The sequence below is a fragment of the Lentinula edodes genome, assembly GCF_021015755.1.
Source record: "Lentinula edodes strain Le(Bin) 0899 ss11 chromosome Unknown C8R40scaffold_15, whole genome shotgun sequence".
In the NCBI taxonomy this organism is placed as follows: domain Eukaryota; kingdom Fungi; phylum Basidiomycota; class Agaricomycetes; order Agaricales; family Omphalotaceae; genus Lentinula; species Lentinula edodes.
In genome coordinates, this window is record NW_025764321.1 from 639,491 (window position 1) to 769,572 (window position 130,082).

General features: G+C 46.8%; 41 protein-coding genes and 1 non-coding gene across 42 annotated transcripts in view; 18 read left to right on the forward strand and 24 right to left on the reverse strand.

Moving 5' to 3' along the window:
• Positions 1 to 2,973: 2,973 nt before the first annotated feature.
• On the reverse strand, positions 2,974 to 7,026 carry C8R40DRAFT_1264914 (uncharacterized protein). Its single transcript, XM_046233900.1, has 4 exons — positions 6,975 to 7,026; positions 6,607 to 6,924; positions 4,765 to 6,540; positions 2,974 to 4,709 (listed from the first exon to the last, which is right to left on the reverse strand). The coding sequence occupies exons 2-4, from the start codon at positions 6,766 to 6,768 to the stop codon at positions 3,294 to 3,296; spliced, it is 3,354 nt and encodes a 1,117-aa protein (XP_046087046.1). The 5' UTR covers positions 6,769 to 6,924; positions 6,975 to 7,026; the 3' UTR covers positions 2,974 to 3,293.
• Positions 7,027 to 7,614: 588 nt separating this feature from the next.
• On the forward strand, positions 7,615 to 8,218 carry C8R40DRAFT_1170083 (uncharacterized protein; the record flags this gene model as incomplete). The annotated part of the gene is made up of 3 exons (XM_046231476.1): positions 7,615 to 7,700; positions 7,775 to 7,878; positions 7,950 to 8,218. 3 exons carry the CDS (start codon positions 7,615 to 7,617, stop codon positions 8,216 to 8,218), a joined length of 459 nt encoding a protein of 152 aa, XP_046087047.1.
• A 682-nt stretch (positions 8,219 to 8,900) lies between these two features.
• On the forward strand, positions 8,901 to 11,111 carry C8R40DRAFT_171339 (uncharacterized protein). Its single transcript, XM_046234240.1, has 2 exons — positions 8,901 to 9,056; positions 9,135 to 11,111. The coding sequence occupies exon 2, from the start codon at positions 9,135 to 9,137 to the stop codon at positions 10,944 to 10,946; it is 1,812 nt and encodes a 603-aa protein (XP_046087048.1). The 5' UTR covers positions 8,901 to 9,056; the 3' UTR covers positions 10,947 to 11,111.
• Positions 11,112 to 11,536: 425 nt separating this feature from the next.
• On the reverse strand, positions 11,537 to 12,800 carry C8R40DRAFT_1102018 (uncharacterized protein). The gene is made up of 7 exons (XM_046227976.1): positions 12,590 to 12,800; positions 12,508 to 12,535; positions 12,395 to 12,445; positions 12,180 to 12,250; positions 11,938 to 12,023; positions 11,651 to 11,888; positions 11,537 to 11,596 (listed from the first exon to the last, which is right to left on the reverse strand). Exons 1-6 carry the CDS (start codon positions 12,680 to 12,682, stop codon positions 11,876 to 11,878), a joined length of 342 nt encoding a protein of 113 aa, XP_046087049.1. The 5' UTR covers positions 12,683 to 12,800; the 3' UTR covers positions 11,537 to 11,596; positions 11,651 to 11,875.
• Positions 12,801 to 13,076: 276 nt separating this feature from the next.
• On the forward strand, positions 13,077 to 13,895 carry C8R40DRAFT_1043765 (uncharacterized protein; the record flags this gene model as incomplete). The annotated part of the gene is made up of 3 exons (XM_046224189.1): positions 13,077 to 13,284; positions 13,342 to 13,563; positions 13,630 to 13,895. 3 exons carry the CDS (start codon positions 13,077 to 13,079, stop codon positions 13,893 to 13,895), a joined length of 696 nt encoding a protein of 231 aa, XP_046087050.1.
• A 1,409-nt stretch (positions 13,896 to 15,304) lies between these two features.
• Positions 15,305 to 16,290, reverse strand: C8R40DRAFT_1043712 (peptidase A4 family-domain-containing protein; the record flags this gene model as incomplete). Its single annotated transcript, XM_046224187.1, has 3 exons — positions 15,305 to 15,697; positions 15,818 to 16,000; positions 16,066 to 16,290. 3 exons carry the CDS (start codon positions 16,288 to 16,290, stop codon positions 15,305 to 15,307), a joined length of 801 nt encoding a protein of 266 aa, XP_046087051.1.
• A 2,323-nt stretch (positions 16,291 to 18,613) lies between these two features.
• On the forward strand, positions 18,614 to 21,814 carry C8R40DRAFT_1043713 (uncharacterized protein; the record flags this gene model as incomplete). The annotated part of the gene is given in 11 exon segments (XM_046224188.1): positions 18,614 to 18,822; positions 18,870 to 18,958; positions 18,974 to 19,269; positions 19,407 to 19,853; positions 19,906 to 20,046; positions 20,104 to 20,493; positions 20,552 to 20,792; positions 20,846 to 20,942; positions 21,002 to 21,152; positions 21,217 to 21,732; positions 21,791 to 21,814. 11 exon segments carry the CDS (start codon positions 18,614 to 18,616, stop codon positions 21,812 to 21,814), a joined length of 2,601 nt encoding a protein of 866 aa, XP_046087052.1.
• A 158-nt stretch (positions 21,815 to 21,972) lies between these two features.
• C8R40DRAFT_171687 (uncharacterized protein) lies at positions 21,973 to 26,515 on the forward strand. The gene is made up of 7 exons (XM_046234241.1): positions 21,973 to 23,056; positions 23,106 to 25,011; positions 25,060 to 25,184; positions 25,235 to 25,814; positions 25,869 to 25,958; positions 26,034 to 26,149; positions 26,199 to 26,515. Exons 1-6 carry the CDS (start codon positions 22,172 to 22,174, stop codon positions 26,075 to 26,077), a joined length of 3,630 nt encoding a protein of 1,209 aa, XP_046087053.1. The 5' UTR covers positions 21,973 to 22,171; the 3' UTR covers positions 26,078 to 26,149; positions 26,199 to 26,515.
• A 494-nt stretch (positions 26,516 to 27,009) lies between these two features.
• C8R40DRAFT_1043982 (translation protein SH3-like domain-containing protein) lies at positions 27,010 to 27,999 on the reverse strand (the record flags this gene model as incomplete). The annotated part of the gene is made up of 5 exons (XM_046224201.1): positions 27,010 to 27,051; positions 27,110 to 27,251; positions 27,306 to 27,728; positions 27,782 to 27,897; positions 27,958 to 27,999. The coding sequence occupies 5 exons, from the start codon at positions 27,997 to 27,999 to the stop codon at positions 27,010 to 27,012; spliced, it is 765 nt and encodes a 254-aa protein (XP_046087054.1).
• Positions 28,000 to 30,679: 2,680 nt separating this feature from the next.
• Positions 30,680 to 34,310, forward strand: C8R40DRAFT_1187495 (uncharacterized protein; the record flags this gene model as incomplete). Its single annotated transcript, XM_046233017.1, has 9 exons — positions 30,680 to 31,363; positions 31,416 to 31,484; positions 31,539 to 31,598; positions 31,656 to 31,966; positions 32,023 to 32,131; positions 32,181 to 33,320; positions 33,399 to 33,590; positions 33,640 to 33,998; positions 34,053 to 34,310. Exons 1-9 carry the CDS (start codon positions 31,060 to 31,062, stop codon positions 34,308 to 34,310), a joined length of 2,802 nt encoding a protein of 933 aa, XP_046087055.1. The 5' UTR covers positions 30,680 to 31,059.
• Positions 34,311 to 37,997: 3,687 nt separating this feature from the next.
• On the forward strand, positions 37,998 to 41,185 carry C8R40DRAFT_1170091 (uncharacterized protein; the record flags this gene model as incomplete). Its single annotated transcript, XM_046231477.1, has 5 exons — positions 37,998 to 38,680; positions 38,737 to 38,793; positions 38,853 to 38,910; positions 38,964 to 39,830; positions 39,902 to 41,185. The coding sequence occupies 5 exons, from the start codon at positions 37,998 to 38,000 to the stop codon at positions 41,183 to 41,185; spliced, it is 2,949 nt and encodes a 982-aa protein (XP_046087056.1).
• A 405-nt stretch (positions 41,186 to 41,590) lies between these two features.
• C8R40DRAFT_1102058 (SH3 domain-containing protein) lies at positions 41,591 to 43,129 on the forward strand. Its single transcript, XM_046227977.1, has 6 exons — positions 41,591 to 41,843; positions 41,911 to 42,109; positions 42,165 to 42,392; positions 42,468 to 42,535; positions 42,606 to 42,703; positions 42,775 to 43,129. Exons 1-5 carry the CDS (start codon positions 41,785 to 41,787, stop codon positions 42,667 to 42,669), a joined length of 618 nt encoding a protein of 205 aa, XP_046087057.1. The 5' UTR covers positions 41,591 to 41,784; the 3' UTR covers positions 42,670 to 42,703; positions 42,775 to 43,129.
• A 343-nt stretch (positions 43,130 to 43,472) lies between these two features.
• On the reverse strand, positions 43,473 to 43,561 carry C8R40DRAFT_t116. Its single transcript has one exon. It is a non-coding gene; the product is annotated as a tRNA-Ser (tRNA).
• On the reverse strand, positions 43,503 to 45,252 carry C8R40DRAFT_1102065 (uncharacterized protein). The gene is made up of 2 exons (XM_046227978.1): positions 44,818 to 45,252; positions 43,503 to 44,766 (listed from the first exon to the last, which is right to left on the reverse strand). The coding sequence occupies exons 1-2, from the start codon at positions 44,960 to 44,962 to the stop codon at positions 43,883 to 43,885; spliced, it is 1,029 nt and encodes a 342-aa protein (XP_046087058.1). The 5' UTR covers positions 44,963 to 45,252; the 3' UTR covers positions 43,503 to 43,882.
• A 252-nt stretch (positions 45,253 to 45,504) lies between these two features.
• Positions 45,505 to 47,737, reverse strand: C8R40DRAFT_1044040 (uncharacterized protein; the record flags this gene model as incomplete). The annotated part of the gene is made up of 10 exons (XM_046224205.1): positions 45,505 to 45,651; positions 45,731 to 46,054; positions 46,104 to 46,162; positions 46,211 to 46,306; positions 46,366 to 46,450; positions 46,502 to 46,558; positions 46,608 to 46,652; positions 46,702 to 46,837; positions 46,894 to 47,255; positions 47,312 to 47,737. The coding sequence occupies 10 exons, from the start codon at positions 47,735 to 47,737 to the stop codon at positions 45,505 to 45,507; spliced, it is 1,737 nt and encodes a 578-aa protein (XP_046087059.1).
• Positions 47,738 to 47,847: 110 nt separating this feature from the next.
• C8R40DRAFT_1170095 (transferase) lies at positions 47,848 to 49,342 on the reverse strand (the record flags this gene model as incomplete). Its single annotated transcript, XM_046231478.1, has 2 exons — positions 47,848 to 48,816; positions 48,869 to 49,342. 2 exons carry the CDS (start codon positions 49,340 to 49,342, stop codon positions 47,848 to 47,850), a joined length of 1,443 nt encoding a protein of 480 aa, XP_046087060.1.
• A 227-nt stretch (positions 49,343 to 49,569) lies between these two features.
• Positions 49,570 to 50,394, reverse strand: C8R40DRAFT_172066 (ribosomal protein S25). Its single transcript, XM_046234242.1, has 3 exons — positions 50,338 to 50,394; positions 49,878 to 50,163; positions 49,570 to 49,823 (listed from the first exon to the last, which is right to left on the reverse strand). Exons 1-3 carry the CDS (start codon positions 50,338 to 50,340, stop codon positions 49,798 to 49,800), a joined length of 315 nt encoding a protein of 104 aa, XP_046087061.1. The 5' UTR covers positions 50,341 to 50,394; the 3' UTR covers positions 49,570 to 49,797.
• A 155-nt stretch (positions 50,395 to 50,549) lies between these two features.
• Positions 50,550 to 52,746, forward strand: C8R40DRAFT_1043653 (endoplasmic reticulum protein; the record flags this gene model as incomplete). The annotated part of the gene is made up of 11 exons (XM_046224183.1): positions 50,550 to 50,751; positions 50,807 to 50,902; positions 50,954 to 51,069; positions 51,119 to 51,242; positions 51,293 to 51,352; positions 51,415 to 51,825; positions 51,872 to 52,003; positions 52,051 to 52,225; positions 52,277 to 52,351; positions 52,405 to 52,522; positions 52,585 to 52,746. The coding sequence occupies 11 exons, from the start codon at positions 50,550 to 50,552 to the stop codon at positions 52,744 to 52,746; spliced, it is 1,671 nt and encodes a 556-aa protein (XP_046087062.1).
• Positions 52,747 to 53,513: 767 nt separating this feature from the next.
• Positions 53,514 to 54,181, reverse strand: C8R40DRAFT_173001 (uncharacterized protein). Its single transcript, XM_046234243.1, has 3 exons — positions 53,846 to 54,181; positions 53,765 to 53,793; positions 53,514 to 53,614 (listed from the first exon to the last, which is right to left on the reverse strand). Exons 1-3 carry the CDS (start codon positions 54,012 to 54,014, stop codon positions 53,561 to 53,563), a joined length of 252 nt encoding a protein of 83 aa, XP_046087063.1. The 5' UTR covers positions 54,015 to 54,181; the 3' UTR covers positions 53,514 to 53,560.
• C8R40DRAFT_1069146 (cyclin-domain-containing protein) lies at positions 54,057 to 55,833 on the forward strand (the record flags this gene model as incomplete). Its single annotated transcript, XM_046226083.1, has 2 exons — positions 54,057 to 54,866; positions 54,925 to 55,833. The coding sequence occupies 2 exons, from the start codon at positions 54,057 to 54,059 to the stop codon at positions 55,831 to 55,833; spliced, it is 1,719 nt and encodes a 572-aa protein (XP_046087064.1).
• Positions 55,834 to 56,360: 527 nt separating this feature from the next.
• Positions 56,361 to 58,660, reverse strand: C8R40DRAFT_1170099 (uncharacterized protein; the record flags this gene model as incomplete). Its single annotated transcript, XM_046231479.1, has 4 exons — positions 56,361 to 56,594; positions 56,648 to 56,923; positions 56,978 to 58,557; positions 58,624 to 58,660. 4 exons carry the CDS (start codon positions 58,658 to 58,660, stop codon positions 56,361 to 56,363), a joined length of 2,127 nt encoding a protein of 708 aa, XP_046087065.1.
• A 26,687-nt stretch (positions 58,661 to 85,347) lies between these two features.
• C8R40DRAFT_1102090 (uncharacterized protein) lies at positions 85,348 to 86,094 on the forward strand. The gene has a single exon (XM_046227979.1). It carries the CDS (start codon positions 85,512 to 85,514, stop codon positions 86,085 to 86,087), a length of 576 nt encoding a protein of 191 aa, XP_046087066.1. The 5' UTR covers positions 85,348 to 85,511; the 3' UTR covers positions 86,088 to 86,094.
• A 374-nt stretch (positions 86,095 to 86,468) lies between these two features.
• Positions 86,469 to 87,361, forward strand: C8R40DRAFT_1102091 (uncharacterized protein). The gene has a single exon (XM_046227980.1). The coding sequence runs from the start codon at positions 86,646 to 86,648 to the stop codon at positions 86,901 to 86,903; it is 258 nt and encodes an 85-aa protein (XP_046087067.1). The 5' UTR covers positions 86,469 to 86,645; the 3' UTR covers positions 86,904 to 87,361.
• Positions 87,362 to 87,555: 194 nt separating this feature from the next.
• Positions 87,556 to 87,886, forward strand: C8R40DRAFT_1102092 (uncharacterized protein; the record flags this gene model as incomplete). The annotated part of the gene is given in 2 exon segments (XM_046227981.1): positions 87,556 to 87,780; positions 87,797 to 87,886. A coding segment is annotated over 1 exon segment (225 nt), but the record flags the coding sequence as incomplete, so codon positions are not given.
• A 9,583-nt stretch (positions 87,887 to 97,469) lies between these two features.
• On the reverse strand, positions 97,470 to 98,970 carry C8R40DRAFT_1102100 (uncharacterized protein). The gene is made up of 5 exons (XM_046227982.1): positions 98,855 to 98,970; positions 98,476 to 98,802; positions 98,288 to 98,407; positions 97,564 to 98,235; positions 97,470 to 97,498 (listed from the first exon to the last, which is right to left on the reverse strand). The coding sequence occupies exons 1-4, from the start codon at positions 98,885 to 98,887 to the stop codon at positions 97,873 to 97,875; spliced, it is 843 nt and encodes a 280-aa protein (XP_046087069.1). The 5' UTR covers positions 98,888 to 98,970; the 3' UTR covers positions 97,470 to 97,498; positions 97,564 to 97,872.
• Positions 98,971 to 99,009: 39 nt separating this feature from the next.
• C8R40DRAFT_1102102 (uncharacterized protein) lies at positions 99,010 to 102,859 on the forward strand. Its single transcript, XM_046227983.1, has 9 exons — positions 99,010 to 99,423; positions 99,495 to 99,723; positions 99,771 to 100,527; positions 100,583 to 100,676; positions 100,928 to 101,005; positions 101,072 to 101,625; positions 101,740 to 101,836; positions 101,908 to 102,592; positions 102,654 to 102,859. The coding sequence occupies exons 1-9, from the start codon at positions 99,252 to 99,254 to the stop codon at positions 102,700 to 102,702; spliced, it is 2,715 nt and encodes a 904-aa protein (XP_046087070.1). The 5' UTR covers positions 99,010 to 99,251; the 3' UTR covers positions 102,703 to 102,859.
• Positions 102,860 to 102,969: 110 nt separating this feature from the next.
• Positions 102,970 to 104,401, reverse strand: C8R40DRAFT_1160495 (putative serine esterase-domain-containing protein; the record flags this gene model as incomplete). Its single annotated transcript, XM_046230022.1, has 2 exons — positions 102,970 to 103,642; positions 103,698 to 104,401. 2 exons carry the CDS (start codon positions 104,399 to 104,401, stop codon positions 102,970 to 102,972), a joined length of 1,377 nt encoding a protein of 458 aa, XP_046087071.1.
• A 1,103-nt stretch (positions 104,402 to 105,504) lies between these two features.
• Positions 105,505 to 109,317, forward strand: C8R40DRAFT_173122 (uncharacterized protein). The gene is made up of 5 exons (XM_046234244.1): positions 105,505 to 105,726; positions 105,782 to 105,811; positions 105,863 to 105,969; positions 106,027 to 106,110; positions 106,168 to 109,317. Exons 1-5 carry the CDS (start codon positions 105,635 to 105,637, stop codon positions 109,008 to 109,010), a joined length of 3,156 nt encoding a protein of 1,051 aa, XP_046087072.1. The 5' UTR covers positions 105,505 to 105,634; the 3' UTR covers positions 109,011 to 109,317.
• A 209-nt stretch (positions 109,318 to 109,526) lies between these two features.
• C8R40DRAFT_1043853 (Alpha/Beta hydrolase protein) lies at positions 109,527 to 110,817 on the reverse strand (the record flags this gene model as incomplete). The annotated part of the gene is made up of 3 exons (XM_046224193.1): positions 109,527 to 110,051; positions 110,115 to 110,402; positions 110,485 to 110,817. 3 exons carry the CDS (start codon positions 110,815 to 110,817, stop codon positions 109,527 to 109,529), a joined length of 1,146 nt encoding a protein of 381 aa, XP_046087073.1.
• A 145-nt stretch (positions 110,818 to 110,962) lies between these two features.
• Positions 110,963 to 111,963, reverse strand: C8R40DRAFT_1102110 (Isochorismatase-like protein). Its single transcript, XM_046227984.1, has 5 exons — positions 111,887 to 111,963; positions 111,768 to 111,832; positions 111,671 to 111,713; positions 111,459 to 111,613; positions 110,963 to 111,401 (listed from the first exon to the last, which is right to left on the reverse strand). The coding sequence occupies exons 1-5, from the start codon at positions 111,933 to 111,935 to the stop codon at positions 111,102 to 111,104; spliced, it is 612 nt and encodes a 203-aa protein (XP_046087074.1). The 5' UTR covers positions 111,936 to 111,963; the 3' UTR covers positions 110,963 to 111,101.
• Positions 111,964 to 111,999: 36 nt separating this feature from the next.
• C8R40DRAFT_1264931 (uncharacterized protein) lies at positions 112,000 to 116,295 on the forward strand (the record flags this gene model as incomplete). The annotated part of the gene is made up of 5 exons (XM_046233901.1): positions 112,000 to 112,251; positions 112,305 to 112,737; positions 112,797 to 115,715; positions 115,754 to 115,802; positions 115,839 to 116,295. The coding sequence occupies exons 1-5, from the start codon at positions 112,204 to 112,206 to the stop codon at positions 116,293 to 116,295; spliced, it is 3,906 nt and encodes a 1,301-aa protein (XP_046087075.1). The 5' UTR covers positions 112,000 to 112,203.
• Positions 116,296 to 116,854: 559 nt separating this feature from the next.
• On the forward strand, positions 116,855 to 119,208 carry C8R40DRAFT_173930 (Mu homology domain-containing protein). Its single transcript, XM_046234246.1, has 9 exons — positions 116,855 to 117,281; positions 117,331 to 117,545; positions 117,600 to 117,712; positions 117,772 to 118,040; positions 118,096 to 118,157; positions 118,209 to 118,281; positions 118,336 to 118,753; positions 118,805 to 118,875; positions 118,931 to 119,208. Exons 1-9 carry the CDS (start codon positions 117,244 to 117,246, stop codon positions 119,100 to 119,102), a joined length of 1,431 nt encoding a protein of 476 aa, XP_046087076.1. The 5' UTR covers positions 116,855 to 117,243; the 3' UTR covers positions 119,103 to 119,208.
• On the reverse strand, positions 118,931 to 120,478 carry C8R40DRAFT_174018 (uncharacterized protein). Its single transcript, XM_046234248.1, has 3 exons — positions 119,761 to 120,478; positions 119,580 to 119,708; positions 118,931 to 119,526 (listed from the first exon to the last, which is right to left on the reverse strand). The coding sequence occupies exons 1-3, from the start codon at positions 120,166 to 120,168 to the stop codon at positions 119,239 to 119,241; spliced, it is 825 nt and encodes a 274-aa protein (XP_046087077.1). The 5' UTR covers positions 120,169 to 120,478; the 3' UTR covers positions 118,931 to 119,238.
• A 582-nt stretch (positions 120,479 to 121,060) lies between these two features.
• C8R40DRAFT_1044123 (uncharacterized protein) lies at positions 121,061 to 121,333 on the reverse strand (the record flags this gene model as incomplete). Its single annotated transcript, XM_046224212.1, has 1 exon — positions 121,061 to 121,333. The coding sequence occupies one exon, from the start codon at positions 121,331 to 121,333 to the stop codon at positions 121,061 to 121,063; it is 273 nt and encodes a 90-aa protein (XP_046087078.1).
• Positions 121,331 to 123,073, reverse strand: C8R40DRAFT_173623 (Aldo/keto reductase). The gene is made up of 5 exons (XM_046234245.1): positions 122,795 to 123,073; positions 122,618 to 122,745; positions 122,450 to 122,561; positions 122,056 to 122,383; positions 121,331 to 122,002 (listed from the first exon to the last, which is right to left on the reverse strand). Exons 1-5 carry the CDS (start codon positions 122,882 to 122,884, stop codon positions 121,464 to 121,466), a joined length of 1,197 nt encoding a protein of 398 aa, XP_046087079.1. The 5' UTR covers positions 122,885 to 123,073; the 3' UTR covers positions 121,331 to 121,463.
• Positions 123,074 to 123,197: 124 nt separating this feature from the next.
• On the reverse strand, positions 123,198 to 123,671 carry C8R40DRAFT_1170120 (uncharacterized protein; the record flags this gene model as incomplete). Its single annotated transcript, XM_046231480.1, has 4 exons — positions 123,198 to 123,219; positions 123,276 to 123,369; positions 123,436 to 123,506; positions 123,562 to 123,671. 4 exons carry the CDS (start codon positions 123,669 to 123,671, stop codon positions 123,198 to 123,200), a joined length of 297 nt encoding a protein of 98 aa, XP_046087080.1.
• Positions 123,672 to 124,113: 442 nt separating this feature from the next.
• C8R40DRAFT_1102146 (uncharacterized protein) lies at positions 124,114 to 124,444 on the reverse strand (the record flags this gene model as incomplete). Its single annotated transcript, XM_046227985.1, has 1 exon — positions 124,114 to 124,444. A coding segment is annotated over exon 1 (178 nt), but the record flags the coding sequence as incomplete, so codon positions are not given.
• C8R40DRAFT_1170121 (uncharacterized protein) lies at positions 124,374 to 124,844 on the reverse strand (the record flags this gene model as incomplete). The annotated part of the gene is made up of 5 exons (XM_046231481.1): positions 124,374 to 124,395; positions 124,450 to 124,540; positions 124,610 to 124,680; positions 124,739 to 124,749; positions 124,800 to 124,844. The coding sequence occupies 5 exons, from the start codon at positions 124,842 to 124,844 to the stop codon at positions 124,374 to 124,376; spliced, it is 240 nt and encodes a 79-aa protein (XP_046087082.1).
• On the forward strand, positions 124,690 to 125,772 carry C8R40DRAFT_174121 (2',3'-cyclic-nucleotide 3'-phosphodiesterase). Its single transcript, XM_046234249.1, has 2 exons — positions 124,690 to 124,760; positions 124,808 to 125,772. The coding sequence occupies exon 2, from the start codon at positions 124,998 to 125,000 to the stop codon at positions 125,604 to 125,606; it is 609 nt and encodes a 202-aa protein (XP_046087083.1). The 5' UTR covers positions 124,690 to 124,760; positions 124,808 to 124,997; the 3' UTR covers positions 125,607 to 125,772.
• A 2-nt stretch (positions 125,773 to 125,774) lies between these two features.
• Positions 125,775 to 126,549, reverse strand: C8R40DRAFT_1044033 (ERG2/sigma1 receptor-like protein; the record flags this gene model as incomplete). Its single annotated transcript, XM_046224204.1, has 3 exons — positions 125,775 to 125,908; positions 125,976 to 126,423; positions 126,475 to 126,549. The coding sequence occupies 3 exons, from the start codon at positions 126,547 to 126,549 to the stop codon at positions 125,775 to 125,777; spliced, it is 657 nt and encodes a 218-aa protein (XP_046087084.1).
• Positions 126,550 to 126,896: 347 nt separating this feature from the next.
• On the reverse strand, positions 126,897 to 128,678 carry C8R40DRAFT_173978 (uncharacterized protein). Its single transcript, XM_046234247.1, has 2 exons — positions 128,286 to 128,678; positions 126,897 to 128,220 (listed from the first exon to the last, which is right to left on the reverse strand). Exons 1-2 carry the CDS (start codon positions 128,516 to 128,518, stop codon positions 127,179 to 127,181), a joined length of 1,275 nt encoding a protein of 424 aa, XP_046087085.1. The 5' UTR covers positions 128,519 to 128,678; the 3' UTR covers positions 126,897 to 127,178.
• Positions 128,679 to 128,839: 161 nt separating this feature from the next.
• Positions 128,840 to 130,082, reverse strand: part of C8R40DRAFT_1170125 (activator of Hsp70 and Hsp90 chaperone) — a gene marked incomplete at both ends in the record, with an annotated part of 2,201 nt that continues 958 nt past the window's right edge. The window contains 5 exons of the mRNA XM_046231482.1: positions 128,840 to 128,989; positions 129,053 to 129,273; positions 129,342 to 129,750; positions 129,809 to 129,882; positions 129,932 to 130,082. The exon at positions 129,932 to 130,082 is cut by the window's right edge and continues 240 nt beyond it. Of these exons, the coding sequence (XP_046087086.1) occupies positions 128,840 to 128,989; positions 129,053 to 129,273; positions 129,342 to 129,750; positions 129,809 to 129,882; positions 129,932 to 130,082 (1,005 nt within the window). The remainder of the gene's footprint in view (positions 128,990 to 129,052; positions 129,274 to 129,341; positions 129,751 to 129,808; positions 129,883 to 129,931) is intronic.

Below are 130,082 nucleotides of genomic sequence, written 5' to 3' on the forward strand. Positions count from 1 at the left end.
TAAATATGTACATAGAGATTTGAATAGTTCCATAATCATATCTAGCAGAATATAAGGCTCATATGCAGCAAATTTTAAAGAATAATCACAACAAAATATTGGTTTGATTATTCAAAATAATTACAAAATAATTGCCATGCATATAACATGAGGTTGTTCAAAATAAGCTCTGCAAGGAAAGTCTTTGTTCAGCATAACCTCGCTGAGACCATCCTCAAATCTGCAAAAGAAAGAATTTCCCCGCAGAGTTTATTTTGAAAAACCTCATGTTATATATAATATGGCAACTTTTCGGCGTGAGCAAATGGGCTCATCCCCGCAGTGATGGCAACTCTCTCCATTGTTCTAGCAATTCTTCTTTAGTAGACCCACGTCTTCGTACTACATTTACTCTTGTTAATTGAGACAAACTCGCTTTGCTTGCATGTACACTTTCTCAACTTCCCCCAGGTGCCATTGGGGAGAGCAACTCTCAGGAGGATACAATCTCGTCTGTTCAAGTTCCTCCATCTTCATGGAAATCAAGAGTCCATTGTTGTCGCTCGTGTACCTCTTCGATTTAAGGATGCCACAAGCGAGGAACATAGCTCTGCGATCTCAAGGATTGAGAGTGAAGTGGTGACAATGAAGTATGTTGATACTCATACCAAAATCCCCGTTCCATTATAGCACTCATGCAGAGGAAGACATGGGTTCACTCTATATACTTATGTCCAAAGTCGATGGTGTCCCATTTAGCTCTGTATGGGATGGGATGGACAACGATAGACGTCTTATAGTCCTCTGGCAGGTTATCGACATTCTGCTTGAGCTATGGTCACATAGATCCGATAAAAAAGAACCCTTATTCGATGGAACTGATGGTAGCTTGTGCATCCATTACAGCTCATTGTTCGTTGACCCTGATGACAGTACAGTGGAACCTGACACCTTATTCTGACTACATCTTACTCTCATGCTGCCGATCTCTGGTTAGCTTACAGCGTATTCAAAAAACCTTGTCAGTAGCGTAAAAAATAAAATAAAATAAAATAAAATCCAAAAGGTACCTGACCTTTAGCCGACCGCTTGGCAAGTGCTGTCCAGTTGTGTGATGTCATTTCAACAACTTCCAACTGGTTAGCAGTGCTTTGTCTGTTGTCTTCAGGACATCTCTGGCTCTCTCTGGGTTGTCTTAGTGCAAGCCTTGGCCATGTGCAACTGGCATCTGACTGCCATTCTCATGTATCCAAGGATATCTAGAGGCAGCCTGCCCCCTCCATATGTTCCACCTTTGTATGATTGCAGATCTCTTGCTTCTGAGGTAGGACTAGTAACAGATGATGATGCCTCTGGAGAGTCTGACCATGCCAGGAGGAGTTCCATTGACATTGTGATCCTTGAGTGGACTTGTTACCTCCACCAGCCTCCAGCCTCCACCACTGGCATGGAAGATCATTGTCAAAAGGCGCAAGTGACAGCACACTCACCAAGTGGTCGGCTAAAACGTCGGGTACCTTTTCGATTTTATTTTATTTTATCTCATTTTTTACGCTACTGACAAGGTTTTTTGAATACGCTGTAAGCTAATGCTCAGCTTGATGACATAGATGAGTTGAATTTTGGCTCTGATATCAAGCCATATACCCACTATCAAGCATAGTACATGCGTTCTCTCATTCCTGCGTTATTTGATCCTTCCACCAATATCCACAGTTTGCCCCTGCCGGAGACTTTCACTTGCAGAACATCATGATTGCTGACGCCAATTCATCTCATTCCCGAATTACATCCGTCATCGACTGAGACTTTCCAGGCCCGGACTTCATATCATCTTCGCGCAATATCCGCTTTTCATTGCACATAGATCACCCTCATTGGGTAGAAGAATAACCTTTACATGAGCGGAATTGTGAGGCCTGGCACAAAAGGCCTGCTCTCGTCCTATCTGGACTGGGCCTAAGCAAACAGGACAGCTGCCTAGGTGGTACAAGGGGAGGTGGGATAAGTGCCGCTACTGGTGTAGGGAGCCTGACCAGTGGTGGTTGCGGAGCTTGGGTGGACCTAGCCAAAGGTCCTGGAGTGGGGGAAGGAGGTGTAGTTGGTGAGGATGGAGGTGGTTGGGGGTGTGGAGCCTCGACGTAGACTGTAAGTCGTAGGAGAGGCTCAGAAAGTATAGAGAGGTGTTCAGAGAGGTGAGACAGAGAAGAGAAACAGAGTTGAGTGAAACAGAGGTGAAGGAAACAGAGTTGAGGGAAACAGATAAAGAGGAAATGTATGACAGGTGAGACGTGTCAGGCCCTGTTAGCAAGTACAAGTAGACTGTACTAACAGGGACCAAGCCAGGTTGGAAGAGTTTCCAGATAAAATTTGACAATAACATGCTGGGGAGCTCCGAGGGGAGTCCCCAGCCTAAATACTATACATGTGACAGCCATGTGGCATATTACATAATGGTAAAAGCGGACAAGGGGAGCTCTGGGTATACAGTGGGGAGATATAGGAAGGTAGTAAGGAGGAATATGATAGGTAAGGAAGCAAAATCAGGCAAGGCATGACATTACCCCCCTCTTTAACACCTGAGCCCTCCAAGGTTCCAGGAGTAATGATGCACAGTTGAGTTCCATGTAACAGATATATACTTGCCCAGCATAGTTGTCAAACAAAATTTGTGACGTTCAGCAAGGGTTGCCAACCGGAGCTATAGTGAGGAGCTCATTGTCAAATGGAAACTTGACTATCAGTAGAGATCCCCACATAGCAGTCGTAGGATGGGTATATACCTGGAGGAGTGCCCAGCATACTTGTTGAACAGAAACTCAACGTTAGCAAGGGTCACCATACCGGAGCTATAGCAGGGAGGTCCTATCAGCAGAAATCCCCACATAGCAGTCATAGGCTTCCTCACGGTCCACATAGAAATAACAGTTACAGAAAACTCCCCCATAATGGTAGAAGGTCCCATAGAAAAGGTTTCAGTGTGAAGGGGACAGTGACAGGAGCAGGGTGGATTTGAGTCCCCTGCCTATTTCCTTTGTTATTGTGACATCATCCACACAAGGCAAAATAATTACTCTTCATGATAAGTACATAGTATGTATGCTCTATGAGTAGTCCGGACTATTGTAACAATTTTTGCTGATGAGGATGTGCTGGTATCGCTCATGATAAGTAATCATTAGTATCGCGTGCGTGTATGTGAACAAGGGCAAGACTGAAAGGAACACGGGAAAAATATAAAGAACCGGATCGTCCACGAGAGATGAAGGAACCAGGAGCAAGAGAGCGTAAAAGGCTCACTTGACTCGACTCACTCACTCAACAACCTTGACTACCGCCGTTCCCCCATTACTCAATGGTCCGTTTGCGACAAAAATCCGCGGAGTCCGTTCGAAAGGCACTACTCTTTCATCATCATCATTATCATTGGCCTCGTCATTTCCCTCGCTTTTACTTCCACCAATCCAAGGCCTCACACCCTCACTCATCGCCATCTTAACAACAGCACCCAAACTGTCCCTTATATCCTCCCCTTCCCAATCAACATCCTGCGCAACGCTCACCCAAGCATACCCGACTTTACCATTGCCGTTCGCACCCTTCTTGACCGGAGATCGGTTCGATCCATCTTTCGTTGTTGTTGCATTGTGCGTGTTCTTCATGGACCTCAACCCCGCTCTAAAATGATCGCTAGCAGTGGGAATTGGACGGCTAGGGGTATCGCCAACAAGAGTGGTAAATTGACCTGTCCCCCCAGGATGAGATTGATTTCCAGGTAAAGGCGAAGCATCGTTATTCTTGTCTTTCTTTTTTCTCCTGCCAAGTAAGCTTGGCTTTATTTCAGATGACGAAGAGATAGAAGGAAAGATTGAATCTGGAGAGGGAGATGGAACACCTGTGTTCCTTAATAATCTTTCCGAGGCTTCCCATATTTCTTTCCCTCCTACGGTATCCAGGACTGCATCGAAGACGTCCCCGTCCTCAACGAGCCGCTCAATAACCCGGACGACAGCTGCAACTCCATCCTCGCATCCTCCTCCTCCTCCTTCAGGGTCAGAACCTCCACCATCATCAAACACCACCTCCTCCGCACCCCATCTCCTCACTCTCCTCTCAACACTCTCCATATACACCCTCTCCTCCCTCGACCCTTCCTCAACCAACTCTGGATCACGTAGAAACGAAGCATGAACACATACTCTCCATCCACGTTTCACTAGCATCTGCACAGCTATCGCACCTACACCATCGTGTCCGCGCAAAACAAGAGCGCGGCGACGACGACTGCCTTCCTCGTGCTCGTTAATACGCCTTGGAGAAGGAGAGAAATTTCCAGGTTCGGCAGAGCTCGGCATCGGTTTACCGAATGCGTAAGCGAGGGTCCGGACAGCTCGATAAGCAAAGATGCCACATAAAGGTAAGAGTGCGTATTCTTCGAGGGTGAGTGGTGGCGGGTCGAGATTTAGATTTGGAGGTCGGCCGGGTCGAGAGAGGGAGGATGCACGGGAGGGTGAAGAGTTTGAACGTGAATGTGAAGATAGATGGGAGGCAGAGGCAGAGGAGGAAGAGGCTTGCCGATGAGAGTGTTTGGCTCCGCGTGTGGGTGGTAGTGGTGTTTCGGAAAATTCTGACACTGAGTCAGCGAGGGGGGACACAAAGGGGATTGTGGGGTGAGGTATCCGATGAACTCGATGGCGATCCGCTACGATGAATTCCTGCAATGCACCACACTGAAGAAGGGCCAACTCAGATACACTAAACTTAAACGTACAAACACACACACACCTTTCTTACATCCAATAGCCCCACAACCCATTCCCCCTTCCGCACAACATCTTCACTAACATCCCATCCACACTCCAACACCCTCCCAACGAAACTGCGGCCTGGTATATACCCAACATCAGGATCTATCGAGTGTACCCCCACGGAACTTTTTCGGCCGAGAGAATTATTATCGCTCTCAGACCGTTTGTGCTTCCTAGCACTCACACTCCGAAATAAGCTTGGTCTAGTACTCGATGACGTGTTCTTTGTACCCTCTTTTTCGCTTGTTCTTTGACTAGGGATGTTAAATCGTGGATTTCTTCCTTCTTCTACTCTGGAATGCACAACACCAGCAAGTTTTGCATCGATCCCATCCACCGCTACAGCCCATACTTGTACCAGCACACCTCCGCCTGGGATATAATCCGGAGGTCGACGATAACTCGTAAAATTCAAAACTGCATCAACGCCGGCTTTCCCTGACCGGAACCTAGAACTAGCAGTAGTCCCAAGTTCATCCAGTGGCGAAACAGTAACACTTCCTTTTGCCGCAGAAACACTCCGGCTACGCGCTCTATTGAGTAAATTCCCAAGTCCAAAAACACCACTCTTCATATTCCCTGCTAGTCCTTTAGTAACCTCGACTGTAGCCATCGTCGTTTGTGCGATCCCACTCCGTGTCAGATCGATTTTGCCATCTGCGCCTCCGACAACGCTAACACGTTTGCTGGGATTGGGAGTAAATGCTGGTTGGGGAGCACGGGGAAGGGTGAGAGAGGTGTATCCGGGTGTACCGGACGATGGAATTGATGGAACATATGATGTACTGGAAGCGAAAGATGATAAAGAGTGAACGGAATCGGGCAAAAGACGCCGCGCGGAAGTGATAGGTGGGAGATGTTCCAATGATCTAGACTTTCTTCGTGACAGCGGCTTCGTGGAAAGATTGTTCTGTCGTCTCAATGAGTTGGATGGTCGTGGACGAGCAGAAGAAGAGGTAGAATGGGTTCTAAGACGTTCTGAGGGTGAAGCAGCAACAGCTGCAGCGGAACGAAGACTGCCTTGACTTGGGTGATGTGCAGATTCTCTGTCCTCGTCTTCTTCTTCAAGCAAAGCAGTCATGCTCGACATTATACTATAGTGCGCAGTGATACCAACAGACTTGGACCTAATCTTTGGTCTTGGACGAGGCCTAGGAAGCGGAGGCTGGGGTACGATTTTCGGAGGTAACTGAGCAATGTAATAACTCGTGGATGCAACGGTGTTGTTATTAGCAGATGGTTTGGACTTTCTCTTGGTTGATAGTTTAGCAGATGGAGGAGCAAGCCATCGTACATCCTTTGCCCAGTCTTCGTCTGTATAAGTCAAAGACGGCTGTTTCGTACGATCTGGATTTGACCGCCTAGCAGATTTCGTGACATAATCAATGTCATGGCCAGTATCTGAGACGTTCGGAGTGGTGATAAAAGTAGAGTCGGATAATGGACTAGAATCTAGAGAGAATATAGAATGGCCGTCAAGAGAATTGGATGAGATAGAGGTCGTTGTTGAGCGGGGAGTAAACGGTGTTCTGGTCGCTATAGCCGAATCATTATCAACATTCGGTGGTAGATCCAACTGGTTGACCAAAGGCGCCATTGGAGAAGTATCTGGTGTATAGAAAATATCTTCTTCAGAGCCTGAATCCTTGTCGTCAAGTTGACCGTCAAGACAAAGTTTGGAATCAATGACGTGCGATTCAACAGATACAATTTCAGCGGTGGTGGACAATCTATTTTTTCTTCCCATCACGGTCTATATGTATGTTTTATCAGGCACTTTTATTTAACATTTCTTGGAAGTAAGAAGAAACAAACTGACTGTGGGTATAGTTTGGTGTTCTGGAAGATCAGACGTCTTCTGGGCTGCTGAGGCCACGCGGAGCATATGGGCTTTGGTAGAATGATAGTCCCTGTCCTGAGGGAAAGTATATGTCTGTGACGGTCTGCCCAGCAGCGTCTGAAGAATAGTTGGCTTGGTCATCGTTGTGAACGACGACGGAAATAACGCCGAAGAAGAACGAAGAAATTTAAGTCTAAGTTTAAAGTTTCCGTCATGGAGCACTTAGCAGTGTGGTGTAAAGTGATCGGCTCCCGCCATCATGATTATGTCAGCACCGTTGGATGTAAGCGCAAATATGTGCGTTTCTCTCTTCCTCTCAAGTTGAACTTACAAGCCTGTTTCCTCAGAACACCGTTACTCTAATCATAAATGCGCGGGTTAAGCATGCCTGTAGAACTGCTCTTCTTCTTCTATTTTTGCTCAACAATATGCTGTGATTCATACTGTACGTCTATGTCAACGGCGAACGCGGAACAACAGAGAACTACGCAAGGAGAAAGTATGTCGCATTGTCATAATTATTGAGCCAACGCAAACATAATATCGACTGACACTGGAGAGTGATATCGATCCCTAACTTCTAGAAAGTACCATGGCAAACAACGAGCTACAACGAGGCGTTCCATCAAAGTACACCTTCCAACGAGAGTCGAGGTTGAACACATCTTAGGCTCGATGATATACTTTTGGTATGGTACGCAAATTACACCTGTACTATCGAAGTCTGTTAAGGTACGGACCGGGCACAAACGAAAATTCAAGGCTAAATGGTTAACGGTCATGGTATGGGCATACGTTGCATTAAGTACACGCTCTCAGTATCTATTCGTTTTTTTTTCGAGGTCAAGAATATGCTATATTCAATCCAAATCATATAAACGATCGAAGGGCAGAGAAGGATTTCTCGTATATAAATCGAAGAAAATTCTTCAAGCTTCCGGGCATTGTGGACAACTTCCTGTAGCCGATATCAATCAAATGACCCATATGGACCGTCAGGCGTCCACATCTCCGATCGTCTCAGTACCCTCCTTCGATGGCCTTTTACCTCCTGTTGATATTATCCCACTTCGGTCAGTCAAATTGCAGGCTCTTATTGTTCCCCAATCAAAATTACCTGTTCTTAAGGAGCTTACCTTTCTCCTAGTGTTCCTTTGTCTCCCTTTTTCCTCTATACCCAGCTCCGAGCTGTGAATTCCCATTCCCAGTATCGCCTGGATGACCACAGAGATGGCCTCAATGATGCTGGCTGTAAGTACCTTAGGCCTGTCATACCAGCATCCTTTATAAGGGCCCAAATTGAAGGACATAAGTATGGCCAGTTCCTCCAGAGTCCGCATTCATCGTATATCGTAAATCCATATCGTCTGGGGAACGAAACAAAGAACTTAAAATAACATACTTTGCTGAGTATGAAGCATTCTTCAATATTCTTCAGGGCCAACCGTGGTCTTCACAGCAGCAGCTTTCCGAAATCCGGTTGGTAGGCTCCGATGGATTCGGGGGGCTCCCTGGTGACTGGCCATTTTTGGCTTGGACATTGGACGTCTGGGCACTGAGCTTGGGCCTCTCTCCTCCTAGCTTGAGATAAGCCTGAGAACGGTAAGGGTCCACTTCCACTAGTAAATCTATCACCGAGTCTCCCGGGTTCTACTCCGGAGCTGTTCTTTTTTACGAATATTTTTATAGGTCCCCAGTAGGTGCTTGTCCGAATCCATACTCGACGCCACCCAAAAAAGAACAGAGACAAAAGGAATCCTCTGTACATGACATCTTCCTAGTACTTAGGGTACGCGATTTCGACGCACTCACTCATGGAGCAGTATCTCAGCCATCGCAATCGCAATCTCATTGTTCTCTAACTGACTCCCAGCTGCTCAGCCCCAGCGCTCGCGTGTTTCCTGATCCCAAGAAGTCTACATAAGTACTTTGACATCGTCCGTGCTTTGGTCCACATGCGAAAACGTCGTCGGGGCAAAAAATTCGATTACCAAATTTGGTCGGATGGTCCAAGTTGCCACCATTGTTCCAATATTTTTCCCATTACTAAATATCACCGCCATCTCATTTGCCATCTCATTGGATCTCATTTCAGCGCTCATTGTAGAAGATCGTAAACTGGATTGTCCCAGAACGAGGAGAGTCGGGATGTGATTATATGGAAAACCGATGTGATAGAAACATTGAACCACTCTTTCTGGCAACGGTAAGCAAGGTGGCCAGCCATTGCTCTTGGACACGAACAAACGAACGAGCCAACTAGTCAGGGTCCCCCGCCTTTGGCCTGTATATAAATCCACAACATTCTAGAGACGGATTTCTACTCTCTTGTCATCTTCACTCTCTAGTTCACACTCTTATCATCTCGTTCGCCAAAAATTCTCTGGTTAACTTTCTGTGGGGTTTTTTCAATAAATTTTTTTACATTGGTATGTCCCATTGCTATTTTTTTCACCATCTTATCAGAGTCCAACCCAAATGTCATTTTCTTTTCTTTCGTTCCCCAGATGTCTTTTCTACAGCCTTATCCTGGCATGGATGACTGTAGTCCAAGCCTTGAGCAATCCGCTTCCTTCTCAACAAATTCGAAAAGCATTACTCACAGGGGGGAGCCCAAATGCGATTCGATCTCATTATTGGAGGCGCCGAGCTGTGAGGGTCTCAAGGAGAACATTCCTAGTAGTACCAACACCGATTCATATCTCTCCGATTGTTCTGGAGAAGTATCAGCTCTGAACAATTTCTTCGACCCTAATAGCCTATTTGGAGGATTTAACACCATGGGCGAGATGGATATCTCACCTCCTCCCATGCCGGATTTCTTGGCAAGTCCGCAGGCTGCATCCAGTACCTCTGCTAGTACCTTCGAAATTGAGCGTGGCGCCTCTCCTTCTACTTCATCTGAATCCCACCATAGCATACCTGACAATTTGTGGGATTCTGCACCAGCTGTAAATGGTGGGAGTGACGTTGAGCTAGCCACATCTCAAGAGGACAACAGCGTCACTTCCAGCGATCATACTCCTTCTACGTCCAACTACCCCGAGCTTTTTGGGGAATATGATTCGTCTCTACCAGCTGTGGACCTTTCACTCCCACGTCCACTTCTACACTCATCCATTACGGCCCACTCTGGATGTGGTTTTGTTCTTGACCCTTTGTTAATCGATCACCACGCTGCTCCCCCAGTCCATTCGGGCGTCCAAGGACCATATCCAGGCCCCGAGTCAAGTCCACACATTGACATTCCCTCTGCCCTCACTTTCGTCAATACCAATGTAGGTGTTAGCCCAGCTTTTGTCGGTTTGGGCGTAAATCAGGCCGGAAACGAATCTCCTACTGGGCAAACTTCCTCCTTTGGAAACGAGAGCTTTTTTGAGAATCCTATAACTCCTTCGAGAGCCCCTGTGGAACGATCTCACTTCGCTCATCAGGAGGTTGCACCTCTGGCGATAAGACACTCTCCCCTAACAGGGGCAACGCCGTTCAATCCCGATGGTACCCAAACAGGCTACACACCCGTTGTGCAATCTACGCATTACCAGTCCATGTCGGGTCCCTGTTTAAATCCAAATGGTCCAGAAATGGGTCTTAGTACTGTCGCTCAGTTGAACCCTCAGCCTCCCCCCGCCTCACATCACCCTTATATATTCGGATTTCCGAAAGCCGAGCCCACACTCAATTACGAGTCGATCTCTCCTCACCCGCACTGGAACCAAATCGCTTTTCAGTTCGGTGTCGCACCTCCACCTCCTGCTACCATCATCCGTTCTCGATCCCGGGAGCTTGTTGTCCAAGCTGGTCTCAAATGGGACCACGACAAAGGTCCTTTGATTCTTCCTGACCTCGGCTACCTTCCTCAGCCAGACATATTTCCCCCGGTGATAAAAACTGTAATGGACACCTACTTCAACCATATCATTAGGCCGCCACCCACTGCCGACCACTATATCCTCTGGTGGAACGCTGTTTGGATTTCAAAACAGTTTGTGCTGAAGGTCCAGCAGCAACAACAAGCCACATCCGTGGGGACAGCCATTTCCTCTGAGCGTCGATCATTTCGCGGGAACCCTCCGTCTGGCACAACTCGTCGTAAAACTCCGACGTCGCAGAATCATCCTGATCCACAATCTACTAGTCCCGTCCATAATTCTTCAATTCAGCTCCCAACGGCTTCGCAGCCGTCTGCTGAAGATCTCGCTAAAATGAAGCCCTTTAGTATCTTCATAACGGAAACTGGCCGGCCAAGGGGACGTGCGGCCACAATCTCGGATGAGCGTTCCAAAAAGTTGAAGAAAGCTCGTCCAGCCCCGTATTAGAGGCTACTATCGTCTGCCTTACAAATTCCGAGTCCGTTGTAATGTTTTCCAAGTTGTTTTGTTTTCTACTACTTATCTGCTCTCGTAATGTCTCTTTGCTTTTTTTTGGGTCTTAATACTCGTGTCCTCTCGCCTCGATCCATGTCTTTTCCTCCTTAGTACGATATCGTCCCCGGACTGTATTCATCTCTGATCAGTAATCGCTGTTCCCTCTGTCTATTTTACTATTTAGTTGTCTCATGCATCTTCATGTTATCTTAGGGTATGTATGTATCTAGCCTTGTAAAAATACTGTACATGTTGTCATCTCCTGGGCCTTGCAATGTAAATTTAATATGTAGATTGCGATGTCTCCCAGTCGTTTCCCGCCAACCAGTTATCAACGGTATGCCCATCATTCCTTACGAGCGCCCGATAATAACTAGGCTCCACTGTCGTGGACCACACCTTGCTTGGTAAATATTGTACATCTAAAACACGGCGCGCACAGGGCACGCCGCGAGTGGGTACAGGGCCTCCATATGTTCTGAATGTCATGTAGATGGAGAATGGGCAAGTTGTTGTGGAAGCTTCAAAACACAACAAGTTCAAAGTGTGCCTGCACATCAAAAATGTTCAATTCCAGGGTAGAATAGACCTTGCAAGCAAGGTAATTGGAATCGGAACAATGACTCAGAGGGTACTCAAAATTACTGGTATGTAGGCGTCCCGGCGAGATCGAACATTCTGAAGGATGGATAGAGTACATTCGGAGTTCAATCGAGACGATACAGGTAACACGATTTAAAATCAAATCCTAAAGGTCTACGTGCGTAGCGAGTGCTATGAGTGTGCTTGCGCACATAAAAGACATTCTAATCGAACACCACAATCTCGGTGCAGGGTTTCTGCCTCAAAACAATTCGGGACAAACAACTTGGGGAACTCGTTCATCGGCCATATCTGTGAGTAAGATCAGGTGAATTGATGGAAGAGAAAATCAAGAACGTACCTTTGTAACTCCCACTCTCTGTTGTCCAAAGGACAGACGTTCCTTGTCTTGAGCCAGCGCGATATGCAGTGAAAGTGGAAGGCATGCTATAGAATAGAAGTTTGTGTTGCATCGTGATCAGTGAGGGAAACCCAAAATCAAGTAGATCCCAGAAGATGGATTCCAGGTATTTCAGAGGAATTACATATCAAAAAAGCAGTCAATGAAACAAGTGAAGAGGGGAATAGATTGGGAGCACGCACATTACAGATACCCCACGCAGCAGTGCACTCCTCGCTTGTAGCGGACACCTGATTCGCTTGGCATTCAATGCCTACGAAATTCGAAAAACATTAAAGGATAGGATATGCGGTATTAACAGCGAAGGGAATCGGAAGTGGAGGATTAAAAGAAGTGCGAAATACGATTAGTGGGCGCATAGCTTTGAGGAGTAACGTGAAGCAGGAAGAGAACATACACAAGTCCATGATATGGTTTCGGCAAATGGCACAGTTTTCTACGACGATATCTAATGAAACGAGGCTGATCAACGGATTATTCTAGTACGTAGAAAAAGTAGGATGGACTTGCCCCAAGCCCACAGCGACACGGCATTCCACTAAGTGTTTGACGGTCAGTCTACACTTCAGAAAAGCGTATAAGCAGGTAATACCTTCTTGACTTCGAAGCGCGCTTTGCCACCATCGACTTTGCCCTCCTTGGGTTCTTTCTTGACTGGAGGATCGACATCCATGGCTTCAGACATTTCTTGATACAATTGGGTATTAGGTGCTTTGATAAACAGTTCTTCAGGATTACTGAAGATCACGATCGTTGATGCTGTGGTGCTCAATGAAGAGGGTAATGGTAAGCACCGCCAAGCTAGTCCTTTTCACGTGATGCTGTATTAGACATTTTTTAAAAGCACCATCTTGAAGATGATATCCCGAAATACCTCATCTCCGCCTCGGACGAGAGAAAGATATACTGGAGAAGCCGATGCACAATCCTCAAAAATATCACAACTGCTACCAGGGACTGACGAAGAATTGAATGCTCATGACGGCGAAGAAGTAGAGGAACACCAGGTGGAGGAAGAGGAGGAGGAGGAAGACGGCGGTGATACCGGCTCTGAGCTGGAAGGTGACCTGAACGGTGGCATGGGTCAAGGCATGGATCCTCAAGGTTTTGCTGGTCCGAAGATTGTCAAGCCTCTAACTACGGAGGCGCTTGCCGCGTATAAAGCAGCACAAGACCGTGCAGGAGTCATTTACATTTCTCGAATACCCCCAGGCATGCGACCATCGAAAGTCAGGCATCTCATGAGCTCACACGGGGAAGTTGGTAGAGTTTACTTGCAGCAAGAAGGTGCGATAAACTGTTTCAAAAAAAGTAGTTCTGATACTTATATCTCTGTGACTGCAGATGCAAAACGAGCGTATCTCAGACGCAAATACACCTCTACCAAGAAACCCCATTTTACGGAAGGCTGGGTAGAATTCATAGACAAAAAGGTCGCGCGGAGTGTAGCAGAGATGCTGAATGCTCAGCCAATCGGTGGTAAAAAAGGAACTCGGTGGAGAGATGATGTCTGGACTATGAAATATCTGCCCAAGTTCAAATGGAGCATGCTCACTGAACAAGTCGGTACGTATCTCAAGATTATTCGTTTGTACGATCCTCGGAAGAATGCCTATGCTTATTCGTCTCTAGCGCACGAGGCCGCAATTCACACAGCTAAATTGCGTGTTGAGCTATCGCAATCGAGGTCCGAACAGCGAGACTATATGCGGAATGTAGAATTAGCTCGGGTGCTCGAGAAACGCTCCCAGCGAAAGAAGGAACAGGGTGAGGAGATGGTACTCAAACCACTATCTCGCACAAACAAGCGATCGTCTGAAGTCGAGGGAGATGTTGCAAGAAAGCGTCATCGAGACAACGAGGATGGATTAGACACAGTTCTTGGTAGCATATTCTGATCGTACACTCTGAATCTAAGTGTTGAACGAATATGGACATAAGGCCAAAGCAGGCGATACGAGTCCGGTCAGGTACACTTCGTAAAAAAGATTTTGTTTCAAGCTCTTACAGGGTTTTGCATAATTCCGTGAAAACAGGGTTTTTTTTTCCTACTTCGGTCCGATTTTTGAATGTTCCGGACCCAACTTTGATGTCGACCCGACGTGGCAACAACGACCACCCGCTCAACATCCCGACACACTGTTATTACATTAGTGCCTCTTAATTGTTAGAAAACTTCAATATATGACAGCAGCCTCTCAATGCTAAGCTTTTTAGTCAATACCTGCTGGATCCTGTTCTTTTTGCAGCTATTCCAGTAAATTTTAGGTGCATGTACATCGTGAGGAGACAGTGTGCAGAGGTATGGCGCTGTTACTGGGCACGACGCCAAGCAGTCAGCTGTCAGGCCGGAGATCTCGGTCGAAGTCGCTTATGGGCGGTCCGGTAAAAAAAAATTTCCCATTTTCACGGAATTATGCAAAGGGCTGTAAAGGCATTTCCGAAGTGATTTTTTGAAGAATTTTCAAACTCCACTGGCATGATAGTACGTATGGCGGATGATTTTATTTAAATCAAGTGGGTTTGAAACCCCCCCGCCCTCAGCTTTCTTAGCCTTTCTATGATATGCTGAGGGTGAGTCCGTTATGTATACATATACTTTTGTCACTTCTAACGTTACTTATTCATTTGTTAGTTAACTTGTTTGATAGGTATACATTATACAACGAGCTTTCTACGATACGCTGAGGTTAACAGGACCCCCCAAAATACCATATGGACCTGGGTACCGATCCGGACAAATTTTCATGCTTTTTGGGCTCTGACCCGGGGCATTTTTTGAGAAATTTCCGGGAAACTTTGATACCATGTATGGACAAAATGTATATATTTTTGATGGTCCTTGATCCCATGTCCGGACATGGGCGCCTCGGGCTGGTGAGCTTATGTTTGTGAAGTGAGGAATCTTATTGACAACTTGAATGATCTCACATTTCTAGTCTGCACAAGGGTTATCCAGCCCTCCGAGTTTCAGAAGAAATTTTTGTAAAAATAATAAATTTTCATACATTTTTCTTGCTCCGGCCCGGCTGGGACCTTGATACCATGTCCGGACAAGCCCCGAATTTTTTTGACATACCTGGGGCAAAATCCGGACAAAATTCGACCATTTGTCCGCACAAATTTAGCCAATTTTCAGAATTGTCGGTACCCAGGTTCATATAGTACTTTGGGGGGTCCTAGGTTAACTCGTTTGATACTAACAAATGCCCAGCGCATTTTCTCGGATTCACGAGTTACCATACTAAACAACATTCTTCATTTGAGAAATTTACATACACATAACAAAAATTTCAAGCCTTTAGGCTTAGGCGTATACAACAGTGACGGTGCTTCCACTTTGGGAAACTGTAGTCAAGACCTTGTTGCTCTGCTCAATCTCGATAAGTGTGGAACCAGCAGGGGTAACTGTGCCAGAACTCGTCGTCGCAGAGGCACCCGTGAATTCAATGGTCCCAAAGTTGGCGAACGGAACCAATGAGCAACTGCTACCTTCACATTCCTCGAAGTCCTCGACGATCCATTCGGCGTTGGTCTCACACAGTTTGGCAGAGGACGAAACAGTCTTGGAGACGGTGGTCCCTTTGGAGTTGTTTTCGATGGTCAAAGTGCCTTCTGAAGTGCTGATGACAGTGGCGGTGACGGTCACAGAGTCACCAGCAGAGAAGGAGATCCCGGAGAAGTCAACGGAGGCCGCAGGCTGTATAAAGTCATTAATTTATTAGAAAGAGCGACGAGAGGGACGTTAGATCTTACGTAGAACTCATACCTAGGAAACAGAAATGATATCAATTTTGGAAGATGGAAAACAAGTCAACACATACCAGCCGTCGTAAGAGACAGAAGATCCGGTAACACAAAAATCGACACCAGTCTGCAAAATAGCAGTGTCACAGGTATCACCGTCGATTCCAACCCAGGCGGTAGCGCATTCCTCGCTACTTCCACCAGTAGACTTGGGGGTCGGGACAGTGAAGGTACCAGTGACGGACTTGTAGGTCGCCTATTCGAACCTCAGAATATTAGCAACCAGGCTTCAGTAAGAATCAAACTGAGGATAATCCTCACAGTGCTAGCCACCAAAACAGCACCTGCCCAGTTAGAGCTGAACTCAACATAGGAGGCATTCGAGACCTCTGAGGTCGGGCTGGTGATGCGGTCCACAGGCTTGCTCTGGCGGGTAGCACCGGAGCGACGAGCTCGGCGAGAGGCCGCGCGTTCCTTGCTGGTAGGAATAGCAAAGGCAGCAGAGGCAAGGAGAGCCTGGACGAGGAAAGCAGTAGTAAACATCATCGTAGCAGCAGAGGACAGAGGATGGCAGGTAGCAGACAGTAGACGAGTGCTAAAAGCAAATGCGCTGAATTTACTAGCTTCGACCCAGCGCTTTTATACCAGACTCCCCAGATTTCGGGGTGTAGCAGGGTTTGGTCTATTGCGGTACTCCATAGCCTTCTCGAGAAGGTTTCCTGGCGACAAAATCATATGCAGAACCCTGCGGGACCGCAACGTGCAACAATTGATAGCTCCTGATTGAAATTTTGAGAAGCACATCGATGAATCCTGAAGAGTGTGAGTACTCCATGCGCTTCGAAGGAGATAAGCCATTGCAGATGAGCTTCAGAAATTTAATCGAGAGGAAGTGTACATATGGTTTATTATTGGCAGCATTCTACGAAGATTTTTGGATCCGGATGACACTCCAACAATTGGTTGAGGTCACTTACCTTTATCATCGTTCGATTGTCAAGCACCGGATACACAGGTTGAGCGACAAAGCGAAGATGGTGACGGATAGATGGAGTCCTCCCTGACCTTGTGCTTGCCTCCTTAACGTCCATGTGTAGTTCGGACGTAGCAGCGATATGAGAAAGTGTATGTACTGCTCGAAGTAATGAAGAAAGCCTCCCGGAATCTCTACCCAACTGATTGTGAGATAGTGTGTTTCAGGCCGCTATTTGGGTCAAGCCGTGACATATTTCATGCTCGGGAGCTCGAAGCGCTGGTCCTATATAGCGTCCTCGACGGCGTATCAGTGCCGAATCGGGAATTTGAGGACCATGCGCGGGGAAAGAAAAAAAGGCATTCTTGCGCTTCCGAGTAGTCCATCACGAATCGAGACCGGAACCTTAGTGTAATTGAGGACAATCGGCCGGAGAAGTTCAATGAGAAATTCCGAAAGCCTGATCAAGACGTGTTTGTGATAGTATCATAAATTAACTCCAGACTTGCCCCTCTGAACATTTGGGAAACAGAAGCGAAGTTCTTCTCGATTGGATCATGTGCTACTCCGAATCAAGAAAATGAGTTTTCAGTATTCTTTTGAAGGAATTCTGATCAATGAAGAATAGACTAAAAGGGTGAACAAAGGCAAAGGCTCAACCTGGGTTCAGCCTCCATAGGTAGAGTTTTGCACGATAAACATGATAAACGAAGCTCAGCATTGAGAGCTTGGAGCGTGCGCTCTATCCATTGTCATCGCTTGTCAATCATGCCATATCTATTGATAAGATAAGATTCGCTCAACCGAGCTCACTGGGGAATGTAGAGAGCACTAACGAGTGCTCTTAACTAGAGGATGAGGTTTTGCCTGGGGCGCAGCCCCGCTCGGGTGGGAAAACACACGAAAAGCGGTTTGGCTGAGCCTGGAGCGTCTTTGTCAGAAGACTGGACACTTGAGTGAAAGAGGGAAGGGAGGGTGGGATCACAAAACGATCTTGAGTGAGTTTCGACGATGAGAGCGTAGTTCAAAAGCGGTAAGCGCCCGCTCTCATCGCCACATCTTATCTTATCCTCTGAGAAGACAGCTCTGCTGCCTTCTCTCGGACTGGATTGCAGCATCGGTTCGGTAAGGAATGCACAACAGTCTCGCAAGTCACAATACGTACCTCACTACGTTTCATGCGAGCATGGCTAGTATACCCACGATTACGAACTTCAGGTGAAAAGCTGAAATTTCCAACAGCCGATTCAGATGATTTCTATCTCGGCATAGATAAATTTGCAACAGTAGGCAACAGTTCGACTGCTCTGGACTAGATAACTCCCAGCAAATTGTGCTTCGATTAATCAAGGTAAGTTTCGTACGTCCATTTCAGATAGTGGGGCGTAATCGGTACGTTCGTGAGTTTTGCTGGCAGTCGTTTTGTGACAACACTCGATGGTGATGATCAGCTAGGAAGGATCAGCACTGATCAGCTCGAGTCTAGGGTGAGTCTGGGGTGAGTTCCTTTCCAGTGTGGTTTCAGTGCTATACAAATCCAAAGCGTACTTTGGGGCACCCAGCCGAACATTGTTCTGGTAGAGCTTCCTGGGGCCTATTACGAGTAGACATCGACCCAAGAAAAACGCAAGTCGAAGTTTTGAAGCCGAGACGGTGTAAGATTTAGTTTAGCCGCTGCGGCGGGGTCGGCGTCGGAGTTTCAAACTATACGTGATCCTAACTTTCGACTACCTGTCCTCTTCATCCCGACCATCTGCGTATTGAACCGTACGCTGTGTTCGAGATCCGTAATAGGTCTGTGCTTCACTATGCTCGACCTCTCCTCGTCTCAGGCTCTGATAAGCCTTTCCTTCCCTTCCTCTTCTCTTTCTTTTCTCTTTTATTGAAGAATTAAGGATGTCCTATCCCATTCCTTCTCGGCGCTCTCGTTCGCGCTCACCGAGAGGCCCATATCAACCGAAAAACGTGTACGAATACCCTCCTGAACTAGGAGCTCGCGACTGGGATGGTTATGACAAGGATCGTGCCTGGGCTGCGTATGACAGAGAGAGAGCTGGGTTTGACTATGGGCGCAGAGGAAGGAGCCGTAGTCCTGATGACTGTATGTACACTTCTTGGTTGCGTTTGAAGTGCTAACGACTGTTTTAGACAGCAGAAAACGACGACGTTCGCCCTCTCCATACGAGAGAGACCGTTACGATCCGCGACCTCGCTACAATGACGACTTTGGTTTGAATTATCGTCTTTTGTTATGAGTTTATTTAACCATCCTCATAGATGCTCATTCTCGAGGTTACGCCAATTCTTCACCAAGACGGGGACATTCACAACAGTTTCCCGCTCGCCGTCCTCCCCCGGACCCGCACACGTTTGATTATCCAGCGAACTTACGTCAGTATGCAGAGTGGTTCCGATACTTTTTCCCAAACCAGGCCACGGACGAAGATAATGCTGACAAGGCTGCTGAACAAGAGGCAGGCGACGGCTCAAAACCACGCAATGGCATCAGATCCAAATGGGAAAAATACAAGAAGGACTTTGCTGCGAATCAGGTTCGTGTCTATTTTTATTTTAAGTTCTGATAGCAGTGCGTCGTCCTATAGCCCGCTTTTCGCTCATTTCTATTGTTCTGCATTGTTCAAACGTTCTGATGTATATAATACTGAATCGGTTTGTTTCTGTAATGTAGCTTCACACCATGTTTGAGCATCATAAAAAATCTCCATGGTTCTGGGAAAAGTACGATCCTGCTCCCGAGTTCCAAAAGCTCCGTCAGAGAGTAAGAAAGGAAGGATGGAAAGGCAGACTGAATACGTTCTTACTCGACCTCGAGACGGGCAAATATGACCCAGACATGAATGAGTCAGTCGATGCGAATGAATCGACTGGAAGTAAGGATGCTAATGGGGAAGAACTTCACATTGATGGGCTTGGAGAAGCTTTGAAGCCTTCTGGTGACGATGATATTCCGTTCCACATGGATGCCGAAGATGAAGTTGGGGCGGACACAAATGGGAAATCGGCTAGTGATAACAGGCGTTGGAACAACGCTGAGGAAATTGCTGTTCCACCAGAGGGTAATCAGGTCATGATCCGAACTATTCCTCCGGATATTGGTCGCGTAAAGTTGGAAGATGTGAGCTTTCTACTTGCTGCTCATTCAATATTGCAACTTATGTGCTCTCTAGTCGTGCAAATCCATTCCTGGCTATGTCTATCTTGCTCTTGGTGACCCATTACAAAAACGAAATTACTATCGCGCAGGGTGGTTGCGGTTCACTGAAGATGCGGACATGACTGTGGTGATGTCTGAGTTGCAGGACCGAAGAGTGAGTACTAGAGTTTTGGGCCTGTCAAATCTCACGGCTTGCTAAAATAACTGGTAGATCGAGGGCTTCAAGTTGCATGTATCTCACACCATGAAGCCTTTCGTCAACAAGATACGTGTCACACCAGATGTCGCTAGTAGGCCTGAACGTATGGAGAAGGATCTTGCCAATACAAAGATACTCGCTGGCTTGCTTGAAGAGGAGGCCGCGGTCTTACGCAAGTTCAAGCCAAGCAAAGATAACACGCAACCTAAGCCTGAAGGAGCAGACGATGTTCCTATGGAAGAAAATAATCCCGAGACTGCTGATGTAGACGTTGAAGAAGAAGAAGAGCCTCAAGAACGAGGGTCAGACGCCGTCGAACGACGGATCGAGAAAGTCATGGCGGAATTAAGAGATCAAGGATTGGTGGATGTTGGAAATGAGGAAGCGTATGAAACTAAAAGGGTACCATTGATCGTTTTCTTGACATTTTCCCCCACTCATGAGATCATCTCCTCCTCAGACTGAAGTATCATTGGATCTGTATCTTGCATACTTGCGGGCTGCGTACCACGCGTGTTACTACTGCTCTGTTGTTACCGATCACCTCGAAGAGTTGCAGCGAAAGTGCCTGAAACACGTGAGGAAGCCATTGCCCAAGGTATCGACGTCAAGTGAGGCCAAAGTAACGACTGAGGGTGAAGATGATGAGAAACTTGCTGCAGAGAAGGATCCAAAGAAGGAATCCAGAGGGAGAAATGACCGTGGTGGTATGTTTCTATCATTCATATCTTCTATCGTTGCTTATGATAAATAGATGATCGTTGGCTTGACTGGTTGGATCAAAAAGTTGCGCTTCTGATCAATCGCAATGGGGTTGACCCCCGAGATTACGGAGGGAAGAGCTACGATGAGTGAGTGTTACCGTTCGTGAATGTTTTCAACATGTGGAGTGATGAATTTTGTCTGTAAGAGAGCTTTCAAAAGTAGTTGAGCCTCACATCAAGCAAGAGGATGAAGGAAAATTCCGGTGCAGGACCTGTCAAAAGCTATTCAAAGCTACGTCTTTTGTAGAGAAGCATATTGCGAACAAGCATCCTGAGCTTGTTAAATCCCTTGAAGATGTATATCAATCTTTTCATGCAATGATGCATCTAATGTACTCATTGAGTGTCTCCACCTACACAGATACCATATTTCAACAACTTTGCTCTAGACCCGCACAGGATTCAGCCATTTGTTCACCCACCAACAGTCGTGGGCAATAGCACGCAAGCTCCACCACAGGCTTTTGGCATTCAAACGCCCATGAATGCTTTTGGCGATTACGGACGAATGCCTTACCCTCCTGCAAGCTATCCACCCCCTGGGAATGGTTACTGGGGTGACTACGGCAAAGGTTTATATGATGGCTACCCTCCGAGCCTCTCTCAACGACGAGACGACAGCAACAGTCGAAGACTGAGTGAGCGTATCAGTAACTTCGTTGCTGACATTCCTGCGAATGCGGGTCTCCCGCCGAAACCTCCTGCGGCGTTGGACTCGGCTTTGAATGCGGGTAATAGTAACGGAGTACGTCGACGCAATACTAGTGGTCAGGTATCAGCCGGTCCACCGCCCCCGCCTCCGCCAGATGCAAAGGAAGATCCGCGAGCCGCTGCTGGTCGTCGTGTTAGTTACCATGACATGGACTTGGTTGCCGAGGTATGTTTTATCTGTGGCTTTCGGGTGAACATCTCAATCGCTTACTTCCTGTTCGTAGGGCGATGTCGAGCTGACTTATTGATGATGCTTACTGAATATTTCTTCCTGTTCTCTTTATATGAAACTGGGATCTGATATATGTACTAAAAAGTCTTTACGCTGTTTTCTTTACATACCTAGCAAAAGAATGCTGAGAATATACATTAACAATTAACAACATAAAACTGAGATTGTTGTTTGGCGTCATTTGAATTTAGTCTATGTAATTATCAGGCGCCCAGGCGCCCAAGCGCTCACTCTATTCCTTCCCTCTTTGTCCGACCTCGCACCTCTTTCGACTTTTCTTGGGTGAAAGGTTTAAAAAGTAAACCTGTTCGCGGTGGAATCTTCTTGGCTGTCATAGTCTCCTATCGGATCATCCTGGGGCGCTTTGAATGTCATGCTACCTTCGAACTCAGGCAAATTAACGGAGGCTGGACCTTCATTGGCAGGGGAAGCCGATGGGGAGCACTTGGTGCAAGATGCCGTCGTCCTCGACATGGCACCGTTCAATAAGTTTAGCATAATCTCCCCATCTGAACCGAGCCGACCCATTTCGACACCAACTTCTTCAGACAGACCAGCATTGAGCTCTTCGGATTCAGGAGGAGACAGTTCAGATGATGATGACTCGGGTCAAGAGAGGGAAAATGGAGACACCTTTGATGCCAATCACTCACCATCTATTCCTCGACTACGACCAATTCTACCAGGCCCACCAATACAGAATCATCCTCGTTTTTCCCGTGCCTTCTCTCTTCCACTTCCCTCACAACTTGGCCATTTGAAACACCCTCACAGATCTTCATTATCTTCGCTGATGAAACCCATTCATTCCGAGCCCGTCTCACCGCAATCGCACCCGTTCACCGAGTTGTCTCTTGAACTCGCTGATTCGGTGCAAACGGTCATTCAAACGATGCTTCAAATCAGCCCTGCACAACTCTTAGATCCTGCAAAGGAACAGTTCTCTGCATGCGCTTTGTCTGTTCCGACGCCGTCCATGTCGGCCATGTTCACTGCCATGAAGAATCTAAATTACATTGCTGCAAACATGGTCGAATTTGCTGCGGAAAAGCAGCATTCGGAAAGTACGCCACCGTCCTCTTCTTCCAAGAAACACGATGATTTCGACATTGGAGAGCTTTTGCAGTGCACCGGTGATGCGCTAAGTGCATCTGCTGCTCAGGTGGGTGTAGATTTAGTGTTGTTTCATGGAGATGTGGCTTTAAGGCATGTATGGGTACGGGGGGATGAATCCGGAATGCGTTATCTTCTGTCACTAGTAAGCTGCGCTCGAATCCATCTCTGCTACTGACCCACATTCTATGTAGCTCATAACTCAGGTCCTTACCACATGCCAGAGAGGCGACACCATCGAAATTGGCCTTTTCGTTAATCGTTCACCATCTACCCGAAGACAAAATTCTTCATCTTCTGACTCTGTTGACGCCGACGTGCTGAGGTCCACTGCCTTGCATTTGGAAGGCGAAGGCCCGTTTCATTGCACAATAGAAATATTCCACAGGTTTTCACCTGCCAGCACTTCGGAGGGCCTCTCACGACACGAACCTTCGTTTACATCCCTCAATCTCCGGCGACTATTGGTTACAGTTGGCGCCACCTTATCGGAATACAAACCGAGTTTTGATGGCCCCCTGAAGATAGGGCATAGTTGCCGATTGTCGTTCGTCCTCGATGGCGGGATATCGCCCCAGCAAACACCCGCCACCGTTACTGAAGATAATAGCATTTCCACTAGTGAACCTACACTTGAGCAACTCTCAACATTTGTTGACAGCCTCAAGGGGAAAAAGGTACATCTGTACGCTAGCTCAAAGGGATCTTTTGCCCATCATCTGACGAGCTATCTGACCGCTTGGGGTATGGATGTCAGTCACATTCCGTCAGAAGGCGGTGTGGAAAATGCTCTTGAGCAACCTCCAAGTCCTACTGCGACATCGAATATCGAAGGCTACATGCCTTCTGGCATACCCCCGAAAATGGAACTTCCACAACAACCCAAATCTCAACCTGCTTCTTTCATCTTCATTGATGATGACGTGAATATTCTTAAGGATCGTGTTCAGGCTATCAAAGAAGAACAGGTATATCCTCTGCATTTAAATTCCAGGAAACGACCATCACTTGCTGCACACCATCGACCTCGATCGTCTCCCCAAGTCGTTCGTATGTCTGCGGGTGCAAACGCTGCCCCGGTCGTTATCTTGCATTTCACCAGTCTTGCAAACTATAAAGTGACGAAAGATGTAGTGCAGTCTGTGCTCAATTCGTATAGAGGTACATTATTGCCCCTCCCGGAGATCATGGTTGTACCGAAACCTGCTGGTCCCCGGCGTTTTTTGACGCTACTTCACACCGCGGTAACCAAACCCGTTGTCGATCCATTCTTTTCGCCTATCGCTACAACTCCAAACAGTCCATATACGATCGGAGGCGGTTCTTTCTTTTCGCCACAACATCACCACAGTGGCAGTCCAAGGACACCTTCTGTTCACCGTCCTTCGGGCTCCCGTTCCAATTCGGACCGGTCATCGAGGTCCGTCAACAACATTCTTGAAAATCATGTCAATCTTCCACCGTCGCCGTTGAGCATGCAGGAGTCTTCAGAGTACTTCTCGGAGACTGTTTCTAGACTTGGAGAGACCTCGGTGAAGCTTGGTGATACTGCGCGCGCGGGAGTCATTCTCCAGAGTCCCGATGGCCAACCGACCGGAATATTCTTTTCACCTCGTGCGGAGAAAACGAATATGTTCTCTAGTTATGGAATGGAGAGAGATCGTGGACATCTTTCTGTTGTGTCAGGAACGAGACGATCTTCATCGTCAGTCGAAGGACCTCCGGTCACATTCTCTTCTTTGCATCTAGATCATGCAGCTTCTGCAGAGTCCTCTCCGCGTTCTAGTGGGATTAGAGTGAATGTTCAAATTCCGTCTCGCCAAAACTCGAGAAGCACTATGTCGCCGCATACCGATACGTCCGAGGCTCCTCATTCAGAGCCGCAAACTCCTAGGAAAACTAGTATCGATTTTGGTTCACGGAAAGGAATGTTACATGTCTCGCCCCCCGGCTCGCCACTAGTTGACTCGACTGCAATCCGAAATACTCGACGCTCGAAATTGGATAGCAAAGGTTTATCTCCCATAGTGACTGGTAAGAAGGGCAAGTCTCCCGCCGAAGGAAACATAGTTCCACCTATCAGTGTTTTGATTGTCGATGGTATGAAATTCACGCTTTTCAGGGCTTCCAACTAACTCCAAGTAACAGATAATCCTATCAATCGCACTATCCTTTCGACCTTCATGAAGAAGAATAAAATCAAGTACGACGTCGCGTCGAACGGCAAAGAAGCAGTAGAAAAGTGGAAGACTGGAGAGTTTCATTTAATATTGGTAAATTCTTATCGGCAAGTTGATTGGTGCTGTAGCTGATTTAATCGCAGATGGATATTCAAATGCCAGTTATGGACGGGATTGACGCGACACGAGCGATTCGTAACATTGAGAGGGTCAATTCCGGTTACATACAACCATCTCCGTCTGTTGAATTGGAGGAACTGTTTTCTGCACTATCAGACGATACAGACTCGAGAACCTCTGCTGCTTCACCTTATCGTTCTTCGGTCATCATTGTGGCTTTGACAGCCTCATCTCTACAAAGTGATCGTATTGCTGCTCTCGCAGCAGGATGCAATGATTTTCTGACCAAGCCGGTCTCGTTGCAGTGGCTAAACAACAAGTTGATAGAGTGGGGATCCATCAAAGCTCTTTCAATGTATGCCGATATGACCACGGAAGCTGTTAAGACGCAAACCGATCAGGCCAAAAACATTGCTGACCGCTTACATGTACCCAAGGGCCGGAAGACACCTCCCTCCCCTCCTGCCCCGAAGTCTCCTGCTGTGCTACCCACTACACATGTGCCCTCGCCTACATCTGCTCCAGCTCAGAGTCCTTCACCTCGTTCTGGTACCTCATCTGCTATGTGGAGTCCTCCTCAGGCGTCGGCTGTGATCTCTTTTCGTGCGCACCTCGGTCTCAAATCTCCTGAGCAACATGATTCTCAAAATCTCCCAGATGAATCAACGCCTACTACGGTTTGTCCCCCGTCTGCTGCCACCGGTATATCATCTTCTTTGCAACCGCCGTCTTCGGAGAACTTAAATGGTGTGTTGCTTTCTCCTCGATTTAGTTCTTGTCTTTCTCTATAATATGCTCACTATTTGTTCAAGGTTTTATTAGCAATAGACCGAGATTTGATCCCAACGCTTCGACTAGCACGCTGAAACAAGGTGATATCTTCCGTTTGAAGAGTGGCGAAGTGGCTTCCTCAGATAATGTTCGTGAAAGCGGATCTAGTATGTCTCATTATCCTTTCAATGGTTTTCTAGTTTAACGACTTTTTAGCTTCTTCAGTGTCACGTTCACCCTCTCCAACCACACCAGCTACGCCCGGTTCTCCTTTGCTTCCGGCAACAATGGGGGACGACGAGAAGAGTAAGGTTGCGGACACCCAAGACGCAGCTAACCTGAGGTTGGAATTGAACGTTCCCGGAGGATGCATAGAGCTATATACCCAAAGTGGTAACGTGCGTGAGGATTCTGTGGTGGTGCCGCCATGACGGGATTGGGCGGCCTTTGGATGGATCGAGCTACTGTGGCTTTTCCTGATCTGTCAGAGGGTTGCCCAGTTCTGGCGCATTCAAATCCCTTCGAGCAAAAAGAAGCTCTAGTAACAGGCGTGTAAATTCTGAGTTGTCTATGCTTATCCTATCGTCATTCAATTTCTATCATCTCAATGTACACTGGCCATCTTTTTCACTTCCTCTTAACTTCTCAGCATAATACACGTTGGGCTTGGGCAGTTTTCGGATACATTCTTATCCATTCATTACACATCAATACATGCATATTTCATATTTCTCCTCTCCACTCCATGGCCAGCTAGGCTTTTGTTTATTTCGGTTGTGGTCATTATGTGTGGTGGATAGCTCCAATTCTTAGGATTCATATTGCATTAGGGTTGGGGTCGGCAAATATTTGTTGAGTAGAGAATTCTCCAAGCACTGATATCTGCCTAACGTTTGCTTTGTCTGCGTTCAGGTGAGTCACTTAAAAGCAGAGCACAGAGAGCATAGGTATTGCCATAAATGCATACATATTTTGCGAAGTAGTGAATGACATGAGAAGTATAATGACGTAACAGACACCCATCCACCTACACCTCCTTGACCTTGACGGTACCACGCAACAGACCAGTCTTAAGGAATAAATGATGAGCAACGGTGAATTAATAGAACAAGATGGTGACAACATACCCGGCGAGCGGCGATAAGACCGACTTTCTGACCCGGAACAGCAGAGCGAGCCATGGTGGAGGCTTTACCAATGTGCTGATGGTTACCACCACCATGAGGATGGTCGACGGGGTTCATAGCGACACCACGAGTACGAGGCCAGCTGTAAATTCGACATTAACAATCATTTCTTGAATCTATTGACGGAAAAGCATACTTGTAACGCTTAGCTTTGTATTTGTGGAATGCCCTACCGGCCTTCAGCAAAGGCTTGTCGATACGTCCACCCCCGGCAACAATACCGACGGTAGCGCGAGCTCCACCTGAGATAGTCTTCTTCGCGCCAGATGGTAGCCTGATTCTCGTCTTGTTGTCATCGGGAGAGTGTCCAATGACGGTTGCGTAGTTGCCAGACGTCCGAGCTAAAGCACCCCGATCGCCGACTTTCTCTTCGACATTGCAGACAATGGTACCCTCAGGGCATTGCGAGATGGGGAGGACGTTTCCAACGACAAGTTGTGCCTTCTTTCCACAGTAAACAAAAGCACCAGTGTGAAGACCCTCCGTGGCGATGAAGGTCTCTTTGCGAAGCTTGTATCGGTAGGGGTCGCGGAATACTACACGGGCAAGAGGGGCGCCACTATAATTTTCTTCAATTATCCGACAAGAATTCACAAAAAAAAGTAGACTTACCGTCCAGCGTCGTGTATGATCTCTTTTACTATTCCACGGATGTAGCCGTTTCGTTCAGCATAATCCAGTTTCCTCAGCTGGGCTGGAGCTTTGTTATGATGGGTATGGGATTTAAACTGTTTGAATATTGTCAGGAAATCGGATTACATTGGGTTGATTATTAAAGATATACATACGATGGCATGCGACCTTCTCTGTGCACGAATAACCCGACCCATATTATCCTATGGAAGGCGTGAGCAAACGGTTGGGATATGTTCAAAGGTCCGGAATGAGAAAATCGAAACACAATTATTGTGACATCTGTTCCCCAAGTCCACAATCCAGCTCCCAAACCAAACCAATTTCTTCCAAGTTCCAGGAATGGCATCCCAGTAACATCCTGGGGCAGTATCTGGGCGTCTTTGAGCAAGATAGAGAAAGATTCTCACTTTTTTGAGCTTGAGGAGACTTGGATGCTGATTTCAGAGTCAACCTCTCGTCTACAAATGCTTGAGTAAACCCACGTGGAAGTAATGAGCGCCAAAACACTTAGTGCTTTAGCGCCCAGGTTTGTGGCTACCGTACATAGATCATTCGTTTTTTTAAAAAGAACTATTTATTAATCGCAAGTAGGTAAGTCTAAGTGCTAGAGAGCCGGGGCGACTAGGTGTGTATCTTGTCCATCGCACCTCTTCATTCCTCGGTTCTAGGTCATATTCCCGTTTGGGATGGTATAGCTAAAGGTGAGACCTGGTGAGTCACCATCATCTTAGGGTTTTTTTAATACCTTTTAATACGTGTATGTGAAATGCTGGGGGCAGTGCTTGGACTCACAATAGTGGCTGCAAAATAGTGAAAATATATAGTCAAGGTACTTCCACACTCTGCCTGTAAATGGAAGACAGGCCGCCAGGAAAGACCAAGTCCACTTCTCCTTCAACCTGCAAGCCAAAACCCACGTAGCCATAGCGTGATCATAGTGCACCAGCGGTCCCGGGTTTTGTGTTTTGGCTGGTGGAATGGTATAAGTGGGTTCATTTCTCGATCTCGGAGTCATTTGAATCTATGATTTCCTCTCGCCAGTCGGGTGTCACATCTTCAATACTAGACCACGGAACATGATCATTTGTTAGTGTCACTGTCCTTATCAGGTGTGCAACAATTTGCTAGCCCAAGGTATGTCACACTCTTTCTGACCACACTGACAGTATTAGCCTGACACCGCAGCCTGCCATCCCTCCCTTCCCGGATGCACAAAGTAACTAAACACATCTACTTATTTGAAATGAAAAGAATCTACCATTGGTTCTTGGCCGTTCTTGGGTGAGATACTTTCGGTCAAGGAAAGTTCAAATGCAGCCATTGGAATTTCGGGGCGCCTTCTTCTCTCAACATTCTAATTCCTACGTAAGCTATACCCCTGATGCAAACAAACTACTTACTGATCTTTCCTGATCATGGCGATGGCGTGTTTTTTGCAGCCCTCACTATAGCGGAGAATATTTTTTTCGACGATCGGTCGTACACGAGTTCCTTATAGACACCACTGCATACCAGCACATACTCATTGAAACATACATCATGATGTTATCGTCCGACCATGCAGGGAACTTTGGGCCTGTCCGTCAAAAATAGTCTCTGTGAAGATGATTTACATGTAGCCTATGAAGCCTTTCTGAAGACTTGAATAATTACGCCTGGCGTTCGACATCTACCATGCTCTTCACGGGTCTCGATGATGTGAGGGCTTTCATTCCAAAATATCCAAATACGATTCCGCAAAATTGGAGGTCAGTAACCCAATCCGATCCTTGACACATTCAAAATTGCTTGTATTATTCGTGAGTGAATCCTACGATATATACATACCTCGGTAACCATAAGATCCCAATTCGGGGACTTCTCGAAATGCAACACATACACTAAGAACTTCAAGAGATGTACTAACGGTACTATCTCAGAACGACGAGGATTCCTCGCGAAACCTCCTTAGTAGTGCATACAGTAACGACCTGGCACGAGTGGGGGTTCTTCTTATCTGAAAAATAGAACCTCGATGTAACTTTCTATACTATCCATAGAAAAGTTCCGAACTTGAGGCACACAATATCAGTTGACTATATGCCAATGAGAATACTATAGCGGGTTCTGCTATGATTAAAGCACACATTTTCTCCGGACCGTACGGAAAGACTAATAAGGAACAAATGAGGGCCACATATAAACTTGCATTGCCTTGCATGCGTCCCCTCATCTTCAAAACTGGGGAATCATCTTCAAGAAGTCACGATCTCACTGTTTTTCGCTGTTTGTCACAATTCCACATCATAAGTAATAGCAGATACGGTACATACATACTACTCCCGCTGCATTTGAATTCCAACGAACAGATATAGGTTGACAACTTACCGAGAGTTACCGCTTTTCCAGGTGCAGAGACTGCCGAATGAGCTTGTTCATGCTTTGGGGCTAATGAGAGCGGCCCCAAACTATAGAGTTACAGGAGAGTCTCGCCGCAAGTCACACTTTCCTTGATCGTTTGTAGAGTCAGCTTATACAGGCAGGTGAAGGCTCTTCAGGGCTTTTCGGATTACATTCCTAATGAAGTGCATTTCCCAGAGGCGCACAAAGATGAGAGAATTTGGAATTCAATGATGCAGGCACAGTATATTCCCTTAGAGCTGAATTACAGAAGAATCGAAGTGGACATACCAGTACTTAGATTGGGTGTCGGCGTCGGGCGGTACGGTATACATGCATACACATAAAATTGAAAGCCCGATTGATCAGGACATCTAAACCATCAGTTGTGTTTTTCGTTTTGTGCCAAATCGATTGATGCAAACTCGTTCTTTCGTTCATACTTATTACTGGACTTTCAGCTTGCTTTTTGTTTTCTTCGTCGTCGAACCTCTGGCATAATATATTTACGCCCAATCCAGGATGTCAGTTACTCATCAATCTCATATGCCAATGAACAGGTCGCAGATCTCCCAAAAGAAGACCGAACTTTCGCAAATACTGAACCCTGAAGCTGAAGCCCGAGATCAGGGTTTAAGACCAGCAGGGTATCCAGTTCATGGACATATAGAATATCAGAACTACGGAGACGTTAACCTTCGTTTTGAGCATTCGTCTCAGCCGTGGAATCCTAGGAACGGCGACACATTGACATCACACGGATATACAGCTGGATTTTATACCAATAATATGGCGGAACAATGGAGCAGAAATCCAGAGTACATCGTTGAACAAACTGGTGAGTTTAGTAAACACGTTCGAGTCAGGGTCGCTCAATGTTTCCAGCTGATCGCGATTACCCAAATGAGGCGCCTCATGTCGGCCCAGACGCGCTTTTGAACCACAACCATAACCATCTTTCTATGTTTTCTGAATCAGCACAAAATCCCCATTCACATCTGCAGCTTGCAGAGCGTGCTTCGCCGCGAATCCTAGCTCAACAATCTGTTGCCCCAAATCCATATTCATCGACTAGCATTGACAATCAGCAACCCCAAGGGGAACCTTCGAGGAAGAGAGCCACACCACCAGGAACTATAAATTCGTCACAGCCGAAAAAAACTAAGAAGCCACCGCCGAGTGCGTGTCTACGTGACATGTTTTTCAGTTCAATTGTCTCATTCACGTATAGTAGCTCCATCTAAACGTGGTTTTACAAAGAAGAAACGGAGCGAAACTGCGGCTTTACAGGCCCAAAATGGTCAGTGATATTTTTTTTTTTGGAAAGTCCTCCATTTTTACACCTTGTCCACAGCTTATCTCGTCCCAGGTGTAACGTACGTTCCAGGGAAAGACAAAGAACTAAGTTCTGAAAGTATGATGAACTTACTGTGGACCTATGCATCAAATTCATCTCATTTCCTCCTGTTAGATCGTATGCGAATGCTACAAGCAGAAGAGAATCCCGCTTTCGGCGCTGCTACATTGACTCCGGAGCTCCAAACTGCCAGATGTATGTCATCTAAATACAAACCAGAAGATTTTCCTCGATGCGTTTCCTGTACTCGTCGCTGGGCGGGAGATACTTGTCGTTTTCAAGGTATTCGCATATTCATGAAGAACGAGAAGAAGGAAGTTGTTGGCATGAGCTTTGTGAATAATCAGAAAGCGGAAAAGCCTGCCATGGAATTTCCGAACAAGTGGAATGTGGGATTAACCGACAAGGATATACAGTGGACGATGGTAGGTTGCGCTTTCCAGTTATATCTGCATCCAACTGACTAACTATCCCCTATCAGCGGGTCACGGCCAAGCAAGTGTTACCCATTTTACTTCAAGAAAGAAAGCACGTCAATACACAGCAAATCATATACCGACCTCGGGAAAGTGATGTGCGAGCGACTTGCGGTAAGTGTCGAAGACTTACATATAAAAATATTTCTCAGGGCTTCCGCAGATACTTGTATGACTTCTCTGTTCTGTTGCTCTTGGATGTGTCGTCTCTGTGGTCGTGAATCCTGCTCAGATTGCTACGAAGAAGTTCTTGCGCTCACTTCCAATCCTAACGTTGATTTGCCAAATTCTGGTTCACCCGCCTCTCTAGAGCTGGCAGCTTCCCGTCTTGCTGCACAACAGTCTCTCAAAGAAAAACAAAACCACTCGAAGCCATTCTTTCTTAGTTGCACAAAAAGAGCGGAGCATCGAGCGGCAGAATTCACGCCTGTATCAAGGTTTTGTTTACGAGAGTTAGACGAAGCTATACGGGACATGGAAGCGGTCCTGAGAGAAGAGGAACAAGAGAAGGGGGAGGAGAGTCAATGTTTGGATGAACGAGGAGAAAATAGAGAGCCGAATTACACGAGCTCGAGTCCATCAGACAGCACGGGTGTTAGTACCCCTTCCGAGATTGGGGTTCCTATTCCGGCTCTGAATGTCGAAAAAGAAAGGTCGTACACTAATGGACACCAATACCAGGCGCAGCCATCATACTACCATCAGCCATATCGCCCCTATCAACAACTAGCTCAGCAGCCATACGTTTCCCAGTTACAGACTGCACATGCAGATCTCCCTTTAGTTTCGAGCATTGGCTACAATCAACGGGACCAAATCCAATATTCTCTCCAAGAACAATATCGAACTCGATTATCTGAGCTTCCCCACACTCAAGGTTTGCCTTACGAATCCGAATACGGTAGGCATTCATACTCAAACTCGAAGTCACTCCCAGACCACTCGTCATCTACGCTGCAGCCGACGTCATCTCCGTATGTCCTTCCCCAAATAAATCTACAATCTTCGGGTACATCATCCCAAAGTCTCTATCAACCTTTATCTCACCGCTCGGATATCCCATTGCATGCTATTCCGACATATAATTTTGACGCTCTCACTGAAACTATATTCCGGAAAAACTGGAGGAAAGGCACTCCCATCCTGGTCACGGATGTAAGTCAGCGTTTCCGCATTCGCTGGACGCCCGAATATTTCATAAAAGAGTACGGCGACCAAGGTTGTCTGATTATCGAATGCCAAACGGACGTAAACAGGCGTGTCACTGTGGGTCAATTCTTCTCAAAATTTGGGAAATATGCAGGTAGAGAAAATGGTCCAATGTTCGAGGAAATTAGTCTTGGATCTCAGGACAGCCTTCTTCCTGCACCAGACAATGAAGATCGTCTTGGTACCAAGAAGAGCGAGATATGGAAGCTCAAAGACTGGCCCCCTTCGGCGGATTTCAAGATGACATTTCCAGAACTATACGAGGACTTTTCACAGGCAGTCCCAATCCCTAACTACGTCAGACGAGACGGAACGTTAAATATTGCGTCTCATTTTCCGCACAATGCCCTTGCACCCGACCTGGGTGAGTATCTTGGTTTTTCGATAGATTTCTGTCTGTTAATCTTATTCAGGTCCCAAAATGTATAATGCGATGGCGTCCCACCAAGACAGCGGCTCTAGAGGCTCTACCCGACTGCACATGGATATGGCTGATGCAGTGAACGTCATGACCTATGCGGCGGACTGCCCAGACGGCTCAACTGGATGCGCTGCTTGGGATCTGTTTAGTGCGGAAGATTCAGCTAAACTTCGGGGGTACCTCAAGAAGAAATTCCCTGGAGCGCTTACAATGGATCCTATTCATGGACAACAGGTGTACTTGGATGAGACGATGAGGAAGGAATTGGCGGAAGAGTGGGGTGTATACAGTTTTAGAGTTTATCAAAGGCCTGGGGAAGCAGTTTTTATCCCAGCCGGTTGCGCTCATCAGGTAGGTATCCTCATGCTCGAACCTTTCGCAGTAGTAGAACTCTTTTTTCTTCAGGTCTGTAACCTTGCCGACTGTATCAAAGTGGCCGTAGACTTTGTCTCACCGGAGAATGTCCAAAGGTGCGAGCAGCTTACCCAAGAGTTCAGGGAGCAAAATCAGAGCAATGTGTGGAAGGAAGATGTTTTACAGCTCAAGACCATGATGTGGTTTGCGTGGCTTTCGTGTAGCCAGCAATTGGAAGAACGCAAGAGAAGTCGGATGGAAGGTGTATCCTTGACGCGAAGGGACAATCATGAACACAGTAGCGATTGAGCACAAGTAATTTTTTTCTGTCAGCTGCCATAGCTTTTCTTGCGTACCAGCAGGCATTCTTTGCCTTATATTTCATTGCATTGCATCTTTCTTGATTTTGGTGGGTATTGCGATTCATTTATTGGCATCTGTACCACAGTGCATTTGTATGTTCATACCTGTATCAATCATTATTTTGTCTATATACGATGCAGTCTAGTTCTCCCGATACTCAAAGTTAACTACCCCAGAACATACGTACTACTCGATACCATTCAAGATAAGCAGTTGTACAATCCATTCGCTACGCCTCCAGCTCTCCATGGGTATCCTGATGGTGGCCCGTGTGTATGCCAAGTCGAATCATTCATGTTTGTAAGAACGCTATATACCTGCTGCGTACTTACATTATGCAGTGAACATTTACTGTTTATGTAACTAGATGGTATCAAAAATCATATTGAACATACTGCCGTCGAACAAATGAACAAACCTTTGCATTCCACTTCCAATGACCTGCTCAAATAATTATGAAACATATGCATGATGAAAGAAAACAGACTCACTTTAATCGGTTCAATTTCATTAACATACCTCTCCGAAGAGAGGAAGGCAAGGAAAAAATTTGATGATAGATCACCGTAGACCAAGAGTAGTCTGAATCGAGTTACACGGAAGTAGTGGGAGGACCATCTTACGATGAGCCCCAAAGCCAACCGTATGCCGCGAAGTGCACTAAAGGACGCAACCATTCTGACACCTCTTTGAACCCTGATTCCTCCCATACTTGGATCAACATCGTTCTGAGGTCAAAGACGCTTCTAGCGTTCAATGGACCGGGTCATCCGGACGTGGTAAACCCAACCATGGGGTATGAAACAAGGCTGTGAGCCAGGACCAACAGGGGAGTATACGTATGCGTATATGTGCAGAGCTGCTGCAAGCAGGGAATGGCCAACTGTGGGCGCGATAGATGCCTATGCGAGGCGAACGACCGGGAAACCGGTATATAGCAAGAGACCACCTGTGGTAGCATAATAGCGAGGTCCAGATACGGACATGGAGGCCACGTATGCGTTGTGCAAATTTCCTCGCGAACGAGTACCTGCAGAATACGACATTGACTAGCTGTTCCACATCCACCGGAAGATGAATGCGAAAAAGAAGGCCGGGTGGCAACACCACACTGATCTAGAGCCAACCCGCACTCCAGTTAGGAGCACCTGGTGTATGGAAGAGGAATACAGGAAGAGATATCAAGAAGTAATAGCGCCCAAGCTTCATGACAATTTCCAAGCTCGAAGTCCCTATATCCTCGCTCCGTACGAATACGAAGGTCTCCGGAAAAGAGGGCTATCGGGCGATTTTCTGATAAGTCATGTGGCAAAATTATAGCCAGACCCAGCTAGAGCCGATCAAGGAAGCATATACTCAGACCTTAGCCCACTCGCGAAAGAGAACTGTTTAAGTTCTGGACGGGACGAGTGTCGCGGCTTTTAGTCTACGGTGACGGGATGAAAAAAGGAAAAGAAATCGATGGACGATTTATGTACCAGTAGCTGACGTAAGGTCACACGAGGTTTGATTGATATTGATTGCACATACTTACATCGGTTCAAAACGTTCATCAGGCCTTCAACTTATCGTTTGTGCTGTCACTCCACCCAACACTACATCATGATAGCACAGCCTAGTAAGTGTAAGTTATAAGTATATCGTATACATTTTGCTAACGCAGTATGTATCTTTTGAGTATCTGTTGACTGTAGGTGAGTCGATGTTTTCCCCTGCTTTCCTGTGTGTTATATATTGATTTTCAGATATTTAATATATATACTTTCGCATTGCGATCGCAGGTCATCGACGGATTCTCGAGACTACGTCCTTTCTGTTCTCAGTGCTGAAATCTTATTCAGGAATCATTCGTCAATTGTAATGCGGAGTTCCGAGCTCAAGTACGCAAAGAATTCTTGGAAGTGACCAGCGCCGCAATAGCATAACATCGCCTCATCCGTTCGAACTCAGAATTTTCGCACAAGGATACTTATGCTGGTCATACAATTTGGGATTTCTGCATCATGATACAATGCATGTGTATAAGTCAAGAACTAGTACCCTTGTTTTGTATGTTCTTTATCCTTAGACTCTATTTGATTCTGACCCCAGTCTGGTAGGTCCTTGATGATTCGATCGATGGCATGTGCTTCCAATTCCATATACCAAACACGGTCATTAGCTCTCCTGATATTTCTTGTTCGTGAATAGTCAAAAGCTCTTCTGCCCTAGTATCTCATTCATCCGACTAACTCCAGGCTGTTTTCATCATATCTTTTTTCCCATTCAATCAATCTATTCCCGGAACCGAGCGCCTGGCAGTGAGGTAGCTAGAAGTGGTAGTCTGAAATGGTTATTTGCCTGAGGCTTCCTCATGGAGGTACCAATATTCAAACCTGTCTTACTAGTAGTTGCGTGCCTACCCGCCCATCGTACAACGGACAGGGTAGACGGGTAGAATTGGCGAGGTCGAACTTCCTATCTGACCAATGGCAATTTTGATTCAATTCTTCAATTTTGAGTACCATTCCCGTGCTGAAGGTCTCACATGCGATACAAGCTTGCTCAAAGACTGGACCAGACTCGGGAAATTATCCATAGTCCATGTTGCTGAGGTGCCTAATCGCAGGCTACAAAGGTACGCATGTTTCGAGTCTTCAAAAATAACATTCGACGACCATTACTTCGGTTCCGTCTTCGACTCGCATCGTCGTTGTCATTGGTTCTCTTATAGCCCTATTCTATCTATCAACTATCCCGATGGCGAAAGACAGGGTAAGTACTAACTGCAATCTTGAATAGATTTAAAGTGAATCAAGCGTACGTAGGTCAGAATCGTAGTCATATATGCTGTGTATTATACTCATGCGTAACCAAGAAATCGAGCGACGAGTTGATCATGAGAGAAATCCGCGGCTAGTCGACTATTATCGGGTAGTACAGGATCCCGCTCAAAACGGAAAACGGGTTTCGAATTCCAGATAAGTATGAGTTTGGATTCCTGATAATGGTTACCTGCTGCTCCTGGATCCTTGTCTGAAGTCTAACTTTGACTGGTTCCTTGGAATCAGGGGAAACGGGATATCATCATGGGAATACACAGGAAATTTCATTCGCGCATCAAAATTTGTAGACATCTGTGCGGGGAGCTTCACTAGATGGAAGGAAAGGGTAACTAGCTCAAAATAGCATCATGAGACGTTTTTTCGGTTTGTTGGCAATGGAAGACAGGGCGAATAGAGATATACACAATGCTTGACACAATCTGAAAATGGCCGAGAAGGAAGTAACGCCGATCCAGATTCGATTCCGGCGGGTGGATCACCAAAAGATAAAGGCAGTTTGCCGATCCCTTCTTCCATTACTGTCATGGTGGAAGATAATATGCTGAGCTCAGGTGTTCTTTCCCCTACGACTGTTCAACTTTCGACGACCACCCTTTGGCTTGTACATCCATTTAAGGAAGTGTTTTCGCACAGTCAGCAGTCGTTGAGCATAACCAATAACTGTTTTACCCTCCCTCCGAAATTTGCATTCATCGTACAAGTCCAGCCACGAGGGTGGTTCACGAAGGAAAAAGCGATACTTAGTCGATTTTTGCTCTACAAGAACGCTGTCAAAGCGTCCTTTTGACTACCAACTTTGCTGGACCAAATGATACACGTAGATCGGAATCAGCATACAGCGGTACTTTCGTCGCATTCCAAGCAAAATCTTGTACTCCCTGTCGAGAAACAGCTCCGGGATTGGGCCGAGTCAGTTCCGCAAAAGCCAGCCAGAATTTTGTCCCCTTCCCAGCCGGAAACAACCCTTCCGGGGCCTACCACGCCCAAGGACAACCAGCCAATAGCCGCTAATCCAGAAGCTCCTTCTCCATCCGCCAGTCCTGCCGACGGAAATTCGGCTTCTCCCAACAGAGAACATAGCAGCTCTTCGCTGTCTCCTATACCTGACACAGCTCACAGCTCCCCTCCTCCTCCAACCACGAATTCCTCCAATAACGAAGCTGCTCTCGCAGAGCCGCTGCTAGACGACAAGGAGTCTCGTCAGTCTACGCCTCTGAGCGAGCTTTCACCCCCGCCCGATGACGACGACCCTCCGCCGGACGAGAACAAGGATCCGGAAAATTTCGCTGACGATGCGATAACAAAGAAAGAGTATTCAGATGTGGAGGTCAAGTTTTTAGAGAAGTCCTCCTTATCAACAAATCCGTATCCCTCTCGCTCATCAGATTATGCTCCCTCACCTTCTACCTCTCCCAACCATACCTTGTCCCATCCCAACGGCAAAGACCCGAAAGTTGCTACCATCCTCGAGCTGAATTCCGAACTGTTCAAGTACGTTCCGGTGCTGGTCGATCACAAAACTGATAATTGATCATACTCTTATATAGGATTTTACTAGAACTCCAGGCACGTGGAGTGAGCCCTTCGGACACACGATTTCAGCAGTAAGTTTAGCCATCTCCTTGCCCTTCGATTACCAGCGCCTGATAACCTAAATTGTCAGCTTTTCAACCCGATTGCAAAGCAACCTCAACTACCTCGCGACCGCAGCTGACCGACCGGTACGTGTCGTTGAACTATCTATATCTTTTGACCTTATTGTTTGCTGGACCAGAGCAATCAATCCTCGATAACTTACCCCATGATGGAAGCACCACCACTCATCGACATTATTGCTATGGATCGAATACAACAGCTGTACGCCGACCTTCCTTCCGTTTTCACAAAAATCATGCCTCGACGTCCCTCACTGGGGGCAGGTATACCCAACAACAATCACATGGGCATGAACTTTAATCACTTGAAACGCGAACGAACAGACGAAGGTTCGCTTGACATGACGGCACATAAGCGGCGAGACACAGGCGAGGGTAAAGTCAATAACAATGGTATGATGATGCCCCCGCCTTCGTTGCCATTGCAAGATCAACTGTCAAATGGAATCTCTTCTTCCCCATCCCTTTCGACTGGAAACGGCTCGTTGCCTATATCAATAGCCCCACAGACTTCCGTCAGTGCAATGTCAGGCATGATTCCACCTACTCTTGGTCAGGGTATGAGTGGTACCGGCTCTCTACCCGATGCAGGCATGTCGGAGGCGCAGCTGAATCAAGCAGTACGAGAACAAAGGATGGCAAACATGCGAGCTCAACAGCAGCGCCCAGGCGGACTGCCTGGAATGCCTTCTACTCCTCAGCCCCAACAAGGTGGTCGACATATGTCGCCACCCTCCGCCTCCATTGCTGCATCATCTAATCTGCAAATATCTCCAACATCGTCAAATCACAGCGGACCATCCACTGTGGTGCCTGGCGGAGGGGGAGGGGGAGGGGGAGGCTTATCATCCGTACAGCAAATGCAGCAGCAAGCTTATATGCTTCTGCAAATTCAACCACCTCACCCGGTATTACAGTATATGCATCGTATGATACCCAATTTCAGCTCCCTTTCGTATCATGATCAAGCAAGACGTATTTTTCAGGTGAATTTCTGTATCCATTTCTGACATTTCGGTTATCTATCTTTTGGAAGCTGCTAATTCATCAATCGTAGGTTCTACAATCGCGGCAGCAGCAGCAGCAGCAACAACAACTCCACCAACAACTTCAGCAGCAGCAGCAGCAACAGCAACAGCAATCACCGCCGCAGTCACTTCAACCGCAAATGAACGGTATACCTAACGGTGTCTTCCCTATTCACACCAGTCCTATATCCCCTGTGGCCCAACAAGCTCAGATGAATCCAATGATTTTGGCCGGTGGACAGGGAGGTATGAACCCTGGGCCTAGCGCTGGAAATAGCGCCGGAATGAGTGGGGGTGGAAACAACATAAACAATATGGGAATGAACTCGATGACGCCTAATCAAAGACAGCAGCTTATGTTGATGCAGCAGCAGCGCGGTGGTGGCAGTATGGGATCGGGAGGCATGAACCCTATGAATAACATGAACAACATGAACGGAATGTCTTCTCAACAGTATGCTATGCTACAACAGCAGCGCCAGCAACAACAGGCTCAGCAGGGAATGTCCCAAGGTGCTATCTCCCCCACGCAATCGCATCACGGTGGTGGGAATGGTTCGCCTATGATACCTGGAAGCGATCTAAACAACTTCCCTGCGCTGCGGTCGAATGCCGCTATTCCAGGCATTGCGAGGAGCGCGCGATCGCCGCCGGATGGCGGTATAGGTGGTGGAGGTGGTGGTATAGGTATAGGTGGTATATCTGGTTCTGGACCTGGAAATCAATCACCGATGACTCCTCGGATGCCGGCGAGAGGACCTTCGATGGGACAAGACGAGTTCGCGCGCATGATGGGTGGCAGCGTGGGACCATCACCCAGAGGTGGTATGATGTCAGGTTCAGGGCCTGGTAACTTCACCCCACAACAAATGCAAAACTGGCAACAGCAGCAGATGGCTGGTGGCATGCGCCCTCCAAGTGCACATGGCGGCGGGTACGGTGGAGGTGGAGGTGGAAGTATGGGAGCGCCGTCGCCCGGCAGTGCAGGAGGTGGATTTGGGTCTGGCAGTAGTGGCGGTATGGGTTCCCCTTCTTATCCGTTCCCCACTCCTTCACCAGGATCAGGCCATCCGGGCGACCTTTCATCTTCCAATCTAGGTCTAGGTATGCCCCGGCATATGTCCGCCACGCCAGGACCTGGGCAGCAGATGCGAAATCCGAACATGAACATGAACGGGATGAACAACATGAGCAATATGAACAATATGAACAACATGGGCATGGGCATGGGTATGAACATGAATAGTCCAATGAGTGCGGACCCGTTTTCTTTCATGTCGAATGACATTGACTCGTTCAGTTGGACTCAATGAGATCTTTATTATAGGTTCCTAGCGTTTCTTGCTCTGCTTGCTCTCAATCGTTGCTGTTGTGCTCGATGTATTCTCTTTGTTATTCTTGTTCGTTTTCGTCTTCTTCATCCCTACCCTCTCCATTGGTATTCACAGCTATTTTATCACCGATTTTGGTTGTTTATTCTACTCTTCTCATCTTTTCACATCGTTTTACCTTCGCTACCTTCTCCTCGATTGTTACTGTAAAATCTTCATCCATCGAATGATTTACCGCTTTCTCGACTCTTTATCAGTAGAATGTATTTGCATTGTGCCCTTCCAATCGTACAACTATCAAGCTATAACAGAGGATCTGTACGTATAACATGTATAGACTTACTGTAGAAAGCCAAAACTGTCCAAAAACTTCGGCCGTCTAGCCGAGGTCTCAATGCATGCGATAGCGATATTGTAAGACAACTACACCTAAGGAAGAATCATCACATTTGTCCTCAGTTCTCGTGAATAATGTCAGTTCTGCCTGCCAACGGAAATAATTGTACAAGGTCGACGAATCAGGCCAGAATCAGGCCTTGAGCCGTCACGGCGATCATCTCAATAACTTGGCCCAAACAGCGATGGCCTTTTCTAATCTGTCCCATCACGAAAAGGATGCATTCTTTTCTCTGCTAGACGAGTACGTTCTTTTGACGACTATCTTTAACTTTGAATTAGTTCCAAACTTTATTCGCTTGCTCACACAGATATTTCCAATCTCGCCCTGAGCTCGCAACTAAATTGCAAGGTGCATCTGGAAACAATGATGATGGATCCGGAGTCAACGTCAGCCAAGTTGCTGGCCGCGTAGCTGCTGCTGCCTCTGCATTTAATAATGCTCCTCCACCAAGTCGGCACGCGCCTCCTAGGAATCTTGAACCTCCAGCCGGTCTTGTTTCAAAACAAGTGCGTCTCTGCTGTACTCCTTCTACCAGATTTTGTTTGACATTTGATCTCACAGCGACTCGGCGACGTCGACACCTCATCGAAGAAAAGCATGCTAGTTTCTGGCTTGTCACGGAAACAACCCATTGTCCACAACACACCCATTGCTCCCCCCGCCTTCGCATCGAAGAAGAATAATTTCGCGCCTCCCCCGCCACACAGAGCTCCAGAACCAGAGCCAGAACCGGAACAAGAGGAGGAACAGGATGAATGGGCCGAGGCGTTGTATGATTATGTTTCGCAAGTGAGTTACATATCGTTATTTGTCCTTGCCATAGAAAATTGACCACGATGCTGTAATCTCGATAATGATAACCAGGATCCCGCAGATCTTCAAATACGGGAAAATCAACGAATATTGGTAACTGAACGAACATCTAACGATTGGTACGCGCGTGTTTCCTAATATTTCTTGCAGCGCTATGACTACTATCTAACGTACCCAATTCATTCACAGGTGGACAGGCGAAGTGGATGGAAAGAGCGGATTGTTCCCCGCTACATACGTGAAGCTCTTGTGAATTTTGAAATTGTAGGGCACTCGGATTGTACTTGGTAATTCGCGTCTATCGTCAGGTCTAACGGTCAGACCTTGTAACTCCTTATAGTAAACGATGATTGAGCAGATATCCTTGAAGTATCTTCGATTCGAAGTGTAATGGAGGCACTGCAGAGCAAACGCGAAACTCCCATTCAGAGTTCAAAGACCAGGACGACAGGCCAGACGCTGACCTACGCTGACGCATAATCTAGATTATTGGGGCTATGCAGCAACTTCTATCCTCAGCGTCGTCCGACCTCTCCACTCTCATATCATCTCCCTAATCACTCGTGACTCAGGACTACAAATATATCTTGAATGCAAGAGAAAGTATTGGACCGACGAAGATCAAGAGTGTCACTATTAGTACTGGGGAAAATTATGGGCGTATTGGCAACAACCTGGCTCAACGAGGGTACTTTTTCATCATCTCCTAAAACCTAGCAGAAACGATCAGATGATACATACTTAGATTACTCTATTCCAGTTGAGTTGATACTGGAACTCACTTTTTGCATACATAGATCCTGCATCATTCCCTGCCATACCAGTTTCAGTATCAAGTTAACTGAAATTTATCCTTTCTCAAGCAAAGTGCAGTTGGAGCCCAGAGTGCCAAGTGTGGCCTGAAAGTAACATTCCCCAACACAGAAAGTTGTGTCCAACTCTCAGCCTCAGCAACTGCCAGAAGGTATTTGTTGGTGAAGAACTGAGGCTATGTCAATATATGTAGCATTCTTCATAGAGTGAACACGAAAAATTATTAAAAAACATGCACAATGACGACACCAGTAGGGTTCGAACCTACGCCCTCAAAGAGGAACAGATATGCAAATTCAAATCTGTCGCCGTAACCACTTGGCTATAGCGTCAGTGACATGTCACATTACAAAAAGGGAGATTTATCGGCGCGTTCGGCCGAAAGATGAAAAACACTTGCATTAATGGCGAAAAAGGACAACTAAAAAGACGACTGCAGAAGTAGTTGGATACTGGTAAAAGATGGTGGTAGTTGGATACGAGTAATGATACAAATAGAAGGAGAGAAGAAAGATAGAAAATACTGAGATAAAGATAATGGACATGAACTTTTTTTTTGGTTTATTTCTGAAAAAACGTGCAACGAAGCGATTTATCAAAATTACCAGCACCACGGAAAAACAGTCAATAGGCAAGTGCTGAAACGTACCAATCTACGCCTCTATCGGTGGTAGAAAAATATTGTGCGCCCTGAGGGCTGCTTCGAGAGCTTCTGATTTTACCTTGAGCATCTCATTCTCCGTCTCCAAATCCTTCACACGAGTCTCAAGGAACTGCTGATGTTCCAGCTTCCTCTTCCGACTCTTTCGCGCCGCCAAAGTGTTCTGACGACGCTTCCACTCGATGAGCTCCTTTTCTGTGGCATTGAGCGGCGGCTGTTCTTCCGCCGCGTCATCTTCAGGGGAAAGCGCACCACCAACAGATGGATTTGGTATTTCGTCATCACCGAACGCCTGTATCCTGGAGCGCTTGCGTTTCTGAGACTTCAAAAACGCAGCAGGAATTTCCTTGCGGGAGGTCGCTGAAGGTGTAGCATACTTCCTCGCCTGAATCGGGGCATCGACAGGGACAAGGGACTCTGGAGTTACATTCTTCCGGGTTCCTGTAGCATTGGACCTCCGACCTTTGCCCGTTTTGGGGGCAGGATCAGATGTTGTGGGTACTGCAGGGTTCCCGGTAGTACTTCCGTCGAGTGAAATGGGGGTTACGATATCGGAAGTAGTAGCAGATGCTGAGGTAAGTTCTGGTACGAGTTTTGGCAGCTCGTAAGCCTTGAATAGTACCTCTTCCGCCAACTCCGGTGATTCGAGGAGCTGATACATTGACAGGGAGCTGTCACTAAACAATGGAACGCCCGTATATTCGGAGCCGTAAATTCCAAAGTCATCAGACAGATCGTTCATGATCGGTGTGTCAAGGTTAGGAGTGAGAGGGGAATTATTGGTGGAGGGCGACATGTTGAACTCGTCGCAGGGAGAAAGTAAAGGAGAAACGAGGAAGTCATCGAATCGAGCGGACTTTTGGAACTGGGGGGAAGCTACAGCAATTCAGTATGTGTACCTCAACAGTGGGAAAAAATAGAATTTACTTAGCAGCGTCTCGACCACACTAGATATGTCGTACGAAGGAACTTCGCCAGCCAACGGGGCGGTTGGGGTTTCGGTCATTTTCAGGATTGATGATGTGTCTCCCGTCATTAAACTTTTGGTAGACTTTTGTTGGATAGTTGTCATGGTTAAATACGAACGATGGAGCGATAAATACTCGATAATCGGTACAAGTATAAGCGGGGAGTTGTTTGTTGTTTTTCGAGGTTGTTTGAACGAAGGCCATGGTGGGCGACTAGGTCAGAGGGGATCTGACGAGCAAATTTACGAAGACATAGGAAAAAGGGTTGGGAGCTTGAAAGATAGCTTTCAAGTAAAGTGCAGGTCCATTGGAAATAGACGTTGAGTGCGTTGTAGACGCAGGATATCACAATTGAGTGGCCATTTCTGATTTATGGTGGTGGTAAGAGGACAAGATATGAAACGAAATTTTTTTAATTTACACAGCTCTTGCCCGAAAATGATCCGACGCAGCCCAGCTCAGCCCCCGATAATCGCGCTGGCAACCCTGAGTAGTCTCTTTCCCTGGGTGCATTCTGTACTGCGACAGCTGATAGGATGACTGGAAAGCAGCTGGAAGCATGCTTAGAATATTTGAGAAAGTAAAGGCTGCATTCTACTGTCTAATGACACATGTTCTATTTAATCCACACAGCTACCATTGGTTTTCAATTCATCGCCTCCTCGATCTGTTTCCGCCATCGATACTGGATATCAATCGCCTCTCTGAATATTTTATATTTGGCTTCAATTAGTTTTTTCTCTTTTCCGGATGTCGCAGGCTTGACAATAGTTCCGGGAGGAGTCATTTTCACCTGCGGTGAAAGAAAGAAAGAATTGAGTGGGAATTTGAGCGGGAATATGAGAAAAGAGTCAAATTATGACTCGACTCACCATGATATCCCAGAGAAGTTCGCCTTGTTGTTCTTCGCTCATGGTCTGCACACCCTTTTGCGCTGCCTCTGCAGCAAATCTACCAAGCATTGCAGCTCCAAGAGGCACCGCACCGCCCTCGTCGAAGGGTAGCACAACGGGCATTCCGCAGGTATCTGCGAACAACTGCATCATCGGAATATTCTTTGCCTGGCTACCACTCATATAAATGGAGGTAATGCTGTGCCCTTTAGCGTTCATCTCGTCAACAATGTGGCGAGTCTGAAGAGCAATTGCTTCGAGAGTGACGTTATATTTCCGTGCAAGGTCGTTGAGCCCATCGTCCTATGAAGGAATCAACGGGTAGCAATACACAATAGGTGCAAAAGCTCACAAGTGTAAGGCCAACAAAAGAACCTCTCATTCGAGGGTCGGCAATGGGTGACCTGTTACCTGCATATCCCTTTGAGCACAGACAGTTACTATTATGTGAAAGCTTACCATGGAGATCTGGATAGAAATGCATATCTCTGGTCAGTTCAGTCAAACTCTCGGCGTTACTGTCTTTCTTCATCTTCTGAAGGAGGTCCTGTAAAACTAGTCCACATCGTCATCAATATATGTATCCGGAGGATATAAAAAGCAACACTACGAACTTGCGAAGATATTGGATTTTTGCTCCTCAGCCATCTTCTGAAGACGAGGGTAGGCAGGATGAGTTTTGATCATAAAGTCAATGAGCTGTCGTGTATTAGGTTATATAAAGTCGAGAAACGAAAAGAGTTCTGTTACCTGCCCCGTGGACGATTGACCCCCTTCGTTCATCCACCATCCTTGGAAAACCGGGTCCTTGCGTATGCGTCAATTCAGTGATTGAGGTATTGAATTCTTATTCAACCTTGTATGGTCCCCAAACACCGTTCACGAATACACCCTCTCGGCTCTGAGAGAGACGTAAGCACAAATTTTATTCAAAGAGGAATAAAATCTACCTGTACGATATGGCACGTACTCGTGCCAGCGCAAGCAGCAAGACGATGTCGAGACTCATCTATGGAAGGGATAGCATCAGAGAGCTTGCCGTCTTCCTTATATCGTCCGGCGACAGTTCCCAGCCATCCAGCATATCTACAGCACATAAGCAGGGATGCAAAAGATACTGTCGGGTTTGACTACAGACGTACGCGTCGATGACAGCACTACCAACGGGTGTACCTTCAACGAGACCAAATTCCTCCGCAGCTTGTTTCGAAAGTCCGTTTCCGACTGGCTTACCAGCAGTTAATACCTCGCCGTTCGCAGCTCCCAGCTGCATGTAATTGGTTTGAACAAGCTCCTCAAGACCGATTTTCTCGAAAAAATCGGCTTGCCAGCCGCTCTTGGGTACGAAGGAACATTTGCATGTAACGGAACAGCAAGATCTCGTACTATCTTTTGTAGCACGATAGGTCAAAAAGTCCGGTAGATCGAAAAATTGGCAACGCGTAAATAAGGAAGGTTCCATATGGTTTTTGAGCCAAAGTGTTTTAGGAATTTCCATCTCAAGCTGTGATTCAAGTCTGTGTCAGGATACATGGACCATCTTTTGTTAGGAGCACTTACGCTCATCGTTCCACCAACATAGTCCAGGACCACTGATCCCGTACTGTTAATCAACTCCGCCTCCTTCTCCGCTCGATGATCTGCCCACAAGATCACATTACGATCACCTTTCTGTCCTAAATCCTTGCCTTTGGTGACAACAACCGGGTCACCATTGAAGTCGGAGACTGCAAGTGAACAGGTTGCATCGAAAGAAAGACCTTTGACTGAAGAGGGTTGAATTTTTGATTCAGCTAAACATTTTTTAATGCAACTTGAAATCGAATCCCAGATGTTGTTAGTGGACTGCTCGAAGATGCGGTGATCATCGTGATCACGCCAAGTAGTTGTTTCTTTGGTGTGGGATGCGATAGTTTTCCCATGGTCGTCGACGAGAACGGCTCTGGCAGATCCTGTGCCGACATCTACACCAATGTAGTAGCTCATGGTGGTCGTGGAGTTCGCTTTTTGTGGGAGCGCAAATATTCAGGCCATGAAGTCATAATCTTGTTCCGGATTCCGGTAAACGCCCGGGCAAAATTTAGTACAAACGAAATTTACTCGACTAAAACTTCTGCATATTGGGTTAAAAGTGGATCCATTTTGAGTAGCACGTCAGCTTCCTTCTCTACCGTTGTGGCCACAACCAAACCTCCACTACTTTTTACAATGAGGAACATCCCAGCAGGATAGGTCGATTTCGTGCCTAGCGTAGTCCCCACTGATTTCACGTTAGATCCCAACCCAAAGTCCAGTTTCGTCAAATCGTATTTTGACCAATTCGTCGACCTGCAATCTCCCTCAAGGACAATCCTATGGGTATAAGGTTTCGTCGCCTCAACCTTCGACTCCAGAAATGCAACCCTTGAAGCTATTGTCTCCGGTCTTGACTCGTCCTGGATTGTTCTGCGAATTATCAAAGCGACGTCGGACGTAGCTTTGAGGGTAGCTCCTAGAAGATCTGCTCGCGGAGCATATACAGCCAGTGACAAATTCAAGTTACCGAAGAAACGTGTAGGGCTTCCAGCTCCTAGGCCCAGTCTCTCTCGTCCATCGACTGCTACACCCAATGACTCCAATTCAGCGTCGTTATTAGTGAATAGCATTGATTTAGTGGGGATTTTATGTCGTGCGCGCGTCATTGCACCCCAAACCAGAGCCGTAAATGCATCTGCACTGGATATCCAGGATCTGACTGGATCCTCGCTATTGAGAACAGCTATACAGTCGGTTTTCAATTGTGCCAAACTCGCGTTACTGATGAACCATCTCAGTCCGTCGACACGAAGAACAGGCAGTGGCGGAGGAGTTGAAGAAGGAGGAAGAATCAGGATGCCTGGCATCATTGAAGGCACCCCGGCAGGTGTTGGCAGGTTGAGGTCACGGGACCATGATTGGGGAAGAACAAGATCGTTCGAGTCGCCTCGGGATAATTGAGCCCAATTCTCAAGAAAATCCATGTAAGAGGTGAGATCTGCCATATGGTGATGCATGGAGGTAATCATCACTACAGTCCCACAAGAAAACTAATCTCATGAAACTCTGTAATATGTATTACCCAGTTAGAAACGTGCTCACCAGCGTCAACTTGACCCCAAAGGGTGTCTGAGAGTCATCCAGAGCGAGGAGATCGCCTGCAGAAAGTCCGTCTAAGGTATGCTCTGATTCCATATAGGATTGCCTTTCTACTTGCGTAGCGAAGGTAGCTCCTCGACCGTCACAAGCTATAGTGATGGCGGACGCGTCGCCGGGCGATTTATGAATGGTCCCTGCGACGGGTGGATAGAGTTCTAATGCTTCTGCAAGAGAGGCCTTTAGCTTTGCCACTATAATCTCGAATTCTTCGTAGATTGCTGAGCTCGACTCCAAATCCAATGCAGGTATTATTTTGAATAGAATAGGCATTCGCACGTTTATCGGAGGCATCAGAAGGTCAAGCGGGTAAAGACGAATGGGTTCTAGGATTGGGGGAAGGTGTCGTTTCTTGGATGGCTTGATCAGTTCAGTGTCGATTGCTGGTTTGTACAGGGCCTTGAACTGGTCGCCGGACATACTTTCAGCCTACTGAGATCGTAAAGAAGGATGGGATACTGGTATTAGGAGATACTCAAGATAAAGAGTTCCCACCCGGGCGATGCATCATGTGCGATATTTACTTGTTCGATTTGACATCGCCGTGTGCATCAGACTGCATCAAAACAGAAGATTCCTTGGGATATGCCGACTACGAGAAGACCGAGGTAAGAAGGAAGACTCCTTGGGTTCGAAGTTGACGCCAATTCGATCTGAATCAAAACCATTAGCGTTGAACTCTGAGCGCCACCCGGAACACACAAATGACCAAGTCGCCGCTGATACGCATAAGCAAGAAGGTGAATGTTACAACAGAATGTTCGGTAATCACACAAGAGCACAGGTAAGACAGTTGAAGTTAGAATAGCATGAATTTTAGCGTGCGTGAAATACATATATGCCTAGTACATGGAAGAGACAGTGAACCGGGTAATTTAGTCTGCTGCTGCTGTCGCCCGGGCTAAAACAAGCACTAAGCATCTTCGAAGCGACAAAAAAGCTTGTGTATACGCACTATAGATCAACTGCCGGCTGTGATGAACTATACGCTTGATATGGCCTTCCTTCTCCAAATGTTGGATGGCACGACGTGCGAGACTGCCATTGACTTTTAGACGATCGATAAGGGTAGATACGGAGATCATTCGGAAGGTGGGGACTTCCTTCACGATACGGTCAAAGAGGACTTTATCAACGGCGACAGCATGTTGGGCCTTGTCCTTGACCTTTCCCTTCGACCACTTCTTCTTCTTTGCTGCTTTTCCTCCACTGGAGGTGGGGGCCGCTGCTTTAGCTTTGGCCTATATAAAGACGAATAAAGTCAGAAATTTGAAGGAAAAACATCATCCGATTCCAAAACGCTGAATCCATCCTTTTTCCATCATTGAACGCAGAATCTCGTTGTCGATCGAGTTCAAGCAGATCTCCCGAGTCGATTCGCGCAGCAAGAGCGCAAAATTGTAACAATCACCCACCATTTGGAGAAGATTAAGGTGTTTGGGAATGCTGAGGCCGCGCTGCAGTTCTCTATGATATCGCTTACTCAATTTTCACACAGATGGGCATCTTATCTTATCGCTGCTTACGTTAGTATTACCACGTCGTTTGTCGCGTCGAATAGCGTCGAATACATTCCCGTTGCTATTGACCAGCTCACCATTCCGAGTCGCGTAGATTGGCTGGCAGTATGCTTTGGCTCCTACTGCTCCCTCTTCCACTTCCAGCCCTAGGGGTTGTCGAAAAGACATTGGGTATCGCGCCCTACTTGGTTTCTAAATATGTTCCTTCCAGATCAAATACGTGGACCTGTTTGGACGGCTCGCAAGAAATTCCTTGGGATTATGTGAACGATGATTCGTGTGATTGCGCTGATGGAAGTGATGAGCCTGGTATATCCCCAACCTTTGGACTCTGTTGCCACCATCATTGAATACATTCCCGAAGGAACTGGTGCTTGCCCAAATCAATCATTCTATTGTCAGAACGAAGGACACATTGGCTCTTTCATTCCTAGTTCAAGGGTGAGAGATGGACTTTGTGGTGTGTCTAACCATGTGCGCTTTCAGAGACAGTGACAGAACCTCCTATTAGAACCAAACTGCTGCGATGGGTCAGACGAACGCCCGGGAGTCTGCAATAATGTTTGTCAAGAAGTAGGCCAGGCTTACAAGACGAAGGTTGAAGAGGAAACAAAGATCCGGAAGACGGTCGGTCTACCTCACTGATGGATCCATATTCCTGACATCGTTCGAGCAGGGATCCAAAATTCGTTCAACGTACATTGCGTATGCCCATAAGGAAAAGAAACGCTTAGAAGAAGTTATCGAGACCTCTACGGCACAAATTACTGCTCAAGAAAAGGAAGTTGCGCGCCTCAGAGGTTAGTCGTACCTGTCGGTATTAACTCAACACGCTCTGACTCGTATGCAGATATTGCTGAACGGGCTGAATCATTATCTGCCGCTGCCCTAGAAATGAAACAGCAGTCTCGTGAGTTTAACCTGTTTTACTTTCTCTTGCTGTAATGTCATTTGAATTCACTCAACTAATAGCTCTCTACACCTCGCTGATCACGCATTCAAACGCTTTGAAATCTTTACAAAGGGAACACAGGAAACATCTTCAACGCGAGAAGGAACTTAGCAACATCTTGGATGCCCTCCGTACTGGATATAATCCCAACTATCAGGACATGGCAGTCCTCGAAGCCGTCCGCGGATGGGAAGAAATTGCCGGTCTCCCTCACATCAACGACGTTGGAAAGGATTCAGTTTCTGATGAAGAAGCGGGTGTTGAAGAAGATACTGTATCTGACGTTGCACAAAGCAAGGAAGAAGTGGATGATGAAATGTGGTCGGCGGAGGAGCTCGAGAACGACTTGGACGATCTCCTCAACTCGGATTATATCTCTCTCCTTTTAGAGCACGATGAGTACGTGCAATCTCCACCCGAAGGATCTGTCCGTGAGTTCTTCCGTCTTTCTTTCCAACGCCATCTAACTGTGAGTAGTTTTCGATATCGCTTCTTACCTTCCCGATTCCGTTGTCCCGCAATACGAGGAGTTCAAAGAAACTATTCTTTCCTTGCTCGTAAGCTTTGGCATCATCAAAAGTGAAACTTCAAGCTCTACAGGTACGTTGTGTTGCTCGAATACACCCGTAGGAAGTGACTCACTCGTAGCTCATTAGATACTTCCCGCTCACGTCAAGTCCTCACTGACGCTGAGAATGAGCTGAACAAAGTTAAAAAAGACAAAGAAAATGCAGAGAATGACCTCAAGGAAATATTCAATATCCATGGCTACGGGCTTGAAGGTGAATGGAAGAAACTCGACGGTACTTGTCTCAGGACAGAGAATGGAGAGTAAGTCTGTTATCGAAGTTTTATGCGTCCCGTTCAATCCGCCCTTCGTAGCTACACATATGAGGTTTGCCTCTTCGGTGAAGCCAAACAGATTCCCAACAAGGGAGGATCTACTTTCAGTCTAGGGTCGGTTTCTCTGATTCACTATTCAAATGCCCGGACTTATATCTTTTGTTCAGGAAATTTGCTTCCTGGAACCCGTCGCCAGATGTTAAGCCTGGGGAAGAAGCCTATTATCAGAAACAGATATACAATCGTGGAACTAGATGTTGGAATGGACCCGAGCGGAATGTTGTGGTACGAAATCATCATTCTTCGATTCTGAGTCTACGTTGTCCCTGATCCCCGATATTACATAGTTGTTGCTTAGCTGCGGTACTGAAAATACCCTCAATTCCGTTGTCGAATTGGAAAAATGCGAGTACCAATTCACAGGGACAACGCCAGCTCTGTGCCGACCTTTGGACAGCTTTGAAGGAAGGAATGGAAAGAAATCCAACGCTGGAAAGGATGAATTATGAGTCGGACAGAACTGTGATCGGAGAATTGAGATAAATTCGTAGTGGGTATCTATCAATCACCACTTGCATTTTCACGTAGATTCTACATATGATATGGATTCATCCGCATGCTCCCTTGATGACCTATGATTTGAGACTCCTACCACCTCCTACCTTTTTTTTCACATGCAGAAGGGCTTCACATGCAATGGTTAGCCCTGATTTCGGAATTCAAAAAAGCCTTTGCCTCTGCACAAGCTTTCACGACAAAACTGTAGTGTTGAAGCACTGTACATAGTACCCCGTATCGCCTGACAGAGATAAGATTTACTCAGAGTGACTCCCGACTTCGTCATACTGTATTGCAGTATGAGAAACCAGTTGGAGAATGGCGCTACACCTTCTATCCTCGGTCTTCAACCAGCTGCATTGTACAAAGTATGAGCTCATGTGAGATCACATATAAGCTTTGAAATTGGAGGAAGGCTACCGGGAAGGGAAAGCCCAAAATCGAACAAAGGATCCTAGATTAGTTACCTGCCCCCGTATTGAACCACTGGGGTTTGGGAAGCGGAATGATGTCAATAGGTACCGACCACTTGAAAAAAGTAGTGGGATGTGTAAGCAAAGGCCTCCCAGGAAAAAATTTAGATTCGGAATTCAATTGCAACCTGGTAACAGTCTAGCTTGGAGACCAAGCCCACTAGGAGACGAAACCCTCTATCGAAGTTTGCCCTCATAGAGGGACGGTTTCCGGTCTAGTAACAGTCATCTGATGACTGGGTCCGCACGTTTGAGATCCCGGTATATCTACTCAAGAATCATATTGACTTCGTCATGCGTGGCGCGCCATGAACCACTTTGGACTGAGGTAGAAAAGGGTGGAAAACTTGGGCTGCAGTTCTTGTTCCAAGGATCCGGAATGAGAATGTTGGGCACAGGATTAATCAGAGTTGGTAAGGCATTCAAGGACTGTCAGCCTGCCGAATACTTACAGCAATAGAGTCTCGCCTCTCGCTATAAGTAAAAGGGGACCCACAGAGATGGTATTGGTGAGACCAAGCCTACCTGCAGATTCAGCAGTGTAAGCAGCTCTTTGTGGGGTAAGAAGTGAATGGACTTTGAGCATTATGAACATAGAATCTCATTGAATACGATTGTGGCACCAGGCGGAATGAAAAGAGCGTGACGAAAGGTGACGAAGCGTGACCTGAAGCATTCTCACACCCTTTCTCGTTGATCCACATCTTCTCAAGCCGTACATCCACCTGTAATATCGCGTCGGTCATAAAATTCTCTTGAAATCATTTACTTTCAACGGTCGAACCGCTATGCTCGCCCTTGTCCATCCTTTCAACCCTTCGCCAGATACTCCTCACAGAAATACGACGTCTAGCCGTAACCGGACCCCGCATCATAGGAAACCGACTCCACATTCCGCTAGGGAAACATCCTCATCGTTCCCTACCACAAGTTTACATTCTTCTTCGATGTTCTCCGCACCGAAGTCGGTAACCACGAATAGGTTATCATCGTCTACACAGCCATTTGTTCACCGTCAGCCAGCCACTTCACATTCGGAGATTGCTTCTGCTACGAGTCCAGAGCACCTACAGCCACCACCTACGGCTGATCCGAGGGAGATTGAGACTCCTGCAGCGCAGACCTCATTTGACATTCATTCTTATCCCCCTCATGACCTCCTAAGGCTGTTGGCCTCATTGCTGACCCAAATAGCTTCCACCAACGACAAACTTGATGCCGCATCTTCATCTTCCACTTTGTCGTCTTCCTCATCAACATCATCTGAACTTCACAATGTCGTGTGGCGCTCGTTGACTACAGCATCACGATCCGCGCTGTCAACCCCCTCTTCTACACTCACTTTTCATGCAAGGAACATTCCCACTATATCACTAGAATCGTATCTATTACGAATCCTCAAATATTGCCCGACAACTAATGAGGTCTTCCTTTCACTGCTGGTCTATTTTGACCGCATGACCAAGTTGACATCCGAGGCAACAGGAAGAAGCTTTGTCATCGACTCCTACAATATTCATCGACTTGTCATTGCTGGAGTCACTGTGGCAAGCAAATTCTTCAGTGATGTGTTTTACACAAACTCACGATACGCAAAAGTATGTTTCAATGTCAGCTTGTTTACTTTCTGATATGAATGTTTTCACCCGATCTCAGGTTGGAGGTCTTCCACTGGCTGAATTAAATCAGCTCGAACTGCAATTCCTCCTTCTCAATAACTTCAATCTCGTAATTCCCAAGGATGAAATGCAGAGATACGCCGAACAATTAATCCTGTTTTCCTCCAACAAATCTCCCTCTCTAGGTGTCTCTTCCTCCTCCTCTTCGATTACACCTAGACCGACTGCCACATCAGCTACTGCACCCCCTCAATCCAATGATATGGTCCCAATGCATTGCATGGGTGCCATTGATGCGTACGGTGGGCCCATTCCTGGTGGAGAATCACCGGCCTCCTCATCGCTTCCTCCTTCCACGAACCTCCCATTTTCGCAAAGTGGTACATCGATGACAAGGCAAGGTGCTCGTCCGGGAGTTGAATCCAACGCACTGTCGAGGATTATCAATCCTAGTCAACACCAGCCTCATCATGCTTTGAATGGATTAGTGAATGGAAATGGGTTTTCGTCGTCTTTGAGGATGCAACACCAAGAAGACTCAGAATTCGAAGGCGCTGAAACGGAGACGGAAACTGAAACTGAAGCAGAAACGGAAACGGATGGAGGTTGGACCACTGACGATGAGCCAACCATCAGACCTCCAAAATCGAGTGCTGGCAGTTCGTCATCGTCGTCACGCAGCTCTAGTGCATCGGACGCTCTTAGCATTTGCAGCTCCGTGAGCGAAAACGATAGTGTTGAAGGAGATGATGAGCGTGAGGATCATGTCATGTCCGACATTGATGACGATGAAGAGGGAGGAAGAACACCCGAACATAGTGCTCAAGCCGAGACATCTAAAGACGGTGAAAAGACGCCCGAAAGGAAGCCCTTTCAAAGTCTTTTGGGTATGTCGAAAATCACGCCACCTGGACGACGAGAGCACGAGGCCACAGATAGTCCCTGAAGGTCTACCGGAATTTCCAGCAAGCGAAACCTCCAAAAGTATCCTTAGGATTTGTTCAAGCGCGGTTAGCCGCGTCTAGTAATAAATGCATACATCTAAAACACCTCCATTAGACGATTCTCAGGATTCTAGAATCACGGAATATATACCCTCACCCATACCCTGACACTCGCCGTTCTCTTACTCATAGGATTGTACGGTTAAGTTTCTCCTTGTTGCATTACGATTTTGTACAGGTCATTGTTCAGTGACGTGTATCATTCATGACTTTCTGTTGGTCTTTTCTCTGATTTTCACCATCCCTCCAGTTCGCTCTTAACCTTCGTTACCTATGCTTATGCCAAGAAGTAATCTCCTCCTTTCATGTTCTTTGTTAGCGATATAGTACGAATGTGGGCCCCTGATAGTTTAAAAAAATTAAATGCTGGATTCCTCCATGCAGGACAAGTTTGAAATTGGAACAGGTAACAGAGCCCAGATTTTTGTGGTTGATGTTGATTACAGACCCAGACCCCTACCACTTGATTTCAGATATTTTTCATGACTCTCGAAGCCTCCCACTTTAACGCGCCTTCTATGGGCTCTGGTATTCCCAAAGCACCGGATGCCGATTGCATGATGTATCGGAGAGATCGCCATATGGAATCATAATCGTGGCGTGCGACCGTGTTGAAGAAGCCAAGGTCATCTCCTTGTCGGAATTTCTTGGCCATACACTCCAACGACGGATTTCGCAAGAAGGACATGATATCTTCCAACTCCTGGAGGACTTGTTTCATAACCAGATACGTAGAAGACGAAAATGACAACTCACCTGAGCGGCTATTTGAACCTTCCCTTTCACGAGCTTTAGGAGCAGTTCTCCACAAGCAATCACATCGAATTCTGGGCGGCCAGCTCCTTCACTTAGAGTCGTAGATGGGACGAGATTGGCGACATTGTTGAAGAACTTGACCCTCTTGCGGGTTTCCGAGTCATTCTCTGGCTGTGGATGTTTCTCGGGACGAGCGACAAGTTCGCCGACGTCCAACGATTCAGCAGGGACCGCATTGTTAGAATATGACCCATCAGCTGCGACTCGAATTCGATACTGCTTGAATGAATGTATCAGCTTCCTTTTTTTTCGCGAACTTGAAGAACTAACCTTCAGGGGTTTGGGATGAAAATCCCAATCTGGCATACTACTCCGAATCGAGTCCAATGCACCATAACCGCAATGGCTTTCAACGCGGTGAACATATGCCATGGTCAGAGGCATGGTTGAGACATTGTACTGTCGAAAAGGATTTGACCGACTGATGCCACCAGCGGAAGATTCGGCCTGCTCCATAACAAACCTGAGGTTATGCACCAAAACCGTTGGTGCATGATATAACCTGAGCTGTTGTTGCTCTCTTCGCATCGCGACAATTTCGTTGCTCGAATCATAATCAAGGAGCAGCTCGTCGTTGGGGTCCACATATTCACTATCATTTTCTGGAGCGACGGAAACGCCAAGAGGAAGGTGTACTGAGGAATACTCGACATCCAGGTATTTCTGAATTGCCTCCTCGCTAAGAGGGACGCACAGCCCTCTAGGAGTCCGTTCCTGACGTAGTAGATTCAGCGCGGGAGATGTAGGAATTTGGGGGACTCGCTTAATTGCTTGTCGAAGGCTACGACTACGTTTAGGAGGAGCCACATCGGAGTGGGTGCCAGAAGAGAAATCGCTTGAATTATCAAAATCGTCCGGAATAGCATTGCGGGTAAACGCTGAGGTGAGTGCACCGACGAGGTCATGCTCTTCTTCTGACTTGTATTGCGAGTTTCTCATTACATTATGAGGAGATGCTGAAGTATCAGGAATTCGGGGTCCCTGTTTTTCAACGTCAAACAGCTTTGGGGATCTTTGAATAGAGCGAGAAGGTATAGCGAAACCTTCAGGTTCCGTGGATAAAATTTCCTGGTTGTTATCCGTTTCGGAAGTAGATACGGTGACAGGCTTTTTCGAGAATCGCTCCTTGGACTGATTGATGAGTGCAGCGGCAGTGGCATGTATAGGGAATTTTCTTGGTCGTCGACCGAGTCGCTTCTGAACATCGCGAGGGGCACCGTGAACCATTCGAGGGAGTCTTCGGGGCTGCTTGGCTGAGGATCCTTTACTGGAAGTAGAACCGTTATGAAGCTTCCAAGAGGAACTTTGCGAATCCGTTGTCTCTCCATAGGTTGGAAGCTGAGTTCGTGGTTGTTTGCCCGGGTGTCCACCAAATGTATTACTCTTTGTTGATGAGTCAATAATATTGTCCTGGTCATCTAATGTAAGGTCAATTACGGGTTTGTTGGGAAGTGGTAAGAGTTTTCGATTCTTTGTGTTTGCAACTGTGATGCGGGATGGAGATGTTGGAGAAAGTATCGGAGAAGCGGAATCATAAGATGTTCCCACGTTAGGCTTGTCTCTTGGTGTCAGGTAAGTCCTGATATCACCTCTGTTTATACTAGTAGATGTGAACCCGGTAGCCTTGATAGGTAAATGCTTTGGAGTTAGAGGACTACGAGCTCTCTGTGAAACGAGAAGGTTGGTAATGCTAATGCCAGGGAGCTCATCATCTGTGATTTGAGTTTCAATGACAGTTGCATCGTTCGGGGAATGTGCGGAGGTAGAAGAAATAATTCCCATAGGACTCTGGGGTAAAGTTACCAAGTTGATGTTATGATTGACCCGAGGAAATTCCATAGACTTAGAATCTATGAAAATTATCAGTACTTTCTGAATAGCTAACAACAATGATCGGGATGCACTGGGTTGCTTACTGTGATCAAGATTTAAAGCAATGTTGGGTGCAGTCATAAGGATGTTTGTCTAAGTATTCCCTTGATGAGATGGATGAAAGGATAGTAAGGAGGTCACAAACTTATATGACTTCAAAGTCCAATGAATTTGGCAGGTAGAGAACCCTAGTTTGATACAGACAAGATTAGCCATTGAGCACCAGAGTAGAGAGATATTGTCATTTTGGATGAAAGGCATTTGCAAAATCTGGATGATTACAATAGCAAGGGTACTAGCTAGACAGTGCTGGGAAGCACTGTTAGTCTTGGCTGAAAATCCAAATTTTGGAGATGCAGAAATAAGTACACCACCAGGTGGCAGGGTATGATTTTGAAGCAGGAAGAATGGCACAAGTGCTTAACTGTGATACCGTTTTCAAGTTGAAGCTTGAAGGATTGGCAGTAGCAGTGGCAAGAATGCCATTTCGGGGCTTTAGGAAGGACAATCCTTCATGGAAAAAAATATTCATAAAACACACCTTTAACTAAACTATGAACCAATGGAAATTCCAAATTCTCCAAGAATTTGTTGAAGGGTGAAGTGGTAGTAAACAGAGAAGGGAAAAAGAACTGTCAACCCGTCTTTTGTTTATTTGGCAATCAACTGGTATCAATTGATTAGTCACACCTTGACCACTGAAAATTTCCCCATTTTGATGTTAGGGTTGGCCTTGTGTATTGTATCATTATGGTCACATGCAACTTCATTTAAACAGATAATGCTGGGCCTTAGTATCAAATTGGTTTACCATCAGACATGAAATCCTTTGGTTTTATGGCTACACCATCTTAAATATTTATGATGCCAGATGCTCCTATTGTAATAAGCTCGAAATTGATGTTGAATATACACCTTCAACTTTATTTGCTAAAGGTGTATAACAGCATATATGCTCAATTTTTAACACCAATTGACTTGTAGCATATGCATTTGCTCAAAATTAAGGATTTAAATCTGAAGATTTTGATTGAAATGGGCAGAATCATGCTTTGATGCTTTGTCCCAAAACTTGGGTTTCCAAGATTCTGTAAGACCTGGGTCGGAATTGGTCTTAGGGATTGGTTTGGTATGGGTAATCTACGTTGTAGCATGCTAGGAGCAAGCTGGAGCTACAGGAACTGCAACCGAGGACTGGAATGACCTAGTAGTAGTATGGAAATGTAAGTGTGTCAAGTCCATGCCTCGGGCCTCCATTCCGCCGCTCGGTACTCCGAAGATCCACTCTTTATTGTAATCTCTTCTTATTGTTCTTTCTCGCTACACATACCCTTTCGTTCTAGTCTCTCCTTATTGTCTTTTACTCTACCCTGCAGGTACTACTCGTATAGCTCCTAGTAGTTAGTCTGGCGCTCCGCACCGCTGCGCCGTTCCGTAGATATAAATACTGCCTGTACGCTACTGTAGTTCCTCAGTTTAATTATCAACTTAGATCGACTTAGATTCCCTCCTTAACTCTGTGCTCCTCTAAGTCTTCAGGCTCATCACCTTGAAGTACTCTCTACTATAACCTTAGGACTTAGACGTTCTTCGGTTCGCTCCTCGTCACCGGCGATACCGCCACTCCGACTTGGCTGCTATTTAGCTCCTCCCTCTATACTCTCGATCTCTGGGGACTAACGGCGTAACGGCGGTGTTGTTCATAACTTCACTACTGTCCCACTCGTCTTCCGCACTTAGACACCTTGTGGCCCTGGCACGGTTATATGGTGTACATGATCTTAACAAAGTGGTGACCCTTGGGGAGGTTCCTGAGAGGTCCAGGAAGGTCCCTAGGATGGTAATTGGTGTACGATAATGAACTCAATAGCTAGGAACATTGTGGGAGCCATGTGTTGTAGGTCCTGGGAGCTGAGAGGGCCAATATAGAGCCTTGAGAGCTTGTAAAAGACGTGGGCTGTAGGAGTAGGAGCTCCTAAATGGAAGTGGAAGCCTGGAAAGGAGGTCCCAGGATGAGGGTTGGTATTGGTTGGCATTCCTGTCATAAAGTACGCAGCCCCTATCATTTTCCTTTTCTCACCGTCTCGACGCCTTTACTTGTACGATACATCATCCCATCACTGTCAAACCCCCATTGATTACTGATCCACCTGACCCATCTTCTCCTTCTACTGGCTTCCGCCACCTTCCTTGTTCCTAAACTGTACAGTATTACATCGTTGTTTCTCGCAGACCGGATTATGTATATATAGCCAACCCTCCACAGCCTGGTCCCTTATCTTGACCTCTCTGTCATTATCTGGGACCAGGTATGTGCTTACTTATTATTACCTATGACTACGATACTCAATATATCTCTGTCATTATCTGGGACCAGCTTGCCGCCGTTCTGCTTAGTTGCTCCGCCTTGTTGCCTTGTCCAGTTGCTCCGCCTCACCGTTCTGCTTAGTCGCTCCGCTTTTCCGCTCCGTTAGTCACTCCGCCTCTGCCGCTTCGTGACATTAGGTCAAGATCCATTACTGCACTGACAGCCTACCGATAAGGTTGTCCTTGCAGGGTCTATAGACACCACGTCTTCCCCAGTTCCGCCCGACTCTGAAACACCTGTTGCCAGTATAGACTGCTCCGCACTCCCGCACGCACTTGACCCCAGAGACCAAGCTCACGCCCATAACAACGACGATACTTGGCGCGATTGCCAGTCTCAACCCTGCCCCAACGCCCTTTCGAACTCAATCCGAGAGCCACTCACTGTGAGCAATATAACCTTCCTGCCGATTCCCCAGCCCCGATTGCCTACTCCCATCATGTCGACTCCTATCCCGCCTGCCCCAAACACCTCTGCGGAGGATCTCATGGCTCAGCTCATCAGACAAGTAGCTAACCTTGCTACAGCTATGGAGGAACGCTCATCCTCTAAGTCAAGCATGAACAAACCCGAGGTTTTCAAGGGTAAAGATGGCGCTGAAGCCCGTCGCTTCATGGCTCAGTTCCAGAATTGGGCGTCAGAACAACCGGATCTCGCCAAAAGCCAAGTAAAACTCATCAAGTCCGCCTTGGGCTTCTTCACAGAAAGTGCCGGAGATTGGGCAACTCCCCATCTGCTACATTTCAATGCGGAAAATCCCCCCTTCGGAGGAAATTGGGAGGCGTTTCTGAAGGAATTTAGCCAACGGTTTGAACCAATGGACCCAGGTATGGAAGCCCGTAGCGAGATCAAGAATCTCAGGCAAAGTAAAGGACAGACAGTTGCGGAATTTGCTCAGAAGTTCAAGGATATCGGAGATCGGACTGAAATGTCTGATATTGACTTGCGGGAACGTTTCTTCACTGCATTACTCCCAGAGATCCGACAACACCTCATCACCGTAAACATTGCCCAAGGAATTGCTCCGACTCTGAAGGAGGCAATCAAACGGGCCATATCGGTGGATGTCTACCTGCACGATCCCACGATGACTGGCCGGAACTCTGGATACCCTCCCACGCATACCGCTCATACTACCCCTGCTGACCCCCATGCTATGGACATTGATGCAACCCACACCAGTAATGGGAATACTAGGGAAGCATTCCTAGCTCGCATGCGAGGACGATGCTTCGGCTGCGGTGCCCAAGGTCATGTCAAGCAAAACTGCCCACACCGAGAAACCACCTGCCGCTACTGTGGACGTCGAGGACATCTGGAAGCAGTCTGCCAAGACAAATTCATGGGACTCGGACGAGACCGAGGCCGACGCCAGCAACCTCGACGCCAACAGATATCCGCTACGGGACCCGCGCCATTCTCCCTATTCCCAAACGAATCCGTCCAAATCGCGTCCTTGACCCCAACATCTGCTCCTGCACCCGTAGCTGCTACTCCGAGCCCCCCTAACCAGGACTTTTCCAATCAGATTGGTCAAATAAGGGAATTACTTGATCGTGCTAACGCTATGTCCTCCTCGTCCTCTGGCTTTCAACAGGGTTTTTAAAGAGGGTACCCGCTTCGGCTGCACCGAGAGTACCCCGTAATCAGTTTGTTATGTTCGCTACTTCCTCGTATGACTCGCACCCATCATGTACAATATCGTCGATCCGGGAATTAAACTCTACTTCCCCACATTTCCGAATTCATGCGAGACTAAGAGGAAGGAATCACAGTATAACAACTGCAGCCATGGTAGACTGTGGAGCTACCGCCCTGTTTTTAAACCAAGATTTTGTCACCCGGAACCATGTAAGATGTGCACCCCTCCATAAACCAATCGACGTTTTTAATATCGATGGAACACCTAACCGAGCTGGACGGATAACCCATTTTGCACGTCTAGCACTCACAGTGGATAATCAAGAGCGATGGATGGACTTTCTGATCACCAACCTAGGAGGTGAAGACATCATCCTTGGACTCCCCTGGCTACGGAAGGTAAATCCGGAGATTGATTGGGAGAAAGGACGACTTTCAGTAAAGCCTCCTCGAGTAATGATAGAAGAAGTCCCAGACGAGGAGATCTTGTACTCTCATCTAGCCGCCACTCACACAGAAACCCCGATCCTCGAACTCCCGGAACTGGAACCTCCCGCAGAAAACCCCCACATTGAGGTGCCACTAGAAGCGACCCTTGAACCAAGTGAATCAGCAGCGGTGGAAGAACCACCAATACACCGAATTCGAGCCAATCATAAAACTCGCCGGGCATGGGTAAAAGCAGGAATTCTAGAGGAACAGACGGAGGAAGTCTGGTGCGCCGCAGGATTCACTTACTCCCAGCAGCTAGCAGAGGAAGCCAACCGAGACAAACCCGTTAAAACCTTCGAAGAAATGGTCCCTGAGCAGTATCGTGATTTCAAGAAGGTTTTCTCAGAATCCGCCTCCGAACGATTACCTGCCCACCAACCTTGGGACCATGCGATTGATCTCGTACCTGGAGCACCGGCAACCATGCGTACCAAGATTTATCCCATGTCCCTAAACGAGCAGGAGGAGTTGGATCGTTTCCTAGAAGAAAACCTACGGAAAGGCTATATCGTCCCCTCAAAATCACCAATCTCATCACCGGTCTTCTTCGTAAAGAAGAAGGATGGGAAACTCCGTTTCGTACAAGACTACCGGAAACTGAACGAGTACACTGTGAAGAACCGATACCCTCTCCCATTAGTTGCTGACATCATTAGCCGACTTCAGGGAGCCAGATACTTCACGAAGTTTGATGTCCGCTGGGGTTACAATAACATACGGATTAAGAAGGGGCATGAATGGAAAGGCGCGTTCGCAACAACCCGAGGCTTGTTCGAGCCTAAGGTCATGTTCTTTGGTCTCACAAATTCCCCTGCCACGTTCCAAGCACTTATGAATGCTATATTTGCTGATCTCATTGCAGCCGGCAAGGTGGCAGTCTACCTAGATGACATCCTTATCTTCAGTAACGATCTCGAGGAACACCGACGAATGGTACGGGAAGTATTAACTCGGTTAGAAAAGCACGACCTCTACCTACGACCCGAAAAATGCGAATTTGAACAACAACAGATTGAATACCTCGGACTCATCATCTCAGAAGGGGAGGTGAGAATGGATCCGGTAAAAGTAGCGGCTGTTCGTGACTGGCCAGTCCCTACTAACCTTTGGGAACTACGAGGGTTCTTGGGATTTGCAAACTTCTACCGACGCTTTATCCGGAATTTTGCCAAAATAGCACGACCTCTGAACGACCTGACGAAGAAAGACACCAGCTTTACCTGGACCGACACTCGACAGAAAGCATTTGATACCCTTCGAGAAGCCTTCATCTCCGCACCGATCCTTGCTCTATGGACACCAGACAGGCCTACTCGAATCGAGGTAGATGCATCAGGCTTTGCCACGGGAGGCGCCCTTATGCAGAAGCAAGACGATGGCCAATGGCATCCGGTAGCCTTCAGATCGGCATCCATGCAGCCAGCGGAACGGAACTACGAAATCTACGATCGAGAAATGCTTGCTATCATTGAAGCACTGAAGGATTGGAGGAACTTTCTAGAAGGACTCCCTCAACCATTCGACATCATTACGGACCATTCGAACCTCGAATTCTGGCGCACTGCACAAGATCTCACCCGCCGACAAGCCCGATGGGCCCTCTATCTGTCACGGTTTGACTTTCATATGATCCACCGCCCTGGCAGAGTAAACACCCAAGCTGATGCTCTCTCCCACATGGCAGTTCATCATGTATCGGACAGCGATGATAACCGGCAACAGACAGTCCTTAAACCTGGCCACTTCGTAAAAATTGCAGCTTCGATCCTACAGAACCCCTTGGAGGATCGTATCCGGAAAGCCTCAGAACGGGAAGCACAGGTATTGGAGGGTCTCAAAACAGTCAAAGAGCACGGACTACAGCGCTTGGCCAATGGGATAGCCGAATGGGAAGAGGACAATGGGTTGGTCTACTACCGAGGTCGAGTATACGTACCAGCAAACGACGACCTACGCACTGAGGTACTCCGTCAATGCCATGACCATCCAACTGCAGGACACCCCGGACTACACGGGACACTTGATTTGGTCAGTACCCATTTCTGGTGGCCTACGTTGCGCTCTTTTGTGGAAAAATACGTTGAGGGATGTGAGGTTTGTGCCCGTAAGAAGATCCAGCGACACCCACGGGCCGTAACTCAACCATTAGATGTACCATCCGGTCTATGGGAAGAGGTAGGGGTTGACCTGATAACACAGCTACCTAACTCCCAAGGCTACGATGCTGTCTTGGTTTGCACAGACCTGTATGGAAAACAAATTCACGCTATTCCTTGCACCAGCTCCATCACAGCTGAAGGAGTTGCCGATATTTACTACCGAGAGATCTTCCGTCTCCATGGTCTTCCTCTTCACTTTAAATCCGACCGCGGACCCCAGTTTGCAGCTAAACTCATGCGATTCCTTCTCGCTAGGCTAGGAATTAAATCAGATCTAACCTCCGGATACCGTCCTCAGTCTAATGGCCAAACCGAACGAGCAAATCAGGAAGTAGAGAAATACATCCGCCTCTATGTAGGACGACGACAAGACGACTGGGCAGAGCACCTTCCCATGGCGGAGTTTGTGATTAACTCACGGACTCATTCTGCGCTAGGCATGTCCCCGTTCGAGCTAACCTACGGCTATCTTCCCCTGTTCAATATCCCAGTGGGCCAACGCAGCGGTATTCCAGCTGTGGATGACCGTATACGGATTCTCCGAGAAGCGCGACAAGATGCCGGAGCTGCCTTACACCTAGGAAAGAAACAACAGAAGGAGGGATACGAACGCGGGAAGCGGAAAGCTCATCAATTTAAAGTTGGAGACCTAGTCTGGCTCAGTGCAGAGGACATTAACCTTCAGCTTTCCAGTGAAAAGTTAGGAGATCGACAGCTTGGCCCTTATCGCATTCTGGAGAAAATTGGCCCTTTAGACTACCGCCTTGACCTTCCCCTATCCCTAGATCGCCTCCATCCTGTCTTCCATGTTGATAAACTATACCCCTGGAAAGGTAACTCCATTAATGGCGAAATACCAACACCACCAGAGCCGGTATACTTAGAGGATGAAGACGAACCAGAATACGAAGTAGAGGAGATCTTTGACAGCCGGGTTCGATGGAAGAAGTTGGAATACTTGGTTAAGTGGAAAGGTTACGACGCAGGGCACAACTCTTGGGAACCCGCAGCCAACCTCAGTCGAGCACCAAAAATTGTTCGGGCCTTTCATAAAAAACACCCAACAGCGGCAAAGCCTTGACCATCGAGGGCAATGGTCATAAGGAGGGGGGTAATGTCATAAAGTACGCAGCCCCTATCATTTTCCTTTTCTCACCGTCTCGACGCCTTTACTTGTACGATACATCATCCCATCACTGTCAAACCCCCATTGATTACTGATCCACCTGACCCATCTTCTCCTTCTACTGGCTTCCGCCACCTTCCTTGTTCCTAAACTGTACAGTATTACATCGTTGTTTCTCGCAGACCGGATTATGTATATATAGCCAACCCTCCACAGCCTGGTCCCTTATCTTGACCTCTCTGTCATTATCTGGGACCAGGTATGTGCTTACTTATTATTACCTATGGCTACGATACTCAATATATCTCTGTCATTATCTGGGACCAGCTTGCCGCCGTTCTGCTTAGTTGCTCCGCCTTGTTGCCTTGTCCAGTTGCTCCGCCTCACCGTTCTGCTTAGTCGCTCCGCTTTTCCGCTCCGTTAGTCACTCCGCCTCTGCCGCTTCGTGACAATTCCCTAACAATGGAGGTGGTAACAGAGAAGCAAGATGCGGGTGGATGTCATAGGAAGCTTCAATGTTACCTAAGATTGAGGTCCTGAGACTTGTGGAACAAGTAGGGAGCTTAACAAGATGTTGGGGATGTTGGCTCTCCAAAACAATGAATGTTGTTGGGGAGCTTTGAGATTAGTTGAGGGAGGTTGGGAACTGTCAAGTCCATGCCTCGGTGCCCCATTCCCCCACTCAGTATTCTGAGATCTACCATTTATTGTAATCTCATTCTTATTGTTCTTTCTCGCTACATATACCCTTTCATTCTAGTCTCTCCTTATTGTCTTTTCTCTACCCTGCAGGGACTACATGTATAGCTCCTAGTAGTTAGTCTGGCGCTCTGCACCAATGCGCCGATCCATAGATATAAATACCGCCTGTATGATACTGTAGTTCCTCAGTTTAGTTATCAACTTAGATTATCCTCTTAACATCCTCGACTTGAGACTATCTCTGTACTCTTGTCACTCTCTAGTCTTCAGGCTCATTGCCTTGAAGTCTTCCTCACTCTGACCTTAGGACTTATAAGTTCTTTAGTTCGCTCCTCATCGCCGGCGGTACCGACACTCTGACTTGGCTGCTTCTGGCTCTCTCCTTCTCTACTTTTGATCTCCAGGGACTAGCGGGGTAACAGTGGTGTTGCTAATAACTTCACTACTGTCCCATTTGACCCTCCGCCCTTAGACACCTTGTGGCCTCTGGCACAGTTACACGGTGTACATGATTTTAACAGTATAATTAAACTCAATCCCTTAACATCATACTGACATATCATTTTTTATGCCTCCGAAAACCCAAGCTCAATCTAGAGCTAACTCCAAAGAAAACACTTTCTTCACTACAGCCCAATTATTTGCCCCTTTTTCTGAATTTATTTCTGCTATCAGTCAACTACGTCGCCATAATCGCGGTTTCGGTCCAGCCACTGTTTCTACTACATCAACACTTCCTGAAGCTATGGAAGAAGATCAACAATTTGAGTACAGTACTCTGTATACCAGTGATGGACAACCTGTTCAAGTCTTGACCCCTTGCCGTGGACAACCCCCCGTGGTCGCTCTGGCTCAGTCTATTACTCAAATTGAGTCTCCTATACTCCAAGCCATAGCTCGTCGAACTGGAAAACAACCTCAACATTGTGCTACATCACAATCTCCTTGTGACCTGCCTCCTCACTTCGATCTGGACGCTGGTGATCACGATGATCAAGACCCTCCTGTCGACCCCAACAATCCGGGTGCCGATAACAACAATCCTGACAATGACGATCTGGATGACAAATCCGGCAGTTTACCGCGTGGTGAGCCTGGTAGACCTGGCGGACCCCATTCCCCAATCTCTCCTGACATCCCTAACGAGCAATGTGCTATGTTGGAACTTCTCTCGGGATTCAAGGGTTCCATTGAAACCCTTGGTACCATTCTTGCCGCTCTTGGCAGACCCTCTAACAGCTCTAAATCTAAGAGCAAAGTCAAGGAGCCAGAGGTATTTGATGGTTCGGACCCCCGAAAGCTCAAGATGTTCTTCGTCAATCTTGCCCTGGTCTTCAATGACTGACCAAAGTACTTCACCAACCAGCGGAAGGTGAACTACACCCTATCCTACCTCAGTGGCTCAGCCAAAGATTGGTTTGTCCCTGATATCCTCGATCCGGATCTCTGTAAGACCTGGGTCAGAATAGGTCTTAGAGTAGGTTTTGATATATGGAGTTTATGTTGTAGCGTGCTAGGAGCAGGCTGGAGCTCGAAGGGAGCTACGGGAACCACAACCAAGGACAGGAATGACCTAGTAGTGGATGGGATAGAGAGATGTGACCCTTGAGGAGGTTCCTATAAGGTCCAGGGAGGTCCCTAAAGCGTAGGTAGGGGAGGTAGAAGTACGGAACCTAGTAGTGTTGCATAGTAGGAGTTGTACTCACTAGAACATCAATGTAGGATCGAATAGGTCGTAGTGGAAGTGGGTCTTGAGTGTATAAGCTCCTGAGAAGATATACGCCCGGGAGGGGAGGTCCCGGGAACTGGGGCTTGGAGGTGGACATCCTCGAGTGTTGGAGGTTGTAACGGAGAAGCGGCATGTAGTTTGACGTAGGGGGTAGCTTCGACATTACCTAGAAGGGAGCTCGGGGACTCACTCGGAAGGCTTAGACTTGAAGTAAAAGCGTATATTCGATCGTATAGGCGATCAGAGAGACAATGGACAAGAGTAAGGAGAAACAGAGGTAGTGAAACAGAGAGTAAAGAGAAATCCATATGGTTAGCAGGTACAAAGGGACAGGGACTGGACCTATGCAAAAGGGTGTGTGTTCAAAATATACCAAGCTGGGGCTTGGGGACGTATCAGAGCTACTTAAATAGGTACAGGAAGTGAACAAGGGAACATCAGGGGCCATGAGGCATGTAATCGAGATTAGTATCTTAATGGGGTAGGTGTAGGAGGGCTTCAAACGCGTGTCGGGGGAGGTTTAGGAGCTGTCTTGGGTAGGTACAGGCGTGGATCGATTCTTGGGGAGGTATGGGCATGGACCGGTGCAGAGGGGTGAGAGTGTATGGCTGATACTGGGGCTGTCCTGGTCGTCACCATTAAGAGGGCTGTGGATAATGGTCGAGGCATGACAGTTAGTGGTAGGACGCATGTCGGGATGATCGTCAGGATGTTTTGGTAGGTACCCCAGGGGGGTGGTGGTATTGTCTTGGGGAGGTCTTGAGGAGGTGCAATGATAGATAGGGAGTGTGAGAACGTGTGGTGGGTGCTGGGGCTGGTCTGGTTGTGGTTAGGGCATGACAATCTCGACTCGCTGCCAGCCTGGACATCCTCCTTCAAAGCCCTTGTAAAAGAGCTCCAGGACAATTTCAGCGTTTACGACGCCCAAGGCGAAGCCGAAGATTCTCTTGGTAACCTGAAGATAAAGGAAACCAAAAACATCCGGAAATACGATATCCAGTTCAACACCCTGGCGGCTAGCACCAACTGGGATTCTGCTGCCCTGAAATGGGCTTATGGACGAGGTTTGGCTGAACGCATTAAGGATGAAATGGCACATTTGCCCAAGCCGGCGACGCTCGCCGATTATCGTCAAGAAGTTCTTCGTATTGACAACCGTTACTGGAAATGCAAAGAAACCAAGAAGCATGAGGCTGGTAAGCCTTTCATTGCTCAGAACCCAAAGAAGGGTTCCTCGGACTTCAAAGCTGGTTCTACTAACTGTTAAGATCATGTACGCCGTGTAACCGTGCCAGAGGCCACAAGGTGTCTAAGTGCAGAAGGTCTAATGGGACAGTAGTGAAGTTATTAACAACACTGCCATTACGCCGCTAGTTCCCGGAGATTGAGAGTATAGAAGAGAGGAGCCAGGAGCAGCCAAGTCGGAGCGGTGGTATCGCCGGTGACAAGGAGCAAACCAAAGAACTTATAAGTCCTAAGGTAGAGTGAAGAGTACTTCGAGGCGATGAGCCTGAAGACTTAGAGAGGAGCTAAGTTGGAAAGGAGATCTAAGTTGATAATTAAACTGAGGAACTACAGTAGCATACAGGCAGTATTTATATCTACGGATCGGCGCATCAGTGCGGAGCGCCAGACTAACTACTAGGAGCTATATGTGCAGTACCTGCAGGGTACGTAATAAAACAATAGAGGAAAGGACAAGACAATAACAGAGAGTCTAAGCAAAAAGGGAATGTGTAGCGAGAAAGGACAATAAGGAGGAGATTACAATAAAAGGTAGATCTCAGAACACCGAGCGGCGGGATGGAGGCCCGAGGCATGGACTTGACACTAACCAGCAGAACAACTCTCGGCCATTTAGCTCTTCGGTGCCATTCACGCCGAAGCCTAAACCTTTCTCTGGAGGTAAACATAACAACAATGGTAAGCCCCAGAACTCTTTGATTTCCGGCCAACCCGGCAGTCAGCGCCCCACATTCAACCATCTTGGTGCAGATGGGAAAGTCCTTCCCTCTGAAAGGGAAAGAAGGATGAAGAACAATCTTTGTCTCTTCTGCGGTGGTAAGCATCAGATTGCTGACTGCAATAAGCGAAAGGCCCAAGAATTGAAGGGTCGTGCTGCTGAAGTTGAAGAAACCCCCGAAGCAACTATTGAAGTTGTTGAAGAGGAATCAGAAAACTAGTCCGCAGCTCTTGTTCCCCGGTACGAAATGGGAGCTGCATTGATCAGGTTTGTACCTCACCTGGGGAGTTATATCTCAATGCATCCGCTCTTTCTTCCATTGAACGATCTCTTGTAATATCATTAACTACTGAATTTCCATTGTCCAATTCGGCCGCGCCGGCCGAACCTATCTCTGCTCTTCTTAAATTTCCTACTCTTATTGATTCTGGTTCTACTGACTCTTTCATTGATACTCGTTACGTTTCACAAAACTCCATTCCTACGACCAAAATCTCTCCTGTTAATCTTTGTCTCTTTGATGGTTCGGAATATTGCCGTTCGGTTCCCTTCTGGCAAGCTGCTCCTATTGCCCTTTTATGTTACTCATTTAGATTCATCTTGTAAAGCAGTATCAGGTTACAGTTTCTTATCCCGCTACAATCCATTGATTGACTGGGCATCTCGAAACATTACGTTCCGTAACACTTCACACTTTGATTCTCCACAGATGTCTGTGCCTTCTGCCACCAACACTGTTGATGCCAAGGTCGCTGTTCTGCTTCCGGAACTTTCGCCGTCAGTTTTACCGACAATTCTGGAGACTCACTTCGCTCTCGCTCTTGCTCCCGCACTTGGATGTTACGGGCCAAGCCCCTCTCGTCTAAATTCCCCTTTGAACCCATCTATTCCTATCCTACGGTCTCTCAATTCGCTGCTCAACTGGAAACTCCCGAGGTCAACATTGCACTTGTCAGTGCTGCAGTCTTTAATAGGGCTTGCAAGGACGCTGGTATGGAACCCATTCTCCTTTGTGCTATCCACTCTGAGGTTGCGGCCCACGCCGCCGACCGCTCTTCCACCACTCCTACTGTTGCTCCACTTCCTCATTCTATTCCAGCAGAGTATGCTGAGTTTGCAGACGTCTTCGATGAGATTGCTGCAGACGCTCTTCCTGAACACAGACCTTACAACCTGAAGATTGACTTGGAAGAAGGCGCTTTGCCGCCTCTCGGTCGAATTTATCCTTTGTCTGAAAAGGAGTTAGTCGCCCTTAAAGACTTTATTGACAAACAGCTGGCTACTGGTGCCATTACCCCATCTTCCTTGCCTCATGGTGCTCCGGTACTCTTTGTCCCCAAGAAGGACAGTGTTAAGATCATGTACACCATGTAACCGTGCCAGAGGCCACAAGGTGTCTAAGAGCGGAGGGTCAAATGGGACAGTAGTGAAGTTATTAACAACACCGCCGTTACGCCGTTAGTCTCTGGAGATCGAGAGTAGAGAAGAGAGGAGCCGGGAGCAGCCAAGTCGGAACGGCAGTATCACCGGTAACGAGGAGCGAACCAAAGAACTTATAAGTCCTAAGGTTAGAGTAGAGAGTACTTCAAGGCGATGAGTGTCAAGTCCATGCCTCGGTCCTCCATTCCGCCGCTTGGTACTCTGAAGATCCACTCCTTATTGTAATCTCTTCTTATTGTTCTTTCTTGCTACACAGACCCTTTCGTTCTAGTCTCTCCTTATTGTCTTTTACTCTACCCTGCAGGTACTACTCGTATAGCTCCTAGTAGTTAGTCTGGCGCTCCGCACCGCTGCGCCGTTCCGTAGATATAAATACTGCCTGTACGCTACTGTAGTTCCTCAGTTTAATTATCGACTTAGATTCCCTCCTTAACTCTGTGCTCCTCTAAGTCTTCAAGCTCATCGCCTTGAAGTACTCCCTATTATAACCTTAGGACTTAGACGTCCTCTGGTTCGCTCCTCGTCACTGGCGTTACCGCCGTTCCGACTTGGCTGCTACTTAGCTCCTCCCTCTATACTCTCGATCTCTGGGGACTAACGGCATAACGGCGGTGTTGTTAATAACTTCACTACTGTCCCACTCGTCTTCTGCACTTAGACACCTTGTGGCTTTGGCACGGTTACACGGTGTACATGATCTTAACAATGAGCCTGAAGACTAAGAGGAGAACTGAGTTGGAAAGGGAATCCAAGTTGATAATTAAACTGAGGAACTACAGTAGCATACAGGCAGTATTTATATCTATGGATCGGCGCATCAGTGCAGAGCGCCAGATGAACTACTAGGAGCTATATGTGTAGTACATGCAGGGTAGAGTAAAAGACAATAAGAAGAGACTAGAATGAAAGGGTATGTGTAGCGAGAAAGAACAATAAAGATGAGATTACAATAAACGGTAGATCTCGGAGTACTGAGTGGCGGAATGGGGCCCTGAGGCATGGACTTGACAGACAGGAAACTTCGGCTTTTTGTGGACTTCTGCAGTCTCAACCGTATCACCAAGAAGGACCGCTATCCCCTGCCGTTGATTTTGGACCTCCTTGATGCTCCGAAACAAGCAAAAATCTATACCAAATTGGACCTCGCTCATGCTTATCATCTAGTCAGAATCGCAGAAGGTGATGAATGGAAAACCACCTTTCAGACCCGACATGGCTCTTATGAATGGAAGGTTATGCCTTTCGGCCTTACTAACGCACCTGCTGCTTTCCAATGTTTTGTTAATGACATTTTCTCTGACATGCTAGATGTTTGTGTCATCGTCTATCTCGACGACATTCTGATTTACTCCGACACGCCGGAGGAACACCAAGAATACGTCAAGGAAGTTCTTCAGCGGCTACGGAAACATTGGCTTTACGCCAATCTTGACAAATGCGAGTTTAATATGGATACCATTGAGTACTTGGGTTACATTCTTTCTCCTGACGGATTGACCATGTCCAAAGAGAAAGTACAGACCATTCTGGAATGGTGTCAAGTCCATGCCGCGGGCCTCCATTCCGCCGCTCGGCATTCCGAAGATCTACTCCTTATTGTAATCTCTTCCTATTGTTCTTTCTCGCTACACATATCCTTTCGTTCTAGTCTCTCATTATTGTCTTTTACTCTTTCGTTCTAGTCTCTCCTTATTGTCTTTTACTCTACCCTGCAGGTACTACTCGTATAGCTCCTAGTAGTTAGTCTGGCGCTCCGCACCGCTGCGCCGTTCCATAGATATAAATACTGCCTGTACGCTACTGTAGTTCCTCAGTTTAATTATCAACTTAGATCTCCCTTCTCAACTTAAACTCTTCTCTAAGTCTTCAGGCTCAACGCCTCGAAGTACGTTCCCCTCGACCTTAGGACTTGAACGTCCTCTGGTTCGCTCCTCGTCATCGGCGATACTGCCGCTCCAACCTGGCTGCTACTTAGCCTCTCTCTCTCTACTCTCGCTCTCCGGGGACTAACGGCGTAACGGCGGTGTTGTTAATAACTTCACTACTGTCCCACTCGTCTTCCGCACTTAGACACCTTGTGGCTTTGGCACGGTTACACGGTGTACATGATCTTAACAAATGGCCTGTTCCTAGGAAGGTTAAGGACATTCAGTCCTTTTTGGTTTTACAAACTTCTATCATCGTTTTATTTATAATTATAGTGATATCGTTGTGCCGATGACTTGGCTTACCTGGAAGGGCGCTCCCTGGATCTGGGACAATGACTGTCAAGAGGCTTTTGAAAACCTCAAAATTGCTTTCACTTCTGCACCTATTCTCGCTCACCGGGAACCCAATCGTCCTATTATCGTGGAAACCAATGCTTCCAATTACACCATTGCGGCGATTCTCTCCATTCAGACTGTTGACGGGGAAATTCATCCTTTAGCTTTCCTTTCCAGAACTCTTCATGCTGCGGAGCTCAACTACGACACTCACAACAAAGAGCTCCTCGCCATCTTCGAAGCTTTCAAAGCTTGGCGTCATTATCTGGAAGGTTCCGGCGATCTGGTGGACGTCGTCACCGATTACAAAAATCTTGAGTATTTTTCTACTACCAAGATTCTCACCTGTCGACAGGTCCGTTGGTCAGAGTATCTCCACCAATTCAACATGGTAATTCACTTCCGACCGGGAAAGCTCAGCGAAAAACCAGACTCGATAACTAGACGCTGGGACGTCTATCCCAAAGAGGGGGATATCGGCTACGCGCAAGTCAACCCTCACAACTTCAGACCCATCTTCACTAATGAGCAACTTACTACTTCTCTTCGGGCTACCTTTCTAGAAGGACCGATGCTCTGAGCTTCTATCGTCATGGATATTGAAGCTCTACATCAAGCTATCATTCTCGCTCTTCCGAAGGACCCAAGCTCCATTGTTGGTTTGGAACTTGCAAAAGATCCTTCCAATGAACGTTGGAGCTTAGGTAGTGACGGGTTATTATGCCTTGATGACCGTATTTATGTTCCTAATCACGGCGATCTTCGCCTTCAAGTTCTCCGCTACTTTCACGATCACCCACTTTCCGGCCATTTCAGCCAGAACTGCACTCTAGAAGCTGTACGTCGTCAATACACCTGGCCTAAGGTCAGAGACTTCATTTGTGACTACGTTACTTCCTGCACTACTTGTGGTCGCAATAAGCCTCGCCGCCATCGGCCTTACGGCTTGTTGAAACCTCTGCCGGTTCCGGTCCGACCATGGGATTCCATATCCATGGACTTCATTGAACAACTACCAATGTCGAATGGTTACACAGCTATCCTAGTTGTCATGGATCGATCATCCAAGCAAGCTATCTTTATTCCAACCTTCAACACTATTACTTCTGAACAACTAGCTGAGCTTTTTGTTATTCACGTTTTCTCTAAGCATGGTATTCCTAATCATGTCACTTCCGATCGTGGTTCCGAATTTGTTTTGGCGTTTTTCCGGGCTCTTGGTAAAGTGCTCTCTATGGAACTTCATTATTCCTCTGGATATCATCCGGAAGCCGACGGGCAGACTGAGCGTGTCAATCAGACTCTTGAGCAGTACATCAGGATCTATTGTTCCTACCAACAAGATGACTGGTCACCTTTACTTCCGATCGCCGAGTTCGCCTATAACAACGCTCCCAATGCTTCCACTGGTATTACTCCGTTCTGTGCTAACAAAGGATACCATCCAAATATCACCGTTTGGCCCAAGGTCAACATGAAGTCTGATCTAGCCAGAGACTTCGTCGTCAACCTCGATGAACTCCACGCTTTCCTTCGAGAGGAAATCCTTCTAGCTCAGTCTTGTTACAAGGAACAAGCTGATAGGAAAAGAATCTCGCATCCGGAGTTCCCGATTGGTTCCGAAGTTTTTGTTCTTGCTAAGCACATTCGATCTACTTGTCCTACTGACAAATTCTCTGAAAAATATCTTGGTCCTTTCAAGGTCATCAGTCGACCTGGTACCCTGTCTTACGAGCTCAAGCTCCCGGACTATCTTCGCCGGATTCACCTGGTCTTCCACATCTCACAGCTGGAGCCAGTTACGCCGAACCCTTTCCCGAATCGTACTCAATCTCCTCCACCTCCAATTGAAGTTGATGGTGAAGAGGAGTACAACGTTGCCGAAATCCTGGACTCCAAGCTGGACAGAAGGTACAAGCGTTGTCCTCTACATTACTATATTCGGTGGGCTAGTTACAAAGGTACCGATGATGAATTCTCTTGGGTTGCGGCTGATGAACTACATGCGGACGAGCTGGTACCCGCATTCTGTCATAAAGTACGCAGCCCCTATCATTTTCCTTTTCTCACCGTCTCGACGCCTTTACTTGTACAATACATCATCCCATCACTGTCAAACCTCCATCGATTACTGATCCACCTGACCCATCTTCTCCTTCTACTGGCTTCCGCCACCTTCCTTGTTCCTAAACTGTACAGTATTACATCGTTGTTTCTCGCAGACCGGATTATGTATATATAGCCAACCCTCCACAGCCTGGTCCCTTATCTTGACCTCTCTGTCATTATCTGGGACCAGGTATGTGCTTACTTATTATTACCTATGACTACGATACTCAATATATCTCTGTCATTATCTGGGACCAGCCTGCCGCCGTTCTGCTTAGTCGCTCCGCTTTCCCGCTCCGTTAGTCACTCCGCCTCTGCCGCTTCGTGACATTAGGTCAAGATCCATTACTGCACTGACAGCCTACCAATAAGGTTGTCCTTGCAGGGTCTATAGACACCACGTCTTCCCTAGTTCCGCCTGACTCTGAAACACCTGTTGCTAGTATAGACTGCTCCGCACTCCCGCACGCACTTGACCCCAGAGACCAAGCTCATGCCCATAATAACGACGATACTTGGCGCGATTGCCAGTCTTAACCTTGCCCCAACGCCCTTTCAAACTCAATCCGAGAGCCACTCACTGTGAGCAATATAACCTTCCTGCCGATTCCCCAGCCCTGATTCCCTACTCCCATCATGTCGACTCCTATCCCGCCTGCCCCAAACACCTCTGCGGAGGATCTCATGGCTCAGCTCATCAGACAAGTAGCTAACCTTGCTACAGCTATGGAGGAACGCTCATCCTCTAAGTCAAGCATGAACAAACCCGAGGTTTTCAAGGGTAAAGATGGCGCTGAAGCCCATCGCTTCATGGCTCAGTTCCAGAATTGGGCGTCAGAACAACCGGATCTCGCCAAAAGCCAAGTAAAACTCATCAAGTCCGCCTTGGGTTTCTTCACAGAAAGTGCCGGAGATTGGGCAACTCCCCATCTGCTACATTTCAATGCGGAAAATCCCCCTTTTGGAGGAAATTGGGAGGCGTTTCTGAAGGAATTTAGCCAACGGTTTGAACCAATGGACCCAGGTATGGAAGCCCGTAGCGAGATCAAGAATCTCAGGCAAAGTAAAGGACAGACAGTTGCGGAATTTGCTCAGAAGTTCAAGGATATCGGAGATCGGACTGAAATGTCTGATATTGACTTGCGGGAACGTTTCTTCACTGCATTACTCCTAGAGATCCGACAACACCTCATCACCGTAAACATTGCCCAAGGAATTGCTCCGACTCTGAAGGAGGCAATCAAACGGGCCATATCGGTGGATGTCTACCTGCACGATCCCACCATGACTGGCCGAAACTCTGGATACCCTCCCACGCATACTGCTCATACTACCCCTGCTGACCCCCACGCTATGGACATTGATGCAACCCACACCAGTAATGGGAATACTAGGGAGGCATTCCTAGCTCGCATGCGAGGACGATGCTTCGGCTGCGGTGCCCAAGGTCATGTCAAGCAAAACTGCCCACACCGAGAAACCACCTGCCGCTACTGTGGACGTCGAAGACATCTGGAAGCAGTCTGCCAAGACAAATTCATGGGACTCGGACGAGACCGAGGCCGACGCCAGCAACCTCGACGCCAACAGATATCCGCTACGGGACCCGCGCCATTCTCCCTATTCCCAAACGAATCCGTCCAAATCGCGTCCTCGACCCCAACATCTGCTTCTGCACCCGTAGCTGCTACTCCGAGCCCCCCTAACCAGGACTTTTCCAATCAGATTGGTCAAATAAGGGAATTACTTGATCGTGCTAACGCTATGTCCTCCTCGTCCTCTGGCTTTCAACAGGGTTTTTAAAGAGGGTACCCGCTTCGGCTGCACCGAGAGTACCCCGTAATCAGTTTGTTATGTTCGCTACTTCCTCGTATGACTCGCACCCATCATGTACAATATCGTCGATCCGGGAATTAAACTCTACTTCCCCACATTTCCGAATTCATGCGAGACTAAGAGGAAGGAATCACAGTATAACAACTGCAGCCATGGTAGACTGTGGAGCTACCGCCCTGTTTTTAAACCAAGACTTTGTCACCCGGAACCATGTAAGATGTGCACCCCTCCATAAACCAATCGATGTTTTTAATATCGATGGAATACCTAACCGAGCTGGACGGATAACCCATTTTGCACATCTAGCACTCACAGTGGATAATCAAGAGCGATGGATGGACTTTCTGATCACCAACCTAGGAGGTGAAGACATCATCCTTGGACTCCCCTGGCTACGGAAGGTAAATCCGGAGATTGATTGGGAGAAAGGACGACTTTCAGTAAAGCCTCCTCGAGTAATGATAGAAGAAGTCCCAGACGAGGAGATCTTGTACTCTCATCTAGCCGCCACTCACACAGCAGAAAGCCCGATCCTCGAGCTCCCGGAACCGGAATCTCCCGCAGAAAACCCCCACATTGAGGTGCCACCAGAAGCGACCCTTGAACAGAGCGAATCAATAGCAGTTGAAGAACTACCAATACACCGAATTCGAGCCAATCATAAAACTCGCCGCACATGGGTAAAAGCAGGAATTCTAGAGGAACAGACGGAGGAAGTCTGGTGCGCCGCAGGATTCACTTACTCCCAGCAGCTAGCAGAGGAAGCCAACCGAGACAAACCCGTTGAAACCTTCGAAGAAATGGTCCCTGAGCAGTATCGTGATTTCAAGAAGGTTTTCTCAGAATCTGCCTCCGAACGATTACCTGCCCACCAACCTTGGGACCATGCAATTGATCTCGTACCTGGAGCACCGGCAACCATGCGTACCAAGATTTATCCCATGTCCCTAAACGAGCAGGAGGAGTTGGATCGTTTCCTAGAAGAAAACCTACGAAAAGGCTATATCATCCCCTCAAAATCACCAATCTCATCACTGGTCTTCTTCGTAAAGAAGAAGGATGGGAAACTCCGTTTTGTACAAGATTACTGGAAACTGAACGAGTACACTGTGAAGAACCGATACCCTCTCCCATTAGTTGCTGACATCATTAGCCGACTTCAGGGAGCAAGATACTTCACGAAGTTTGATGTCCGCTGGGGTTATAATAACATACAGATTAAGAAGGGGCATGAATGGAAAGGCGCGTTCGCAACAACCCGAGGCTTGTTCGAGCCTAAGGTCATGTTCTTTGGTCTCACAAATTCCCCTGCCACGTTCCAAGCACTTATGAATGCTATATTTGCTGATCTCATTGCAGCCGGCAAGGTGGCAGTCTACCTAGATGACATCCTTATCTTCAGTAACGATCTCGAGGAACACCGACGAATGGTACGGGAAGTATTAACTCGGTTAGAAAAGCACGACCTCTACCTACGACCCGAAAAATGTGAATTTGAACAGCAACAGATTGAATACCTCGGACTCATCATCTCAGAAGGGGAGGTGAGAATGGATCCGGTAAAAGTAGCGGCTGTTCGCAACTGGCCAGTCCCTACTAATCTTCGGGAACTACGAGGGTTCTTGGGATTTGCAAACTTCTACCGACGCTTTATCCGGAACTTCGCCAAAATAGCACGACCTTTGAACGACCTGACGAAGAAAGACACCAGCTTTACCTGGACTGACACTCGACAGAACACATTTGACACCCTTCGAGAAGCCTTCATCTCCGCACCGATCCTTGCTCTATGGACACCAGACAGGCCTACTCGAATTGAGGTAGACGCATCAGGCTTTGCCACGGGAGGCGCCCTTATGCAGAAGCAAAACGACGGCCAATGGCATCCGGTAGCCTTCAGATCGGCATCCATGCAGCCAGCGGAACAGAACTACGAAATTTATGATCGAGAGATGCTTGCTATCATTGAAGCACTGAAGGATTGGAGGAACTTTCTAGAAGGACTCCCTCAACCATTCGACATCATTACGGACCATTCGAACCTCGAATTCTGGCGCACTGCACAAGACCTCACCCGCCGACAAGCCCGATGGGCCCTCTATCTGTCACGGTTTGACTTTCATATGATCCACCGCCCTGGCAGAGTAAACACCCAAGCTGATGCTCTCTCCCACATGGCAGTTCATCATGTATCGGACAGCGATGATAACCGGCAACAGACAGTCCTTAAACCCGGCCACTTCGTAAAAATTGCAGCTTCGATCCTACAGAACCCCTTAGAGGATCGTATCCGGAAAGCCTCAGAACGGGAAGCACAGGTATTGGAGGGTCTCAAAACAGTCAAAGAGCACGGACTACAGCGCTTGGCCAATGGGATAGCCGAATGGGAAGAGGACAATGGGTTGGTCTACTACCGAGGTCGAGTATACGTACCAGCAAACGACGACCTACGCACTGAGGTACTCCGTCAATGCCACGACCATCCAACTGCAGGACACCCCGGACTACACGGGACACTTGACTTGGTCAGTACCCATTTCTGGTGGCCCACGTTGCGCTCTTTTGTGGAAAAATATGTTGAGGGATGCGAGGTTTGTGCCCGTAAGAAGATCCAGCGACACCCACGGGCCGTAACTCAACCATTAGATGTACCATCCGGTGACACGCCTAAATTTTGGCTAGACGTCTATGCTGTGAATTGTGACATTTTCACGTATAGATTTGTATCAAGAGGACTGTAATTGAGACCCAGATTGACAGTCAAAGTCGATACTGAATCAGTCTAATAAGTTGAAGGGACCATATACCCATACTACCACAAGTTGGTTAGTTTACCCATCCCCGATACTACCTACGGATAGCAGTCTACCTGTTTGTCAAGCAGGATTATACCAGACTCGGACTACATCCGAAGGATGACCATTCACGTATGACATACCAAGGGTATTCTTATTGGACCTTACACTGGCAGGAGTTTGGAAGAACTTACTCAAGTGACCATGAACCGAGGATTGACTCGAAATGACTTTCTAGAACTCAGGAATTATCAAATACTCCTTCTAGAACGAGATCATGCATTAATCTAAAAGACTGCGATTTAGTCTAATAGACCAATCAAGTTGCATGGTTGAGTAAAATGACTAGAAGAACGATCGAAGTACTGCGAGGCTCCGAAGGCATATCAAATGAATGTCAAAGAGTCCTGACGTAGAAAATATTGAAGAATACAATTAAATGAATACTATGCGTAACTCCCTTGATAGAGTATAGGCACAATGGGTGTCTATTGAAAGAGAGAAGCAATTAGTTTAATCCAGATGAATCAGATTGATAGGATTAGAATCGAGGAGAGCTGATTTGCCTCCGGACGAGGTGACAAACGATCGAAGTAAGTGTTGGACCGCAATGACAGTTGAACACCATTCGAGTCATCCTCCAAAACAATTAAATTAAATGAATATTGAAGTACCTACCTATGTTTGGAGGTATACTAGAATCTTGGAACCAATATGGACCAAATAAGGACATGTAGATTCAAATTAAATGGTATCTGACTGAGTGTAGAAGTTTCCTTGCGGTTCCGAACGTTTATTGTATTAAATTAATTGTACTATGCGACTCTATATTCTGTATGTATAAATAGCAATCCGATGTATCTGGAATACAAGTGATTTTGGGACGACGTTGCAGTGCTAATCCGTAAAAAGGAAAGACACACTCCCACCAGACTGAAACCTCTTCGCTAGCAGCCATTCGGGCCCGGCACTTGTGAGTATAGGAACGTCGTGTTCTGCTCCTTGTGACTGCGAGAAGTCTATCCAGTTGTTGGGTATTCTTCGAACTTAGGATCAGTCGTTGGTCTTAAGGGCAAATCACGCTGTGTGGTTGTGCCAGCACATAGTTCTAGCCCTCCGTAGGGGTCTGTGTGTTTCGGTTTTAATTTACTTTGATTCAAACCCCCAATTCTTGATATACCCAAATCAATACAAACCACAGCACAAATCGTGCTAAATCTACCTTGATCAAAGGAATATATCGAATCCTTAGAACGATTCAAATTGATTGATCAAAGCTTCTTACTTAGCTCTCAAAGCTTTGCGGAACCTTTGCCAACGCTACCCCTTGCTATTAAATAAATTTGATAGCAGTGAACTCGCATATTGTGTATTAGATTGGTTGGTTGGAGTGCCCATTAGATTCCTTCCTTTCTCTTTCACACAAAAACGAGGCAAGCTCGTTACCGGTCTATGGGAAGAGGTAGGGGTTGACCTGATAACACAGCTACCTAACTCCCAAGGCTACGATGCTGTCTTGGTTTGCACAGACCTGTATGGAAAACAAATTTACGCTATTCCTTGCACCAGCTCCATCACAGCCGAAGGCGTTGCCGATATTTACTGTAAGACCTGGGTCAAAATAGGTCTTAGGGTAGGTTTTGGTATGTGGAGGTTTATGTTGTAGCGTGCTAGGAGCAGGCTGGAGCTCGAAGGGAGCTACGAGAACCGCGACCGAGGACGGGAATGACCTAGTAGTGGTTGGAACGACGGGATGGTGACCCTTGAGGGGTTCCTAGGAGGTCCAGGGAGGTCCCTAAGGCGTAGGGAGGTTAAGGAAGAGTGCGGGACCGTACGATATTGCGTAGTAGGAGTTGTACTCGCTAGAACGTCAATATAGGATCGAGTAGGTCGTATGTATAGATGGGTCTCGAGGTTGTAAGCTCCCGAGAAGGGATGTGCCAGGGAGGGTAGGTCCCTGGGGGCTAGGCTTGAGGATGGACGTCCTCGAGTGTGGGAGGTGGTAACGGAGAAGCAGTACATAGTTCGACGTGAGGGGTAGCTTCGACGTTACCTAGATCGAGGTCCTGAAGCCTATAGAATAGCTAGGGAGCTCGAGGAGGTTTGGGGAGGTTAGCTCACCAAGGCGGTAGGCGTTGGGGAGCTTTAGTATTGTTTGAGGGAGCTCGGGAACTCACTCGGATTGCTTAGACGTGAAGTAAAAGCGTGTATTGGATCGTATAGACGATCACAGAGACAATAGACAAGAGTTGAGAGAAACAGAGGTAATGAAACAGAGAGTAAAGAGAAATCCGTATGGTTAGCAGGTACAAAGGGACAGGGACTGGACCTATGCAAAAGGGTGTGTGTTCAAAATATACCAAGCTGGGGCTTCAGGACATTGCGGCGTTACTTAAATAGGTACGGGAAGTGAACAAGAGAACATCTGGAGGCATGAGGTAGCTAATCGGAGGGAGGGAGGTAATCAAGATTAATACTTAAAGGGGTTATCGGCTAGAGGGCTTTCGTACGCGTGTCGGGGTGAAGGACGTTTGGGTAGTTGCATCAGAAATACTTGGGGAGGTGTCTGGTGGTACTTGGGGAGGTGCGGAGGACATACAGGAGGTGGGTAGGACGTATGGCAACGTGTGGTGGTTACTGGGACTGGTCTGGTTGTAGCCAGGGCATGACATTTACTACCGAGAAATCTTCCGTCTCCATGGTCTTCCTCTTCACTTTAAATCCGACCACGGACCCCAGTTTGCAGCTAAACTCATGTGATCCCTTCTCGCTAGGCTAGGAATTAAATCAGATCTAACCTCCGGATACCGTCCTCAGTCCAATGGCCAAACCGAACGAGCAAATCAGGAAGTAGAGAAATACATCCGCCTCTATGTGGGACGACGACAAGATGACTGGGCAGAGCACCTTCCCATGGCAGAGTTTGTGATTAACTCACGGACTCATTCTGCTCTAGGCATGTCCCCGTTCGAGCTAACCTATGGCTATCTTCCCCTGTTCAATATCCCAGTGGGCCAACGCAGCGGTATTCCAGCTGTAGATGACCGTATACGGATTCTCCGAGAAGCGCGACAAGATGCCGGGGCTGCCTTACACCTAGGAAAGAAACAACAGAAGGAGGGATACGAACGCGGGAAGTGGAAAGCTCATCAATTTAAAGTTGGAGACCTAGTCTGGCTCAGTGCAGAGGACATTAACCTTCAGCTTTCCAGTGAAAAGTTAGGAGATCGACAGCTTGGCCCTTATCGCATTCTGGAGAAAATTGGCCCTTTAGACTACCGCCTTGACCTTCCCCTATCCCTAGATCGCCTCCATCCCGTCTTCCATGTTGATAAACTATACCCCTGGAAAGGTAACTCCATTAATGGCGAAATACCAACACCACCAGAGCCGGTATACTTAGAGGATGAAGACGAACCGGAATACGAAGTAGAGGAGATCTTAGACAGCCAGGTTCGATGGAAGAAGTTGGAATATTTGGTTAAGTGGAAAGGTTACGACGCAGGGAACAACTCTTGGGAACCTGCAGCCAACCTCAGTCGAGCACCAAAAATTGTTCGGGCCTTTCATAAAAAACACCCAACGGCGGCAAAACCTTGACCATCGAGGACAATGGTCATAAGGAGGGGGTTAATGTCATAAAGTACGCAGCCCCTATCATTTTCCTTTTCTCACCGTCTCGACGCCTTTACTTGTACAATACATCATCCCATCACTGTCAAACCTCCATCGATTACTGATCCACCTGACCCATCTTCTCCTTCTACTGGCTGTCATATGCATGCAATTCACCCAATACGCTTCCCGGCCCGGCCCGGAGCGGCCGGACTTCGGATTAATAACCTTGTGACCTACATTCTATTTATTTATTATTCCGAGCTTTCATCGAGGTCTTCTGACTGTATCTGGGATGTATATAAGCTAGAATACTTTGTACGTTGTAGTCAAGCTTGAAATCAAGTGTACCACCTTATCCCAGTCTTTAATATCTTCTTTACCCTTTGCTTCCGGACTCCCGGATCATCAGGAACCCCATTTAGGCTGCTCATACCAATCTTGCACTCTTGCCATAATTCCCGGGGACACCAACAGTGTGTGAAGGGTGTTGCTAATAGCTTCACCGACGTCCCACTCCCAGTGTGTACTACAGGCCAATACTCAGTTCTGGACCTCGGAATTATCCCGGGCTATTCCCGGGCCAGATCCGGCCTCAGAACCTCTATAGCTATTGACCTGTAGGCACGGTCTTGTCAGTATTTCAAGCTTACACTTCATTACACTGTTCCTTCACCAAAATACCCCTCCATTATGTCCTTCGGCTCTGATTCAGGATCTTTCGTCGAGTATGCCTTATCGTTACCTGATCCGGTCGGCCCGGACCCGGAAACCTCGGATTTGTCGGACCAATCTAGCCCATCTGACCACAATTCTGAACAAGAATCAGTTCAGTCCGGTACTAATTCCGATCCTGACCAGTCAAGTTATGACTCGGAATTTCCTGGCCCATTTGATTATGATTATCTTCATGAATCCTCTGACTTCGACTCGGATCACCCCGGCCCTTACGATCTCCGTTATCTACATTCCTATCCTTCATCCTCAGCCTCAGACTCAGTGGAGTCGTTCCACTCATTTGCCTCTGATAACTCCGAAGCGCCGGAACTCCGGCCCGGTGATGACAGATCTGGTCATCCTCACCTCAGACCCGATGGCAGGCTTTTGGACTCTGAGAGGGAAAGGCGCAGGGTGCTCGGGTTGTGCTTTTATTGTGGAGGAGAACATATGAAGGTAGATTGTCTCAAACTGCAGGTCTGTACAGGACAGAACTATGATGCAGATAACTCTGAATCAGATGTTCCGGGCTCCGATGATGGTTCCGAGTAATTCCTAATTTTTCTACATTTTAATTCTGAATTTTCCAACTATTCCCAAGTCTTAGACCGAGTTTTCCTTTTCTTTCATGATTCTCACTTATTTGACCTTACAAATTCCTTTCTTTCTGAATTTCGGCCCGTTTTTATGCCCTTCAATGATTATTCAGTATTTGACATTATCATTGATATTATTTCCGAGCTTCGGCCCGCATTTTTGCGATTTTTCCAAGGTTTGAACCAATGTTTCCTTTTCTTTCATGATTTCACTTGTTGACCTTGCAAATTCCCATTCCTTCCGAACTTCGGCCCGATTTTTAGGCCTTTTTATGACGATTCATTGTTTGACATGATATATACTTCATTTCCGAGTTTCGGCCCAAGTTTTGGCTCCCTTGTTATTATTCTCAATGTCTGGGGCTCATTTCCGCTTTTTCCGAATGACGGCCCGATTTTTATATCTTTACATAATCAATTTTTGTTGACACTATGATTCACTTCACTTCCAAGCTTCGGACTGCATTTTTTCCATCCATTCCACTTCTGTTTCGAGTTTTTGAATATTCAGGTAATGTTTCATTGTAATGACTATTATTGCTTCATTCCGGTCCGATTATGCCGATGTTTTTGCTTATTATTGATTACTAATTATTCCATTCCATGTTTCCGACCTTGCTCCGATTTTTCCGTCATTTTATTGGCATTATCTCAAGCTTGCTCATTGGCACTTCCACTCACTTACCTGTTATCATTTCTATTTATGTTGATTCCTTTGCTTCACCCACAAGCTGCTCCTCTTTTTAGTAGGATTTCATTGATTATTTGTTAGGATACAGTTTCTACTCCCACTTAGATCCGTTGATCTGCCGGGTAGACCGAAACACTTTTTTCCAACTCATTTTTTATGATTATCCTTATAGCGCTTTCCGGCTTTGCTTCCCTTGGAACTTCCGGTCTCGGGATGGTTCTACCATCATTCTGGACACTTTGTGTCAATTTCGGCCTTTTTAAGGCATCGCTCTTGTGTGGATATCAGCTTAGGTTATCATCTCTGGCAGCACTTTGTGTTGATTGGTATGCCGGACTTTTCCGCAGTTTCCGACGATTTTTCCGGCCCAATCCCGCCCCTCGGTTCGGATTTTATTCCGAAATTTTCCCTACTCCATTACCCAATCCTCCTACATCACCATTTACTCCAACTTCGGCTCTTGATTCATGGCTTTCGAGGGCTCAAGCGTACTTGGGGGATACTGCTGTATTCCAGTCCTGTAGTCCAATTTTCGGGCCAGCCACTCCCGATTTTCGAAATTCGGAACTTGTTTTAGTCTTTTGAGACTTCAGAACACTTTCCGGCCGGCCCGGACTTCGGAAGTTACATGGTCATCCATTCTTTTGTTGATTATTTTGTTACGAGTTTACTTTGTTTCAATCTGGTTTTTGTTTGCTTTATTATGTTCCTTTGACCCCCTACATCGGCAGGCCGATCCTTTCCAGTTTCTCCGAAACTTCTTCTTTTAATTTATTCTTCACTACTGGATCTAATCCAATCCCTTTGCTTTACTATACTTTACTATTTCACTGCACACATATTCACAGAGGCCTTCGTGGGCTCAGGCCTAACGGGGGGATACTGTCATATGCATGCAATTCACCCAATACGCTTCCCGGCCCGGCCCGGAGCGGCCGGACTTCGGATTAATAACCTTGTGACCTACATTCTATTTATTTATTATTCCGAGCTTTCATCGAGGTCTTCTGACTGTATCTGGGATGTATATAAGCTAGAATACTTTGTACGTTGTAGTCAAGCTTGAAATCAAGTGTACCACCTTATCCCAGTCTTTAATATCTTCTTTACCCTTTGCTTCCGGACTCCCGGATCATCAGGAACCCCATTTAGGCTGCTCATACCAATCTTGCACTCTTGCCATAATTCCCGGGGACACCAACAGTGTGTGAAGGGTGTTGCTAATAGCTTCACCGACGTCCCACTCCCAGTGTGTACTACAGGCCAATACTCAGTTCTGGACCTCGGAATTATCCCGGGCTATTCCCGGGCCAGATCCGGCCTCAGAACCTCTATAGCTATTGACCTGTAGGCACGGTCTTGTCACTGGCTTCCGCCACCTTCCTTGTTCCTAAACTGTACAGTATTACATCGTTGTTTCTCGCAGACCGGATTATGTATATATAGCCAACCCTCCACAGCCTGGTCCCTTATCTTGACCTCTCTGTCATTATCTGGGACCAGGTATGTGCTTACTTATTATTACCTATGACTACGATACTCAATATATCTCTGTCATTATCTGGGACCAGCCTGCCGCCGTTCTGCTTAGTCACTCCGCCTTGTTGCCCTGTTCAGTTGCTCCACCTCGCCGTTCTGCTTAGTCGCTCCGCTTTCCCGCTCCGTTAGTCACTCCGCCTCTGCCGCTTCGTGACACATTCCACGCTCGATACCCTCAGAAACCTGGACCTTGATCACAAAAATATTTTATTCCTTTTCCACCGTGCTCCGCCGAAGTTTACTTTGTGCGTTTAGAGGGTAAACACAATGATAGTAAATTGAGTGTTTACCTCTCTCTCTTAATTGCTTATAGTATTCTTCAATTTACTGTTTCACTTATGTTTCATTCACACTTAAACTACTTATACTTCGAACTAATTAATTCTTCCGCCGCTTCGCGGTCCATTCACTTTCCGACTTTAAAATGCGATAACATTTTTTATATACAAAGCAAGATAAAAAATATATGTAGGAAGGTACAAGGAGGCAAGACTACAAGAAAGGGCCGAGGGGCTGACATCCAATGTCCGATGATACGCTACTCTACTCCTCCCTTTCCTTCCCTTTCTCCGACTGGGCCTTCTTCGGCGCTGGTTCATCGTTTTCCTCTTCTCCTTCTTCCTCCACTTCCACTTCTTCCCCGTCCTTCTCCATTTCCCCTTCAATCTCCCTTTCTTCCTCTTCATCACTATCTGCTTGTAAGACCTGGGTCAGAATAGGTCTTAAGGTAGGGTTTGGTATATGAAGGTTTATGTTGTAGTGTGCTAGGAGCAGGCTGGAGCTTGAAGGGAGCTACGGGAACCGCGACCAAGGACAGGAATGACCTAGTAGTGGCTGGGGCGAAGAGATGATGACCCTTGAGGGGGTTCCTAGGAGGTCCAGAGAGGTCCCTAAGGCGTAGGGAGGTTAGGTAGAAGGATGGAACCTTGTAATATCGCGTAGTAGGAGTTGTACTCGCTAGAACATCAATATAGGAATCAAATAGGTCGTAGATGGAATTGGGTCTCGAGGTTGTAAGCTCCCGAGAAGGTATACGCCTGGGAGGGGAGGTTCCCGGGGACTGGGCTTGAGGATGGACGTCCTCGAGTGTTGAAGGTAGTAATGGAGAAGCGATACGTGGTTCGACGTTACTTTGATCGAGGTCCCGAAGCTTATAGAGTAGCTAGGGAGCTTGAGGAGGTTTGGGGAGGTTAGCTCACCAAGGTGGTAGGCGTTGGGGAGCTTTAGTATTGTTCGAGGGAGCTCGGGAACTCACTCGGATTGCTTAGACGTGAAGTAAAAGTGTGTATTGGATTGTATAGACAATCGCAGAGACGATAGACAAGAGTTGAGAGAAACAGAGATAAAGAAATAGGGAGTAAAGAGAATTCTGTATAGGTAGCAGGTACAAAGGGACAGGTACTGGACCTATGTAAAGGGTGTGTGTTCAAAATATACCAAGCTGGGCTTCTGGACGCTACTGGACTGCTTAAATACGTATGGTGAAGTTAACAAAGAGACATAGTATGAAACAGGCACTTAATGGGGTTTCTACGTACATGAGGACGGAATGATGGGCACATGTGCGGGGTTCCAGGACCCTGTCATGGAGTGGTTCGGTTGCATTGAGGGGAACTAAGGATCGTGGAGGTTGTTCTAGCAGTAAGGAGGTCTGCGGGACATTGGGAGTGTTCTCAGGGATTCAGGGAAGGGGGCTGAAGAGGTAAGGGGGCTGAGGAGGTTGGGAACTATGTTAAGGAGGTTATGGGCTATGGAATTCGGGGCGAGGCATGACACTGCTGCCCTCCTTCTTTTCTTCAACGGTGCCGATGGCCCGGCCCCCGGCAATTCAGGGGGCGAATTCCTTCTCCTATTGGCATCCATTATCAACTATTCCAACTTCCGGGTCATGTGGTGATGGTAAGTATTTGCCTTGATTTGACCATCCCGGAGTTTGGCGAATAATTGAGCCATCTGGCTCTCAAGTACTGCCATCTGCTTGCCGATTGGATTTCCTCCTCCCTCCCGCTTCACCGTCGAGGGCTGCCCGGTAACGAGCTTGCCTCGTTTTTGTGTGAAAGAGAAAGGAAGGAATCTAATGGGCACTCCAACCAACCAATCTAATACACAATATGCGAGTTCACTGCTATCAAATTTATTTAATAGCAAGGGGTAGCGTTGGCAAAGGTTCCGCAAAGCTTTGAGAGCTAAGTAAGAAGCTTTGATCAATCAATTTGAATCGTTCTAAGGATTCGATATATTCCTTTGATCAAGGTAGATTTAGCACGATTTGTGCTGTGGTTTGTATTGATTTGGGTATATCAAGAATTGGGGGTTTGAATCAAAGTAAATTAAAACCGAAACACACAGACCCCTACGGAGGGCTAGAACTATGTGCTGGCACAACCACACAGCGTGATTTGCCCTTAAGACCAACGACTGATCCTAAGTTCGAAGAATACCCAACAACTGGATAGACTTCTCGCAGTCACAAGGAGCAGAACACGACGTTCCTATACTCACAAGTGCCGGGCCCGAATGGCTGCTAGCGAAGAGGTTTCAGTCTGGTGGGAGTGTGTCTTTCCTTTTTACGGATTAGCACTGCAACGTCGTCCCAAAATCACTTGTATTCCAGATACATCGGATTGCTATTTATACATACAGAATATAGAGTCGCATAGTACAATTAATTTAATACAATAAACGTTCGGAACCGCAAGGAAACTTCTACACTCAGTCAGATACCATTTAATTTGAATCTACATGTCCTTATTTGGTCCATATTGGTTCCAAGATTCTAGTATACCTCCAAACATAGGTAGGTACTTCAATATTCATTTAATTTAATTGTTTTGGAGGATGACTCGAATGGTGTTCAACTGTCATTGCGGTCCAACACTTACTTCGATCGTTTGTCACCTCGTCCGGAGGCAAATCAGCTCTCCTCGATTCTAATCCTATCAATCTGATTCATCTGGATTAAACTAATTGCTTCTCTCTTTCAATAGATACCCATTGTGCCTATACTTTATCAAGGGAGTTACGCATAGTATTCATTTAATTGTATTCTTCAATATTTTCTACGTCAGGACTCTTTGACATTCATTTGATATGCCTTCGGAGCCTCGCAGTACTTCGATCATTCTTCTAGTCATTTTACTCAACCATGCAACTTGATTGGTCTATTAGACTAAATCGCAGTCTTTTAGATTAATGCATGATCTCGTTCTAGAAGGAGTATTTGATAATTCCTGAGTTCTAGAAAGTCATTTCGAGTCAATCCTCGGTTCATGGTCACTTGAGTAAGTTCTTCCAAACTCCTGCCAGTGTAAGGTCCAATAAGAATACCCTTGGTATGTCATACGTGAATGGTCATCCTTCGGATGTAGTCCGAGTCTGGTATAATCCTGCTTGACAAACAGGTAGACTGCTATCCGTAGGTAGTATCGGGGATGGGTAAACTAACCAACTTGTGGTAGTATGGGTATATGGTCCCTTCAACTTATTAGACTGATTCAGTATCGACTTTGACTGTCAATCTGGGTCTCAATTACAGTCCTCTTGATACAAATCTATACGTGAAAATGTCACAATTCACAGCATAGACGTCTAGCCAAAATTTAGGTGTGTCACCGGAATACAAGCACCGCACATTTGCGTCGTGGCAGGGTTTGCAGATGACAGAACTCCTCTTGCCAGCCTGCATCTGGCAAGAGATCTTCTTGCTCCTGCATTGTTTGCAGGGAGCCCTGTCATCTTCGTCATTGTCGTCATCATCCCCGTCGCCGCCGTCATCAGGATCCCCGCCAACAGGCTACCAACAGTAATGTTAGTAAAAGGCTAATTTTGAGGGCCTTGGCCTTGCCTTTCCCCTTTTCCTTTCGGATTTCCACTACCACCGAACTTCCTCCTGGCAAGGAACCCCGCTGACTATGAGCGGTAGCCGCCTTCACCATTACCCTCCGGCACTCCTCCAACTCCCTGCGCTGCTGCCTCCTTCTGTTTCTGCGCCTCTTCCTTGGCCTTCTTCTTCTTTGCCGCCGCCGCTTTCCTTGCCTTCATCTTGCGGACCTTTTCCTCTGCCTGCTGGATGGCCTCGTCGTCGTCTAACTCCAAGGCGTCGTCATCGTCTTCACTAGGTTCGTCATGGACAGTGAGGTCGATGGGTGGTGGTGGAGCAGGCCGTGACCTCGAAGGTCCGGCGGTCGAAGATTTGTTGCTTGTGGTGGTTATGGTTCGGCTGGTCGACATCTTGGTGGACTTAGAGGTTTTGGAAAAGTTAGGGCCTCAACGGCAAAACCCTGGGCCTTTTATATGGCAAAACTGCGCACGGACCAGCGAAAATTTTCCTTCGAATTGTACTCGGTTTACGGTGAACCAACGAAATTTTCCTGATGACTAAAAGGATAAATGCTGGTGCTAACGGGATATAAAATTTTTTCTCGGGTGACTAATAGTATTTCCCGATACTAACGGCTTTCAAGGGCTCAAGCCTAAGAGGGGGATACTGTCAAGTCCATGCCTCGGGCCTCTATTCCGCCGCTCGGTATTCCGAGATCTACCTTTTATTGTAATCTCATTCTTATTGTTCTTTCTCGCTACACATACCCTTTCATTCTAGTCTCTCCTTATTGTCTTTTACTCTACCCTGCAGGTACTACACATATAGCTCCTGGTAGTTAGTCTGGCGTTCCACACCAATGTGCTGATCCGTAGATATAAATACTGCCTGTACGCTACTGTAGTTCCTCAGTTTAATTATCAACTTAGACCTCCTCTTAGTCTTCAGGCTCATCGCCTCGAAGTACTCTGTACTCTAACCTTAGGACTTATAAGTTCTTTGGTTCGCTCCTCATCACCGGCAATACTGCTGCTCCGGCTTGGCTGCTCCTGGCTCCTCTCTTCTATACTCTCGATCTCCGGGGACTAGCGGCGTAACGACGGTGTTGTTAATAACTTCCCCACTGTCCCATTTGACCTTCCGCCCTTAGACACCTTGTGGCCTCTGGCACGGTTACAGGGTGTACATGATCTTAACAGAGGCTCCGAAGACATATCAAATGAATGTCAAAGAGTCCTGACATAGAAAATATTGAAGAATACAATTAAATAAATACTATGCATAACTCTCTTGATAAAGTATAGGCACAATGGGTGTCGATTGAAAGAGAGAAGCAATTAGTTTAATCCAGATGAATCAGATTGATAGGATTAGAAATGAGGAGAGCTGATTTACCTCCGGATGAGGTGACAAACGATCAAAGGACGTGCTGAACACCATTTGAGTCATTCTCCAAAGCAATTAAATTAAATGGATATTGAAGTACCTACCTATGTTTGGAGGTATACTAGAATCTTGGAACCAATATGGACCAAATAAGGACGTGTAGATTCAAATTAAATGATATCTGACCTATTGTAGAAGTTTCCTTGCGGTTCTGAACGTTTATTTTATTAAATTAATTGTACTGTGTGACTCTATATCCTGTATGTATAAATAGCAATCCAATGTATTGTTAAGATCATGTACACCGTGTAACCGTGCCAAGGCCACAAGGTGTCTAAGTGCGGAAGACGAGTGGGACAGTAGTGAAGTTATTAACAACACCGCCGTTACGCCGTTAGTCCCCGGAGATCAAGAGTATAGAGGGAGGAGCTAAGTAGCAGCCAAGTCGGAGCGGCGGTATCGCCGATGACGAGGAGCGGACCAGAGAATGTTCAAGTCCTAAGGTCGAGTAGAACGTACTTCAAGGCGTTGAGCCTGAAGACTTAGATAAGAGCTAAGTTGAGAAGGGAGATCTAAGTTGATAATTAAACTGAGGAACTACAGTAGCGTACAGACAGTATTTATATCTACGGAACGGCGCATCGGTGCGGAGCGCTAGACTAACTACTAGGAGCTATACGAGTAGTACCTGCAGGGTAAAGTAAAAGACAATAGGGAGGGACTAGAATGAAAGGGTATGTGTAGTGAGAAAGAACAATAAGAGTGAGAATACAATAAACCATGAATCTTTGGAGTACCGAGTGGCAGAATGGAGGCCCGAGGCATGGACTTGACATGTATCTGGAATGGAAGTGATTTTGGGATGACGTTGCAGTGCTAATCCGTAAAAAGGAAAGACACACTCCCACCAGACTGAAACCCCTTCGCTAGCAGCCATTCGGGCCTGGCACTTGTGAGTATAGGAACATTGTGTTCTGCTCCTTGTAACTGCAAGAAGTTATATCCAGCTGTTGGGTATTCTTCGAACTTAGGATCAGTCATTGGTCTTAAGGGCAAATCATGCTGTGTGGTTGTGCCAGCACATAGTTCTAGCCCTCCGTAGGGGTCTGTGTGTTTTGGTTTTAATTTACTTTGATTCAAACCCCCAATTCTTGATATACCCATATCAATACAACTAAAGCACAAATAGTGCTGAATCTACCTTGATCAAAGGAATATACCGAATCCTTAGAACGATTCAAATTGATTCATTGAAGCTTTCCCCTAGCTCTGAAAGCTTTGCAGAACCTTTGACAATGCTACCCCTTGCTATTAAATATATTTGATAGCAGTGAACTTGCATATTGTGTATTAGATTGGTTGGTTGGAGTGCCCATTTGATTCCTTCCTTTCTCTTTCACACAAAAATGAGGCAAGCTCGTTAACAATGAGGAGCACACCAGAGAACTTTAAGTCCTGAGGTTAGAGTAAGGAGAGCTTCAAGGTGATGAGCCTGAAGACTTAGAGGACAAGAGGAGAAGACCTAGGATGATCCTAAGTTGATAATCAAACTGAGGAACTACAATATAGTACGGGCAGTATTTATACTTACTAATCGGCGTACTGGGGCAGAGCACCAGACTAGCTACTAGGGGCTATACATATAGTACCTGCAGGGTAGAGAATAAGACAATAAGGAGGGACTAGGATGAATGGGTATGTGTAGCGAGAAAGAACAATAAAGGGTAGATCTCGGAGTACTGAGCGGCGGAGCAGGGCACCAAGGCATGGTGTGAAATTCATGCCCAACCACTAACATAAAATCCAACTGAGCCAAAAGGCTACTATGACAGGATAATTGTCATAGGTGGTTGGGACCATATATACCACATATATTAAGACCTCTCTTCATGATCTTAACACATGGACTTCACAAGATAACAAACGATCAAAGGATGTGTTGAGCATCAATGACAGATGAACACCATTCAAGTCATTCTCTAAACAATTAAGATTAAATGAATAATGAAGTACCTACCTATGTTTGGAGGTATACTAGAATATTGGGGCCAATATAGACCAAATGAGAACAAATAGCTTCAAATTAAATGATGTATAACTTATTAGAGAAGTTTCCTTGCGGTTCCAAATGTTTATTCTATTGAATTAATTGTACTGTGCAATTCTATATCCTGTATGTATAAATAGTGATCAGATGTATCTGGAATACAAGTGATTTTGGGATGACGTTGCAGTGCTAATCCATAAAAAGGAAAGACACACTCCTGCCAGACTGAAGCCTCTTTGCTAGCAGCCATTTGGGTCCGGCACTTGCAAGTATAGGAATGTCATGTTCTGCTCCTTGTGACTGTGAGAAGTTATATCCACAGGGTATTCTTCAAACTTAGGATCAGCTGTTGGTTTTAAGGGCAAATCACACTATGTGGTTGTGCCAGCACATAGTGCTAGCCCTCCGTAGGGGTCTGTGTGTTTTGGTTTTGATTTACTTTGATTCAAACCCCCAATTCTTGATATACCCATATTCATACCACTAAAGCACAAATTGTGCTGAATTCACCTTGATCAAAGGAATATATCGAATCCTTAGAATGATTCAAATTGATTGATTGAAGCTTTTTCCTTAGCTCTCAAAAGCTTTGCAGAACCTTTGACAATGCTACCCCTTGCTATTAAATATATTTGATAGAAGTGAACTTGCATATTGTGTATTAGATTGGTTGGTTGGAGTGCCCATTAAATTCCTTCCTTTCTCTTTCACACAAAAACGAGGCAAGCTTGTTATCGGGGGCATCACTGGGGTATAGAGGAAGGGAAGAAGGCATCGTAGGTTAGTACCGGGTGTTAAGATTATGCGGAGAGGTCTTAATACATGTGGTATATATAGTCCCGACCACCTATGACAATTATCCTGTCATAGTAGCCTTTTGGCTCAGTTGGATTTTGTGTTAGTGGTTGGGCATGAATTTCACACTGGGGCATGACAGATGCACCATTGAATAGCATGAGCAGCATGAGTGGCACATGTGCAATTAGTGGGACAGAGTGGGGAAGTGTCCTCAAAGTCACTTTGGTTGGAATGGCATCATTTGCGACCATGAACAACATTAGACTTCGAAATACTTGAGTTCTTCTGGAATTCATTTGCACGGTCTCGAAAATATGAGTTGAATTGTCAATTGAATCTACATAGCAACATGGACTATGAGTTGAGCAAGATGAAAAGATTCAGTTCAAGGAGAACAGGCAAGAAATGACTGAGTAATGGGCAAAATCAAGTGGCACATGAAAAACACCAGGACACTTGATTCAAGCGCCGTAAATAATATCTGACACGATTTCACTCAGTCTGATTCGACAAGTTTCTCATTGGGACTGAGGCATGGTCTTGACAACAAGAAGAGTGACTTGGGACATTTTATGAGAGTGGCTAGTCAATATTCTTAAGAGTTTCAGGTTTTTGTCATGGCCTCTCTCAATAATTTTCCAAGAATCAAGGATAGCATATAATTTTTTGTTTGGTAATATTCCCAAGATTTGTACTCTTATAGATTTTGAAAACTCAATTCTTGAAAATTGCTCAAAGTTTTGTGCAGCAGTGTGCTGTCCCATTTGATTCAACTTAGATACTGATCGGCCCTTTATTGCTGAAGGCGCGGGCTTGCCATTATACATGATCTTAACACAGACTGGGAAGAGGATGAGGAAGAAATGGATGATAATCAGTGACTTTATGCATATAGGTATTATAAGAGCCTACATATGCTTGTTGTCATTGTATTTACATTGGATATAGGCTTGAGACAAGTTGTAAAAGAGACCTGGTATTCAGCGGAAGCGGGGACAAGAATTTCATCCCGTGCCGCTTAAGTTAAACAGCACAAATCCTTAACCGTGAATGCACCCTGACTTTCAGCACTGATTCTGGTTAACAGTGAGGACTCATTTCTTTTGGTTTGTTCTCAACATCTCCTGGACAGCCTCAACTTTGTTTAACAGATACAAGGGCATAATAATTAGAAGACATGTACAAAACAGTGGACTAATGAAAAATGATAGGCTAAATAGAGCTTTTTGCAGATCTGTAATCAGTATGTATTTCAAATAGTGGAAAGGTGTCGCAGAAGGGTAGAAATGTCCAAAATAAGATAAGTGTCACTGGTCAGGGAAATGTATAACGTATAAAATAAACATGAAATGGATAAGTTACAATTTTTGGTGACAGTAGGATGACAGGGGACACACTCGACGAACAGAGTTATGAACGACAAAAGTTATGAACAACATCAACCTGACGGAACGGGGAGCTCACTTGCGCCTCGACACAGGTTTATCGTGATGCTTCGTCTTTGACTTTTTGGTTGGAGGTTGCTCCTCCTCCTCTTCCTCCTCTTCCTCGTCACTACTTTGCTTGACCTGATCACTTTCATCTTCATCTTCCTCTTCATCGTCTTCGTCGCTATCAGGAACGAACGGCTCGCTTTTCTGCCCCTTGCGCGGAGGAGCAGGCGCGTTTTTGGTGGGCTTGCCGGTTTTCAGTTTCACCTTGTCGTCTTCAGAGGATTCGTTGTCCGACTCATCCGATCCATAGACAGGCGGAATGACGGGTTTTTTCGCAACGACAGGGGCGTCCGTAGCGGTGGGCTTTCTAGATTTCGGTGCTTTTTTGGTCTAAGGGCATCGGAATAAGGGGAAGAACGACCGAAGAATAGTTGATACATACAGCGGCGGCGGCAGCTACAACAGCGTCTGCTGCGGCAACTTGTTCAGGAGATCGAGCATTGTATTTTTCCTTCTCCTCGCTGTACACAACCTTCAGTTCTTCGGCCAGCTGTTTATAGTGCTGTATATTAAAGATGTAATCAGTAACGCGTCGGACTGACTACAAGGAGCACACGAGACGAGACCGACGTTTTTCTGATCCTCAGGAAGAGTACTCCATTGTTCGGACATGAGTTTACGAAGTTCGGCAGTAGGAAGATCCGGGTGTTGCTCCTTTACTTTTTGTCGAATCTGGTTCTGGAACAGGAAGAACGAAGAGGCAGGTCGCTTCGGTGCATTGGGATCTTTCTTGACTCGTTTGCGCTTTCCATTTATCACCTCTTCGTCGCCTGTTTTGCCTTTCCCCTTTGTGTGACCATTGATCAAGGAAGGGGTACCGATCGCTTTCGCGAATTCTTCAGCCGCTTGGGCAGCTTCCCGCATGCTTTGAGCAACGGACATGAGACTATCCGTATACTAGAATACAAAAAGATTGGTGAAAGCCTGAAACAAGACGTTTGATCCTTGCCTGTGCGCGGAGTTCATCCACAGTAGGTGCCATTTTGACTAACGATAGAGAAAGGAGGAAGATGAATATTTTTGTCAACTTTGAAACATTATGATTGCGAACAAAAAAGAAGTCATGTGGCTTTGTTGCTTACGTCATTCTATTCAAGCGCCGCTCAAACATCCACATCTTCACGCCGTTACCGACGAATTTCCAGCGGGCCACAGACTTGAACTGAACTAAGTCGTTCTGACTTTCTATTCCTTTGTTCTTCGTGGTAGTTCCTTTCTCCTTCTTTTTGAATTCGGATCTTTTGCGTTGCGTTGCAATCTGAGAGCAAATCGGCGAAAAAAAAACCGAATAGAACGATTTCGATCCCTGTTCCCTCAGAGAAAAAAGAGAAAAGAAAAAGGACGGAATGGAACAGTCAAATTTCTACACGACATGGCTGACGTCGCAGCCAGGTCAATCGACAAATTCATCTACTTTCGACGATTGGCCTAAAGAGCGTCCAACGACGACTACCCACGCGTCTGCAACGCCCTCAACAACATTGGGAGAGATAAATGACATTTTCACCGAACTCGGAGGTCTGTTTCGTTTTGTCTTGTCAATTATCATTGCTCTCGACGACCGGCTGACTTTTGACGTTATTGCACAGCCCCACCTTCGGCTCCCACCAACTCTCCCTCGACATCTTTCTTCGCACCTCATAACTACTATGTTCAAGCTCCATACAATTCAATACCGTACGGCTCTTCATGGCAACCCTCGTCTTCTTCATCGACCACTGTACCTGTATCTTCCTACTCTTCCTTGAATGGCGCCACGAGTTCGGCAGCGCATTCAATGCAGCGGCCTTTGCAGTCGCCAACACAGATGGTAATAGAGTAAGCTATTTTTTCATCCCAATTTCATGTCATTCATGATTTTCCAGTCCTGCTTTGACCTCTGTGGGTGGCCCCTCTCAGTCAGCTTCGCAACCACCAAGGGCGTATTCCCAGCCACTTTCGTTGACTTCTTCGCCACATACTTCGCTTTCCGCGCAACCACCGCAGCAAAACCAGGCCCAACAACCATTCTCATTCTCATCTTTGTCCACTATATATCATCCAAGCCACAACGTTCCTCCGGCTCTCCTTAATCAGTACCACTCCTTACAGCAGCAACAATCGCCGCCTCAGCTTCATCTACAGCAACCGCAACAGGTTCAACAATCTCAGGGCACTCTTTCTCCCCAATCATTGCATTCTCCCTCGGCCTTTACAGTTGTTGCACCGAATTCGTTTTATGCACAACCGTCGCATCAGCAAAATGGACTCCCTTCGATACCCAATGCCGCGTCATCTACGACTGTTTCGTCTCTACAACCAGCTCATCCTCTACCAACCACTGCCGAACAACGTGCTCAGTTATATGCCGTAATCAAACCAATGCTTCAAGCAGCCAGTTTCACCGGGGCGGGAGCTGTGCAGACATTAGCACAACGAATCGACGATTTTGGTACTACTGAAATCGACGCTCAGCTTCGGATGGAGGTGCTGACTAAAATCAGAGATGGGGCTGGCAACCACTATTTTCGTGCGTGGGGCGAAAACGCCACGGCGTTAGAAATCACTAGAGAATGGTTGAAGCAGGCCTATGCAGCCAAGCAAGATAATCCGTTGTCAGAGACGACCATGCCTTTATTGCATGTGCGTAGTTTTACTCACCTTCCTAGGAAGCACAATTGATATTCCTTCCTTTCAGATCATTGATCGTTTACCGCTGACGGTCGACTCCCTCAAAACTTCGAAGCTTGGCAAACTCGTGGTCAAACTTGTAAAGGAACCTCCTACTCCTGGTGAGCTTAGCATTCACCATTCTTGCTCCACATATTCTACTAGCATAGAGAGTTGTATTGTTCTCGTGGTCAGTTCGAGAATGAGAGTGCAAGCGAATGCTTTTCCCCTTCCTCTTTCTAATGTTGATATTACATTATACCCCCGTTTAATGAGGAAAAAACATTCGAAGCAAATAGTAATATAATACATCTAACAACTGGTCCTTTCCGTTTTTTCTATGAATCCTACAAACGATATTATCAATGCGCAGCGATCAAGGATATGGCATCGAACATCGAACGACGATGGCGCCAGCTCGTTGACGGGGCATCGTCCAAAGCAACAGAGGGTGGGTCATGTCATTCCACTGTACCAACGTAGATGACTGATTTGCCTGAAAACACATACATTCTAGATATCAAACCAAAAAAACGAAAACTAGAGGCCCCGATCAAAGCTCCGCCACTATCCAAGAAACCCGCTGTGGGTTCTGCGACGTCCACGAAGCCCATAGCAGTCAAGAAAGAGGCCTCCTCGCTATTAACCAAAACACCGCCTACAAAAGATGCCAAATCTGATTCGTCGTTTTTCTCTGCTCCCAAAGCGAAACCAAAGCTGCCGAGTTTCAAGAAGGCGCCACTGCCCCTGCCCGGTAACTCAGGAACGGGAAAGAAGGGGGTCAATAACAACGTAGCGCAACCGTCGTCGATTGACCCCTTCCAAGAGGTTCTCAAGTCAATGTCGAAAGGGCGCAAAGGGTCCCCTGTAATTGGCGCACCTTCTTCTGCTACTCCACCTCCGGGTTCGTCGAACACACCCCCCAGTGTAGCGGGAACACCGAACATTGCCGGAAACTCTGGGTTGACTAAGCTTGGAAGGAAAAAGAAATCTGTGACGTGGGCTCCGGATCATAGCCTCGAGGCGATCAAGTTTATTGAGCCGGCTGTTTATGACGATGAGCCTGTCGACGTCAGTACCTGTTTTCCTCTGTTTCTTGAGACCGTATTAACTCGGCATCTTCTCTTTGCGTTGTCGTTGTCTAATGATTGTTTGTCATTTTCTATGTTTGTCTTCGTATTACAGGGTATGCATTTGAACCTGCGCGATCTGGATCGCGGTGAAGGTGCTGCTTTACATGCACATTTGTTCGAGGAAACTGTAGATTGGTATGAGCCTCTTCGTAAGCAATTTAAATCCCGACATTCAAATGTGCGAGACTGAAATGATGCATGCCATCCTATTCTCTAACAGCAATCGAGATACCAATCGACATCGATTATCCAGCACGAGGCGAGCAAAGCGAGGAGAAGACGGTGCAGGATCAACGAGAGCAGACTGCTTTAAGTGCGCTCTACATGACTGAAGCCCAAATTCCTGATACGCCATCCGAAGCAACCAATACACTACCGGAGGACGAAATTGACAAGGATGTGATAACGATGATATCTGGACCGGAAGCTGACTCTGTCTTTTGGAGTAGCGAGGCCTCAGCCGCTCCTCCAGCACTTTTTGGCGGCGCCGTAGCAGATATTTTGTCTCAGCTCTCCACTGGAAATTTCTCGCTAATGAATGGTGCGAATAGCAGCGGAGGCGCCGGCGAGATTAACGGCGGTATGCCGATGGGTCACAGTCACGATATGATGAACTTGAGTAATGTAGACCCCTTGTCTGTGCAGTCTCTTCCTCCAGAGCAGCTACAAGTTTTGCTTCAACAATTAAATCCTGCGTTTGGAAATGATCAGTCGTGGCAGAATCCTGCCTCTGCCAATCATTACTCGCAATACGGCTACAGTGATGATAACAGCAACGAGCCTTCTCCACGATGGGTAGAAGGTCGGGGAAGGGGAAGAGGCAGAGGCAGAGGCAGGGGAGGTAGAGGAGAAGATGGCTTTAGAAATAGTAAAAGAAAACCATGCAGTTTCTTTCAATCCGGAAGGCGAGCGAAGCTTAAAGTTGTTCTGATGATCCGGAGTAACTAATGAACCTCCGTGATATAGATGCAAGTACGGCGATCAGTGTGACTTTGCACATGAGATGATCTCATAAGGTAACTCAGTCTGGAGAAGAGGCGGCTTTTGAATTGAGTAGGGACTGTTACATATCCGCATTTGCACGCATAAATCATTTCACTATTACTCGCATCAGTACTATATTCTATGTACCTCATCCAAATTTCATGTTCACGACATGCTTATCGACACGATTGGACGCCATATGTTTCATTTCACGTTGCAGTTGAACCACCGTCCAAAGTAATCGAAACCTATTCTAGTTTAAACTTAAATAAGTCTAAAAATATAATTCAGCTCAAATTCAGATAGCCTCTACCGACAACTGCAACGACCCAGCCCAATGCCTCAATACGCCCAAACCAACACCATTCTTATCCCACACCTTCGGTTCCCTCGAAATGATTGTAGAATGAGTATTTCGCAAACCGGTGATGAGCGCCCTTTCCTTTTGAAGATGTGGAATAGAATTCAATCGGGCACAAATTGTTTTCTGAAGGGGAGAAAGAATAGGATGTGCTGAGTGATGTACCTGCGGTACAGCAAGCACAGACGATGGATCCGATTCGTTGATCAGATCTGCCACTGCGCCTTCAACCTCTTTCTCGAAGTTAACTAACGCTTGAGCTAAAGTTTGTTGCCCAGACTTGTATTCTTTTTCCAGAAGCGATATTCGAGCTTTTGAAGACCGTGAAGCGAGGGATAGGCGTACGAGGGCAAGTGTGAGTATCATCGGTATGAGAATTGGAATAGACGCGTATACAAGGATGTTTACTGGAAAACGGAAATTAAGGAAGGGAGGTAAAATGGGCGTCTTCTGAATGATAGGTTTGTGGTCCGGGTTATCTGTGGAGACAGATAAGGTGGAGTGGGACCGGAGCCATAATGGAGCGTGCAACTTTGACCGAGATTTGGGTGGAAGAGAGGATGGAAGTGTGTACGAAGAGAGTATGGGATGATGTCCCGAACGATATTCACTTCAGAATAAAGATCAGTTATAGTAGGAAAGACCTTGAGGGAAATGACCCTTACATCTGTAGTCCATTTGTTTCATACTCTGCAAATGGGTCTTCCGTCTCAATCGCCGCGGTAACGTATGGCACCGTTAGATCATTGAGTGCGTTTGCATAAATCCTCACATGTTTGAACTGGGCCATGGATTGAAAGAAAATCAGATTCGGGTCTGACATAACATCCAACAAGGGCCTCCCGCTCTTCCCCCATTTGTCGACACAGTAAAACTGTTCCCCAGTTCTACTAAGAAGCTTGGGACCGAGTGTGCGCGAGATGGCAGAGAAGAAAGAATTATATTTGACTAATCCGAAGTGGGGTGTAGCAATGGTGTTGAAGTTGACTGGAACAATAACGTCGGGAGAATCAGGGGAGAATAATCCACGTTGGGTTAGAATGCCAACGACGTAACGGGATACTAACCCCCCGAGACTGTATCCGGTGATGCTGAATCGACGGACATGTTTCCCTTGTGAACGGAGATGAGCGATTTCTTGGACAATCTCCTGCGCAACTCTCTCGCCACCCCAGTCAATTCCATCATACGTCGAGTCCTCCTTGTTCGTTTCTGCCAAAAGCACATGAAGCTCAGGTTGCACCTCCTTAACTATTCGCTCCATTTCGGCAAGATGACCTGGGTTTCCCCACATGCCATGTACGAGGACAAGAAGATGCACAGAATCAGAGGATGGGGATGGTGAATTGCTGCTTGTGCTAGAGGACATGGTGGTTAGGAACAAGCTAGGACAACACCATTAAGTACGTAGCTGGAAGTAAATGCGTCAGCTCTTCCAATGCTGACAATGTTCTATTGACAAAGACATAGAGATCTTGCCGCAGATAATACATAATAGTGCCCGGTATTGCCCCGCTATCATTCCGTTCAACAACGTCGCGAACCTCATTTCTACTGTCCATTCGTTCATCAGATTATAAGTCACTTGCAGGCAAAACTTATTAAGAATGAAGTTTGAGGTCACTCTGATAAGTACATCGCGCTAAATCTCTATCCCGGTATGGTAAAATATTATCAACGCACTTTTGAAACAGGGTAGTTTCAACTCCTGCACTGCATCATATAGTGTTCTAAGCTTGTACTCATATCCAGCTCATATCTCATATTGGAGCTGAAACTTTGCGGCTGGCATGGCTGAGTCCGTTCGAGGTTTTCTTTAAGGATAGTAACTTCAAATCCTTCTTATGAATTTGGGAGATCCATTGCACAATGCAGTTGAAAAGTTTGAACAAAAGACCGCCGTAGTCGGAAGCGGAAGATCTTGAATTTCGGTGATATGCATGTGGAGGTATGTGGTGTTGTTCGTAGGGGGAACTTATGAGAGCTGATGGAGGTATGTACATTTGGCTGGTTGTGTGACGAAAAACGCCGAAGTCATGATCAGGAGAGAAAAAGGTCGGACGAAAGGAGCCTGATTGAGTGATACGTTCGGAAGGTCGCCGAAGCGATGCGCCCTGATACCGTGATGTGCCTGTCAACCGATACGACAAGATTGTATTGCCAGAACCCTTTGACTCCTTCTGCAGCACTCCACTGCCTGCTATAGTACAGGTTTGCAGTCTCTCACGACTAGAGAGTCTGCCCAGAGAAGGCCAGGGAATCAATGCAAACCTTGGCCAATGATTCGACTTTCGAGACTCGGACTTTGGCAGACAATTCAAATTTTTGCACCCTCCCATCATTTGCGCGAAGCCGGGTGATGGCGGAGACCATGCATTTCAAAAATAGCCGATCTCCATGAAGAGGGATTTGTTTTTGTTTCATCAAGAAAGCGGTGAATAATTGATTGCAGGGAAAGTATATAATTCTGGATTCGACATGTTGGCACCCCAGCTGTGCTCTCCCTCACACATACGCAGGTTACTGGTTGACCTGTCGTCCTTTGGCATCCCCAACGAGAATAAGAGTTTGTCCCTTCTCTAGCTCTCAGCCTTCTTTGACAATGTTATTCAACGAATTGTCCACTTCCACTCAAATTCTCGTCGGGCTCGTCTTTCTACGCGGTGTCGCACTGACCGGTGCCGCCCCATTGAGGTGACTTCAATTTTTTTTTCCTTTCATGATACTTTTCTGAGCTTTACCTTGCCAGATGGCCCGCAGATAAGGGTATCATTTCTCGGTGAGTCTTCCTCTGCCTAGCGCAAATGGACGAAAAACTCAGCATTTCTTCCGATCGTCTTTACAGAGAAACCAAGCGCCAGGATGCGTCTGGGGACTCCGAAATTATGAGCGAGTTGCCTTCGGATGACACTCTCACTACGATCATAAGCGACCTTGGTAAGTTTTGACTACCTGTGATGAATTTGACTTGAATATTCATCTCGTTCGTTTCAGCGGGTCTCGCTACTCCTACTGACTCCTCGATTGGTAACCTCGGTGATCTCGTCATTCCCACTTCAATAAGTGGCTCTTCCACTGGTTCGTACTTTCTACCTTTAATGGAATCGTAATGCTCAACTTGCGTCTGCTTCACAGACTCGGGTATCGTCATCAATATCCCTTCCTCCTCGAACGCTAAAATCACCATTGAGACAAACGGTGGTGGATGCGGATGTGGTGACGATGGGGACGAGGAATATTACGACGACGAGGATGACGAGGACGAGGATTACGATGACGGCGAAGACGAAGGTGAAGATGATGAAATCACTCAGGACTCGGGCTATGGTTCTTCAGATGACCTTGCCGCCGCCCTTGGTTCTGCTCTCGCAACTGACAGTGGGGACTCGTCCAACGCTCTTACAGGTTCAGCCATTTGGTCAAGGAAGGCGTTGAAGAATGCTGTTCGCTCAAGTGGGGCATCATCAAGTAGCTCGGCTAGCTCCGACGGTGCTTCTGCTAGCTCTAATGCAACGGCTTCTGACAGTTCCGCAGGTGCATCTGCTACTGGATCTGCCGACGGCGCATCTTCTACAAGCGCCTCTACTACCGGCGCTGATTCGTCCTCATCAACTGACACCTCGTCTGCTTCCAGTGCTAGCTCTTCCGCTGTTTCCGGCTCAGCGGCTGACTCAGGATCCTCTTCGACCACTGGTGCAGCGACCGATTCCGGGTCCGCGACATCTACCGCTGGAAATGCAACTGACTCCGGGTCTGCATCGACCTCGACATCCGGCTCGTCTTCAACTGACTCGGGATCCTCTTCGACTACCGGTTCCGCAACTGATTCCGGTTCCGCTGCGACTACTTCTGGATCTGCCTCGACTTCCGGATCTGCCTCGACGTCTGGCACATCAACTGTAGAAACATGTAATACCGCATGGCAGAAATGCAACACTGATTGGCAGGGTGCGGGCTCAAACACTGGCAGCTACACTTGTCAAAAAGATTATCAGTCATGTATACAAGGATCAAGTGCAGGGTCCAGCAGTTCTTCTGGAACTACCAGTACATCCAGTGGTTCATCTTCCTCGGGCAGCGCTGATACCTCTAGCACTTCGTCCACTTCAGGAAGTGCCGATTCAGGAAGTGCTGCCTCATCCAGCGGAGTAGGGTCCACAGACTCCTCCAGCTCTACTGCCACTGCTGCTGCGTCAGCCTCGGCCACTGCGGACGCTGACTCTTCCACTTCACAAGACGGTGACTCGAACACTGGCTCTTCAGCAGCTGCATCTTCAACAGCAACGGATGCTTCCTCGCCCACGAGCAGCTCGACTGGCACTTCCTCAGCAGATACAGGTAGCTCAACTGGCACTTCCTCAGCAGATACAGGTAGCTCAAGTGGTACTTCTTCAGCCGATGCAGGGAGCTCGACTGGTACTTCCACAGCCGACTCTAGCTCCGCTTCTTCGTCAACAGCTGCTGATTCTTCATCTGCATCCTCTACTGCAGCAGCCGATTCTGGAAGTACAGGAACTGAGTCGTCAGCTGCCGCCAGTGCTACTGCTTCTTCAGATTCTTCCTCCGCTACTGCTAGAGGAATAGATGGCTCTAACTCAACCAGTTCCGCCACGGACTGTGGCTGCTCAGATTCTTCGAATTCAACTGCTACTGCATCAGGGACTGATTCCGCATCCTCGTCCGCCGCTTCGGGAGCCGACTCATCTAGCACCGACTCTGGTTCAGCAGCGAGTGCCACCAGTACAGCGGATGCATCTTCCTCTTCCAGTACCACAAGCTCATCTGGCACCGATTCGTCTAGTGGTGCAAATTCAACTGCCACCGCTTCCACCGATTCACCCTCTACACCCACTGCTACAGGTGCTGCAGCATCCGACTCTGGTTCATCAGCGAGTGCGAGTGGATCAACAGATACCTCTTCGAGTAGCGCAGGGGCTACCACAAACTCAACTGGTACCGACTCTTCCAGTGGTGCAAATCCATCTGCAGCTGCTTCTACAGATTCTGTCTCTACATCTACCGCCACAGGTGCAGCAGCATCCGACTCCAGTTCCGCAGCGGGTGCCACTACCTCAGCTACTGGTTCAACTGGCACCGATTCTTCCAGTGGTGCAAGTTCGTCTGCTGCTGCCTCCACTGATTCTGCCTCTACATCTACTGCCACTGGTGCAGCAGCATCCGACTCTGGTTCATCAGCGAGTGCCAGTGGATCAGCTGACGCCTCTTCTTCTACCACTTCTGCAACAGGATCCACAGGATCTTCCGGCACCGACTCATCCAGTGGCGCCGCGAATACCACCGACTCTTCATCTGCGTCCACTGCAACAGGGGCAGCAGGCTCTGGTACAGATTCGTCTAGCAGCTCGAATAGCACAGGAACTGCGACGGGTACCAGCGCTTCTGGCTCAGCGGATGCTTCTTCTACAGGATCACCCAGTGCCGACTCGTCCAGTGGCGCAACAAGTGCTACCAGTTCCGCTTCGACCTCGACTGCCACTGGTGCTAGTGCCGATTCGGGCTCTGGCAGTGCTACCTCGAGTGGTACAGGCTCATCTTGCTCAGGCTCATCTAGCAGCTCTGCGGACGCCGCGAGCTCTACTGGATCGGCAGCGTCTTCTACTTCCGCAGGATCTTCGAGCACCGGTACAGACTCAAGCTCGAGCTCGACAGGCTCTGGCTGTCCTTGCGCAGATGGATCGGCAGCGAACTCCACGTCAAGTGCAGACTCCAGCTCAGGTTCAACGGACTCCTCTAGTGCTACTACCGGTGCAAACGCAGGCGCAAGTGCTTCCGCTGGCGCCAGCGCTGACTCTGGATCCCCTTCAGGCACTACAACTTCGTCATCTAGTTCTTCATCCTCTTCTAGCAGCTCCTCATCTTCCTCCTCTTCCAGTAGCTCTTCTACCTCGAGCGGGACCTCGAAACGAAGCGTTAAAGGTCGCAGGAGCTCGGTCATGAAGGAAATGAGCTTTGCTTAATGTCTGTATCTAGCAGCGGGATAATGTATCTCGTTAAACATTCTATAGGTCGACATTGTGAAAAGTACATACTACACTCAATCAACAATCGTTTTCTTTCTCTTGCTGTGTACATACGATTTGTTGCAATCAGAAATGTTTGTAAATTAGGCAAGTGATTACTGCCATTTGCATAATTCTGTGAAAATGAGAAGATTTTTTTTTCGGTCTTGCTCAATGTGCTGACTCTTCCACAAATGTGACGATGCAACAACTCACGAACGCTTTTGTATCATATAACATCCACCTTCTATTGCTTTTTGCAGCTTGTGCAAGACCTTAAGAGTGAATGCTTATCATAAGGAGACAGCGAGTGCACTGTCGCTACTATGTAGTAGTACGATATCTGCCTATTGGTCAACTGGTAGACTGGAGATCTCGGTCGAAGTCGCTTTCCGTAGAAAATAATCTCCCCATTTTCACGGAATTACAATAGAATACAATTTTCTTTTGCCTGCTCACCCACATTCATGATCATTACAGTGTTGTCTTCTGAATCCAATCCAATACAACCTGTTCGGCAATTTCCAATCCATTCTTCTCCATGAACATCATATGAGCGTTCCCTTTGATACCCACACTTGCTAGCTCTACATGTGTCACCGGTACACCCGCCTGTGCGAGGAAACCCACGGTACAAGCATCATATATTGCATGATAACTCGACTCCGAAGTCACTACCAACGTCGGTATCTCTTTCAAGTTGACCATTTGCCTTGCTGGGGCGGCTTGGTGATAACATGTTGTACCCAACGAAGCATTTGAAAGAGATGGAACAATCTCGGTTTTGAGATCAGATGCAAAGAAAATTGGTGGTGAATAGGTTACAGGAATCTCGGTTAGGCCAAAAGGACGGGCAGGGGTAAGCGGAGGGAAAACAGCGTTGATGAAAGGAGGTCCGATAGGTTCAAGAGCAATGATAGTCTTGATGAGGGATGGACGGGTGTCGCCTAGGATCCAGCCGTACTGACCAGATTGTGAATGGGTGAGGAGAACCACAGGCTGGAGATGAAATACATAAATCAGTTGTGTATCTTTGAAACGAGCGTAAAGAAGGCTACATACACCAATAAGGTCCAAAAGGTCACCTAAAGCCTTCCTTACCTTCACCGAGCTCTCTTCGTCCGAAATTAGACTAGGCATTGTAGAGGCGTAAAAATTATCAAAGATTGGGTCTCCTGCTGTTCCATTCCCTGGCCACTGGGTATGCAGGGCTGCTTGAGGCCATAAATGGAACTGTTTCACTGCAGTGAAATGGGACGAGATGTAGGTGGCGTCGAAATCGGATTGGTTCCCGTCGACACCCATTTGCCATGCGGACCGCCCGCGAGAGGGTTGATCAACAATGTAGACCTGGCAGAAGACAGATACATAATAGTAAGTTTGAGGGCTGATATAGGATCGATTGGTGAGACCTATAGGCAGAATTACTAACCTCGAAGCCTTGGCTCATAAAATAATCCGCCCAACCCGGTCTCCCATCAGGCGTGTTCAGAAAATTTGTTCCAGTCATTCCGTGTCCGTGAATCATTAATATTGGCAGTGATCGAGTGACGTTCACTGGGACGAGACGTTCCACGTATATTTGTCCGAAGGCTATCTCACTTCCGTTCTTAGTTCCCGGAGTGTTAACATACTGCTCGCCAATATAGAAATAGTTCCGGCGGTGAAGGGTGCCTTCAACTAGTTGGATTTGAGACGAAATACCTGTGGTCGTTAACTGTAGAAGGGTGAGAAGGAAACAAACACCCAGGAGAAAGATGATCATCTTTTGACGAAGTGATTAAGGCGAGTGGAACAATCTTATATACCCAGTATATACCCCATGATTACCTTCACCAGGGTCAAACTATGCACCCACAAATAATTGGCCTTCTCTGATTCGTTGGCATGATGGACTGGTGACAAGGTCATTGGATTTTCTGCACTGGCCAATCCTATATATCAGGTAATCGAAGACTTATATCGTAGAAGCAGAAATGGGGGTTCAATCCAATAACTTAAGGTATGTAAAATTTCGGAGACTGAATGATACATGGAAGTTCGTATTATTCACAGTGAAGTCCTCTGAAGGAGGGCTTCCCCAGCAGCTTTCGTACTGCCCTTCGATTCCTTGATGATGCGCGCAAATTCCCTAAACGAAGGTAGAGAAGCATCTCGCATGAGCAAAAAACCTATACTTTCGCTAGTGAGCACTTTGACTCCAGCATGGCGCATGGCGTCGAGCGCAATAGGTACTTCAAATGCATTGCATGAAGAAACCGCATCGGCAACAACATAGACTTCGCTGATTTTGTTTATCGAGGATTGACTCAAGAGCTCTAATGCTGTTTGAAGGATACAGATGTGTGACTGGGGATAAGGCGATGTGTCACTTCAAGTTTTGGATGATCGAGTTCTGCGTCTTACTTCGATGCCCATAAGGACTACGGTCCTAGTTCCCAGTTCCGAAACAAGGGCCTGGATTTCCGGGATGAACATTGAGAACAGGGTTTTATCGATAGTCTGTCGGTGAAGGATGCCGAGAGAAGCAAGATCAACTTGGGGATCAATTGGACCAAGCGCTGCAAAGATAGAGCTGTCTGTTCAGTCAATGTGAACAGTGAGCAGGAAGATACCACCTTTGGCATTCTGTGTCGTTACTATAACAGGATATTCAAAAAGCTATAACATTTTCATTACACGTTGAGATCGCAACGATGACACGATGGTATGAACCTTGGCAAACTTGAGCATTTTGTTGGTCGTCGCAACAACATGGTGGTATTCATGAATCGCAGTACCTAGACAATGCTTCTATGATGATCAGAATTTGTCGACAGAAAGCTGTTACTAACGAAATATGCTCTGGAGATCGCAGAGCAGGAAAAGTGTAGTACTAGCCATCGTTTATAACCTTGACAACGGTGCGACTCCGCAGGCGATTTATGATTGATCATCACGTGTGGTTGATTTCGTTCTGCTGGTTTCTTTTCCCCACCAACTGTGCAGCCAACGGTTCAGCGCTGAGTCGTCTACTAGCTTTCTGTGATCCTCTCGTTTTGCAACGTAGGATCAGTCCTCTCGTTTAACAACCACGCCTTGTCAGGTTATTTTCGTTCTTTCATCTCACTTTCGACCCGCCACAACCTAAAAAAGAAATCAAAAACATATAATGCAGACCATTGATAACGCAAAAGATGATATTGCCGCACAGCTCCGCGTAATGCATTTATCGTTGTGACTACCTGATACTATCTAATTTCCTTTTTCAAGTTCGAATCCTTCAAACTAGGCAAGCCCTTGCCAACATCTATGACCTTGAACCACCAACACAAACACTCTCGTTCCCACTCTCGCAATGGTTCAGTTTCATCTGTTGCTTCTTTACCTCTCACCGCTTCTAAATCCACGAACTCGTATGACTTTGCTGTTCTTCCAACGACCAACTCCATGCCCGTCCTTTCTTCCAAGCGGAATTCCCACCATCGGCGACGGTCCTCCGTTTCCACCCGCCACGAATCCGCTGATATCATGGGTCTTCCAGAACTACCTGCGTCTTCGTCCGAGGACAATGTCATCGAAAAGGACTATGTACGTCGCCGCGCGCTGTGGGCTCTCGAAGGGAAACAGAATGATGCTTCCTTCTCCAAGGTTGAAATCCCTGAACTATCGAGTTCCGAAGTTGAAAAGAAGATGTTTGACTTTTGTAAGTATCAAATGCAAGGGAAATTGTGTGGAACTTGGCTCATGTCTTTTTCTATGCAGCCTCTAAGTCGTTTTCGACTCCATCAAATTCCGGATATGGTAAACGGGAATCTTTCAAGCCCTCTTCATCGAAAGATCAGCTTCATACCTTAGTTGAAGAAGAAGAGGAGGAAGAGGATTGGGATTTTCAAAAATCGTCTCCTCGGAAACTTCCTGTCAGTGCAGTGTCACTAAGTAACGATGACAAGCTACCAACTACGCCCGTTACTCCCGACGATGCTTTTGCGAAGCAAACAGCCTCACGTCCCAGACCAGCCACTCTTACTTTACGACCTCTCTCACTCACTGCCGGCGGCTTACCTACACCATCTCTAACTCCCAGTGTTCGACCAGGTTTAAGGTCTTTGTCACTGGTACCTAACGATGAGCAAACTACGCGCAACTCGTTCAATGATGTTTCTCCGACTCCATATCTCCGCGCTCGTCCAGCGAATTTGCAAATTTCTACTTCACGTGGATCTGTGGATGAGACATCTTGTGCTATTCCCATCCGCCGTAGCAGTATCTCCTACAAGTCATCCGCCGCCGCCGCTGGCCTACCTACACCTGAGATGACTCCCACTTTTTCAGAGCGTCGATACAGCCATAACAGCTTAGGCAGCAACACTAGTGTTAGCGGTATAAGTAACGACGAGGATTTTCTCCAGTCAAATGCTTCCTACAGCCGCCATAGACCGCTAAGCGCAAGCGAACAACATTTTTTATTCAAATCCCACAATGCGCTGTTGTCTCGAATACAGGACTTAGAGAAAGCTCTGATCGTACGGCGCACGTCTGTGTCGTCTGTCCCAGGCTCGCGACCTCTTTCATCTTCCTTTTCAGTCACTGATTCTGAAGACATGTCCATCTCTTCAGAACCTAGTGACGAGATGCTTAGGCTTGTTGCTGATCTCAAAGCAGAACGGGATGAGCTGAAAAGGGATGTTGATGGTTGGAGAGTAAGGGTTGGAGACCTGGAAAAGCAGATTGGTCTCCTCGGCAAGCGAGTGGAAGGTGAACGCCGAGAGGCGTGGGTCGCGCGCTCTCGTACCAATCTCCTTGAAGCAGAGAAGAACACCTTTGAGAAAGAATACGGACAGGCCAAGGAAGAGATGGCAAGAATGGAGGAGGAGAAAAATAAGGAGATTGCTCAGTTAACGGCACAAGTCCGCACTCTTGAGGCAGACAAACAGCGTACCATACAGGACAATGCTCATTTGTCGGGGGAGTGCGAATATTGGAAGGTGGAAGCGGCGAGGTTCAGCAAAATGAGAAAGGATGAGATGCTGATTTCCACCGTACGATCCACTTATGATACCGAGCATGCTCCTAGCGCTTGGCGCCGGGGTCTGCACTACGACTCGGTTGATTCGTTGGAAAGTTCAACTGATGTGGACTTCGGGTCGTTTGATAGTGATCATGGCTTCGGATTTTCGCTCAAAGCTGTCGCTGAAGAGAATGAAGGGGACCTCGATGTTCATGGTTCGCAAATTCCTGAAGAGGACGTCGAGGCGGATTACTTATCGGACGAAGAAGACAACGGGTTAGCTGGATATGAAGATGAAGAAGAGGAAGATTTTACTTTTCAATCTTCTGGTTCTTCGTCATCATTTGGTTCTATCCATGAAATTTCCAAGCCTCGTTCGGCGACTCGTCTCCAGATGGACGTACTAATGCCATCCTCGCCTGCCATTCGCGCTTCGACCCTTTCTTCAGGATCCGGCAGTAATACACCCTCTACACTTACTCCTGGCTCTCGTTCACTGTCATCTTCTCCTGTGCCTTCTGTTGCGAGTAATATGGATGCGTTAAAATCCACTCGTGTGCAAGCTACTGTGGTTCCTGTGCACCGTTCAGTTGGGTCTTTATCCAAGACATGGACGTTCCCAAGAGCCCAAAGTGCTTCCACTTCTCACGACCCTAGAAATGATGTAGACAAGTTCTTCGATTGTCTTGAAGACTCTGAAACGGATTCCACTGGATCTCGGTCCCCAGTTTCTCCCTCGATATACACCTACGAGCACAATAAGGGATTGTTTGCCAAGGGCTTAGAGGCATTTGATGACAACGAGGCTATGCCGTTTGCCCTTCCTTCAAATATCATCAGCATGGTAGTGGAGGAGCAGGATTCTCCCCGATCTCTGCCCGTCGTTATCGAAGAAGAAGAGGTAGAAGACGACGACGAGCAAACCAGGGTTGACGACGACGACGACATGCTTGGTGATAATGCTGGAATTAAGATTACCTTAACTCCTGCAGCAGAGGATGACAACGACGAATACCTATCTTCTCATATCGAGGATTCTGATGAAGAAGAAACTGATGCAGATGAGGAGAACGATGAGATCGCGCAACAGGATCGTACCGTCAATGTTCATGACACGGAAACTCATCCCCGCTTCAAATCTACTCGAAAACCCGTACCTGTTTTTGAAGAGTTTGACGAAGGGAATGATGATGATGACGTCCCTTTTAACTTCGGGCAACCACTTCGTTCTTCTACACCTCCGCATACCTTAGCAATGACAACTCCTCCGCGTTCTAGCGTTCGGATCTCTTCTCCATCGCCATCATCCATTCCCCGCCCAACCTCGTCATTCAATACCTCTACTTCATCTCCAAATATTCTTGAATCATCACCAACAATCACTCTATCAAAACTACCTGTCCGTCCAACATCGTCGTTTGTCACTCCGCCAACTAAGCGCGGAGGAGCTATGTCCTCGTTCATACCACTGCCTATCACCTCTTCTTCCCCTAGCCCGATGCGCAAACAACCATCAGTTCGAGAGAAGCCTCTGGTCGCTAGCTTTATCCGGCAGCCGGTACGAAGACCTTTGATGGCCGCCAACAGCAGTACCAGTTCTACGTCGAGAGCTGGGCATAACGATTCAAACGGTTCGGCTATTCAATCCTCCTTCAACTTTGTCAATTCTAGCTGTACGTAGTACTGATTTCTTTTCTTTTGGTGCTTGTAGTTGGTGGAGCTGTAGTGACAAACGATCCTCCTCGTTTTTCTCTTAACAGGTCAGTTGCCGACTCGGATCACACCTTCTTCCACAGCCCAAGCTTTTCGTCCAGTCAATCGTATTCCGGTTCTTTCCAAACAGACATAGATGGCCTGAACGGCTTTGCCCCCATTTCTACTTTGGTCTCCACATCTACAGCCACAAATTTTGTTCAGCCTATCTCTACCGACGAACAAACACTCCAGTCTTCATTTTCTTCTCCCTCTTTATCATCCATCATGTCATCTCCAAAACTATCCTTCCAGGTCCTCGCCGGCTTCATTCCACGGCCGTGGAATGCACAAACTTCTGTATTGAATGTCGATCAGGATGATGCAATACAGAGAGGCGACTTATTCACAACACCAGCGGGCGCCAAGTTCAAATCATACGTTTCGAAGCAGAAGCAGTTGGAGCGATTAAGATTAAGGTTGCAGCACGAGAGTTCGCCTCCACAACATTTATCTAATGATGTGTGCCAAAAGTGCGATGGTGCCGTTGTCTATCTTTGAGGTGAGCTGTCTCAACAATGACCGTCGAACTTCTATATTGATTCTTCGTCCGATCAAAGCTTCTAATGGACACTTCACTGTATGTACATTGATAAGACATAGCACACTTTGGTGCGCGGTCCGCATACGATTATGATTCTTGAACATTGCTTGTACACTTGTAAATTCTTTACACCACTTTATGCTCTTCCTTTTTTCCTTACCCTCGCATCCTTTGAAGATTTTATCCCTCTCGTTCCATCGTCTACGTCAAGGTGACATATCTATCTTCGCCCTTTGTTCAATCTTCTTTTTACCTTGACCCCTTGTTCATGTTTGCCATATATTCTTATTGGTGAAGGCTTGACGCCTTTCCTTGTATTTCGGTGTACAAAATGCATTATTTGCTACCTATGTTTCCCCACCACTCATCTCTTTTCGACGAATATATGCCACCCTATGAGTCTCGCAGGTATCCTTCTGTAACCGGTGCTGATCTAGTTATGCTCGTTTGAATTCCGTTTGAATTCCGTTTAATACTCGACTCAAGCGGACTAGTAGAGATCATTTTCCTAGTTTGATCATAGGATTCAGGCAGAATGACTCTTTAATTTGACTGCCACATAGATAAATACTATTATAGGTAGTGCACCCCGCGGGCGAACAAGGGGGTTTCCATCCTCTTCTACGCAATAGTTTTGCAATCTCAAACCAAGGCCCTCTTTCCATGCCCTGCAGACCCTCGGTGCACTCAACTTGGCTTCGGGATACTCTTTCCCAGTCTCGCGCACTGGGCACCATCTCGGGGAGGCTGTTAACTAGAAGATGGTGAACACTGGGAACTCTGTGCTCGACTAGTGCGAAGCAGGGAGACAGAAACTTGAGATTCAAACCGTGAACCTATAATTCGGGTGTTACCAAATTAGGCAAAATTTTTCTCGCTTTGACCAACTCGAGCGTGTACTCAATATGGCTCTAGACGGCATAATAATCCTAGATCATTACGGGTGAGTAATTAGGATCGCTGCTTGACTTGCTTTGCTGAAACCAATTCAGACGTCCGATTATACAATCTGGATTTCGGTCCAGTACCACTGCATATTCAATATTGCATATCGACGCGGTGAACAACGCCTTACAAAAAGCTGAACGTTCAGCAGATGTTGATTCTGTCATATATGTGCCGCCTTTGAATACTGCCAACGGTTCGAGCGCGTGCTGCCACGTCGAAGTAGGAGATTTGAGATTCCTGTGTCCAGTCAGCGGTGACGGTGAGCATCGAACATTTTTACTGCAGATAAATATCTATTAACAACAATCAATAGTGGACCCGCTACTTGCGTTTGCCTTTCTACAAACTTTCATCGACATCCTGCGAGAATACTTGGGAACTGTGTCCGCTGCTACTCTGAGGGATAATTTCGATATTGTGTACCAGGTGCGTAAATCATTATCGCCTCCCTCCGCTTATTTCTGCTAACACGAACCTCCAAATAGCTGTTTGAAGAAACTCTGGATTCCGGAGGTCATCCCCTGACCACATACTCCAACGCTTTGCGTGACATTGTAATTCCACCTTCCTTGTTAAACAAGTTACTCAGTGTTACTGGCACAAACTTCAACTCTACTATCAACTCTGGATTTGGAGCAGGTGCTGCAGTAGGACCATTTTCCTCCCCACTACCTTGGCGGAAAACGGGTGTGCGATACAACAACAATGAAATCTACTTCGACATAATTGAACAGCTCAAGGCCATTGTAAACAAGTGTGAACTCTCTTCATAACTTACAGGGGCTCCGAGGATTCTGATCTCTTGTTAGAAACGGTACTGTTGTGTCAAGCCATGTCCATGGCAAGATTGAAGCTAACGCAAAACTTTCCGGTACGGATTATGCCCTCGTTCAATTTATTCATAGGTTCAAACTTTGTACAGGGACACCCGACTGCTCTCTGAATTTCACCAACCCTCAGGTGCTAGACGATTGCGCTCTGCATCCTTGTGTTCGGTATGTTATCTATACATGGTCATTTGGATTTTTGTTAACTTACACTTACAACAGTTTACATCGTTGGAACCGTGATAAGATGCTATCCTTTGTTCCTCCAGATGGCCGTTTCACACTTATGGATTACACATTCTCCTCGAATCCTCTTCCCTCTCCGTCGCCTACCCAACAGTCTCTGACATCTGTCATGTCATCAAGAAGTAACCTCACTATTCCTTTCATTATCAAAGCTATCGTCGAACTGGAAGATTCTGGCGGTTCGTTCGACGTTACACTTACCTCACGTTACTCGACCCATGCATTGGAGAACATAGTAGCAGATATTCATTTGGGACCAGGCGCAGGTGGCATACGTTGCAATGTGTCGCGCGGATCTGGAGGTGGCGGGTTTATAAATGCTGGTGGAAGTCGGAATTTGGATACTTCCGGAGCGTCAAGTGGTGCTTCATGGTCTTTTGATGCTCAAAGAACGGTACGCTGATCTTGTCCAATCTCCTTTGTACGCCATTGATGATATCCGTAGGTCCTACGTTGGGAGATACCGATTGTATCGCCGTCTAGCAGTTGGTCGTTGCATGGATCGTTTTCGACAGGGTGAGTCAAACCTATATTCATGCCCAATTAATTCATGTTCAAAGGATTTTACTAGAACTCGTGCTCCACGTCCCTCACATGCAATTCGCGTTCGCTTTGATATATCATCTCATACATACTCAGCATTGAAAGTTGGTCAACTCAAGGTAACGAATGCGAAGGAAAACTACAAGCCATACAAAGGTGTCAGGGGTCGATCTTCTGGTGAGGTCGAATGGAGGTGGTAGAATATAAGGGAATGAACGCGTTGTATCTATACAAGACTCATTTGTGCAATATAGGACTTTTTCCTTTTTCCAGCCATGGCCGCAAATACTTCAAGCCCGATAAAAATAATATCAGCACCCTGGAGGCTCAATTTTATCAGTTAAGCTCCGGATCGGTGTTGTGCACGGTGGTACAGGAAGGGCATCTCTTGTCCTCCCCTTCTGGGATTATCTTATTGTAACACCCTTCCGCGCCGGTCAACGAGTAATACTCCCGCCGTGAGGCAGGCCAACCGCAATTTGGCGCATCTATGGTGATTTCTGCACGCCAAATGTCCTTGGTGATATTCCAGAATGTCACAATACGCATGTCCTGGAATGTGATTCCTCCTGAACCGATTCGCCAAGCGGGTTCTTTGCAGGTGATTTGGTGTGTGGTACATAGCTAATGTGCTTCGTTCAAAGGTCTTGCAACGATCAGTATGTGCATAGGCTCACCTCTGCAAAGTTTCGATACTGACAGGCTATGAATCTCCCAAGTTCTTTCTTCGTCCATTGTATACTCTCACCGAGGTTATCATACAAAGGTAATGATACCAGCCAACGTTGATGCAAATATCCTGGCCACTGCAGGTAAAGTTTATATCAACTGTAACGAGGAGAATGATATGAAACTGACCACTAATTCAAATCTCATAGATCTCTGAAAACATTCCCTGAAGTCGAACGCCATCGCATCCGGATAAGCCAACCTCGACATTCCTTCTGCCAAATGTGCTAGCGGAATGCCCCATCGATATCGCTCCCCTTCCCATTCCCAAAACCCCACGGTGCTTCCCGGTCCGCGCGGGGGAGCTATTCCTCTGTGGTCAAGTGGAACGTCTTCGGCGAAAGCAACATGCAGTGGGAACGGCACAGTTCGCCCAGTGAGAGTTTGTTTTAGTACTTCATGTAGATACGCCAGCATCTGAGTTTTTTCATTTCCAGACAGCGTCGATTCCTCTTCATTCAAGCTATAGCGTGAAGAGTCTACAGAGGCGAGATCAGAGTCTTGTTCAGGTGAGTACCCAGCTGACACTTCGTCCATAGAGGACCTCTACAAAAATAAAACACATATGTCAAATGCAGTATGACCCAGAAGACGGTAATATTCGTACGGACCCTTAGCTCATGTTTCGCAACTCTGGTCCTTGTTCTCATATTATTCTTTTTGGGCATAGCTGGTGAGTACGAGAGTTTCAGTGAGTGTAGACAGCTTCCTCGTAGCCCCACGAAAGTTTTCTTATGCCCGGGTCAAAGCTTGGGCCACAATAGGCGGGGCCACTTCCTGCAGACATGGCCCATCAATTGTGGAAAGCTGTGTTCAGAGCCACTCTTATTTTCTATCTATCTATCTATTGAGTGGTTGGAGCTGAAGACAGGGGCCAGGATGAAAGGTTGGCTCGAGTTACTAACATATGATTATCGAGACATCTAAGTCTTGTACGGCGGTAATATAACCCGAATTTACGATAGATATACAGTAAACTATAGTGTCCTGGTTGCTTTCTCATCTTTTAACACTTCAGCGCCAACCGTCTAACAAAATATTCTCCGTAATTTCTAGGTCATTTGGATTCTTTAGCTACTCACCGTATAGCACGGTATACTATCCTGCTAATTGACCAATGATTTATCACTGGGATGTACAAAGGTATTGAAGCAAAGGATGAAGCTATAGTACTATGTGTCAACAAAGTGAATTCGCTGTCAGAAAGAAAAGATATGAACGGCGAGGTAGGGAAGGAGAAGGAGAAGGGAGAGAACAGGGGAAGATTGCAAAGGAGGAGGATCGATAGCTTCGCTGAGGCTTACATTATGTTAGCCTATACTGTAACTACTTTCGTTAAGCTCGTTTATCCCTCCTTCATGCGCAGAAAGCTTTGGAGGTGAATAAGTACTATTCCGAGTCACTCAGATGGAGCAGTGATGCTCACAATTCATCCCTCGTCTTCTTCCTCTTCTCCGACATCATTCTTCTTTGCCTCTTTGCTCATTTCCAGTTTCCCAACGGCATCTCTCCAGATCGTCAAATCAGCTCCAATTTCATTTATAGCTTTCTCCAAGGCTTCGTGTAGGACGCTGTAATACGAATTTCCACCATCCTGTGAGGCATTGATTGGCACTTCAATTGTACGAGAAGTAGGCAACTCGTCAGGAGAGACTGATTCGATAGGAGGATGGACGGTGTAGGTTATCGTGATTGCAGACATGAATCGGAAGTGTAATTATTGTCGGGCCGGAAACTGTAAACACAAAAACAAAAAAAAACTCTTCCCAGTACTATGTATGTATGTAACCCAAAAGTGAAGAAATTGCTAGTGGAATATCACCAAGCCCTATCTAGAGTCTACTTACTCCGGACGTTCTATCCGGAGAAGCCCAAGACCAATTCAAGAAACCAGCTTTACTGAAAGCTTCTAGGACCTCCGCCTCCTTCTGTCGTTCATCGGCACTCATCGGTTTTTCACGGACCTTTCTCCAAACCTGTACACATTTATGTACTTCTGCGGGCGTACTCACACCCACCACAAGCGGAACATCCAAATCTTCAGGTCCACATCGTCGAATCGAGTACGCCAGGGCAGCGTCAATAAATCCATCCCCACCGTACTCAGCTCGAGCTTTGGTAACAGCCTTTCTTAATCCTTCCGGTGCCGGATGCCAGTGCGGGATCGACGGAGTAAGCAAACCCATACTAAAAGGCGAAGCAGCGACCAATTGTTTGACCTTTGCGCGTTGCCGAAAATGAGGAACGAATTCGGCAAACGTCGAGTTTTGAAGAGAGATGTGAGAATAGGAAAGGAGGGCATCGATCGGCTCGTATGGTGGGTTATGGAAAATGAGAAGCGCGAGGCGGAGCAGAGTGGCTACAGGGTAACCTTGAAAACGAATGTCATGAAGATGGAGATACGGAATGAAGAACTAAACATACCAGTGATACCGATACTTCTTATCAAGCCCTCCTCTTTCATTTTCCTCAACTCCGCAAAAGCATCCAAAATTTTCTGATCACCTTCGCCATAAATAATTCCTTCTTGGCCTTCCTCTAATCCATACGCAGCCTTCTCCTCTGTCAGCGCTAACGCGTGATTACCTGTTTGCTTCGCTTGCACAGGAGTACACACGAACTCTACGTCGTGCAAATAGACTGTATCCAGGTATTCCGTTTGTAGCCGATGTAAACTTTGCAACACACTATTCCGAATCGCAGCGGGTGAATAGTCGAATGAGTTTGCACCGAAACGACCACATTTAGTCATCTTCAGAAAGAAGGCTGATAGTGAGTAGATCACATTTTGTTTTCGGAGAAACACGATATAGCATACTAATTGATATGATTCTCTTGGAAATTCGTCCTTTACCGAACGCAGAGCATTTCCAAGAACAATTTCCGAAGGCCCATAATAGATTGACGTGTCGAAGGCCTTGATACCATAGCTGTATCGTCAATTTGGGCATGGCTTCCTTCATCTTTGAGTATTTTGTCTACTTACCGTAACGCGAGGCGGACCAAACGCATAGGCGCAAAACCGGACAGATGGTCATTACTGTTATACTGATTGCTCAGAGTCCCAGCACCGAGGATCAAACTAGGAAGACAGAAGGCGTTTTCGAGCAGTGCCTAGACGCGATAATTAGCTGTTGGTATACCAGATCAAGAATGATCATACTACGGGAGCTCCTGGTAATGCCTTGTCTTCTTCCTCGTCCGGAGCAGCTTCACTAGGGACGATCAAGCTCAGCGGCGCAGGTGTAACCATGTCGGTAAAATACGATGGGTATTGAGCTCCTCGAGCTGGTTCAGATGGTCAACGAGCAACGCGGAAAAACATTGAAGGTTTCAATGACTATATCGCTTCACCATATCGCTTCATCGATCGCAATTATGCGGACCTTCCACGGACCGACAGGAAACCGGGAGGCAATATGGATAAAGAAGACTCATATGTAGATAGTACAAATACAGTATTATTGGTATGAGTTACAGGATGCCACCGCTTTATATTGTAGACATCGAAAAGATACAAGATCCGAAAATGTAACGGAGTATTTGCTGGGTTTGTTGGCTATAGTCTATAGCTTTTCTCTTACCCATCTAATTAAAGAGAATATCAACACAATTTGAACGGAGAACGCAAACGCATTACGCACCGTTGGTCGAACTTTGACTGTACCTGTAGGAGCTTAGTGCCTTGATGTGGCCTGATATCGTTCCAGGGAGTAGGATTCGTTTTCGTCCATTGGACTGTAACACAGAACACAAATGTTATAGTTAGCGACATCTTCACACAACGGCTTAGAGAAACTTCACTTGTAGGACCCATGGCAGAACGAGCCATGAACCATGTTCCGCCCGAGACAACAGTAGCAACAATGCACCAACTTCAGACAATGTCAGGTCAGTATCTGGACGTACAGTCAAAGATCCTTATTATACATTGGGATTGCCTGTTGACAATCATCAGCTTGGCCCAGCGACGGAGGAATAAGTCCTACCTCGACAGCGAACCAGTTCTTCATGAAGTTTCTGCGGAAGTTGATCGACATTGTATGATATTGGGGATTGAAATGAATCAATTTGAGTTGGGGGCAGGTGAAGTTTGAGTTGGGTGAGTTGAGTTGGGTGTAAAAGGCGGGTTGTCAACTCGTCAGAGGCAGTTCAATAAATACTGAAGCGCACCCCACTGCCCATTCCGGGCCCATCCACAGCGGAGTGTCGCTAGAGTGCGACCCGGGAAGCTATCAGTCACGTCTAGCCCTTTGAAAAACTATGTATCGATCAAAATGAATAGACGGATGGGACGAACCAGAATGTGCTAGACTTGGATCGGCAACGACTTATCGATCAAGGAGCAACATCAAAACAGCATAAGTATGGGACTAACGACAAACGGAGGGTAGAGGGCCAGACCGCCAATCGCGCCGTGTGCGCGCCATGTCTGGAATTGTCTGATGAAAAAAGTCCGCTAGATAAGGATACGATATAATATCTCAGCCTTTTTCAGATTCATCTTCAATCACTGTGTGCAAATATCTGGCGCAGACCCACAGAGTTGTAAGGTTCACATTACCATTATATCTATCCTTTTGCCTCTGATGACCGTCAGCCGGTGAGCACCACGCCGGTCAACCACCCGCCAGGCAGTGGCAGTCGTACTTGCGCCAACTCGTAACACGAAATAGAACTTTGATTCTCGGGGTGATACGATATAAACAAAATCCTGGAAAGAATTATCGAGTACCATCCCTCTATAGTTTGTCTCTCGACCACCTAGGACCAAGGTGTAAGGAAGCGATGGGCTCCGAATCAGGATCGGTTACTCACTTTTCAGCATCATGGTTAACGGTCATGATCTTGGTGCTCTGATTAGGTTTAATGGAGTTCCATGGGGTCGGGTTAGATTTTGTCCATTGGACTGTAAACGATGGAGGGAGTAAAAGCGTCAGTGGCTTATTTATGACTGGAAGAGAATTAAGGAATTCACTAGTAGGACCCATAGCCAAGCGATACAAATACCAGCTTGCACCAAGAACGACCCCACCGACAATTGTGTAGCTGGTGCAAGAACCAGAAATTAGCGTGCACATATGTAGCTATAGCCAAAATGTTTTACATTGGGACGGCCTAAATTGAAGGTTAGTTCAACTTGAAGATTAGAAAAGAGTCTTATTCACCTCAACAGCAAACCAGTTCTTCATAAAGCCTTTGCGGATCGCCATTGTATGATATTTAGGTAGCGAACGGGGCAGTGGTAGAGGGAAATTCAAGCAGTGAGGCGTGGGAGCTTCGATTCCGGATCCACACGTACTCTTCAGTTGAGCAGCGGTTGAAACCGGGCTTCATCTCGTCTCCCATCATCGAACATATCCGAAATGGTGACATTGTGGATCGTGCCGTCCGATGAGGATTCTGCGAAACTAAGAATAATCATGTCTATGCAATCAAGCACTTGCAAAACTCGGTCTTATCCTAAATTTCATCCGCATATCACTCTCGCTGCTCCGCCTTCTTCCTCTCACTTAACCCTTGAACAACTCCGAGAGTCAATATCACACCATCTTCCGTGTAAGATACGAATTGACTTCAAATCAGTCAACACAGGAAACCACTTTTTCCGCTCTGTCTACATAGCTGTACAACCTTCTCCTGACCTTGTCTCTCTCCATAAATGCATTCACACCACTCTGGATCTGGAACCTCGAACACCCTTGTTTCCTCATCTATCATTGTGTTACATTGCTGATGAGGATGACGCGGCAGGAAAAGAAAGACAAGAATGGAGAAATCAGCTGGAGACTTCTGGTAGGATTCGCACCATTGGTCCAGCCGGGGTTAGTATAGAGGTCAATTGCAGCAAAGATGGAGCGGGCAATGATTGGATTTCTGGGTTCGATGCGTACGAAATCTGGTTCGTCGACTGTAATGGACCTGTAGAATCATGGGCGGTCTTGCATAAACTTCGTCTCATGCCTAACCCTTAGTTGGCTGCTTTCAATGGATACCATGGCACACTATGTATATCCTCATTGTACTTTAAATTGGTGTCACGATAGGAACATCAAAAAATGGGGCGAAAGTTAGGCTTGTATTATTCAAGACCATATTTTCCTGTAGGACATGCGGCCACCTTCGAATGATCTGGCTCTACATTAGATTTTGCCGATGAACAAGTTGCGAAGTATTTCGCGACCGGTCACTCTAATTGTATGATATAGAGTGGGTATATCCAATGTCGATGTGAGGGTATCAGCGAAGCCAAATGGGAGCATAAGAGGAATCCAGCCTATTAGAGTTATACGATAGGCCCAGAAATTAGAACGAACGATGAAGCCAGGAATGAAGAGGCTGACCGCGCGCGTATTCCAGTGCAAAGCATCCTTTATGCATCTTATACTGTTTTGCGGTTCCTCTTGGAAGGTGATGAACACTTCCTGCAGGGTATCGTTCCATTTCTAATTGACCTGGACTGAATGCCCATTGCTCTCCGACAAGAATATTGAAGTAATCATCGGCCGTATGCAAACCAGTATGTCCTTCTGTACCCAAAGGAGTTCCAAAGATGATGAGATATTCGGTGATGCTGGCATGGATGATGTACATTGCGCCCATTGCACCGCCAGCATTATTGAACACCCATTCACTAGACTTTGTGTTCAGAGCAATCGTAGAGGATGGATATGTGGCGGTGAGGTTCGAGACAATGTGCTCAATCATTCCAGCAGTATCATCAGGCGAGGAGGCAATAGCTGCCTGGGCTAATTCGTGCAGACTGGAGGGGTCCAAGACATACCAACGGTGCTGCGATACAATTCCAGCAAGAGTTGAGCAGAAGAGAGATTTGACACTCACCTTAATAGCATCCAGCAGTAGGCACATCGAGACCAACACCAAGCCCAAAGCGAGACGCGAAACCCATTTTGTCATTGAATCTTGTAGAGGGAATGCCGCTTTGTTTTTGAAATCGTCTTCCTTTCTTAAACCGGAAGCCATGAAGGACAAAGCCTGGTTTCGAGCGAATAATTTAAATCAAGATTTAAAGACGACCCACAAATTATTAAAATTAACGAACGATTTGAAGAAATCATGTGATGGTAAATAGACGCTAGACCGTAAACGCTATGCTATACTCAGAGAAACACAACGCTCACAGAGAGGGATGTAAACCTATGTTAAATATTATAAAGCGCAGAGAGTTCCAGATATGAATACAAGTGGCACCAATAATTATCAACATGGAGGATATATGGGTGTCTGTGACTGAGGAATAAGTCCCCGCGTTTTCGTGACTTCCCAGATATCCCAACAGCTAGAGAATGAATGATGTGAAAGAATTCCTAGTGTTTTCAGAGAAGGGACAGCATGCGCAAAAGTCGACACTATCTCTTTCTCTAGAAACGAATAGAACGTTCTGCTTCTTTCCGAATCATCATGACGCCAGTCAATATGTCTTGGACGTTCGGGAAAATCAAGGTTCATCATCAAGTGCTTCAGGTTCACCGCCCTTGCCAAAGTATTTGGCATGGATGTCTACATAAAAGTGGTCAGATATTACTTTACGAAAGATGAAAGCTGTAAACACTGACCAAAGGATCATTTTCCGAATTTTCTTTTGCCAGTGGTCGAAAGCGATGTATTTCTAACGTGGATAGTTTTGGGAAAGAGATGTGGATGCGGGAGAGTAGAGAGACGTCGGAAGCATCCACCCAGTAAGATAGTTCAAACGTCGATAAGTTGACTATCTGTACAGCGTTCAGGATATATAGGACTTCACTACCTGTCAGTACCCTGGAATGGACGTTCGACCATCGAGCGCCAATGATATCTGGAAGTGGGAACGCTTTCAAACTCAATGTCCGAAGATTAGCGTAAGTCAAGACCTGAAAGAACAAATTTTTGCCGAAGGGGTTAGATATAGTCAATGACTGCAGGTTGGACATCCCCCGCATGACAGGATCATCATGAGGAATGCTGCAGGTTGAAATAATAGGGGAGATCAACCTATCGGTGAAATATGCAGGCGTTTGGATATGAACGTCTCGCAGCCGGGGGGCACGGTGAAACATCATACTCCAGTCAGTTGTATGCAGCGGTTCGTGTCCTCGAAATGTAAGCTCCGATAGTTTCGGGTATGGTAAATCAGCCAGATGTAAAGCAAGTTCGGCTGGAATTTCCAAAGCCTCCACTGAATCGCAAACTAGGGACACTATGACCGAGAGATTCGAAAGTTCTACTAATCCTTGCACTTTGTCGCGGCGTCCATATGATTCGGACTCACGAGGAAAACAGTCTGTGAACGGGACCCGATACACAAATTTTCGCAGTCGAAATGACTCCCGCGGAAGATCAAGCATCAGACGACTAAATTTTTCTTCTGGTCGTCTCCACGGTGAGTCCAATATCTCGCAGGTAGTCAAGGTTGGTGTGGTAAATATTGCTTTCAATAACGCTGGCCAAGGACCACATTCCGCAGAATTCATCAACCGGAATGTTTGTAACCTTGCCATATTGGAGAAGACAGCGACGAGTCGCTCGGATAAAACTGTTGGCTCATCTACAAGAATATCCCCAGTGGCGCTGACATCGAGCTCGAACACGCTAAAATCAAAACCCAGTGTGTTAGAAATCGAAGCAGGAGACATAAGTATCGTAATACCACGCACGTTACATGTTGACACAACGTCGAAGGCAAAATTTCTTTGTGTTTCCGAACACCCATGTCCCAAGTTCTCCGGAAGTTGCGAAAGATGATAGGAAGACAGATGCTTCGGAGGAAACGGGACGTAAGTGACAAAGAGCGCATATCTTTCAGAAATAGATCTTTTGAAATGGAAGCCCTGATTGTTTCCAGCACAAGGAAAATAACATCCTCGTTTAACTGTTGTATTCCTCGCATATTATTGTGTTCTTAGACGCGAGGGTGTATGGTGTTTGGAGAAATGCAAAAGCCTCATGGCGCGGATTATAAGCGATCCACGAAGCGCTACGGAAAAAACATTCATCAACAATAAACTTCACTGGGTCGTAAAACCGGTAAGCCGGCGACGACATCGGAATAGACCTTGAGAAAGCAGCGATGTGGTTACATGTAGTGCGGCCGAGCAAGCACCGCACCAGAAAAAATGGGATTGAATACTAATGATTGATTTGGATGATACATGTTAGCAGATAGTAGAAGAAAGTGAAGATTTGAGAATGAATGAACTCATGGCCAAGGTTATCTGCTGCCTGCCCTAATGATACCAGCATTTGCCAACTTCATGATCTTCGCCCTGACAGTTGGATTCTTCATGTGATCCTGGAGAGCTGAAGGATCACTTTGAGCTTGCTGCAGAATCTGCTGCATGACCGGATCGTTCATGATGTTCTGTGAAGAGCGATGATGCATGTGACTACCCAGAATAAACTAAGACATGAGCACACTACTCACTGCAACTTCGGGATCGCGCATAGCCCTCTCCAAGGTCTGTTCCTGAGTCTCTTCGCCTCGCTGCTCATATAGAGCCGTTTGTATTTTATACTCCAGTTGCTTCAGCTCAGTTGCGTTCTTGTTACCTTCGTCGTGAAGTTCTGCTTCCTGAACGGCCTCGAGTGCTTTGGCGTATTCACGCATTGAAAGGAGAACATTTGCTTTTCGAATATAGGCTTTGACTAGGTGAAAGGTGGGATGCGCAGTTAAAATTCAGTTCAATGGCACCTTCGAGAAGCAGATAACGTACCAAAAGAGGGATCAACTTCAATAGCCTTGTTGACATCCTTCAACGCCTCTGGGAACGCAACGAGTTTGATATAGGCAGCAGCACGGTTATTATACCCTCGCGGATCGACTGGGTCACGCTTTATGGCCTCCTCATAAGATTTGACTGCAGTAGCAAAGTCACCCGCCTTGAAATGGACATTGCCCTCTTCACGTGCGATCGCGCTTTTCTCTGGGTCGATGTAAGCCTTTCGTTCAGCGTCGGCTTTGATTTTCTCTGCCTCTCTTAGTTTGTTCAGAATGTCCGGGGTTCGATGTTCTGTAAGAGACTTTTCATAATATTTGATAGCAGATGGTAGGTCGCCCTTTCTTTGGTATGAAAATCCTACACGACCATACGCTTTCGCGATGAGCTTGTAGTCGGCACGTAACTTTAATGCAAATGAGATATGATATCCACCTGATGAAGGGCACAACTGGTGAGCTCACGGATCGGCCTTCCTCCACAGCCTTTTCACAAGTTTCGATAGCTTGATCAAAATTTCCTTGTTCAAAGTAAACAGCTAGAAGCTGATGAGAAAGTGAACCTGAGCAGACAGAAAGTATACTGACCTCCCAGGTTGGTCAGGAAGGTGATGTCCTTGGGCCAAACATCCCAAGCCTGCTGGAAGTACTTCGCGGCTTCCTCAAAGTTTCTCTTCTTGTAAGCTTCACTGCCAGACTTCTTCAGTGCTTCCGCTTCCTTTTTCGCTTTCGCCTCTTC

Excerpts from the sequence above, each read along its gene's own strand:
- C8R40DRAFT_1264914 (XM_046233900.1), bottom strand. The coding sequence starts at position 6,768 with ATGACCAAGCCAACTATTCTTCAGACGCTGCTGGGCAGACCGTCACAG. Across the intron at positions 6,541-6,606 it reads AACACCAAACTATACCCACA|ACCGTGATGGGAAGAAAAAA; the intron begins GTCAGTTTGTTT and ends ACATACATATAG. Across the intron at positions 4,710-4,764 it reads GGCTATTGGATGTAAGAAAG|TGTGGTGCATTGCAGGAATT; the intron begins GTGTGTGTGTGT and ends GCCCTTCTTCAG.
- C8R40DRAFT_173623 (XM_046234245.1), bottom strand. The coding sequence starts at position 122,884 with ATGGTTACACCTGCGCCGCTGAGCTTGATCGTCCCTAGTGAAGCTGCT. Across the intron at positions 122,746-122,794 it reads CATTACCAGGAGCTCCCGTA|GCACTGCTCGAAAACGCCTT; the intron begins GTATGATCATTC and ends TATCGCGTCTAG. Across the intron at positions 122,384-122,449 it reads CAAGAGAATCATATCAATTA|ATGACTAAATGTGGTCGTTT; the intron begins GTATGCTATATC and ends TTCTTTCTGAAG.
- C8R40DRAFT_172066 (XM_046234242.1), bottom strand. Across the intron at positions 49,824-49,877 it reads CAGCCGGCAGTTGATCTATA|CCCGGGCGACAGCAGCAGCA; the intron begins GTGCGTATACAC and ends TGCTTGTTTTAG.
- C8R40DRAFT_1102018 (XM_046227976.1), bottom strand. The coding sequence starts at position 12,682 with ATGTCTGAAGCCATGGATGTCGATCCTCCAGTCAAGAAAGAACCCAAG. Across the intron at positions 12,536-12,589 it reads CGCGCTTCGAAGTCAAGAAG|TGGAATGCCGTGTCGCTGTG; the intron begins GTATTACCTGCT and ends TCAAACACTTAG. Across the intron at positions 12,251-12,394 it reads AAACCATATCATGGACTTGT|GCATTGAATGCCAAGCGAAT; the intron begins GTATGTTCTCTT and ends CGAATTTCGTAG.
- C8R40DRAFT_173930 (XM_046234246.1), top strand. The coding sequence starts at position 117,244 with ATGGCTCTAGACGGCATAATAATCCTAGATCATTACGG. Across the intron at positions 118,041-118,095 it reads CTCAAGGCCATTGTAAACAA|AAACGGTACTGTTGTGTCAA; the intron begins GTGTGAACTCTC and ends ATCTCTTGTTAG. Across the intron at positions 118,282-118,335 it reads GCTCTGCATCCTTGTGTTCG|TTTACATCGTTGGAACCGTG; the intron begins GTATGTTATCTA and ends CACTTACAACAG.
- C8R40DRAFT_1102110 (XM_046227984.1), bottom strand. The coding sequence starts at position 111,935 with ATGGCTAGTACTACACTTTTCCTGCTCTGCGATCTCCAGAGCATATTT. Across the intron at positions 111,833-111,886 it reads CGATCTCCAGAGCATATTTC|GTACTGCGATTCATGAATAC; the intron begins GTTAGTAACAGC and ends AGCATTGTCTAG. Across the intron at positions 111,714-111,767 it reads AAATGCTCAAGTTTGCCAAG|CTTTTTGAATATCCTGTTAT; the intron begins GTTCATACCATC and ends AAAATGTTATAG.
- C8R40DRAFT_174121 (XM_046234249.1), top strand. The coding sequence starts at position 124,998 with ATGGTGACATTGTGGATCGTGCCGTCCGATGAGGATTCTGCGAAACTA.
- C8R40DRAFT_1102090 (XM_046227979.1), top strand. The coding sequence starts at position 85,512 with ATGTCCTTCGGCTCTGATTCAGGATCTTTCGTCGAGTATGCCTTATCG.
- C8R40DRAFT_173001 (XM_046234243.1), bottom strand. The coding sequence starts at position 54,014 with ATGACCGACGCGATATTACAGGTGGATGTACGGCTTGAGAAGATGTGG. Across the intron at positions 53,794-53,845 it reads CTATGTTCATAATGCTCAAA|GTAGGCTTGGTCTCACCAAT; the intron begins GTCCATTCACTT and ends CTGAATCTGCAG. Across the intron at positions 53,615-53,764 it reads GTCTCACCAATACCATCTCT|TTTTCCACCCTTTTCTACCT; the intron begins GTGGGTCCCCTT and ends CTGCAGCCCAAG.
- C8R40DRAFT_1102100 (XM_046227982.1), bottom strand. The coding sequence starts at position 98,887 with ATGGCACCTACTGTGGATGAACTCCGCGCACAG. Across the intron at positions 98,408-98,475 it reads TTCCTGAGGATCAGAAAAAC|CACTATAAACAGCTGGCCGA; the intron begins GTCGGTCTCGTC and ends TTTAATATACAG. Across the intron at positions 98,236-98,287 it reads TTGTAGCTGCCGCCGCCGCT|ACCAAAAAAGCACCGAAATC; the intron begins GTATGTATCAAC and ends CGATGCCCTTAG.
- C8R40DRAFT_1102102 (XM_046227983.1), top strand. The coding sequence starts at position 99,252 with ATGGAACAGTCAAATTTCTACACGACATGGCTGACGTCGCAGCCAGGT. Across the intron at positions 101,006-101,071 it reads ATCGTCCAAAGCAACAGAGG|ATATCAAACCAAAAAAACGA; the intron begins GTGGGTCATGTC and ends CATACATTCTAG. Across the intron at positions 101,626-101,739 it reads ATGACGATGAGCCTGTCGAC|GGTATGCATTTGAACCTGCG; the intron begins GTCAGTACCTGT and ends TTCGTATTACAG.
- C8R40DRAFT_1102065 (XM_046227978.1), bottom strand. The coding sequence starts at position 44,962 with ATGACAACTATCCAACAAAAGTCTACCAAAAGTTTAATGACGGGAGAC. Across the intron at positions 44,767-44,817 it reads TGTGGTCGAGACGCTGCTAA|CTTCCCCCCAGTTCCAAAAG; the intron begins GTAAATTCTATT and ends GAATTGCTGTAG.
- C8R40DRAFT_174018 (XM_046234248.1), bottom strand. The coding sequence starts at position 120,168 with ATGGACGAAGTGTCAGCTGGGTACTCACCTGAACAAGACTCTGATCTC. Across the intron at positions 119,709-119,760 it reads CTATGAGATTTGAATTAGTG|TGGCCAGGATATTTGCATCA; the intron begins GTCAGTTTCATA and ends CTTTACCTGCAG. Across the intron at positions 119,527-119,579 it reads AGTATCGAAACTTTGCAGAG|CTATGTACCACACACCAAAT; the intron begins GTGAGCCTATGC and ends GAAGCACATTAG.
- C8R40DRAFT_1102091 (XM_046227980.1), top strand. The coding sequence starts at position 86,646 with ATGTTTCATTGTAATGACTATTATTGCTTCATTCCGGTCCGATTATGC.
- C8R40DRAFT_171339 (XM_046234240.1), top strand. The coding sequence starts at position 9,135 with ATGTCTTTTCTACAGCCTTATCCTGGCATGGATGACTGTAGTCCAAGC.
- C8R40DRAFT_173122 (XM_046234244.1), top strand. The coding sequence starts at position 105,635 with ATGTTATTCAACGAATTGTCCACTTCCACTCAAATTCTCGTCGGGCTC. Across the intron at positions 105,812-105,862 it reads GATAAGGGTATCATTTCTCG|CGATCGTCTTTACAGAGAAA; the intron begins GTGAGTCTTCCT and ends CAGCATTTCTTC. Across the intron at positions 106,111-106,167 it reads AATAAGTGGCTCTTCCACTG|ACTCGGGTATCGTCATCAAT; the intron begins GTTCGTACTTTC and ends TCTGCTTCACAG.
- C8R40DRAFT_173978 (XM_046234247.1), bottom strand. The coding sequence starts at position 128,518 with ATGCGAGGAATACAACAGTTAAACGAGGATGTTATTTTCCTTGTGCTG. Across the intron at positions 128,221-128,285 it reads ACGTTGTGTCAACATGTAAC|CGTGTTCGAGCTCGATGTCA; the intron begins GTGCGTGGTATT and ends TTTTGATTTTAG.
- C8R40DRAFT_1102058 (XM_046227977.1), top strand. The coding sequence starts at position 41,785 with ATGGCCTTTTCTAATCTGTCCCATCACGAAAAGGATGCATTCTTTTCT. Across the intron at positions 42,110-42,164 it reads CCGGTCTTGTTTCAAAACAA|CGACTCGGCGACGTCGACAC; the intron begins GTGCGTCTCTGC and ends TTGATCTCACAG. Across the intron at positions 42,393-42,467 it reads TGTATGATTATGTTTCGCAA|GATCCCGCAGATCTTCAAAT; the intron begins GTGAGTTACATA and ends AATGATAACCAG.
- C8R40DRAFT_171687 (XM_046234241.1), top strand. The coding sequence starts at position 22,172 with ATGCTACCTTCGAACTCAGGCAAATTAACGGAGGCTGGACCTTCATTG. Across the intron at positions 23,057-23,105 it reads TGCGTTATCTTCTGTCACTA|CTCATAACTCAGGTCCTTAC; the intron begins GTAAGCTGCGCT and ends CATTCTATGTAG. Across the intron at positions 25,185-25,234 it reads GAGAGTTTCATTTAATATTG|ATGGATATTCAAATGCCAGT; the intron begins GTAAATTCTTAT and ends ATTTAATCGCAG.